Source organism: Hyla sarda, chromosome 3 (genome assembly GCF_029499605.1).
Source record: "Hyla sarda isolate aHylSar1 chromosome 3, aHylSar1.hap1, whole genome shotgun sequence".
Taxonomy (NCBI): domain Eukaryota; kingdom Metazoa; phylum Chordata; class Amphibia; order Anura; family Hylidae; genus Hyla; species Hyla sarda.
In genome coordinates, this window is record NC_079191.1 from 154,075,484 (window position 1) to 154,219,662 (window position 144,179).

At 40.3% G+C, this 144,179-nt stretch overlaps 1 protein-coding gene and 1 long non-coding RNA gene across 3 annotated transcripts; both read left to right on the forward strand.

The window, feature by feature from the left end:
- Positions 1 to 7,182: 7,182 nt before the first annotated feature.
- On the forward strand, positions 7,183 to 118,679 carry LOC130361792 (uncharacterized). Of its 2 annotated transcripts, XR_008891154.1 has the most exons (5): positions 7,183 to 7,374; positions 9,280 to 9,320; positions 70,559 to 70,738; positions 102,415 to 102,573; positions 117,755 to 118,679. It is a non-coding gene; the product is annotated as an uncharacterized LOC130361792 (long non-coding RNA). The 2 variants fall into 2 exon arrangements; XR_008891155.1 differs by lacking the exon at positions 9,280 to 9,320 and having other exon boundaries at positions 7,185 to 7,374.
- Positions 88,489 to 90,539, forward strand: SOX2 (SRY-box transcription factor 2). Its single transcript, XM_056565286.1, has one exon. It carries the CDS (start codon positions 88,736 to 88,738, stop codon positions 89,678 to 89,680), a length of 945 nt encoding a protein of 314 aa, XP_056421261.1. The 5' UTR covers positions 88,489 to 88,735; the 3' UTR covers positions 89,681 to 90,539.
- Positions 118,680 to 144,179: the final 25,500 nt, after the last annotated feature.

Consider the following 144,179-nt stretch of genomic DNA (forward strand, 5'->3'; position numbering starts at 1 on the left):
AAAGTGTAAATGATGGAAATAAAATCTAACTTTTGTTGACATATTATAAGAATGTCTAATCTGTAATTTGATGCCTTTTGGAGATTCTTCAGTCTTTCCTTGGCTTCTTTAAGCACATTAATACAAATTTTTACCTGGGGTGCCCAAACTTTTGATCCCCACTGTACAGTCATCAGAGTTGAGTCTTATAATGAGTGAAACCCCCCCCCCCCCCCCCACCCATCCCCATGTGGACAGATTTCCAAACCCCTATAGTGAACAATGAGGTGTCCCATTTAAAAACAGCAAGCAGAGAAGTTAAAGGGGTATTCCAGGCAAAAACTGTTTTATATATATCAACTGGCTCCAGAAAGTTAAACAGAATTGTAAATTACTTCTATTAAAAAATCTTAATCCTTTCAGTACTGATGAGCTTTTTGAAGTTAAGGTTGTTCTTTTTTGTCTATGTGCTCTCTGATGACACCTGTCTCGGGAAACGCCCAGTTTAGAAGAGGTTTGCTATGGGGATTTGCTTCTAAACTGGGCATTTCCCGAGACAGGCGTCATCAGAGAGGACTTAGACAGAAAAGAACAACCGTAACTTCAGAAGCTCATAAGTACTGAAAGGATTAAGATTTTTTAATAGAAGTAATTTACAAATCTGTTTAACTTTCTGGAGCCAGTTGATATATAAAAAAAATTTTTTTTCCTGGAATACCCCTTTAAACATATTATTGGGAAATATAAACAAAGCATACTAAAAAGTAAGATACAATTTATCTATACAATAAACCTGGAAAATTTTGTTTGCAAAAATAAAAATACAGCTATTTTTACTATCATGTTCTTACAACCTGAAAATTTCAGAAATGTATGCTGCTCCAGAAGTTTTTTGTAGCCGACATATTTTATTGACATGTCTTGAGATATATGATTTTTTCCTTAAATATAGGTCAGTGATTGTGTCTGATTAGTAGCACTTACAGCAATTTGCGGGAAATAATTGGCTGCCATACAAGTGATTGGACAGGAATAAATAACTGATCCAGTAATGATAGGTTAGTGTGTTCATGTCAGGATAGCAGTATTTTGGATATGACTGATTAATATTATAATTGAAATGACAGCTCTCTGAAATAGCAGCAGCAATGTCTTTCTATTTCGGAAGCACAGTACGGTATATCAGATGAGATGCAGGGTCAGATCTGTACTATACAACAACCACTGTGACCCCCCCATGATTTCTAGAATGGGCACTCGACTCTCCCATCAGAACGTAGCAAACAGATGTGAATGTGCATCGCCGCTTAGTCCCCTATAGGAGCTGGTCAGCCATCCCTGGTTGCTCTCGTAGAAAATCAATAGCGCAGTGAAGTGCATGCACATCCTGTTGCTTCAATCTGATGGGAGATTCATATCTCTATTCTTGAGATTGCAGAGGGTTCTAGTGGTTGGACTCTCTGCGATAAGATAGTTATCTGAGGATGGAGATAACTTGTATTTAATGAAGAACCCTTTAAATATTACTCAAAACTTCAGGTTTAGTCAGACTTGCTATTGAACTAAGGTCAAAAATATGTGTTTGACAGAACTTAAAGTATACCTCTTTGTCCAAGAGATGATTCATAGACAAAGCTGCATTACACCGTCCCCTCCCCTCTATATGCCCCAGAAAGTTATATTTTCTTCATATGTCTTAAAGGGGTACTCCGGTGGAAAACTATTTTTTTTTTTTTTTCAAATCAACTGGTGCCAGAAAGTTAAACAGATTTGTGATTTGATAAAAATGGGGGACTTTAACTATCCTGATATAAAGTGGGAGACTGAGACATGTGAATCTCATAAAGGAATCAGGTTTCTGACTATAGCTAAAGACAATTATCTGTCCCAAATGGTGCAGGGCCCAACCAGAGGGGGTGCCCTACTGTACTTAATTTTAACCAACAAACCTGATATAGTAACTAATGTGCAAGTAGAAGGACACCTAGGGAATAGTGATCATAATTTAATACATTATAACTTGTTCTGCAATAAGGGAACCTCTCAAGGGGCCACAAAAACAATGAACTTTAGGAAGGCAAAGTTTGATCAACTCAGAGAAGCTCCTAACAATATAAATGGGATACTGTCCTCAAAAACAAGAATACTGACACTAAATGGGAGACTTTTAAGAATATTATAAATTCTCACTGTAAGAGGTATATACCTTATGGGAATAAAGGGGTCAGGAATAAAAGAAAACCAATGTGGATGAATAAAAATGTTAAGGGGGCAATAAAAGACAAAAATAAAGCATTTTAAGTACTAAAACAGGACAGCAGTGAAGAAGCATTAAAAAAAACTATAGAGAAAAATGTTAAATATGTAAAAAAAAACAGATAAAAGCTGCAAAAAGAGACTAAAACTAACCCCAAAATGTTCTTTAACTATACAAATAGCAAAAAGGGGAGAAATGTAAGTGTTGGCCCTTTAAAAAATGATGAGGGAGAAATTATAAACGGGGATCAAGAAAAAGCAAATAAATTAAACAAATTCTTCTCCACTGTATTCACCGAGGAAAATGGAATGCCAGGTGAAATACAGCAAGATAAGGTAAACTTCCCAGTACAGATCACCTGTCTAACCCAGGAAGAAGTACAGTGCCGCCTACAAAAAAATCAAAATAGACAAATCCAGATGGCATTCACCCCCGTGTTCTAAAGGAATTAAGTAATGTAATAGACAGAACCCAATTTTTAATATTTAAGCACTCTATAGTGACAGGGACGGTTTCCCAAGACTAGCGCACAGCAAATGTGGTGCCAATATTAAAAAAGGGGCCAAAAGGTGACCCCGGGAATTATAGGCCTGTTAGTTTAACCTCCATTGTATGTAAATTGTTTGAGGATTTTGTAAGAGATGCTATTTTGGAATATCTTGATAAAAATAGATGTATGACTCCCATATTAGCATGGTTTTATGAGGGATCGGTCCTGTCAAACTAACCTGATGTCAGGGATCGACCGGGGAGAGAGGGAAAGTGAGCCCTAAACTGACCCTAAAATATCTCTCCCTGCCTACTTGCCCATCCATCCTAAACGATGGATCGACAACTGGGCGCCGGTCCCTTCCTACACTAAAGTGCAGTGGCGTAAAAACACATTTGGCCCCTTTTTTCACAGGCCAGAAACAGAAAACTACTAGACAACCAGATATACCAAACAGGATACAAATACTAACAGGGCAGAATATAAACAGGCAAACTGCTAAGGAAACATTAGACACTGTTCACACTGGGACACAGAACTTCATATAAACTGATACAAGAGAAAACACAGTGTGAGCAGACACATAGCAAAAAAGATATACAAATCCTAAAACCAATCCACTATAAGCATGCAACCTAACCATGGCTAAAATCTGAAAATACGAAGTGCATGCTAAAGCAAAATAGTAGATTAAAAGCCCAAACAAATAGTGTTTCACCAAGAGCTCCATGTAGCATGTCCAGCATCTTAGCAAGTCAGAATATAATGAAGTCAATCACCAGCTCTGAGGCTAGGCTGAGCTGATAAATAGATACACCCTATGAGCTATTGGCTGAAAAAGCCAGAGGCATTAACTATTCCCTAGTCGGGGAACATAAAACTGTTCACACACAAGCAATCCAATAGCTGTGTGTGAACACAGACCACGGAAGACATGACACCTGATCAGCTTTTATGAGGAGGTGAGCTCCAGACTGGACCAGGGGCAATCGATGGATGTTGTATATATTTTTTCCAAAGCATTTGATACGGTGCCACATAAAAGGTTGGTGCATAAAATTAGAAAAATTGGGCTGGAGGAGAATGTGTGCAAGTGGGTAAGAAACTGGCTCAATGGTAGGAAACAAAGGGTGGCTAATAATGGTACTTAGTCTGATTGGGTGACTGTTACTAGTGGGGTACCATAGGGGTCAGTCTTGGGTCCTATTCTATTCAATATATTCATTAATGATCTTGTAGAGGGGTTGAATAGTAAAGTAGCAATCTTTGCAGATGATACTAAACTCTGTAATATGGTTAAAACAATAGAGGACAGTGCACTGTTACAAATGGATCTGGATAGGTTGGAGGTTTGGGCTGGGAAGTGGCAGATGATGTTGCACACTGATAAATGTAAGGTAGTGCACATGGGGAGGAAAAATCTGGGCTGGAATTATGTATTAAATGGGAGAACACTTGGGATGACTGACATGGAAAAGGACTTGGGAGTTTTAGTTAACAGTAAATTTAGCTGTAGTGACCAGTGTCAGGCAGCTGCTGCCAAGGCAAATAAAATCACGGGGTGCATCAATGCCCACGACAAGGAAATATTTTTAACCGCTATACAAATCACTAGTCAGACTACACATGGAATACTGTGTACAGTACTGGGCACCAGTGTACAAGAAAGATATAGTGGAGCTGGAGAGGGTTCAAAGACGGGAAACCAGGGTAATATGGAGAATGGAAGGACTACAGTACCCAGTGAGATTATCAGAATTGGGGTTATTTAATTTAGAAAAAAGAAGGCTTAGGGGAGACCTCATAACTATGCATAAATATATCAGGGGACAATAGAGAGATCTCTCCCATGATCTATTTATACCCAGGACTGTATCTATTACAAGGGGGCATCCTCTACGTCTAGAGGAAAGAAGGTTTCTACACCAGCACAGATGGGGCTTCTTTACTGTAAGAGCAGTGAGACTATGCCACTCCCTGCCAGAGGAGGTGGTCATGGTGAACTCTGTAATAGAGTTCAAAAGGGGTCTGGATGCATTTTTGGAGAGTAATAACATCGCTGGTTGTGGATTCTAGATTTATAGAGACAGAAGTTTGATCCAGGAATTTATTCTGACTACCATATTTGGAGTCAGGAAGGAATTTTTACCTCTAAGATGAGGGTTTTTTGCCTTCCTCCGGATCAACTCAGTAGGGACTCATTAGGGTTATAGGTTGAACTTGATGGACTCTGGTCTTTTTTAACCTCATGAACTATGCTACTAATTTACTTCTATTAAACATCTTAATCCTTCCAGTACTTATCAGCTGCTGTATGTTCCAGAGGAAGTTGAGTTGTTCTTTTCTGTCTGACCACAGTACTCTCTGCTGACACCTCTGTCCATGTCAGGAACTGTCCAGAGTAGGAGCAAATCTCCATAGCAAACCTCTCCTGTTCCAGATAGTTACTGACATCACAGAAGTGTCAGCAGAGAACACTCTGGTCAGATTGAAAGGAACAACACAATTTACTGTGGAGCATACAGCAGCTGAAAAGTACTGGAAGGCTTAAGATTTTTAAATAGAAGTAATTTACAAATCTGTATGTATAACTTTCTGGCACCAGAAAATTGTTTTCCTCCTGAGTACCCCTTTAAGGAAACATTTTACTTACTTTTGCTTCTACAGCCTCTGCAGTGTGAACTTTATTCTCTATCTACACTTGTACATCTTCTCTTCGTCTCCAACCCCCCCCCCCCCCCCCCCCCCTGTCCATTACCTGAGCTGGTGTGTAAACCCCTTTCCTTGCTGCTATCTCTAACACGGAGCAAAAAGTCTGTCTGACGGATTTATCTTATCTTTCTGCCATATTTTGGCATATGTTCGGTCATGTACGGTCATCTGCAGCTTCGTGTTTTAAAGATTCACACTTTTGTACTCCAGAAATAGAATTTCATGAGAGGTTTGTTATTTATAGAATTTCCACACCAAAACCTATAAATTCTAATAAAAACTGTTTATTTGGGTATGTCCCCTATTCTCTATCTGTCTGTGTCTGCATACGTCTGCAGAACATGATTTATTTATTTTTTAATATTAGGGGTGAATTAAGGATGGAGCAAAATTGGAAGGTCAGTGAACTGGTCCCTTAGAGTATTCCTGTATGGCTTATCTATTTCTCCCATTCCTATTTTGTCTTGTGAGGACAGAATAGCCAATTGTAAAGAATAGAAGCTTCCGAATAGCACAGTGCCATCCTTCATTAAACTTCCTTTATGCTCCTCTTTTAAAGAAGCTGTCAAGTTCTATTCTGTGTGTGACAGGAAAGGCCAAATCTGCAGTACAGGAAGCCGGGCGCACACACTCACGCACACAGAAAGAAACTTTTTGTGTGACTGTTGTACCAAGCCGGCATAGAAGAATTTTAGAATCATGTAATTTACTCTGGAGGCATTTACTGTACATAGCCAATAGTGATGGTAATTTCTCTTATTGTTGGAGTGAAAAGATAACCATCAGTCAGTTGTCAATTGGTCAATTGCTGAAGTGATGAAAAGACTGGTAGGAACAATCACGTCTGGGGCTATCTGGACTATTTAGTGCTCTTAGGAAAATATGGGTTCTGGATTCTATGGAATATCAGGAAAAAGCACTGATCTGCAAATAAACCTGCAAATATTATACAGTGGATGTGTGAGAAAGTAGTCGCTTGCCCCATTCCTTACTGTGCATTGACTGTTACTACTTAGTCTCTAAACCTCTATCATTTCTTATTAGTATTCTTATAGTTTTAGCATACATAGCAGTATTGTGTGGTTGGTGTGTCATGTTATGTTAGAATTTACTACATGTCACATTGAAAGATGTCAGCCTTTGTTTTTATTAAGTTGTTAAAGAATTAAATCATTCTTATATGTTTTATATTATGTCCTTAAAAATGACAACACAGGTATTATTATTCCTTTGGATTATTGCCCTTTTTACACTCAATTTTAATATTCAGGATCCTCAATCCAGCAGCTTATTGCTATTAAAAAGAGTGTTACATCGCCCTCTCCTTCAGACTGTATGGAGATACACTCAACCCAGGCTATTATACTCTCTTTACAATTTCCCTTAACAGTTTTATTTTAATTAATCCCTTGTTCTTTTTTTTTTTTTTTTTTTTTTTTAAGTGTTGCGATGTTATTGATTTTAGGTTTCTGCTCTTTTGGCTGTGGTAGGTAATAAAAAGGATTACAGGCCTCCAGAAGGACGAGATATCATCAGCCTGTAATCCAGCCCGCGGTTTCCTAGATACCGTATTGTCTATTCTGTTCCGCTATGTGAAAAATGTTGAATATCAACAATGGGTTTCAGTGCTGTATTGTTGAGTTTTGTATGAACTAATCTTCCTTCACTAAAAAAAAAAAAAAAAAAAAAAAAAACTACAGCTTTGGACAAAGTCTATAGCCAGTGCATTTGTAACTCCCCATGCACAGGGTCTGACTGTGCAGGCAGAAGACATTTTGCTCATTTGCTCTGCTCTTTCCTTTAGCTACTCTCTGCTCTCAGGTGTCTGTACTTCTCGATTTTCCCACCTGTATGGGCATTTTTTTTCTGGAAAAGTCCTGGGACATAACAGCTCTTGTAGGCCCTGCTGAAAAGAGACTTGTCCAATGACTGGAAGGTAAGACTTTTCCGAACACCTCTGGTGTGTCACTGGTTAACAGTAGGAGACTGTTCATGTAACTCTTTGATATTTCCCTGGGGCTGGCACAACTTAAGCACAATGTATTTTCACGGTGAATTGCGAATGCATTATGTCGCCGTACCTAATTAAACTATATTGTATGCCTATGTTATGCTTGTAGTCAGAAAGTTACAGAAGTAGTTACTTTTGAAGGTCAAGGTCGTGTTTCATGTTTTATTCATGATGACAGCTCTTTCTGACCATGCCTACATAAGTCAAAATAATAGTTGCTGCTGCTGTTATATACATATGATATAAATATAATTCATGTTTATATAACCTTATATCGAAAGCAGGGTAATTAACTGCTCAGACTTTTAATCAACAGTTTTACTTCTTTGTGTCATATAAGATTAACCGTTTCCTGGCTTAGGGATGATGAACAGGGTTTGTCTGGCGCACACATTCATACAATGATAAACTTCTCATGAAGAATGCTATCCGTGCTGAGACTCAGGTGTAGCTGTGGGTAGGCTACCTCTCCATACTTGCAAAACCAAACTTCCATAAATGATTGTCTCCAAGATAATCGTTCTGTAATGGATGCAGACAATTGAATTAGTGCCCTGCTGAAGGTTGGCTATTCTTACCTCGGCACTTTAATCTCACTCACTCTTAAAACCCATGAATTGGAAGGAAGTGCAGATAAGAGTTGCTTAAATCTGCATTTAGTGCCAGGCAATGATGGCCCCCTATGAAACCACTTCAGATCCTGTGCTTGCGGTGGTGAGCCTGAATTTTCCCCTTCCTTGCGCATTATTGTCAGTCAATTATGAAATGGAACTGAACCAGAAAATCTGGTACAGTCTGGTAATTAGTACAAAGGGTTTCCAGTCTAGTGTAAAGGCAGAGATGCAAGAGCCCCAGCAGCTACAGATACTGTTTGATCGGCCTGGACACTACTCTTCATTCTGCTTGATTACCTCTTAAAATACTGGCTCCATCCCTACAGGTCTATGTTAGATGCAGTGGTACTTGCGGGCCTACTTTCTCTTTATTGCCTCACATATCTGTAAGGTGCACCTTCTCTTCTTACAATCAACCCTTTTAATACATAAGCATTGATGGCTTACACAACTAAAAGAAAATTTACCATCATGTCCCAAATTTAGAAATTCTGTTTTCTTATAAGATGAGTATTTCTGTATATATATATATATATATATATATATATATATATATATATATATGTGTGTGTATATATATTGTTACAATTTCCATATCAGTCACTGAGGTTTGTGGGATGAATACTCCCTTTTCTTGCTGTGGGATACTCCCTTTTCTTGCATGTCATTTTAAGTATTCTGAATATCATTAAGGGTGTAACTTTGCAATATTTTATACCTGCTCTCTATTATCTGGTTGGTATAGTTCTGTGTTTATTGTTACAGCAAAATAAAACTTTTTATTGGATTGCTGTTTCTGTTTCCAAAGTTCAGATGAGTTACTTTTAGAAGGGCCAATATTCAGTAGATTCAGCACCACTACATCATTTCCCCCTGGTAGTACTGTCATTGTAATAAACTACTTTACACATCCGTATTGTTTAACCTAGAGAACATACAACACCGCTATGCAGAATTGTAATTTACTTTACATGTTAATTTGAGTTTTAATTAATGTGTCATGTTCAAAATGAAACATATTCCTCGGTAATATACATATTTATGTATGATATTTTCCCTGACATTTTGCAGTGTTTCATCCATTTTAGACTCCTGCTGCTCCCACGTGATAGTGATGAGGCTATGTCAGGTCTCTGTTAAATATCCAGTTATTTAAATGTACTTTGCATGTATTAAATTCAAGATTTTGTTCTCCATCTCTTTTATATGGGACAAGCTGTTCAACAATAAAGCTACAATGTCGTAGACTCCAAAAAAGTAAGTGTTTGTTTGCTAACACTAACTCCATAGTGTTGATTTATTTTCTTTTTTTTCCCCCTTTTCCACTTGACCCTTTATTTGCTTCCATTGTCGAGCATCCAGAATATGGTTCCCTGGGTAAAAATCCTTGAAGGTCTAAAACAAAGCAAACAAAACAAACAAAAAGTACACAGCTAAGCAATTAATGCCATTGCATGAATATGTAAGGATGCATTTTACATTAGTCATCCAAACATACTCATATCCAGCTAACTGCAAAACATAGATGACTTGTATTGTTTGCTTATGAAGACGTCATGTCATGTCTTATTATGTTGTTACTAGTTGGAGACTAAGAATCTCTAATATGCACTCTGAAAGACTCCCACTGTTCTGACTTGGACATGATGATGTCTTTGGGTAACATGAAGCCATTCCATCAGTTTGTCAAAACAGAAGTTACAGTCTACTTAGGCTTGTCAACCGGAGTCTGAAGAGAGGTCACACGATGTCATTTTTGGGCTGGAGTCATCTATTGTCAAGCTGGAAAGTTTGTCAGTGTAGCACATGTAATAGACTTGGGAGGATGGTGGGAGGAACAAAAACTTTGCTCACCCCAGATGAAAATTATCATCCAGTATTTTTGTAATCCTAACATATTCTGCAACACTACACACAGAACATGTTCACACAGGCAACAATTTCCCTGTCTCACTCTTTTAAATCATCCCTAGTGCATTTTAAGTCTAGGTAACAAAAAATAACAAAAAAAACATGCACTAAATACAAAACTTTTCCAAATGTAACACCATAGTAATATCCACAATATGATGTGTTCATATCTACATATTTATGAGGTCTTGTACGCTCAGTAATGCTGGTTGTTGATATAAATGCCTGTAAACCAGGTTTACTAATCCCCCAAAATGTCAATCTCCAGCTAGTATAAAAAAAAAGTCAAAGAATCATTTCTACAGCTGATTCCATACTTAAGATACCCCTGCAAAGTAAGGATTAAATGCTCCTTTTGCTAAGCCAGATAAGCCTGTATGGTTTTTGCAAAGTGTAGAATTTAATTAGCTATATAAATGCCAGAATGACAAATAAGGTGCTATTGTCTTGATATCTCTCCAGGAATTGGTCTTTTTAAAGTAAATTTGCTGTATTAATCACCGAAAAATATTTTTGATCGCTGAATTAATAGCTTCAGGCTGCACCAGGTACTCATTGGCATAGGTGATTGCCTCTTAATTACTGTATGGACGCTTTCTATTCACTCTTATTAATTCATGTTTTCTGGCAAAATCCCAAAAGGCAGCCTTCCCCTATATCTCCTAATTACTTCTGTAATTGAATTTGCCCACTTTTTCAGGCCTATTTTTCTAACCTGACTGTATGTATTCATTCTTTATTGTATCTGTCTTGTGTCGGTTTTCAGCAAGCAGAAAGTACATTGATTCTTTCCCCGTTTCTCATTAATTTTCAAGAGCTTTGCTACATGTCTGTTTTTCTCAGCCTGTCAGTCCTATTGCTTAGTCCAAAGAAGATGCTTATTATTTAAGGTTAGGTAAAATAGACTGAAGTTAATTAATTCATTAGTAACTCCGAGCCAATTACTCCAGGCTCCCTTTACTTCTGCACTTGTTAACAAGACGCAAATGAGGAAAGGCCAATGACAAATGGACATCCTTCAGAAGGTGACCAAGCCCCGCACAGATAATGCACCTGTGAATTTATCTTGTGTGCATCTAATATGCCAGCTTTTGTTCTACTCTGTTTCAATTACCGTTTGGAACACAATTGGACATGATTAGATGTGGTATAAATTAATTTCCACACAATATGTACTTGGCCGCTTATCTCCAATAGAGAATGGCCACTCATTTATACATGTAAAGGAAGACTTTTAATTATCATTTAACTATATACATACATGTAGCTTTATATTTAATTACAGAAAAACATATAATAACACACTCATATGTATGTGTGATAGTATTCATGTAAGTCAACAATATAATATGTATGCCTAGAATTTCAACATGATCTTAATCAAGAATGCTTAAAAAGTAACAACTAGTTATATTATCATAGAGAACTTAGGTCAGGATTAGTATTGTCTTTTATTATTCATATTGGTTGAATGCTGGATCGGCTAAATCGGCACAGATGCGCAAAATTACAAACAGTTGCAACTTGTCTAAGGGAGGAGGACTGTAAGATCAATGTATCCTGTAGTAAAAGTATATCATGTGTGTATATCCTTTTAAAAATTACTGCTATGGCAATAATGCAGTGGGCACATATATGTATAAAAATACAGCAACATGCTATGGTTTCAAGTGCCCATCGGAAGTGTATATTGGATCGAAAATGGACACTATCCATAATGGAAGTATACGGCTTACAATACAGTGATCAATAAAGTTTCTAAATAACTCACTGCATGAGGCTCACTGCAGAGTGATATAATATATATATATATATATATGTAGTCTTTGCTGCATTTCCCCACATACCCTGATAGATACATAAGCCCCTTGTTAGGGACAATTTTTCTCACAATCTGATAGGTTATGACTTCATGGTCCAAATGGGACAAAACTGTCCCGTGGATCAGTAAGGCTATCTGGCATCTTTACCTCTATGGTGTGTGAATGTGAAACAATCCCTACTGTTGCTTTTCTCTCTTTTTGCTACCATGGGAACAAATTTACTTGTAAAAAATCTTCTCCATTATAATAAAATACTTTCACATGTAAATGCAGAGCTGAGACTAATGTTCTGATAATGAATTATAGAAATACCTACCTGATCATGCTTGGTAACATATTTTCTTTCAGTACTACTTTTTCTTTTTCTACTTTTTTTATTTTTATTCAAGTATAATAGTCCCATCATCTTTCTTGTATATATATATATATATATAACAAATTATAGCATGTCTCAACAGATAGGATTAGTGTTTTACACTGTTGCGTCCTCTTGCACGGCATTGGGGTCCTGGGCTCGACAGGATAGGGGGAACATTTATGGGAAGCTTTTTTATGTTATATTTGGGTTTTGATGGGTTTTCCAGGTATTTTAGTTTCTTCCGCACCCTAAAACATCCTGGTAATTAGGTTTTAAGTGCTATGCATGTGTCTAATAGGGAAAAAGGGATTAATGTGAGAAATGTGAAATATGCTGACAATAATATTTTATTGAAAATATTCTAATTCTCCTGGAAATGAATAACTAATTCTCCTGGAAATGAATAAATAAGAGGCTGTTAAGGTTCCGTCACAGATTCTGACAAAAACGCAGGGCATAATAGCACAGCATGCAGCTTCCTATTTTCCAGTAACTTCTTTAAACAATGAAAGAATACCCACCAACCCCATAAAATTCAGTGGGGTCCATTGGGCACCCATGGTGTATGGCATGTAAGGGATATGGCACTGCTGTTACTTTCATTGGTCTACCCCTAAGATGGAGCAGAACAATGGAAATTACAATGCTAATGTGAACTGGGTCCAAACTGCATTTACTCTTTCCATTTATACAGTGTCATTATCAGAACCATTCCCATCCATACGTAACCCAGAGCCATAGAGAATTAAAGATTCTTTATCATTGTTTTATGTACAGGTAGACACTACTGTATACAACATAACCTAACCAATAAAGAGACTAAAGTTTGGTAAACGCTTTACACAGATGTCAAGGAAATTTTTTGTTCTGCTGTATTTTCAATGATCATGCTGTTAAAGGGAATGTTTCCAATAAAATATATATGGGAATTGCTATGTAAGCTATTTTATAGTTTATTCTTTGTGGTTAAAAAAAGGTGAACCCAGTCTTTAAAACCAGCTTTGGGAACCATGCCCTGTCTAGTGTAATACCAGATCCTATTCTCTGCACAATAGACACCATCAATCTCCTGCCTCTGTTGTATTCACCCAGAGTAAAAGCACTCATTTAGCAACCACACATTTGGTACATTTAAATGGAAGATGAAGCATTAAATGGCAGTACTTAGTTTCATGTTATATTAAATACTAAGGATACATTTATATTTTAAGCATGAGCTGCCATGCAAATCATTTTAGGATGAGTGAATTTAATATAAGATTATCAGCTGAAATATAGATGTCACATACCATTTATTAAGGTAAACTGCCTATAATATTACAAATTAATAACCCTTGAAGTATTTTATCAGGCAGGTAGAACTAAGAAGAGAAAAAAACATCATACTGTGCTAAATAGGGAGACAAGTGACTAAAACTCATCTCTCATACAGCTATACTTTTAGTGGCATCTACTATCAGTCTATTTGGACAGTCTGGCTTGTCGTGATTTATCTAGATGGTACTTTAGAAGAAAAAAATGACCAATGACCACTCATGTGATGAGATTATCTAACTATTAAGCTGGGTTCACAGTGCTTTTCCACTTTTTTTTTTTTTTAAATATGTTATATTAAAATTATTGAAAAAGCAGCTGTAGGTGCACATATTGTTAAAAAAAGGCCTCAAAGTGGTTATCCAGGAATAGAAAAACAGAGCAAATTTCTTAAAAAAATGGCTTCCCATCTGTCTCCAGGTTGGGTGTGGTTCTGCAGCTCAGTTCCATTGAAGTGAATGGAGCCAAGTTGTAATACCACACCCAACCTGGAGACAGAAAGAAATTAGCTCTGTTTTTTTATTCCTGGATAACCACTTTAATTCGAACATTGAACATATGGCCATTTTCTTTTACAATGTGTGCACTGATAGCTGCTTTTCCATAGACATTAACAGAACACATTATTGTTTTTGATATCTAAAATATTTTTTTTGTTCTGTTTTTTTTAACCATTTCCCACTGTGTGAATCCAGCCTTTGAAAGCAGTATGTTATCTGGCACTAGGTTATTAGTAATCTGTTCAGAAATCAGGAATTCATATTTTTCATAGGTAAAGCTCCTGCTCCTAAAAATCTACTTAAGATCCCTCATGTATATTTTAGTAAGTACTTATAAAGGCATGATATATACAGATTTGAGAACCCCTGTTAATACTGACATGGAGTCACTTGTAGTAGACATTCAATGTGCCACTGTGGCAGTGAATTCCTCTCTAAAAGCAATATATTGCTCCAGATGTATACTTTATTAGCAGCACAATAATTAACACTTTTGGCATGAAGCACTAGTATCTCAGGTTCAGATTCGCCCAAGGGCAACATCTGCGTGAAGTTTGTATGTTCTCCCAATGTTTCTTCTAAGACATACAGTACTGAAAGGTTTGTGTCTGTTTCTATATACAGAATTATTATAATAAAACGTTTAGTCTTTGTTTCATCCAACCACAGATCTTAATTCCACAATGGCTTATTCAGGACATGTTTTAGGTAAAGGTGTTTTTTAACGATAGTCTAATTTAGTCAGTGATATGGGAATTGTGTTTTTCCTACCTGACCAGACATTTTTCTTGATCTTTATGGTCTTGACTCTTAAAGGGGTACTCCACTCCTAGACATCTTATCCCCTATCCAAAGGATAGGGGATAAGATGTCTGATCACGGGGGTCCCGCCATCCAGAAATCTGGTGCCCGGAGCAAACTTCACTCCGGGCCGGCCGTCACGCCCCTTCCCATAGACTTGCATTGAAGGGTCGTGGCCGTGATGTCATGATCGGGGCACAGCCGTGACGTCACGAACCTCCAGCACTCCGGCGCTGCACCCGACACTCTAAACGAACGCCGGGTGCAGCATGGAGATCGCGGGGGCAGAGTATCCCTTTAATTATGTCGTTGATAAGGTTGAAAAAGACAATGTAATGTCCATCTAATTCAACCTATATCCCTTCTGTGTTAATCCAAAGGAAGGCAAAAATCATTATGAGGTAGATGCCAATTAACCCCATATTAACACAATAATTAACCCCACAAAACACAATAATTTTACTCTTGAAACAAGTCACTGGAATATCCATAGGGATAAATAGTGCACATTTTGCTATTTTCAAAGAAAATTAGATATATAAGTTCTTGCAAATTCAATGGCTGATGCTGTTTCTTCTCAAAGTGTAATTGTCTAGTGAGAAAAGAAGGTAAGATATCCTAAGATTGCCATAGTCTCTCAGGTATTTGTCTGTTTAGATAGAGTTTCTACAATCTTGATACAGTTCCTACAATCTTGATGCCACATCTGGGCAGGGAAGGAGTGCACACTATTCTCGCCCACTACCCCTATCCCTGCCTACTTACGTATCTGCCCTAGGTAGCGGGTCTGTAACCACAGTGATGGTCCCTACTTACAAAAAGTGAGGTCAATCCAGTCAAAATAATAAACAATAATGCAGACAGAGGTCGGGACACAGAATGGAATCACTCAGACTAACAGAAAAATAACTAAACATACACACAATAAGTCGCTGTCCACAGTCCGAGTCGATACCGAGAGGTAACAGATAAGCCAATTCACGAAGCCAGGAGAAGAGTCAGAGAGCGGAGCCAAAGGGTCAAAAGGCCAGATATAACAGATACAATATAAATTCTAGCTAGGAGTACACAGAGCTCTTTAGCAGGCAAGGTGTGAGAGCAGACTGCCAGCTTATATAGGAGCCAGAACAGGTGCTATGATCAACGTAAGCTGACCATTCTCAGCAGACAGATGTAACCATAGAAACAAGACCAAACAAAAGCTTTCAGTGCAGATTAACCCTTCGGATCCTTACACTTGATATAAAATATGGAAATTATAAACTAATCTCAAAAGCAATTCTAACCTAGGCTGAGTTAAAACTGCGGAGGGAATTTGTTAATCACATATGCCAGTATTGTAGTTTCACAAAAAGTTACAAAATGTTGCTAAAAACTTTGCGACTTTTTATTATTTTATACCATACTCAGCAAGGAGGTGGGGCTTGCAGAAAGTGAGTATGGTATCCCACTCCTGCTGAATTTAATAAAACTTAAATAAGCTTTTGTTGAAACCTATGCCACTCTTGCTGGTGTAGGTTTCAGTTAGAAATACACAGGGCAGCCAAAGACGTGGCCCTAATACACCTGGCTAGACTAAATCCAGCAGGATTTTCTTAAAGGATCTCCCTGCTGCACCCAGCGTTCCTTTAGAGCATTGGGTGCAGTGCTGGAAGCTCGTGATGTCACAACCATGGCCCGCTCTTGACGTCATGAACACGCCCCCTCACTGCAAGTCTATAGGAGGGGGTGTGAAGGCAGTCATGCCCCCTCCCATAGACTTGCATTGAGGGAGTGTGGCCGTGACATCACAAGCCTCCGCCCCTCATCGCCAATCATTCGGCTCAGAGCAAAGTTTGGATAGGGGATAAGATGTCTAGGGGCGGAGTAGGCCTTCAAGACTGGCATGTAAAAACTCATTCTTAATGTTTTTTGCACCTTCCCATGACATCTATTGATAAGCACTGTGTTCCAATAACCCGTGGTGATTGTTTTCACTAGACGATCATTGCTGATATCATGGCTGATGTTAATCTGATTGTGGTCATGACCAGGTGTCAGGACCAGACACTATTTTAGTCCTCAGCCTAGAAATGAATGGCCTTCCAATGTCATACTCTGATCAATGTTATTAAGGATGTGTTCACATCATGTCAAAAAATGTCAGCATGTAAACACTCATTGTCCAATCAAACACAGTCATCATAACAATGGTATCACGGATGGGATCTTTGCAGAGTGCTACCACAAAAGCATAGAGAAAGTTACATTTGCAGGTCTACAATGGATGGTGTTATGTTTATGTAAGTACAATGCTATTCCCTCCATGTAAGCTGAAAGAACTATTAAAGTAATGGAAAAGTTAATGTCGCTATATGCATCTATTCAAAGAGGCTCCCCTCCAAATACTGTCCTGCGTTACTTACAACTCTTTCAGTCAGTTTTTGTCACTGATAAACTCTGACATTGCATTGTCCTCTTGTCACTGGACATTATGCCCTCAGTTCAGCAAATATTTTTTCCTCCTTCTGTCCAAGGCATCTTTCAGACATTCCCTTCTTCTATTGATTTGTTTTCTCCTTCCCCTTTCTCCTTCTATTGTTTTCTTATCATAGCTGCAGGTTATTACGTAGGAAGTATTGATGGGAATGGATGGTCTGGGTCGATGGAGAGCTAATGCATCCCTAATCCTACCATTGTTACAGAGTTATGCTTTACTGTGGTCCCTGATGGGGAAAAGGTGCAGAGCTGTTGATCTGAGTTTCATTTGTCACAAACCAATCCATCAATCAACCCCCAGCATGTCTGAATTGTGAATGACATGTGGGTCTTGGCTGAAAAAATTCGATAACGCTGTTTTGTCAGATTGCTCACTTTCCTTTTTCGATAAGAAAATACATTGGCCGGAAATAGATAAGCGGGGAGCTAGTAAAGATTTGGAGAGAGACGAAAACATATATAACAGTAGAGGTTATAGATTTCCACTATTAATACTATTTATGGTCAAATCACATTCATGCAATCCCAGTCATATAACCCACTTGTCATTTCAATTTCTTGTAATTGTAGAGGTTCAAAACCAATTACACACTGGAAAAGACTATTTTATAGAGCCGGGGAATGAATCCCAATATATTGATTTACCTGTGAGTATCCCTGAGGAACTATCAGCTTCACTTATGAACACGCCACTGTGTCTCTTTACATCTTTACACGACAACTCCTACAGATCTGTTCTCCGTAATGGAATTATCAATATATCACACAGCATACCATAATAGAGCCAAGATTTTTTTTTCATTTTCTTCTCAATAGTAGAGCTAATATTGATGGATGATTTTTTTTTCTTTTATTATTATTAAACATAAATTTCAAAATGTATACAAGACTGCAACATGCAAACCTTCCTTTCAACTTGGAAAAAACAGCTCTACTACAAATGTTTTTAATGCTGTTTATTTTTTATTAATTGGTCTGAATCATGACTTTTTTTTCTAAATAATGGTTTATTCATAAATTATATAGTTTGCAAATAGTAGATGGCAATTTTTATTTATTTGTTATTATGTATGCCCATTTAATGGATCGTTACTGTCAACTGTCAAAGGGTTAACCGTTCGGAACTATTTCTTGTCAGCCAGAAGTTGATCCACAGCACAAGGATGTTTATCATATAGCAGATTACATAGAGCAAGCTACCAGAAATTAAAAAAATAAAAAATCCCAACAAATTCTCAGACAAGAGCAAACATGCTTTTTTTTCCAGAAGGCAGCCCATAAAATAAATATATTCTCGGCTTTTGTTATGGTAAAACATATCTCCTTTTTTTTTTTAATAACTCCAATTACTTCCCACTGGAAATATTTCTATGTCTCGTTTTAATAGAGATTTCCGAAGTTATAATTACGTTTCAAAATTTGGTATCTCTGTGCTATTATTCCAGTCATTGAATTGCGCACTTTAATATGTTATGAAAAAAATACAGCCTTTTGGATATGTACAATTTTCTTTTCATTCCTTCTTTCAAGTTAGCAGCATGCAGAAAGATATGTTTAAACATTAAATCGCTCCATAGGTATGTTGACTGGGATTTCAGAAAAATTATTCTTCCTTGCCGCAGAATGAGGAAAAAAAATATATGTTGTTGTACTTCTTCGAGTAAACGGTTTGAGATGACCTGGAACAGTTATCAGCCGCGTAACAATAAATAACCAGAAGGCAGAATGTCGGATATAGTTAGCCCCAAGTATTTTTTTAAATAAGATCTTTTTTCCGCTGCTCAGTCACTTGCAAACTGCAAAAAATCAATGTTTGAGTGCTGTGGATTTGTTGGATAAATTACATGTGCTTGGCTGCTCTATTGTATCTGTCCCATATTTCCTACTAGATACTTTTAGATGGAATGATCCTATAGCACACATACTCAATATTGATTTTTATAGATTAAACAGAGCTTGAATTGAACTCCATGGGGCCAGTAGCATGAAGAACTTAAGATTTCCATTTCTTCACAGTGGGATCCCATTCCTGGTGGATGCTTATTAGGAAAGATTAGTGTCTTCAGAAGGAATGCTCTTACTTTATGACTGGACTGGCAAATGTAAAATACAATGTATGAATTCTTTTGTGTTACCTATTTTTTTAGGGTTTATTATAGTTGGATGGTTAAAATCAATAGCTCCATTCTTTTTTTGTCTACCACTGTGGAGACTATGTACAGTAATGAGCCCCTGCTGGATATAGGGTAAGTATATAGTTATAATCTTGTGGTCATGAATCTCTTTTGTACCTTAATATGCAGTATTTAAACAAGGCTATGCAGTTTTGTTTGTAGAATCATTTCAAGTGTTTCTTATTTTACATCAACTCAAGAGTTTCCTTGGACTTGTTGTTGTGATGTTATCATTCGTTGGGGTCATAAGATCAGTTACATTACAAATAACATTTCAATATAGATTTATGACAGAAATGCTTTCCTTTATTTATATAGTAGCACTATAAAAACATTGATCTGATAATTGACATCACTATTATTGTAATGCTTTCCAAATAGACTTCCTGGAAACTTTTACTATTCAAACCCAACGAATGAATTGAGACCCAGAATAATGTTTGTGGTGACACAATAGGTTATATCCATGCCCCATAGTCTAATACCATTATAATAACCACATTTTGGCTGTAAAATTAGAGAAAAACTGAATTCTGGAAGACATCATATTCTCTGCTTTCTCTAAGAATACAGGCTGCGTAAACAGTGTTTGCACCATTTACACAAGTCCATACATATTATGTTGGTTTTACCAATGAACACAAGGAATGTGTGCACTAACAGAGACTTGCTCCCATATAGCTCAATAACAACTTGTGGACCAAACTGTGCACCACACGATATAAATCTTTAGGTAAACACATTTTTATATCTTCAAATATGTTTTCTATCATACAAGGACAAAAGTACAAATAAACACCCAAGTGCTCGGCATGATCGTATTATGCAAAGCAATATTACAGCTGGGGGGGAAATTGGTGTCTGAGAATTTCCCCCATTTTAGCTTGTTTGATTGAACATTTTTTCATTAACCATCCTTATGTGAGGATTGGCTGTACAGCAGACAAGACGATGTGGACAAATATATAAGTTAATTCATCGGCAAATGGAACTGAGATAAACACACCTTAGAAGAACCTAGAACCTAAGGGACCTTTTTACTCAGTCAAGAAGCAATAGGAAGGGGGTCACTTATATATTGGCTAAAGTAAGAAGGGAATTATAGGCTCTGGTCATTTAGGTGCCTGAGAGCCAGCAGATACATACAACCAATGGCTATAGCAGCCATATGGAGAAGTGACTGAGAGCAAGGCACCAGGCAACACTGGAGGTGAGCAAGCAGGACATTTCTTTTTGGTGTCCAGGATTTCATTGATCTTGTTTTCTGCACTAGAAGTCTGTGAAAATGTGGCGAGTGTAGATGGTCCGAGGACAGAGACATTAAGAGTTCAGTACCCATAAGGAGGCCAAAATATGATGTTCTGTAACACACTAGACTGATCTGTGTTAAAAAAAAATATATATATATATATAAGGACCAAGGAATTGAAGGGAAAGTTCATAAGAGGTTATCTTAAGACAAGTGGGTTTGGAGGAAAGCCAAGAAGGGCAAAATATTTATGTAGCTTTTCTATTGTGGTTGTCAAAGCAAACTCTACTTACAGGCTGTATTACATGGCTCGAGCTGATCAGTAAATGAGCTCCAATCTCAAGGAGTCTATTACACTCTGTCACGATGCCGGCTGGCAGGTAGTGGATCCTCTGTGCCAGAGAGGGATTGGCGTGGACCGTGCTAGAGGATCGGTTCTAAGTCACTACTGGTTTTCACCAGAGCCCGCCGCAAAGCGGGATGGTCTTGCTGCGGCGGTAGTGACCAGGTCGTATCCCCTAGCAACGGCTCAACCTCTCTGGCTGCTGAAGATAGGCGCGGTACAAGGGAGTAGACAGAAGCAAGGTCGGACGTAGCAGAAGGTCGGGGCAGGCAGCAAGGATCGTAGTCAGGGGCAACGGCAGAAGGTCTGGAATCACAGGCAAGGAACACACAAGGAACGCTTTCACTGGCACTAGGGCAACAAGATCCGGCGAGGGAGTGAAGGGGAAGTGAGGTGATATAGGGAAGTGCACAGGTGTAAACACTAATTGGAACCACTGCACCAATCAGCGGTGCAGTGGCCCTTTAAATCGCAAAGACCCGGCGCGCGCGCGCCCTAGGGAGCGGGGCCGCGCGCGCCGGGACAGAACTGACGGGGAGCGAGTAAGGTACGGGAGCCGGGGTGCGCATCGCGAGCGGGCGCTACCCGCATCGCGAATCGCATCCCGGCCGGAGGTGGTAACGCAGCGCCCCGGGTCCGTGGAACCGACCGGGGCGCTGCAGTGAGGGAAGTGTAGCGAGCGCTCCGGGGAGGAGCGGGGACCCGGAGCGCTCGGCGTAACAGTACCCCCCCCCTTGGGTCTCCCCCTCTTCTTGGGGCCTGAGAACCTGAGGATCAGACTTTTGTCCAGGATATTGTCCTCAGGTTCCCAGGACCTCTCTTCTGGACCACAACCCTCCCAATCCACTAAAAAAAAAGTTCTTCCCCTGACCTTTTTAGAGGCCAAAATCTCTTTAACAGAGAAGATGTCCGAGGAGCCGGAAACAGGAGTGGGAGGAACAGATTTAGGAGAAAAACGGTTGAGGATGAGAGGTTTAAGAAGAGAGACGTGAAAGGCATTAGGGATACGAAGAGAAGGAGGAAGAAGAAGTTTGTAAGAGACAGGATTAATTTGACACAAAACTTTAAAAGGACCAAGATAGCGTGGTCCCAACTTATAGCTCGGGACACGGAAACGGACATATTTAGCGGAGAGCCATACCTTGTCTCCAGGGGAAAAAATGGGAGGAGCTCTTCTTTTCTTATCTGCGAATCTCTTCATGCGAGAAGAAGCCTGTAAGAGAGAATTTTGGGTCTCTTTCCATATGGTGGAAAGATCACGAGAAATTTCATCCACAGCGGGCAGACCAGAGGGCAAGGGGGTAGGGAGGGGGGGAAGAGGGTGACGGCCGTACACCACGAAAAACGGAGATTTGGAGGAAGATTCAGAGATTCTGAAATTATACGAGAATTCGGCCCAAGGTAGAAGATCTGCCCAGTCATCCTGGCGGGAGGAAACAAAATGTCGTAAATAGTCACCCAAGATCTGGTTAATTCTCTCTACTTGTCCATTGGATTGAGGATGGTATGCAGAAGAAAAATTTAATTTAATCTTGAGTTGTTTACAAAGAGCCCTCCAGAATTTAGACACAAATTGGACGCCTCTATCCGAGACGATCTGTGTAGGCAACCCGTGAAGACGAAAAATGTGTACAAAAAATTGTTTAGCCAACTGAGGCGCTGAAGGAAGACCAGGAAGAGGGATGAAATGTGCCATTTTGGAGAATCGATCAACGACCACCCAAATAACAGTGTTGCCATGGGATGGGGGTAAGTCAGTAATAAAATCCATACCAATCAGAGACCAAGGTTGTTCGGGGACAGGTAGAGGATGAAGAAAACCAGCGGGCTTCTGGCGAGGAGTCTTATCCCGGGCACAGATAGTGCAGGCTCGCACAAAGTCCACCACATCAGTCTCTAGAGTCGGCCACCAATAGAAGCGAGAGATGAGTTGCACAGATTTCTTGATGCCCGCATGACCTGCGAGATGGGAGGAGTGACCCCATTTGAGGATCCCAAGGCGTTGGCGTGGAGAAACAAAGGTCTTTCCTGGAGGAGTTTGCCTGATGGAGGCTGGAGAAGTGGAAATCAGGCAGTCAGGAGGAATGATGTGTTGAGGAGAGAGTTCAATTTCAGAGGCATCTGAGGAACGAGAGAGAGCATCGGCCCTAATGTTTTTATCAGCAGGCCGAAAGTGAATTTCAAAATTAAATCGGGCAAAGAACAGAGACCACCTGGCCTGACGAGGATTCAGCCGTTGGGCAGACTGGAGGTAGGAGAGGTTCTTGTGATCGGTGTAAATAATAACTGGAAATCTTGATCCCTCCAGCAGATGCCTCCATTCCTCAAGTGCTAATTTAATGGCTAGAAGCTCTCGATCCCCGATGGAGTAGTTCCTCTCCGCCGGAGAGAAGGTCCTGGAAAAAAAACCACAAGTAACAGCATGCCCGGAAGAGTTTTTTTGTAGAAGGACAGCTCCAGCTCCCACTGAGGAGGCATCAACCTCCAATAGGAAGGGTTTAGATGGGTCAGGTCTGGAGAGCACGGGAGCCGAAGAAAAGGCAGACTTGAGTCGTTTAAAGGCGTCTTCCGCTTGAGGAGGCCAAGACTTGGGATCGGCATTTTTTTTTGTTAAAGCCACAATAGGAGCCACAATGGTAGAAAAATGTGGAATAAATTGCCTGTAATAATTGGCGAACCCCAAAAAACGTTGGATGGCACGGAGTCCGGAGGGGCGTGGCCAATCTAAGACGGCAGAGAGTTTATCTGGGTCCATTTGTAGTCCCTGGCCAGAGACCAAGTATCCTAGAAAAGGAAGAGATTGGCATTCAAACAGACATTTCTCTATTTTGGCATAGAGTTGATTATCACGAAGTCTCTGAAGAACCATACGGACATGCTGGCGGTGTTCTTCAAGATTGGCAGAAAAAATCAGGATATCGTCCAGATATACAACAACACAGGAGTATAGTAGATCACGAAAAATTTCATTAACAAAGTCTTGGAAGACGGCAGGGGCGTTGCATAGACCAAAGGGCATGACCAGATACTCAAAGTGTCCATCTCTGGTGTTAAATGCCGTTTTCCATTCATCCCCCTCTCTGATGCGGATGAGATTATAAGCACCTCTTAAGTCCAGTTTGGTAAAAATATGGGCACCTTGGAGACGATCAAAGAGTTCAGAGATGAGGGGTAGGGGGTAGCGGTTCTTAACCGTGATTTTATTAAGACCGCGGTAGTCAATGCAAGGACGTAGAGAGCCATCTTTTTTGGACACAAAGAAAAATCCGGCTCCGGCAGGAGAGGAGGATTTACGGATAAAGCCCTTTTTTAAATTTTCTTGGACGTATTCAGACATGGCAAGAGTCTCTGGGACGGACAGAGGATAGATTCTGCCCCGGGGTGGAGTAGTGCCCGGGAGGAGGTCAATGGGACAATCATAAGGCCTGTGAGGAGGTAGAGTCTCAGCTTGTTTTTTGCAAAAAACGTCCGCAAAGTCCATATAGGCCTTAGGGAGACCGGTTACATGAGGAAGCACAGGGACACGGCAAGGTTTACTGGGAACCGGTTTTAAGCAGTCCTTGGAACAAGAGGGCCCCCAACTCTTGATCTCCCCAGTGGACCAATCCAGGATTGGGGAATGGAGTTGAAGCCAGGGAAGTCCAAGAAGGATTTCAGAAGTGCAATTGGGGAGGACCAACAGTTCAATCCTCTCGTGATGAGATCCGATGCACATTAGAAGGGGCTCCGTGCGGAAACGTATAGTACAGTCCAATCTTTCATTGTTTACACAATTGATGTAGAGGGGTCTGGCGAGACTGGTCACCGGGATGTTGAACCTGTTGACGAGAGAGGCTAAGATGAAATTTCCTGCAGATCCAGAGTCCAAGAAGGCCACAGCAGAGAAGGAGAAGGCAGAGGCAGACATCCGCACAGGCACAGTAAGACGTGGAGAAGCAGAGTAGACATCAAGGACTGTCTCACCTTTGTGCGGAGTCAGCGGACGTCTTTCCAGGCGGGGAGGACGGATAGGACAATCCTTCAGGAAGTGTTCGGTACTAGCACAGTACAGGCAGAGATTCTCCATGCGGCGTCGTGTCCTCTCTTGGGGTGTCAGGCGAGACCGGTCGACCTGCATAGCCTCCACGGCGGGAGGCACAGGAACAGATTGCAGGGGACCAGAGGAGAGAGGAGCCGGGGAGAAGAAACGCCTCGTGCGAACAGAGTCCATATCCTGGCGGAGCTCCTGACGCCGTTCGGAAAAACGCATGTCAATGCGAGTGGCAAGATGGATGAGTTCATGTAGGTTAGCAGGGATTTCTCGTGCGGCCAGAACATCTTTAATGTTGCTGGATAGGCCTTTTTTAAAGGTCGCGCAGAGTGCCTCATTATTCCAGGATAATTCTGAAGCAAGGGTACGGAACTGTACGGCATACTCGCCAACGGAAGAATTACCCTGGACCAGGTTCAACAGGGCAGTCTCAGCAGAAGAGGCTCGGGCAGGTTCCTCAAAGACACTTCGAATTTCCGAGAAGAAGGAGTGTACAGAGGCAGTGACGGGGTCATTGCGGTCCCAGAGCGGTGTGGCCCATGACAGGGCTTTTCCAGACAGAAGGCTGACTACGAAAGCCACCTTAGACCTTTCAGTGGGGAACTGGTCCGACATCATCTCCAAGTGTAATGAACATTGGGAAAGAAAGCCACGGCAAAACTTAGAGTCCCCATCAAATTTATCCGGCAAGGATAGTCGTATTCCAGAAGCGGCCACTCGCTGCGGAGGAGGTACAGGAGCTGGCGGAGGAGATGATTGCTGGAGCTGTGGTAGTAACTGTTGTAGCATAACAGTCAGTTGAGACAGCTGTTGGCCTTGTTGCGCAATCTGTTGTGACTGCTGGGCGACCACCGTGGTGAGGTCAGCGACAACTGGCAGAGGAACTTCAGCGGGATCCATGGCCGGATCTACTGTCACGATGCCGGCTGGCAGGTAGTGGATCCTCTGTGCCAGAGAGGGATTGGCGTGGACCGTGCTAGAGGATCGGTTCTAAGTCACTACTGGTTTTCACCAGAGCCCGCCGCAAAGCGGGATGGTCTTGCTGCGGCGGTAGTGACCAGGTCGTATCCCCTAGCAACGGCTCAACCTCTCTGGCTGCTGAAGATAGGCGCGGTACAAGGGAGTAGACAGAAGCAAGGTCGGACGTAGCAGAAGGTCGGGGCAGGCAGCAAGGATCGTAGTCAGGGGCAACGGCAGAAGGTCTGGAATCACAGGCAAGGAACACACAAGGAACGCTTTCACTGGCACTAGGGCAACAAGATCCGGCGAGGGAGTGAAGGGGAAGTGAGGTGATATAGGGAAGTGCACAGGTGTAAACACTAATTGGAACCACTGCACCAATCAGCGGTGCAGTGGCCCTTTAAATCGCAAAGACCCGGCGCGCGCGCGCCCTAGGGAGCGGGGCCGCGCGCGCCGGGACAGAACTGACGGGGAGCGAGTAAGGTACGGGAGCCGGGGTGCGCATCGCGAGCGGGCGCTACCCGCATCGCGAATCGCATCCCGGCCGGAGGTGGTAACGCAGCGCCCCGGGTCCGTGGAACCGACCGGGGCGCTGCAGTGAGGGAAGTGTAGCGAGCGCTCCGGGGAGGAGCGGGGACCCGGAGCGCTCGGCGTAACACACTCCAAAATCCTGCAACCTTTTGCTACAACCAACCATAAGCCACACATAACCTATTACACAGGAAGATTTGGAGCCAATAATTTTTGACACATCTAAATGACTAGATCATCTGACAAACAAGCTTGTTCATTGGCTAATCACATGCTCTATTACACAGGGCAATATTGACCTGTTCGACCAATATTCTCCGTCATGGAATAGGGTCCTAAGGTAGAAAAGTCCCCCAGATGCCCTTCTGTGAGTAGACAAAAGTTCAGAGGCTTTCTATTATCTGATTAGTACACTTAGTCTAACCATTTTTCTATGGATGATAGCACAAGGAAAAGTCCATCTTGACTTGTACATTGACCATCCTTGTCCCATACTAAATTACTAAATGCTTAGGGGTATTGATGAGTGAATTGATTCAGAGCAAATCAGAATTATTCAGAATTTTTCTAAAATGTATTGATTGGTCAGGCATGTACTGAATGTTTGGACACTCAGCCCACAAGTGGTGTGGTGTTTGTATACTCACCCACCCTGTCTGTGGCTCAGCTCAGGCCTGCATTTTCCTCTGCGGCTTCTAGTAACCATTTTGACAGAAGTTACCTGCTCCCATACAGTAAGCAATAATGCTGTATGTATTGGTGTTTACTGTATGACCCAGCAAAGTAGGGCCAAATTCAAATTAGGGTAGAATCTAAAATTTATTTGACAGCCTGATTTGACAAAGACAAATCTCAGTAGGTTTGCTCAACTTTACTAGGAAGCCCATGGAGGTAGACAACTTGTAGGAATAAAACAAGACAACTTTCCAAATAATAACAAAACCAAATTAGTTTGGTAAGTCTGTGATCAAGTCCATGGAGATCACAGAGTGTCTAGTCCTTGATGTGACCTTTAGTTTTGAGCAAAAGGAAAGCAAGCTACAGAAGTCTTTAGTCTTCAAAATCCTAAGCTAATAAAGCTACAGATAAGTGCTTGCACTAATGTCCAAAGTTTTAACACTACAGGATGACCTGTAAATTTGAAAGAAAGGCTCCAAGTGACAATCAGTCTTCTCAACCAAAGAAACATAGGATTTTTTTCCTAGAGAAATATCTTATACATATTAAAGGAGTACTCCGGGATGGGAAAACTGTCCGTCGTACTGCCGGTAGTAAAAAAAATAAAGAGGTACATACCTTCTGTCGTTCCCCCAATGCCTCTGCTGTGATCCTCTTCCTGGTCGGCGTGTCATACTGCACTCAGCCAATCACTGGCCGCAGCAAAGTCCCGCCTTGGCCGGCGATAGGCTGAGCGGCAGTGTGACTTTTTTGGCCCTGCTGCAGGTGCTGAAAACGTCACACTGCCGCTCAGCCTATCGCCGGTCGAGGTGGAACTTCGTTCCGGCCAGTGATTGGCTGAGTGCAGTATGACTCGCTGACCACCAGCAACCAGGAAGAGGATTGCGGCGGAGGCCGAAGGGGGTTACCGGAGGCACCGGGGGAGCGACGGAAGGTATGTACCCTTTATTTTTTTACTGCCGGCAGTATCACGGACAATTTTCCCATCCCGGAGTACTCCTTTAATATGTTTAAGATATTTCTCTAGGGAAAAAAAATGTTTATTTTACTGCCAGCAGTATGACAGGCAATTTTCCCATCCCGGAGAACTCCTTTAATAAGTTAGGTGGCTCTAAACTATGGAGTTAGAATAAAGAGGTGACTTACCAGGCCACATACCCTTCCTCAAAGGCCCAGAAAGTAGAAATGTAACTTCCATTTACTATTTAGATTGACTAGATAGACACTATCATGAAAAAAAAGCAATTGCATTGTTTATCAAATGCTTAGTGAAATATTTATTCAATCAATAGCTCTTATCTATGGCTGTGACCGTGACACCAGTCTCATTGACATCTGTCAATACATAGAGGAAGGTCAGAGGAGGTTTTGTAGTGAAAACGAATTTTAATTTTGACTCCCGAGTACAAGTACAATCTAATTGTAAATAGAATAGCAATGTGAACACTACCATTGCCTAGCTAGGCAGTTCGATGTGTTAGTACCTGTTCTTATATGCAAGCAGTTTATTGGTACAAATGATTTCCCTCTGTTTCCCAGTAACTGAGCGCATCTTTTCATTATGTGCATTTGTGCATTCAGATTAAAGGCTAACCTTTTTCCCCTGCCCTATGATCTCATTAGAAGGGAAATACTTCCCCTTTGTCTTTCTTTAATTTGCTGTGATATCTTTTCAGATACTATTGATCCAGACCTACCACATCTCTTTCTCTCTGTGCCGTGTCTACACATTCGTCATCATGAATTTGTCGGAGAATATGCCTATCATGTCCCATCCTTTCCTCCCTCTGTCATTATGTCAATATTTAATGTCACAATCTCCTAATCCTGTTATCTCCTCTGTCCTTCAATCTGACTAAAGTTTGTAAATACACTTGGACCAGTCACCCTTCTAAAACAGTCGTCACAAATCATAAAAGTAGGGACTACAAACTAGAGTCACATCTTTTTATTAACCATTTAGATACCAGGGTAGTTTGCTCCATCAATGATAAAACACAGATGAACGATTTTTTGTGCTTGCAGTTCACATCTTTTTTTGCGAAACATTTTGTACCACATTTTTGCCATTATTACCACACATCAGTATTTTAACCCATTGAGGACCACGGGTTTTTCCGTTTTTGCACTTTCATTTTTTCCTCCTCACCTTTTAAAAATCCTAACTCTTTCAATATTGGACCTAAAAATCCATATGATGGCTTATTTTTTGCGCCACCAATTCTACTTTTCATTGATCTCAGTCATTTTACCCCAAAATGTACGGCGAAACAGGAAAAAAAATCATTGTGCGACAAAATTTAAGAAAAATCGCAATTTTTTTACTTTTGGGGGCTTCCATTTCTACGCAGTACATTTTTCGGTAACAATTACACCTAATCTTTATTCTGTAGGTCTATGCGATTAAAATGATACCCTACTCATATAGGTTTGATTTTGTCGTATTTCTGGAAAAAATCATAACTTCATGCAGGAAAATTTATATGTTTAACCCCTTAAGGACCAAGCCCATTTTCACCTTAAGGACCAGGCCAGTTTTATTTTTGCTGCTTAGTTTTTTGCTCCTCGCCTTCTAAAATCCATATCTCTTTTATATTTCCATCTAGAGACCCATATAAGGGCTTGTTTTTTGCGTGACCAATTGTAGTTTATAATGAAACCTCTCATTGTACCATAAAATGTACGGCAAACCAGAAAAAATATTTTATTAGGGAGGAAATTTAAATGAAAACCACAATTTTGCACATTTTGGAGGGTTTCGTTTTCACATTGTACAATTTACTGTAAAAATGACATGTGTTCTTTATTCTGTGGGTCAATACAATTAAAATGATACCCATGGCTAGATACTTTTATATTTTTGTACTGCTTAAAAAAAATCAAAAACTTTTCGTACAAAATCAGTAATCTAAAATCGCCCTGTTTTGACCACCTATAACTTTTTCATGTTTCCATATATAGGGCAGTATGAGGGCTAATTTTTTGCGCTGTCATCTGTACTTTTTATCAATACCACATTTGCATATATAAAACTTTTATATCATTTTTTATTTAACTTTTTTCATTAAAATGTGACTAAAAAGCAGCATTTTGGGACTTTTTTTTTTTTACGTTTAGGCCGTTATTACCGCTGCGTATGGGGCGGTATGAGGGCTAATTTTTTTGCGCTGTGATCTGAAGTTTTTATCGGTACCATTTTTGTATTGATCGGTCTTATTGATCGCTTTTTATTCATTTTTTCATGATATAAAAAGTGACCAAAAATACGCTATTTTGGACTTTGGAATTTTTGGGCGCGTACGCCATACGCGTACGATCCGGCGGTTTCATTAATTATATTTTTTTATAGTTCAGACATTTACGCATGTGGCGATACCACATATGTTTATATTTATTTTTATTTACATGTTTTGTTTTGTTTTTTTAATGGGAAAAGGGAATGATTTGGACTTTTATTAGGGAAGGGGTTAAATCACATTTATTCACTTTTTTTCACTTTTTTTTGCAATGTTATAGCCCCCATAGATCAGTCTTATCAGCGGTCAATTGCTCACGCCTGAATCTCAGGCTTGGAGCAATCAATCGCCAATCGTACGCACCGTGAGGTGAGTGACCCTCCGCTCACTTTCTAGCTGATCTGGATACCGCATTTTCACTGCGGTGGTCCCAAATAGGCTCACTGAACAGCCGGGAAGGTTTTACTTTCATTTTAGATGCAGCGTTCAACTTTGCACACCGCGTCTAAAGGGTTAATAACGCGCGGCACCACAATGGCTGCCGTGCGCTATTAGCCCCGGGTCCCGGCTTCAGTTACATGCTGGGACAGACCCGATATGACACGCGGTCACCGCGCGTTATATCGCGAGAGCCGGCCATGGACGTAAATATACATACGTGGTCGTTAAGGGGTTAATAATTTATTTATTTTTTTATCTGTGTTTCTAAGCCAAAACCAAACATAGTTAAAGTATAATATGAAAATTTGCTTCTTTAAAGTGTTTTGGATCAAATTCCGGTTTTAGCTTAAAAATACTAATACAAAATACTGACTAAAATACTGCAGTATAAAAGAAACCCAAAAGGGGTAATCCAGGATTAGAAAAACGTAGCTGCTCTTACCAGAAACAGCACCACTTTTTTCAGATTGTGTGTGGTATTGCAGCTTATTTATATTGAAATAAATAAAGCAAAGTTATAATACCACCCACAACCTGAGGACAAATGTGGCACTGTTTTTGGAATAAAGCAATTATGTTTCTCTTATCCCAGATAACCCCTTTAATGTGGATTTCTCTTTATTATGATTAATTTAATATCGGATCAGTATATTTTTAGGTTATATGGAAGGACAGCACTACCACTGTGAATTAGGCTGACAGTAAAGATCTGTGTGTTTCCACTTTTTTACAGTTTCTCTTCCTTTTCTTTACTTAAAGGCACATATTTTGTTTTGTACATTACTGTTTTCTATTGTAACTGGTCATGTAAGGCTGGTTCACATCTGTCTGGCATCCAGCTTAGTGCACCTACCCTTAAAGGGGTATTCCAGGCAAAAACATTTTTATATATATCAACTGGCTCCGGAAAGTTAAACAGATTTGTAAATGACTTCTATTAAAAAAAATCTTAATCCTTCCAATAGTTATTAGCTTCTGAAGTTTTCTGTCTTAACTGCTCAATGATGATGTCACATCCCGGGAGCTGTGCATGAAGGGGGAATATCCCTTGCATGATGGGAGAATATCCCCATAGGAGCTGGACAGTTCCCGGGACGTGAGTCATCAGAAAGCAGTTAGACAGAAAACAGCAACTCAACTTCAGAATCTAATAACTATTGGAAGGATTAAGATTGTTTTAATAGAAGTAATTTACAAATCTGTTTCACTTTGCGGAGCCAGTTGATATATTAAAAAAAAGTTTTTGCCTGGAATACCCCTTTAAAACTCAACACAACTGATGCCACAACTATTGACAACATGCATCGGTTTTCGGTTGTTCAGCATCCGGTGTCCCTTATTTCTGAAGGACAGACAGCGGAACACAGCAAGATGCGTTCCCCCGTCTGGCGTGTCTAACCATCCGGCGTCCAACTTGAGGTGCAGGATGAATGTGAACTGTCCCATTCGAATTAATAGGATCAGTTCTATCATCAGATTCCCTCAAATGATATATGTGAAGGGGGCATAACTTTGAATTATCATCACCTTTTTAAAAAGAAACACCGCCTCTCTGCCAACATACAGCACAGAGATTATTAAGATCTGCCAGATCCAGTAGCTTTAGATAATATCATCACTATTATCACATTGTCACATGACCAAAAGGACTAATAAATGACATAGCCCCTTTACTGAAATAATCATCTCTTGATCTTGACCCATCCATTGCTGCTATTGACATGTACCCACCCCTTTATCTTTAACCTTTTAGCACACTCTTGCTTAATCCACCATCTATTACCTTTCAATGTCTTATAATCTGATTTCTAAACTCTACAAAAATTCTCTCACTGAAGCGTCAAATGAACTTCTGAAGGCTAAATCCAATATCAACTACTCCTTTTTATTCTTCTGATGTCTCTGCAGCGTATACCACCAACTACTATCCAATATGCGCCACTCTATTGACATTAAGGACTCTCTCGTTTTTATTCCCACTTCTCTAACTGTTCGTTCAGTTTATCTGTGACTGGTTTATTACCTTTTCTTCTAGCTGTTGGGTTCTTTAGGGAATTAGTCCTAAGAACTCTTCTTCTCTATATTTACATTTACATTTTCTGATGTCACCCAGTTGTATAACTTTTCCTGTGATATCACCGCTGCACAACTACAAAACACATCACCTCCTCTTTCTCTATCTGAAATAAAGCAGATTTGCCATTTGCCCATAGCAACCAATCAGATTGCTTCTTTCATTTTTAAAATTAGTGATCTGATTGGTTGTTATGGGCAACTGCACTAGTTTTCCTTTACACAGGTTTTAAAAAATCTCTCCTAAAATCTTTGAATAGTTGAGCTGCTCATGTTCACCACCTATTAAGTAAACCTGATGGAAACAGCCAAAACATATAGGGGAAGATTTATCATTGCAACGCCTTACGCCAGGGGCACAAAATGTCACACGTGCACCTAAGCACCTTTTTGTGACTTTTGTGGGTATCAAAGTACCAAAGAGCCTTACCTATGCAACTTTCAGTTTTTATTTTGCAGTGGTCACAAGTGGTGCTAATGTCACACGTAGGCATAAAAAAAAAGTTGCAAACCCCTCCAAAAAGGCGTAAACCTAAACCAGGTCAGACCTGGCTTACAAAACTGCCTTTGGACGGCACTTTTAAAAAAGTCTAATAAAAAGTCACAATTGCAACATTTTCTGCAGAAAAGTCAGAGAGGAGAGGAGAAAACATAAAAAGTGGTGTTCTGAAGTGATTTATTGGTTATTTTTTTATGTGCACCATATTTATCATCCCCCCTTGATAGTTTGATAAATATGTCGCACATAAGCATAACCAAAGCAAAAAAAAACAAAGTGGATTCAACCAAAGAGGGGGCAGCAGCAACTGCATCAGAAGTATTTATCTTTTTTTTTTTTACTCACTGAAGTGTTGCCCCCTCAACACTACTGCCGTCGGCAGTGCCTAATGGCCAACACTGCCCTGCTCTCCTATCTATCATAAATACAGCAGCCAGGCTTAGCCAAACATTAATGTGATGTCTATGGAGAGGAGTTAGACTTCCTTTACATATGTCAGTTGTCCGGCAGAATTTCCCTCCGGCGTGCACTGGAAGGAAACTAATAGCAGAACTGATCCCATTAATTTGAAAAGTGCACTATTATCCAGCGTTTGGATGCTGTATGATTTTACTCGCTGGACCAGCACCAACAGAGGATTGCATCTTGGAGCATTCTCCATCCGGCGATCACAAACAATGGACACCATATGCTACACAACTGATGCCAAATGATGCATTTCTGGCATCAGTTGTGGAGAGTTTCTCCCAGTTTCGCCAGAACCAGATGCCCGATACATGTAAATCTAGCCTAAACCATAGCTTATCCCTCCAGGAAGAATAGGAAGAATAGACTCAGGTGGACAAAAACCAACATGCCCAATCCTTCTTTCCACCGACATCACCTGTTGGGGGAGAGTTGGGAGACCACCATACATCTCAGACAGAATGATAGCGGGTTTGGCCAACTTTAGTATAAAGTGGCGGCAACTCACTATGCTGTGCAGGGTATCTTTAATGGAGAATCATAGACAGACAAGTGGAGCAATCCAGAGGGTGGAGCGACACAGTGTTTTGCCGGCGGCTTCTTTCGGCGCCGGAGTCGGAAGAAGCCGCCGGCAAAACACTGTGTTGCTCCACCCTCTGGATTGCTCCACTTGTCTGTCTATGATTCTCCATTAAAGATACCCTGCACAGCACAGTGAGTTGCCGCAACTGTTTTTTTGCTTCATACCTCTATGCCAGAGACTTTCTTTGTGAGCACCGCTTAGGCTGGGTTCACCTATGTCTGGCATCCGGCATAGGTGAACTCAGCCTAAATCTCAACGCAACTGATCCCACAACTGATGACAACTTGTCATCAGTTGTATGGCATGCGGCGTCCATTGTTTCTGGGCAACGGACAGGGGAACGCAGCAAGCTGCATTCCCCTGTCCGGTGCCCTCCGGCATGTCCAACCATCCAGCATCAAAATTGAGATGCTGGATGATTGTGAACTGTCCCATTCAAATGAATGGGATCAGTTCTAGCATCAGTTTCCCTCCGGTGCATGCCGGAGGGAAACTTTGCCGGACGACTGATATATGTGAACCCAGCCTTACTGGGGATATTTGGAGATCACTTTCACAGTGCTTTATGTCTGGAATTGTGGCTACTGGACTGTTTGTGTCTGGACTCTGAGTGGTGCTCATCATCTCCTACTCTCTATTTTCGGTTTAGTATAAAGTGTATGGGTGCCTTAGGACTAACATCATCTATAGTCCAAACCTCCCATTCTCCAAGACTTTTTTCACTAGTTCTATGGTATGTGCTACCCTGGACACTCCACATTTTTAAATTTGTACTCTATAACATATCTTAAAGTAATGTCTTACCTTTAACCCCCCTTCTGTAGTATCCCTTCATTTAGCACTATCCCCTACACTCTGTACACTTTCTGTACATACATAGACACTGGCTGGGTGACTAACTCATGCACCATTATTTGTACTACATACAAAACAAGCACTTTGCAAATTTTTTGTCATCCTTATATAAAGACCCTTACTTCTCTTATGTTAAGTTTTTAAGAGTTTGTTACTTTGTAAAGGTTGCTTGCCTATATGTGTACTATATATATATATATATATATATATATATATATATATATATATATATATATATATCTGTATTATAAAGTGGTGCAGAAGTGTAAATATAATTTCAGAAAACTTTTGACATATTATAAAGTTTATATCAGTGGGGTCTGGGTACTGATACCCCACCAATCGTTTAAAGGAGTGGGGAGAAGCATTCACCTGTCTTTCCCTGCCGTCCCTGCTCTGCTAAAGATTGGTTCCATAAAAAGTCTGATAGAATAAAAACAACGAATCAGACCGGCAGACTCACCATGTTTCTCTTCTTCTTTATTTGCGTAAGCAAGGCATAGACAGATACTCACAAACTTGGGGGATAGGACGTGCAGTGGGGGGACAAACTGGCAACAGACTCCGTTTCGCACGGACCACCGTGCTTCCTCCGGCCAGAGGAAGCACGGTGGTCCGTGCGAAACGGAGTCTGTTGCCAGTTTGTCCCCCCACTGCACGTCCTATCCCCCAAGTTTGTGAGTATCTGTCTATGCCTTGCTTACGCAAATAAAGAAGAGAAATGTGGTGAGTCTGCCGGTCTGATTCGTTGTTTTTATTCTATCATATCTACTGTGCCTCAGCTTTGACCAGAGCACCACCACCCTCATTCAAATCCATCCACCTATACCACATCGAGTCCAACTATATACAGCAGTGCCGTGCCACTCGCCTTATCTTCTATATCCATAAAAAGTCTGCTGTGAGAGCTGAGATAGCAGGGAGTGCCCCGCTGTGTGCTTCCCCTTGCTCATCCAAATGATCATGGGGGTCTTAGCACACAACTCCCCCCCCCCCCCCCCCCCACACACACACACACACACACATAAACGCACACCATACACACACACACACATGTCTCTATGACATATGGAAAGTTTTCTGAAATGACAATTACATTTTAACTAATACTTTGTACATGTTTAGTTGCTTGAACCTTTCTAAAGAAAAATGTATGCATAAAACTCAAGTGCACTTGGTACAATTTACAGTTACATCAACTCTCGAGAATATATCTACTTTATGTGCTTTAATTTTCAATAACATTTTTAAATGAAGCCTTAATATTCTAACCTTGCATATTGTGTATCTTCATAAGCAGATCAGTAGTCTTAGGATTCCATTTACGAACCTTGATTTACCTGACTTATATCCTAAGATGAATGCAAAAACCTCCAAACAAATTTGTCATCCTGTTCTAGAAGAAGACCTTGGCAGTGTGCATAAAAAATCCTTGTATGGTGTGGTGACCTATTGTTTGTTATACAGATTTTAATTGTTTAAAGAGCTTTTATTTCTTATAATCAACACAGACCATCACAATAGGCAATGTGAATTTGTTATGAAGGACAACAAGACGGTCTTGCATTTTAATGGTCATTAAGAGAAACACTTATAGGCCAATTTTAAGCTTTTACATTCATCTGACTTTTTCCCTAACACAAGTATTAACCTTTTTTGAATGGAATATAGAACGTGAAATTAATTATATCACAAAACTACATTTGCATGATAGAACCAACATCGGTTTTATCATCTCCATTCCGTTTCAAGCTGTAAAGCAGTTGATATTCTGAGATGGCATAAAGCATCCCAGTAGGATGCTTTCTATACTATTTAAAGGTTTCTACAAGAAGTCTCCTAAATCTTTCCTAGTAGGTGGTCAGTTAAAAGGAATGGAAGAAGGTTATATGGTCAGGAACGTTTTATCTTCCTAGTCTTTTCTAGTTGATCTACAACATCCAAAATACACAAAAGTGCTTTTTTTGCCATCTTTGTGTTGATATGCCTTGATCCAATTTCTTTACAACACTTCGGTGTTCTAGACTGAAATAAGGAGATTTACAAAGATATATTTTAACACAGTGTTCAAGACACAAAAAAAAGTTAGATTATAGATTGGACTGTTTTTTTAATCTGTCTCCATTACCGCCCACTACTGCCTGGTGTGTGGTTCCACTCCTGCCTCTCCCACAATATGTGTGTTCAATCCCGCCCATTTCCGAAAACATTTTGTCACAGCTTTTAGAAATAGTACCCCCTGCCATTTTATTCGCCCCTTGTGCCATTTCATCACCCCTCTTGAGCCTATGTGGGATTTTGCATGCCCTGCAGTATGTTCTGTGACCACCCGCTACAACTCATTACGGCTCGCAAGTTTTTTATTGAGTCCTGCGGGATCCCAATTCCAATGCAGGGCTCTACCACAGAGTGCCATCACTTTTCATTGTTTCAGTCACACTGATGCTTTCATTGCTATTCACTGTGAACCTTTTACTGTTATTAAGTTATCTGTGTTTGATGGTGCAGCTTTAAAGCTTAGAAGTATTTGTGTTCCCATGAGAAAACGCCCTGCCTTTGCTATGTCATTTTCAGCCTTATTGTTACGCCGAGCGCTCCGGGTCCCTGCTCCTCCCGGGAGCGCTGGCGCGTTCCCCTCTCTGCAGCGCCCCGGTCAGACCCGCTGACTGGGAGCGCTGCACTGTCACTGCCGACGGGGATGCGATTCGCATAGCGGGACGCGCCCGCTCGCGGATCGCATCCCAATCCACTTACCTGTCCCAGTCCCCGGCTGTCACGTCCTGGCGCGCGCGGCTCCGCTCCCTAGGGCGCGCGCGCGCCAGCTCTCTAAGATTTAAAGGGCCAGTGCACCAATGATTGGTGCCTGGCCCAATCAGTGTCATTAGCTCCCACCTGCTCCACGCCTTTATAACCTCACTTCCCCTTCCCAGCATTGCCGGATCTTGTTGCCCTTGTGCCTAGTGAAAATGTTTCCTGTGATTGCCTTACCAGTGTTTCCAGACCTTCTGCCGTTACCATTGACTACGAACCTTGCCATCTGCCCTGACCTTCTGCTAAGTCTGACCTCGTCTCTGTCTAGTCCTTCTGTCCCACGTCTTCTCAGCAGTCAGCGAGGTTGAGCCGTTACCGGTGGATACGACCTGGTTGCTACCGCCGCAGCAAGACCATCCCGCTTTGCGGCGGGCTCTGGTGAATACCAGTAGCAGCTTAGACCCGGTCCACCGGTACAGTCCACGCCAATCCCTCCGAATCCTAACACTTATCAGATGATATTCACAATGGGTTAAGGTTTATGGTTCTAAAACTCTAATTAATATTCAGAATAGTCTTAGATCAAATAGTTATCAAGGAATTATTGGAAAAATGCAGGGTCTAAAAGTAAACACAACTGTTGATAAAACTACTTATTGCTCATACATATTTATTCTGAAATACATACCAATAAAATTGGGTGGTCAGAGTTTCTAGACACTAGAGTGTTTCCATTATTTGTGTGTACAGACATAATAAGGAAACCATCCTGGTGTAAAAAGTCTGAGCTTATCTCACACATCAATGGTGTGTGCCGCGTGGCCAGCAGGAATTCAATGGGTGTTGATGCACATAGTATGATGCATGCCCAGTAGATCACACACATGAGCGATTGATCATTTACATTTGTGTGCTTACTTAATCTTATTTGTTAATTTCATGAAAACCTGCTTTGTATCTCGGCAAAATATTGGTCTTCTGTACATGTTGTACCAGTCGCTGATGTGATCTAGTTTTGGGCCTTCCCATTCAAGCATCCAGTTTACCACTGATCTCCTGCTTGGACCCCTGGTGTTGCTTCTCACACATGCATACACTGACTCCATAGGTAACGATTAGGGGATTCCAAGTAGAAAGGTCCAGGAATATACCTAGAGCATTTCCTTGTAGGGAGGCCTAGGGGTATACCGTATCCAATATTTGCCAACACTTACCCCACCTTCCAACCATGACTCCAACCATTTCTGCAGAATGTGCTGGAAAAACATGTTTGCCTCCTTCTTATTCTAACACGTATCCCACCTCTGTTCCCATCTATAGTCCTCCAAGTGGTAATAATGTCCCCTTGGTTTCCCAAACAGTAAAAGTGGGTATGTAAGTAGCTCCGTCATAAAGTTTGTCTCCTGCAGCAGTTATGTAGTCCCCGAGTAGGAAAGTAAGCCACCCCAGTAAGCAGGCAATCCCACGTAATTAACCACGTGGCTCGTCCAGAAGGCAAGCAGTCCCCTCCAGCGGCAAAGTAATATACCCATTAAGTAAGTAGCCATCTCAGTAAGCAGGTAATCCCCCCAATTAGCCAGATAGTTCCCCAGTAGCCAGGAATCCCTCCCCAGTAGCCGATAATTCCCACCAATAGGCACTAATTCACCCCAGTATGCAGTAATTCCTCCTCTATTAAGTAATCCCCCCACCAAAAGACAGTAATCCCTCCAACCCAGTAGGCAGAAATTCTCTCCAATATGCAGTAATTTAGTAACCCACCTCAAATAGGCAGTTCTCCCTCCCTAGTAGGCTGTATCCCCCCCCCCCTTCAGTAGACAGTAATCTCTGCCAGTAGGCAGTAATCCAGTAATATCCGCTTCCCCACAAAATATTAGACTCCCTCTGTGCATGCATATAATATTATGATCTTTCTGTGCCCCATATAGTACTATATCCCTCTCCCAAATAGTAGTAGGTCTCTCCTGTGCCCCCATATGGTAGTAGGTCCTCTCCACGCACCTCTCCATCATTTTCCTGCAGCTTCACAACTGCCTGCCTGCACTGAAAGCTCCGACTGAAGTGACTGGATGGAGCTGCCCGTTCTGTCCTGTCATGTATATGGCATGCTTCAACTGTGTGTACAACTTAAAAATGCATACGTAGTTGAAAACAACACTCATAAGGGGAATTCGTGTCCCGAATCCCTAGGTGGGCCCCCCTTTCCTTGTGAGCCTGGTTGCAGTTGCACCTTCTGCGACCACAATCATTATGCCCCTGACCATAACCTATTTAATACTGACATCTTATTGACATATTGTAAGAATAGCACTTTTTTAAAATACATACAAGTATCCATAAAGGGAATATAAACCCAATTATACCATTTTGTCTTGTTAGTCTGAATAGGTCTGAGCTGATAAAAATCTAGAAATAGCTTTACAATGGTCTTCCATTTGTTTACAGAGCTGTCGATCCCTTGTATAAACATGTTTAATAACACTGTATGCAGTAAGATCCCAAGTTCCCCTAGTGGTGAGAGCTTTGTAATAGAAAAACAGAGTTCTGACCACTAGAAAAAAAGAGTTCTGACCACTAGAAAAAGAGTTCTGACCACTAGAAAAAGAGTTCTGACCACTAGAAAAAGAGTTCTGACCATTATAAAGGTATATTATGAATTTAGCCAGAATAGAATCTTGGATGTAAAATAAAGAAAATGGCATTAAAACTTTCAGTTTAAAAATAAAAGATGACATTTCTCTTCATGTAGAAACAAACTTTTGGAACAACTCTTATAAAAATACAGAAAAACAAGAATATTACATATTTTCCATTTGATTTTGACTTTTACAGTGCATATGCATTAAAGAAAACTACTTCCCTCATTTAACCTGTAGCCAAATTACTGGGAAGTGGCAAACAACTCAACCTTTACTTGTTGGAACGTCTTAAAGCAATTGGTGGATTGAGATTTAATACGAGTAATATTTGCATTTTCTGCACAAACTGTTTTCCTGTTTATTTTTATTGCTAAGACTTTTTTCCTGTACCTTGTGGGTAAAGTATCTTTAGACTTCTCAAGATAAATTTAAGACCAATTCATAGTATTTACTTTAAAAATCCTCTAACTATATTGTAATTTACTTTTTCCTAAACACCATGGGGGAGATTTATTAAAACCTGTGCAGAGGATTGGTTGGTGAGTTGCCCATAGCAACCAATCAGATCGCTTCTTCCATTTTTACAAAGGCCTCTGAAAAAGTTACAAAACCTATATATATTGGGAGTCACTGTTATCATAAGGACCTACAGAATAAAGATTAATATATGAAATTAGTTTAGATCAATTGGTATTAAGCCAATTTAAATAGTCCCTCTCTGCTGTTCCTTCCCCACAGAGAGCTGGTATAATGACCAAAACCAAAACGTCTTTCTATAACACTTACCGTATTTTTCACCATATAAGACGCTCCGGCATATAAGACGCACCCAATTTTAAAGGGTGAAAATCTAGAAAAAAATATTCTGAACCTCCAACCTGCGGACCTCCAGATGTTGCAAAACTACAGCTCCCAGCAAGCATGCCAGGAGTTGTAGTTTTGCAACATCTGGAGGTCTGCATGTTGAAGACCACTGGTATATAGGTATAGGTAATACTCACACGTCCCCGCCGCTTACCCGTTACCGCTGCCCTGGATGTCGCCCTCCATCGCTGTCGCCGCGTTCCAGGGGGGTCCATGTTGCTCCGGATCGTCTCTGCTGCCGTGTATCCTCGCTCTCCGTCGCCACCATCACGCCACTACGCACGCCACTCCTATTGGATGAAGGGACGGCGTGCGCGACGACGTGATGACGACAAAGGAGAGCGCCGGCCATGCAGGGGATCACGGCACGGAGCAGACACCGAGGAGGCAGGTAAGGTCCCTCCCGGTGTCCTGTAAGCTGTTCGGGACGCCGCAATTTCACCGCGGTGGTCCGGAACAGCCCGACTGAACAGCCGGGTTAGTGTCACTTTCGCTTCAGACGTGGCGGTCAGCTTTGATCTCTGCGTCTGAAGGGTTAATACAAGGCATCACCGCGATCGGTGATGTCCTGTATTAGCCGCAGGTCCCGGCCGTTAATGGCCGCAGGGACCGCCGCGATAGGACAGGTTTTAATGTGTATTTGCCGTATAAGACGCACCAACTTGGGGAAGAAAAAGTGCGTGTTATACGGCGAAAAATACGGTACATGATAAATAGACAGACATGACAAATAGACAATGCTGTTACTCTATTCATAACAGGGGTCTTAAATAGTGTTGGGCGCAAATATTCGCATATCAAATTTTTATATATCGCTATATATTCTATATATATCTTCTACATATATTTTTATATAATCGCTATATATTCGAAATTACGAATATTCGTTTTTTCCCCGTATATGCGCATATTCCTTCTTTTAACTTGTGCGCCAATTAGAATGATGCAAATATACTTGTTAGAGGCTATTAACAACATCCCTAGCACCCAATAGTAAAGTTGCCCACCCCCTCACTGTTTTCTTCCTTAAATACGCGAATATGCAAATATAACGAATGCGCGAAATTCGTGAACATAGGATGAATATTCATCTATATATTTGCAAAATATCACAAATTCGAATATGGCCAATGCCACTCATGACTAGTCTTAAACCTCCAGATGTTGCAAAACTTCAACTCCCAGCATGCCTGGACATGCACAAACAGGCACTGGCTGCAGCTAATGGCAGGTGGCAGCAGCCAACAGCTGTCTGGGCATGCAGGGAGTTAAAGGGGTACTCCGGTGGAAAAAAAAAAAAATTTAAAATCAACTGATGCCAGAAAGTTAAACAGATTTGTAAATTACTTCTATAAAAAAAATTGTAATCCTTCCATTACTTATCAGCTGCTGTATACTACAGAGGATGTTCTTTTCTTTTTGAATTTCTTTTTTCTCTTGTCCACAGTGCTCTCTGCAGATACCTCTGTCCATGTCAGGAACTGTCCAGAGCAGGATTGGTTTGCTATGGGGATTTTCTCCTGCTCTGGACAGTTTCTGACATGGACAGAGGTGTCTGCGGAGAGCACTGTGGTCAGACAGAAAGGAAATTCAAAACTTCCTGTGGAGCATACAGCAGCTGATAAATACTGGAAGGATTAAGATTTTTACAAATAAGATAATTTACAAATCTGTTTAACTTTCTGGCAACAGTTGATTTGAAAAGAAAAAAAAACTATAATAATAATAGTTTTCCACTGGAGTACTCCTTTAAAGTTTTGCAACATCTGGAGGGCCACCAGTTTGAGACCCCTGACATAAACTTTAATTGTTATAATTTACTTCAAACCATATAAAAGATTTTTTAGAAATGGATGGCTTTGCACCATCCATCCCCTCTGCACTCATATGCTCACCCATCTCATGAATATTCATGGAACCCTTTGATCCATGCGAGCGCGAGATGGGTGTGAATATCGATGAAGAGGGGGTGAAGATGGGTGAGAATATCGATGAAGAAGGGATTCTGGGTATGCCTGCCTTCTCTTCGCAAAGCTGAATTTTGGCTAATACAGCACATCAGACCACAGATATGGATACTTGTTACGCCGAGCGCTCCGGGTCCCTGCTCCTCCCCGGAGCGCTCACGGCGTCTCTCTCTCTGCAGCGCCCCGGTCAGACCCGATGACCGGGAGTGCTGCACTGACATTGCCGGCGGGGATGAAATTCGCATAGAGGGACGAATCCGCTCGCGAATCGCATCCCAAGTCACTTAACCGTCCCGGTCCCCGGCTGTCATGTGCTGGCGCGCGCGGCTCCGCTCTCTAGGGTGCGCGCGCGCCAGCTCTCTGAGACTTAAAGGGCCAGTGCACCAATGATTGGTGCCTGGCCCAATTAGCCTAATTAGCTTCCACCTGCTCCCTGGCTATATTACCTCACTTCCCCTGCACTTCCTTGCCGGATCTTGTTGCCTTGTGCCAGTGAAAGCGTTTAGTGTTGTCCAAAGCCTGTGTTTCCAGATCTCCTGCTATCCATATTGACTACGAACCTTGCCGCCTGCCCCGACCTTCTGCTACGTCTGACCTTGCCTCTGCCTAGTCCTTCTGTCCCACGCCTTCTCAGCAGTCAGCGAGGTTGAGCCGTTGCCTGTGGATACGACCTGGTTGCTACCGCCGCAGCAAGACCATCCCGCTTTGCGGCGGGCTCTGGTGAATACCAGTAGCATCTTAGAACCGGTCCACCGGCACGGTCCACGCCAATCCCTCGCTGACACAGAGGATCCACAATACCGTGACAATACCTCATTGTAATCCAATTCACCCACACTATAAACCCGTGTATTGGGTTTAGTGCAGGTAAACCCCCTGTCAGTTTCCTTTAATTTCCTCTATTTTCAGTCACTCCTGACTGTATGCATCGTTTCATTTTATTGATAGCTAGAAATGTCTCTTTTAGATATTTAGTTGGGAGTTTGGTTCAAAAAAAAAAAAATAAAGTTACCATAAATGAGTACCCGGCGTTGCCCGGTTTTTACTTCCTAATCCTTGTTGGGGAGGAAAATAAACAAAGGAGGAAGCTTTTGACTTCATATCCCGTCCTCATATATTGTTGTCATATCTCGACCTCCTATCCTGTCATCATATCCCAACCTCCTATCCAAACCTCCTATCCCATCCTCCTATCCCGTCCTCCTATCCCGTCCTCCTATCTCGTCCTCCTTTCCCGTCCTCCTATCTCGACCTCCTTTCCCATTCTGCCTTCCCGTCCTCCTTTCCCGTCCTCCTATCTCGACCTCCTTTCTCGTCCTCCTATCTCAACCTCCTTTCCCGTCCTCCTTTCCCGTCCTCCTATCTCGTCTTCCTATCCCGTCCTCCTATCCTGTCCTCTTATCCCGTCCTCCTATCCCGTCCTCCTATCCCGTCCTCCTTTCCCGTCCTCTTATCCCGTTGTCCTATCCCGTCCTCCTTTCCCGTCCTCATATCCCGTCCTCCTATCCCGTCCTCCTATCCCGTCCTCCTATCTCGTCCTCCTTTCCCGTCCTTCTATCCCGTCCTCCTTTCCCGTCCTCCTTTCCCGTCCTCCTTTCCGTCCTCCTATCCTGTCCTCCTTTCCCATCCTCATATCTCAACCTCCTTTCCCGTCTTCCTTTCCCGTCTTACTTTCCCGTCCTCCTATCCTGTCCTCCTATCCCGTTTTCCTATCCCGTCCTCCTATCCTGTCCTCCTATTCCGTCCTCCTATCCTGTCCTCCTTTCCCGTCCTCTTATCCCGTCGTCCTATCACGTCCTCCTTTCCCATCCTCCTATCCCGTCCTCCTATCCCATCCTCCTATCTCGTCCTCCTTTCCCGTCCTCCTATCCCGTCCTCCTTTCCCGTCCTCCTTTCCCGTCCTCCTTTCCGTCCTCCTATCCTGTCCTCCTTTCCCATCCTCATATCTCGACCTCCTTTCCCATCCTCCTTTCCCGTCCTACTTTCCCGTCCTCCTATCCCGTCCTCCTATCCAGTCCATCTATCCAGTCCTCCTATCCCGACCTTCTATCCCGATCTCCTATCCCGACCTCCTATCCCGTCCTCCTATCCCGTCCTCCTATCCCATCCTCCTATCACGACCTCCTATCCTGTCCTCCTATCTCGACCTCCTATCCGGTCCTCCTATCTCGACCTCCTATCCCGTCCTATCTCGACCTCCTATCCCGTCCTATCTCGACCTCCTATCCCGTCCTCCTATCTCGACCTCCTATCCCATCCTCCTATCACGACCTCCTATCCCGTCCTCCTATCCCGACCTCCTATCCCGTCCTCCTATCCCGTCCTCCTATCCCAACCTCCTATCCCGACCTCCTATGTCGACCTCCTATCCCGACCCGTAATATGTGTACCAGGTATTGAAATATCTCCAGCCGTACAGAAGTTATGTGGGAACATACATTTCCCATTGATTTGCATGGGACTTTAAACAAAAACCCTGACCCTCACAAATGGAGGTAGTTAAGGGTTTAATTAACTATGTGAATTCAGGTAGAAGACAGACATGGTCGCACATCTACAATCTTGTATAATGATCTAATTGCTTCTCAGCATAATTTCAAAAACTAACATATTGTTAGTATATACGTTTTGATCAAAAAGTACAAAGCCCACTCGCCACGTCAAGGCCCCCTATTTAGAGTGGGTCCCTAACGTCCCTAGCATAAAATGGTGTGGCACTGGGCAGCGACCACCACCGCCGCGACACCAGTGCCCACAGGGGGAACGACCCACTGGCAAAGCGGCCCCAATGCCACTCAAACCGGTCAATGAGTCGCACCTCCCCACAGACACGGCACCACGGCAGCAACAGACGCCGCACAGCACCACACCAGTGTGAACAGGGTGCTACAGCTCACTTACCATGCTTTTATGCTAGGGACGTTAGGGACCCTCTCTAAATAGGTGGCCGTGACGTGGCGAGTGGGCTTGTACTTTTTGATCAATAATGTATACTAACAACCTGTTAGTTTTTGATATTATGCTGAGAAGCAATTAGATCATTATACAAGATTGTAGATGTGCGACCATGCCTGTTTCTTCTACCTGAAATCACATTGTGTTTTCTATCCCCTCCTTTTTTTTTAAACATGTGTCTGCACTCTTCCCCACCCCCTCAGCCCAACCCTATATAAGTAGTAGTTAGCTACACAATGGCCATTTCTTTCCTAGCAGCCTCCCAGTCTGACTGGGAGAGCATGGTAAGTGTTCTGTTACACCTTGTTCACACTGGTGTGGTGCTGTGCGGTGTCCGTTACTGCCGTGGCGCTGTGTCTGTGGGGAGGTGCGACCCATAGACTGGTTTGAGAGGCATTGGGGCAGCTCTGCCAGTGGGTCTTTCCCCCCTGTGGGCACTGGTTTCACTGCGGTGGTGGTCGCCGCTAAGTGCTACGCCATTTTATGCTAGGGACGTTAGGGACCCACTCTGAATAGGTGGCCTTGACGTGGTGAGTGGGCTTGTACTTTTTGATCAATAATGTATACTAACAACCTGTTAGTTTTTGATATTATGCTGAGAAGCAATCAGATCATTATACAAGATTGTAGATGTGCGACCATGCCTTTTTCTTCTACCTGAGTTAAATTAACTATCCTATATTTTAAGTGGACATATAAGTAACATGTGACCAAGTATTACCGAAATATCTCCAGCCGTTTGGAAGTTATGCAGTAACATATATTTCCCATAGACTTGTATGGGACTTTAAACAAAAACCCCGACCATGGCAAATTGGTGTGAGTAAGGGATAAATCATCTATCCTATGTTTGTTGTTGACATATAAGTAACATGTGTGCCAAGTTTCATGTTAATATCTTTAGCCGTTTGGACGTGATGCTGGAACATACACACATACACACACACATTGAGTTTTATACATATAGATAACTGTATAACATACAGTTTGTTTCTATTCATGACACAAAACCCATGTGAATAGAGACAGACAAAAAGGTATATTCTCTGTAGAAGAATTCCCTCTACAGTCCTAGTATTACATTGCAGTTTGCCATAGTAAATAAGATTACAAAGAGGTAAAGTAAGATGCCATACTAGTTATATATATATATATATATATATATATATATATATATATATATATTAACTAGATATTCTTGCCCCTCTGTTGTGGTTGCCAGATTAAAGGCATTTTATTGTAGTCCAAGGGCCAAAATGTGACACAATTCAAAAAGTGTAATATATATATGTATATGTGTATATATATATATGACAAACTTTTTGAATTGTGCCATATTTTGGCCCTTGGACTACAATAAAATGCCTTTAATCTGGCAACCACAACAGAGGGGCAAGAATATCAGATCTCTCAAAAGTATAAAACAATAAGATTTGTCAGCCTGCAGAGTTAAAGGGGTACTCCGGTGGAAAACTTTTTTATTTTTTTTTTACATCAACTGGTGCCAGAAAGTTAAATAGATTTGTAAATTACTTCTATTAAAAAAGCTTAATCCTTCTAATACTTATTAGCTGCTGAATACTACAGAGGAAATTATTTTCTTTTTGGAGAACAGTGCTCTCTGCTGATATCATGACCACAGTGCTCTCTGCTGACATCTCTGTCCATTTTAGGAACTGTCCAGAAAAGCATATGTTTGCTATGGGGATTTTCTTCTACTCAGTTCCTAAAATGGACAGAGATGTCAGCAGAGAGTACTGTGGTCATGATGTCAGCAGACAGCTCTGTGTTCCAAAAAGAAAATAATTTCCTCTGTAGTTTCAGTAGCTAATAAGTACTAGAAGGATTAAAGGGGTACTCCGCCCCTAGACATCTTATCCCCTATCCAAAGGGCGATACAGGGGCCGGAGCATCGTTACGTCACGGCCCGCCCCTTTCAATACAAGTCTATGGGAGGGGGCGTGGCGGTCGTCATGCCCCCTCCCATAGACTTGCATTAAGGGGACGGGCCGTGATGTCACGAGGGGCGGAGCCATGATGTCCCCTGTATCGCCTATCATTACGCACAGAGCGAACTCGGTCTGTGCTGTAATGATAGCGGGGTGTCGCAGTGGTGATCCCGGGGATCCCCAGCAGCGGGACTGTGGCGATCTGACATCTTATTCCCTATCCTTTGGATAGGGGATAAGATGTCTAGGGGCGGAGTACCCCTTTAAGATTTTTTAATAGAAGTAATTTACAAATCTGTTTAACTTTCTGGCACCAGTTGATTTAAAAAAAAAAGTTTTCCACCGGAGTACCCCTTTAAAAAGGGATTGAAATAAAAGAGCACAAAAAAAAAACACTGTCCTCAGGTTGAGTGTGACATTGCAGCTCAGTTCCACTGAAGTGAATGGAGCAATGTTGTAATACCACACCCAACCTCAGAACAGGTATGGTGCTGTTTTTAAAACACATAAGCTTCTTTCTCTATTGCTGGATAATCCCTCTAATAAAATCATGTGGAAAACATTGCCCCGACCCCCAATACAGCCATCCCTATGGTGCCCAGTCCAGGCTGAGCAGCAGTGTTTTGACATGCAGTAACCAAGTGTTTCCCAACCAGGGTGCCTCCAGTTGTTGTAAAACTACAACTCCCAGCATGCCCGGACAGCCAAAGGCACCGTGGTTGGAAAACACTGCAGTAACCTGTCAACCAGTGACCATTACAGACACTGATTGACTTAGCAGGTGCTTCCTGCATATCAGAGAAAAACCGGGAAACAAAGACTGAGCACCGTCAGGATGGATGTAGTGGTGGATCAGGGCAGGTGAATATAATTTTTTTTTTAGACCAGCCCATGACATACACATTAATTTCTTAGAAATTAGGGGACATTTACTTTTTTTTTGCTAACTCCGAGAGCACAAAAAGTCGCATGTGCAAATAAGCACTTTTTGTGCGTCATTTGTGGTCAAGCAAAAAGTTGCACACAGCCTTACCTAAGCAATTTCGATATTTCACTTTCACGTATTTATGATGTGCGAATGTCACATTTTGTGCGAAGTCAACTCCGATTCAGACCTGGAGTACAAAACTCCCGTATGTGAGCAAATCGGAAAAGTCGCAAAAAAAGTCTCAGCTGAGACTTTTGTGTTTTGCTTGTGATCTCCAAATTTATCAACCCCCTTTGATAATATGATAAATATGTAGAACATAAGTAAAACTAAAGCAAAAAAAATGCCTTCAGGACTTTCTTATCAACGCATCAATGATAAATGTCCCCCTAGACAGATTCCTTACATTCTGTTAGCATTGCCATGGATTATGAAAAATGTATCCAAGATTTCTTTTTTTATCTTGTATGTACCATTCTGTGACAGTATGAGAGAGGATTTGACCATGTTTTTAATTTTGTGCTTCCCATTGTAAAAAGACATTGGAGGGATTTCATCAAGAGTGGCGTAGGTGAACGTTTTTTTACCGAAAAAAAAGGTGCCAAAAAACAGCAAAAAAAATAGGGTAAATATTTTCCCCCCATTGTGGGGACTTACTGTGTAAGCATGGTGGCAAAGGCCGGCATAAATAAATAACAGAACTACCTACTGGGTGCTTTGCATTGTTCTAAATACTTGAAATGACCCTGACCTGCTAAGAATTGCTGTTATCCGGCTCAGTAAACTCAACCTTAAAGGGGAACTCCACTGCCCCAGCGTCCGGAACATTTTGTTCCAAACGCTGGGTACGGGCGGGGTCGTGACATCACTGCTAAGTCCCTCGTGATGTCACGCCTCGCTTCCTCAAGTCAATTTGAGGGGGCGAGGTGTGACGTCACGACCCCAGCAGCAGGCACCTAGCGTCCGGAGAAATTGTTCCGGACACTGGGGAAACGGCCTTTAAAGCGGCCACAGCTAATGCCACAACAAAGTGCATTAGTTGGCATTAGTTGCTTAGGATCCAGAGTAGATTATTTCTACATGCCAGACGAGGGAACGTAGGAAAATGTTTGGCGGTCCGGCATCCAAATTGAAGCACCGGATAAGGCTGGGTTCACACCATGTTTTTCAAATACGGTTACCGCATACGGTTTTCCGCTAAAAAACGTATGGCAAAAACCGTATGCAACTGTATACAATCGTATGACTCCAAATTAAAATGTATATGGTTTTTCCCCGTATACGGTTCCAAAACTTATGTACGGTTCTCTCCGTTTGCATGCGTTTTTGCCAACGGTTTTGCTAGTTTGTTGGAATTAGTTTTCCAGCAATTTAATAAAGTTACTATTGTTCTATTGAAATTCCAAAGGATGTTGGAGTGGGAAGTCTGGGATGAATTCTAGAAAGATCTGCGCATGTGTCAACTCCAAAAACGGATTAGAAAAACCGTGTGCAACCGTATTCTGAAATTCTGTGTACGGTTCTCATAGACAACAATGTTAAAAGAACCGCATATGGTTCGCATACGGTTTTCCAACCGGAGGCAAAAACGTGGTCGACAGCGGTCGACAGACCATGTGGCACCATGATACATTTAGAACATTTAGGCTTCTTCCATCATTTTCCTGCATTTTGACAGCCGTTTTCTGCTGAAAGTCATGAAAAAATAGGCAAAATAACTGAACATAGCGGATCATAACGGATGACCAATGTCCGTTATTTTAATGGGAATTCTGTCAAAATAACGGATATGTTCCATCCGTTATCACCGTTATTTCATCCATCATGCACAGTTATAGTCCGTTATTTTATGTCCTGGTAGTGATGCTGTTCTGAGCATGTCAAGTACAAATAACAGCTCATAACGGATGTTAAAATAACGGGCACTAATGGATGTTAATTGTCAACATCCGTCACCCATAGACTTCAATGTTAAAATTTTAACGGCCGTTAGTTCACCGTTATTTTTGATGGGACAAAAATTTGTGCATGCACCATCTTTTGTGCCATCAAAAATAACGGTCGTTAGTCATAAGGGGACATAACTGGTGCTGAAGGATGGTCAAAAAATCCCATTGACATGAATGGAATATTTTGACGCCCGTTTTAGGAACTTTCAGATGGGAGTTCATGTCGGGAGATTTTACAGGTGACCAATGGTAGAGTGAAAGGGGCCTAAGCCCCATTTTTTCCATCTTGCAAATCAATGCATAGATAACTTCTAGAGATGAGCGAACTTACAGTAAATTCGATTCGTCACGAACTTCTCGGCTCGGCAGTTGATGACTTATCCTGTATAAATTAGTTCAGCCTTCAGGTGCTCCGGTGGGCTGGAAAAGGTGGATACATTCCTAGGAAAGAGTCTCCTAGGACTGTATCCACCTTTTCCAGCCCACGGGAGCACCTGAAAGCTGAATTAATTTATGCAGGAAAAGTCATCAACTGCCGAGCGGAGAAGTTCGTGACGAATCGAATTTACTGTAAGTTCGCTCATCTCTAATAACTTCCCCTAGTGTTGACATCTGATTATAATAGGAGACTTTTTCTAGCCATCAGGCTTGTTCATTCTCCCAATGTCACACTGTGACTGCTGTATCTAAGCACTCGTTGTGCGGTTGTTTGTAGTCATCTTAACAATCAGACGGATCATGAAGTGTAAACCCAGACATAGAAAATCCTAAGCATGACAAAACACCTCCTGTGCTGTCAATCTACTCTTCCTGTATCAATGGTCTTTGTGAATCTCCTTACGGTCTAGAACATCTAATAGATCGGGATAAACCAGTTTCAGCCACATCAGTCAATAAAAATAAGTGAGTTGATTAACTGGCTCATAGTGCAGGAGCTTACGGCTATTCCCAAGGCTCCGGATCAAGAATCCTGTCAATAAACTCACTGATTGTTTTTTTTTTCTGATTCACTGTAGTCGTTCACCATCATTTCTAGAAGGAAATTTGCCTTCCATGTAGTTCATCATCCACATCAGAAAAATGACCGAACTTAACACAATTCACTCTGCAGCAACAAATCTGCACCATTTAATGCAGATTTGGACAAATATTTAAATACAATAATTCACTTTACTTATAAACTGTAGTTGTGTTTTCTCTTGCAGATCTGCTGCTGCTACTGTACTACGCTGCAGATTTTCCGCACCCAAATTTGCTTCATAAAATTTACTTGGAAATGCTGTGAATCTTCCATAAAGGAAAATCTGCAGCAATGTCCTGGTGGTTAATTCGCACCAAATCGTCTGGCTTTTGGCGCAGACTTCATGCTGAAATGCTGATGTGGATTTTGGAGCGAATATGCACATTTTTTAAAGTTTAAAAAGTCAATGGGGGAGATCTATCAACACCAGTGCAGAGGAAAATTTACCCAGTTGCCCATAACAACCAATCAGATTGCTACTTTAATTTTGCAGAGGCCCTGTTCGACAATTCGGTTGGGCAACTTATCAACTTTTCCTCTTCACAGGTTTTGATAAATCTCACCCAATGTACTTCTAGGCTGTGGTCACTGGTGTTGCTGTTGATCCACAACATCTTAGGGTTGATGCTAGATTTTAACATTTAGTAAAAAGGGGTACTCCGTTGGGAGACAATTTTTTTTACATCACATGGTGCCAGAAAGTTAAACAGATTTATAAAAAAAACTTCTATTTAAAAATCTTAATCCTTCCAGTACTTATCCGCTGCTGTAGGTTGAGGTTGAGTTGTTCTTTTCTGTCTGACCACAGCGCTCTCTGCTGACACCTCTGTCCATGTCAGGAACTGTCCAGAGCAGGATAGGTTTGCTATGGGGATTTGCTCCTGCTCTGGACAGTTCCTGACATGGACAGAGGTGTCAGCAGAGAGCACTGTGGTCAGACAGACAGGAAATTCAAAAAGAAAATTTCTTACTCTGGAGCATACAGCAGCTGATAAGTACTGGGAAGATTAAGATTTTTAAATAGAAGTAATTTACAAATCTTGGTAACTTTCTGGCACCAGTTGATTTAAAAAAAAAAAATGTTTTTCACCGGAGTACCCCTATAATGGGGAAATTCTGTAATAAGTCCTCAGCAGATCTAATACAAGTACAGGTCAATTTCCAGTTTTGTGTAGTGTGTGGTTTGGCTTATAAAGAGAATTTTCATCAGAAAATGACCTATGGTTTAAAGTAAGTTTTTGTGTTAAAAACTATTTTTATTAATTCTTGCTGTCTTTTTCTTAATTTTGGCTTTGACTATGTACATGATAAAATATTCTGGAAATCTTGCATTTAGACCTCTAGGCCCAACATTAAGCTCAGACTTTCTGTTCTGTACAGATTACTTTATCATCCCAGACAGGATTACAATAAAAAGCTGACCCCAGTGTAAAGATAACAGAGCATCACGCTATTTACAATTGGCGATGATCCGAGCTCAGTCACCCCCTGCACATTCATCTCTGCAAAGGTCACAGAGCATGCCTAGAAATCTCTGCCATACATGTGAATAGGATCTGCTTCTATTGTGTATATGTCCATAGGGCTTGCTGTAAAGCATATATCTAAATGCTGATAAAATAGCTCAGGCAAGATGTCACCCCCCCCCCATAATAATGTTTACAGGTTTTAACAGAAATTCCATGCAGAAAATCTACATCTGCCACCTTTGACCATACCCTATGGAGTGATTGGAAATGCTTACAGGATTAAGTAGAATTCTGTAACCTCTTCATTGCTTATTTAGGCCAAGCTATATCTGTGCAAGTGACCCGGCCCGCAGCCCATTCAAATGCATGGAGCTGAGCAGGAATCAGACACAGCCAGACTTGTGAGGACATCTTTACCTGAATGAGCCTCTTCATTCTGCGGATCAGTGGGAAACCTTAGGGGTTAGGCCCACTGATCATAGATGGGCTAGGGAATGTGCCAGTTGACTATTTTTATTGCCAAGGCTTCATTCTCTCTACCTGTTTAACATTTGCTCAAATATTTATATATTCTCGATGTATGTGTAGGTAATCCCCCATTTATATAATGATGTTTTCTTCTTATTTATACAAAGTACATGATAGTTTAGCAAGTTTTGCTTTATTAACCAAAATCCATTTTTATTTTTATTAATGCAAGCTTTGTGTTGTTACAGTTTTCCATAGACCCTTGATCAATATACTCTTCTGTGCCTGGTTTGCACTGATGTACACTTTTCTACTCACAAAAGCTTTCTGACATATTCATTATACATCTGGGATCAATTTAGGGATCTGGGATTTATTATTTTTTGCAAACAAATGTAAGTTGAAGCCAATGGCATAACTGATTCCATTGCAATGTTCTTATCTGGTGGACAGTAAGGTCATTAGATATCTGGGTAACGACCATGGACGTTTAAACTCATCCATGTGCCGTTAACCGGGTATGGCACGGACTCCTGACTCAAGCCGTGTCATACCGGCCGGCCCCAGCTGATTCTTGTAGCTGAGGGCCGGCATTAATGGCCGACATGCCGGCTATTAACCCTTTAGATCGCCGCTGTCAAAGTTGACAGCGGCGTCTAAAGGAAGCCTTGAACACTCCCTGGTGGTCCAGTGGGGTGGATTGCCCCCCCCCCCCCCTGCAGCGCTATCGCGGGGGGCGATCCACTGTGGAGGTAGCCTGAGGGCCTACCTCTGCTTCCGTGCAGGTCCCGGCTCTCGCATTGATAAAGCCTGGCAGGACCAGGCTTTATCAATGGAGCGCAGATCACACAGATCAATGTGGTTCTATGGAACCACATTGATCTGTATGAGAAATCTAATGATTCCTCCTAAAATGAAGTGTAAAAAAAAGTTTCATAAAAGTAAAAAAAAAAACACATTAACCCTTTCCTTATTAAAAGGTTAAAACACCCCCTTTTCCCAAATTCCATATAAAAAATATAAAAACTTAATAACAATAAACATATGTGGTATGTGTGTAAATGTCCAAACTATAAAAATATAACATTAATTAAACCGCAAGGTCAATAGAGTACACGTAAAAAAAATTCCAAAGTCCAAAATTGAGTATTTTTGGTCCCTTCAAAACAAAAATGGTACCGATAAAAACTACAGATCACTGTGCAAAAAATTAGCCCTCATACAACCCCGTATACGGAAAAATTAAAAAGTTATAGGGGTCAGAAGATGACAATTTTAAACATACTAATTTTGGTGCATGTAGTTATAATTTTTTTTTATGTAGCGAAATAAAGAAAAACATATATATATTGGGTATCATTGTAACCATATGTACCTACAGAATAAATATATGGTTACAAAATGACTTTTTTTCCCAATTTTTTCCCACAAATATATTTTTGGGGGTTTGCTGTAAATTTTGTGGTGAAAGGATTGATGTCAATACAAAGTATAATTGGTGGCTCAAATAATAAGCCATCATAGGAGTCTGTAGGTGTAAAATTGAAAGGAAAAAACGAAAGTGGAAAAACCCCATTGTCCTTAAGGGGATATGGGGGATTATCATTCATTTTATACACAGTTTTTTTTTTTTTTTTTTTGGGTGTTAAAAAAAAAGTCACAAATACTGGGTCAAAAAGTTGCACATTTTTGTGTTACGCATTTTAACGCTTTCAAGAAAACAACTTGAATGTAGTGTGACATGGTTAGCATTTTCAATGGTCAGGGATTTATCAAATACAGCTTTTAAACTTGTCACAAATTTTTGCGCAACCTCACACCATGATTTCCCACTTTAAAGGGGTACTCTGCCCCTTGACATCTTGTCCCCTATCCAAAGGATAGGGCAGAATATGTCTAATCGTGGGGGTCCTGCTGCTGGGGACCCCCGCGATCTCGGTTGTGGCACCCCAGACATCTGGTGCACAGAGCAAACTTCGCTCCATGCCGGGTGACTGGTGTGACGAACGCCCATGCCGGATGACTGGTGGGACGTAGTGTTGCTCGCGAATATTCGCAATTCGAATATTATTCGCGAATATCGCATATTCGCGAATTCCCGAATTTCGCGAATATAGCGCTATATATTCGTAATTACGAATATTCGTTTTTTTTTTTTGTTTTTTTTCTTCACAGTACACATCACAGTGATCACCCCTCTCTGCCTCCAGCTTGTGTGGTGTAAAGAAGGCTGTAATACTACTGTGTGAGACTGGCGTGCGAAAATTTGTATACGCGAAAATAAAACGAGAATATAACGAATATGCGAATATTCGCGAATATATGACGAATATTCGTCCATATATTCGCGAATATTCGCGAATTCGAATATGGCCTATGCCGCTCAACACTAGTGGGACGAAGGGTGTGACAAATGCCCGATGCATCCCGCGATGAGATATCTTTTCCCCTATCCTTTGGATTGGGGATAAGATGTCTAGAGGCAGTGTACCCCTTTAATGTCTTACCCTTTAGCTGGCTTTTTGCAAAGGCAGAGTGAATGGATTCTCTTTTCATATATGTGAACAATCCTTAAAAATGTCTAGAATGAAAAGGAACAGTAAGAACAATAAGGCCGCTTTCACACTAAAGAATGCTCTGTATTACAGATCCGTTATAATGACCTGTTAACAAAACCATTAAAAACGGACGATAAATAGCCGTTACAAAATCTCATTATAGTCTATGGGATTTTTACATTACCCGTTTTAACCCATCATAGCCCGTTATTAATAATGGACGTTTTTTTGTGACGGGAAAGGTAACGGGTGAATTTCTCCCATCACAAAATAACGTCAATTATTAATAACGGGCTATGACGGGTTAAAATGGGTAATGTAAAAATCCTATAGACTATAATGAGATTTTGTAACAGCCGTTTAACATCCGTTTTTAATGGTTTTGTTAAAGCATCATTATAACGGATCTTTAAAATGGAGCATTCTATAGTGTGAAAGCCGCCTAATAATAATAATAGTAATAATTATTATTCTTTATTTTATATAGCATAGAAAGATTCCGCAGCACTGTCCACTCAAAACAAACAGAACAATGTTGCCATATTCTTTGATCCCATTCCCCTACTTTATCTATATATAGACAACTCAATGAGGGAGATTTATCATTCAAAGTGTACCCTACTCTTTTTTTACCGGCATTTTTTCTGTCAAACTTTTTCCATTGCAGCGTGTAATTTATCATAAGTGTGTACTGTAGATGATTAATTCCCCGCCCATTTGCATGGGCAGGAAAAGCTCTAGCTTAGGGTGGGTTCACACTACGTTTTCTCCCATACGGGAGCGCATACGGCAGGGGGGTGCTAAAACCTCGAGCTCCCGTATGCCTTCGTATGCGCTCCCGTATGTCATTCATTTCAATGAGCCGGCCGGAGTGAAACGTTCGGTCGGCTCATTTTTGCGCCGTATGCGCTTTTACAACCGGACCTAAAACCGTGGTTGACCACAGTTTTAGGTCCGGTTGTAAAAGCGCATACGGCGCAAAAATGAGCCGACCGGACCGAACGTTTCACTCCGGCCGGCTCATTGAAATGAATGACATACGGGAGCGCATACGGTGACATACGGGAGCGCGAGGTTTTAGCTCCCCCCTGCCGTATGCGCTCCCGTATGGGAGAAAACGTAGTGTGAACCCAGCCTTACATTCTTGTTTACACCTTTCAGCAGATTCCCGGACTCTCGCGTGGTTTTACACACAACGTTTGCGGGTTCAGTCAGTCAGTCTGTTGCCGTGAGTGAGAAATGACCGCTCCCTGCACGTCCAGAAAAAAGGTCCGACCTTCTACTTCTCAAACCTGCAGTGTGCTTCAAGAAAATGACGCAATCACAGAGGGGATTACCGACACTGAAGTCACTGTGGAGCCCAGTGAAACATCTGAGGGCCTCCCGATGTCACGCGGCCTCCCGATGTCACGCGGCCTCCCGATGTCACGCGGCCTCCCGATGTCAGCGCGGCCGCAAGAAGAAACATTTCTCAGAAGGCGAAACAGAAATAATAGTGGATGAGGTCATTTAATCAGGCACATTAGGGCACGTAACAGTATTTGATTGCTCTATAATAGTTAATGTGGGCATGGTTATATGTTGACCCAGCTTTTAAACATGCTATTTCCCTTAAATTGCCTAATGTGTTTTCCCTTGCAGCTCCATTATTTTCCGGTTGCCGTTTTAAGAACGAGCCGGAAAGGAAGATGTATGCATGACCATTTTTTGGGTACAGTAGAGAGGTTTTGTACGGTAGAGAGGTTTTGTACGTGTACTTTTGATCAGCGTACTTTAGCGCCTGGAAATCGTGGTTTTCGAAATTTTTCGTGACATTATAAAAGTCGCATATGATAAATAAGGGTGCACTGCATGTCTAAATCGGAAATCGGTGTACTGCTACTCAAAGAGTTAGGAAACGTCTACTACAAAAGTCGCACAAATGTCGCTAATACTACATGACTGCGCCATCACAGCGCCAATGATAGATGGAAAATAACATCTATATTGAATGATAAATCTCCCCCAATGGGTGTATGTATGTATGTTCCAGCATCACGTCTAAACGGCTAAAGATATTAACATTAAACTTGGCACACATGTTACTTATATGTCAACAACAAACATATGATAGGTGATTTAACCCCTACTCACCACCATTTGCCAGGGTCGGGTTTTTGTTTAAAGTCCCATGCAAGTCTATGGGAAATATGTGTTACTGCATAACTTCCAAACGGCTGGAGATATTTTGATAATACTTGGTCACATGTTACTTATATGTCCACTTAAAATATAGGATAGTTAATTTAACCCTTAACTACCCCCATTTGTGAGGGTCAGGGTTTTTGTTTAAAGTCCCATGCAAATCTATGGGAAATGTATGCTCTCACATAACTTCTGTATGGCTGGAGATATTTCAATAATACCTGGTACACATATTACTTATATGTCAAATTAAAATATATGCCCCACCCCTTTTATTATCTACCCTTTTTGTGCATCGGTCTAGCTTGCAATTCACGCCCAGTCCCACAAAGCCATGCCCCCTTCTATTTTCATCTTACAATATCTTCATCACAAATCAGTCTCACAGGAGGACAGGATATGAGAATGGGACATAAGGATGGGATATGAGATTGGAATATGAGGTTGGGATATGAGGACGGGATATGAGGATAAGATATAAGGACGGTATATGAGGTCGAGATATGAAGACGGGATTTGAGGACGGGATATGAAGATGGTATATGAGGTTGGAATATGAAGACGGGATGTGAGGGCGGGATATGAGGATGGGATATGAGGAAGGGATAGGAGGTCGAGATAGGAGGACGGGAAATGAGGTCGAGATAGGAGGTCGGGATATGAGGACGGGATATGAGGATGGGATATGAGGTTGAGATATGAGGACAGAATAGGAGGACGGAATAGGAGGTCGGGATAGGAGGTCGAGATATGAGGTCGGGATAGGAGGTTGGGATATGAGGACGGCATATGAGGTCGGGATATGAGGACGGGATAGGAGGTCGACATAGGAGGACGGGAAATAAGGTTGAGATAGGAGGATGGGATATGAGGATGGTATATAAGAACGGTACATGAGGACGGAATAGGAGGTCGGAATAGGAGGACGGGATAGGAGGTCGGGATGTGAGGACGGGATAAGAGGATGGGATATGAGGTCGGGATATGAGGATGGGATAGGAGGATGGGATATGAGGTCGGGATATGAGGATGGGATAGGAGGTCGAGATGTGAGGACGGGAAATGAGGTCGAGATAGGAGGTTGGCATATGAGGATAGGATATGAGGTTGAGATATGAGGATGAAATATGAGGACGGGATAGGAGGTCAAGATATGAGGTCGGGATAGGAGGCTCGGATATAAGGACAGGACATGAGGACGAGATAGGAGGATGGGATAGGAGGTCGGCATATGAGGACGGGATAGGAGGTCAGGATAAGAGGTCAGGATAGAAGGTTGGGATAGGAGGTCGAGATATGAGGTTGGAATATGACGTCGGGATATGAGGTCAGGATATGAGGTCGAGATAGGAGGTCGGGATATGAGGATGGGATAGGAGGACGGGACATGAGGTCAAAATATGAGGACGGGATAGGAGGTCAGGATATGAGGTTGAGATATGAGGACTGGATATGAGGTCAGGATATGAGGATGGGATTTGAGGTTGAGATATGAGGACAGGATATGAAGTCAAAAGCTTCCTCCTTTGTTGATTTTCTTCCCCAACAAGGATTAGGAAGGAAAAACCGGGCAACGCCGGGTACTCCGCTAGTAAGGAATAAATTAAGGCATGGGTTTGGGTGCAAATCTAAATAGCCCATAGATTCCAAGACACTGGAGACACTTTCTGTCATACTCAATTGCACAAATATTTCCCAGTGTAAGAGACAGCAGAAGTACCCGGAGGAAACCATATGCACATGCAGTCTCGGTTAGATTCAACCCCACAGCCGCAGACCTACAATTATTCCCCACCCAGCTTGTTGAAGGCTCTATAAAATATGTCCCTATAAATCTTAAGACTTACTTGTAAGCAAAGACAAATCTTTAGACAACACTACTGTATTATGGTGACAGATGTTGTCAAAAAGAAGCACAGCTCCGCTTACAGCTGTGTACTGTATGACATTCCCATTGCTGTGTAACAGGAGGGGAACAGATGTTCACACAACTCTTCCGATCTGCAGACATGACTTTCACTGGGCCCCGGGCTCTGCTGCTACCAGAAAACTTTAGAAGGAGCAGAGATCAATGACAGCGCTCTACAAACATTCATTGTGCGAAGACTGGGAGCTACGTGTGAAATTCTACAACATGGGAGTAAATAGGACATTACATACTATTATGTAGGTGCTATGTACTGTTATAGCCTTCTTGTGTCCATACAGTTTAACCCCTTTACTGCTGCTCCTCTAAAGCTTGGAGAGCATTTTCCTCTACCTCTGTAAATGCTGGTGACTACCAAGAAGATTTACATAGGTCACACCATACCCAACAGGGGCTCAATACAGTTTAGAGTCATCCCCAATTAGGGGTGCCACCTGGCCGGTATTTTACCAGCACAGACCGTATTTTGGCCACCCTGCTGGTATTTTTAGATTAAGAATACTGGCAATGCAATTCCCATTATTTATCCAACCAATCCTCCAACTACCAGAATGTTGCACTATAACCCAACCAGTGTTTCCCAGCCAACAGCTGTCCGGGAATGCTGGGAGTTGTAGTTTTGCAACAAATGGAGGCTCCCCTGGTTGGGAAACACTGACCTATACTATATACTACTGTATAGTCCAACATGCTGGGAGTTGTAGTTCTTGTATGGGGCAGCTGCTGAGCCACAGGCTGTATCAGGGCATGCTGGGAGTTGTAGTTAGTAACTAACTGCAACTCCCAAATTTAATTTTAAAAAAAGTGATCAAAAAGTCACATCGAAACAAAAATGGAACCGTTAGAAACTACAGATCGGGACTCAAGAAATGAGCTCTCATACATGCCTGTATAAGGAGAAATAAAAAAAGTTATAGGGGTCAAAATAGGACAAAATGTACCATCATACGTGTATCCTGTGACGTCATGCATAAATGAATTATGCAAATTAGCATGGCGGGTATTTTTTTTGCAAGAAAAGTGGCAACCCTATCCCCAATTCATATCTCACTGGGATATGATAACCATATGTGTTGAAATGTTAGCAAACAAACAAGTGGAAAAGTGACAGTAGGATGGGAGCCTAAGGATCTCGTTGCAGGTGATTAGGATGGGGCTGTATTGGGGGGCCTATTTTTTTATGATGAGGCTCCCTATTTCCTATGTGTGCTACTGCAATGCCATCTCAGATTAGACAGGGGTTCATTTCCTTGGTTGGTATACATCCATGTTCCTGCACTGGTAAATTACTTTTCTGCCCTTTTGGACAGGATGGCAATAGTGTCGGGCGCAAATATCCGCAATGCGAATATTTATCGCGAATATCGCATATTCGCAAATCCGTGAATATTGCGAATATAGCGCAAAATATTCGCAATTACAAATATTCAAAATTTTTTTTCACAGTACACATCACAGTGATCATCCCCCTCCCTGATTCCAGCTTGTGGTGTAAACAAGGCTCCAATACTAATTACTGTGTCAGACCGGCGGGTGACCGGAAATTTGCATATGCGAATATTCGCATATGCAAATATTTGCATATGCAAATATTTGCATATGCAAATTTCCACGTGTATTGATCCCTCCCTCCTCTTTTATCACGCGATATTGTGCATGCACATGTGAAATTTATGGTGAATGCGCATACGAATTTTATGGCGCATAGTAAAAAAAAAAGGCTGTGCATATGCCAATTTTGAGAATATATGACAAATATTCGTCCATGTATTCGCAAAATATTGCAAATTCGAATATGGCCTATGCCACTCAATAGATGGCAATCCTAGGTAATACTGTCACATGTAGAAATGGCTGGATTATAACTATTTAACAGACAAAGACCACCTTGAGACTGTAATAACAGGTGATTTTTTTTCATTTATTTTGGGGCATGGCATCTTTTAGGATTTTCGCTTTTTAATTAGACCAGTGTTTCCCATCCAGAGTGCCTCCAGCTGTTGCAAAACTATAACTTCCAGCATGCCCGGACAGCCGAAGGCTGTCTGGGCATGCTGGTAGTTGTAGTTTTGCAACAGCGGGAGGCACCCTGGTTGGGAAACACTGATTTAGACAGTCAGCCATGAAGAAATATGCCGAAGGCTGTCTGGGCATGCTGGTAGTTGTAGTTTTGCAACAGCTGGAGGCACCCTGGTTGGGAAACATTGAATTAGACAGTCAGCCATGAAGAAATATGCCGAAGGCTGTCTGGGCATGCTGGTAGTTGTAGTTTTGCAACAGCTGGAGGCACCCTGGTTGGGAAACATTGAATTAGACAGTCAGCCATGAAGAAATATGCCGAAGGCTGTCTGGGCATGCTGGTAGTTGTAGTTTTGCAACAGCTGGAGGCACCCTAGTTGGGAAACATTGAATTAGACAGTCAGCCATGAATAAATATGCCGAAGGCTGTCCGGGCATGCTGGTAGTTGTAGTTTTGCAACAGCTGGAGGCACCCTAGTTGGGAAACATTGAATTAGACAGTCAGCCATGAAGAAATATGCCAAAGGCTGTCTGGGCATGCTGGTAGTTGTAGTTTTGCAACAGCTGGAGGCACCCTGGTTGGGAAACACTGATTTAAACAGTCAGCCATGAATAAATATGCCGAAGGCTGTCTGGGCATGCTGGTAGTTGTAGTTTTGCAACAGCTGGAGGCACCCTAGTTGGGAAACATTGAATTAGACAGTCAGCCATGAAGAAATATGCGAAAGGCTGTCTGGGCATGCTGGTAGTTGTAGTTTTGCAACAGCTGGAGGCACCCTGGTTGGGAAACACTGATTTAGACAGTCAGCCATGAAGAAATATGCCAAAGGCTGTCTGGGCATGCTGGTAGTTGTGGTTTTGCAACAGCTGGAGGCACCCTGGTTGGGAAACCTTGAATTAGACAGTCAGCCATGAAGAAATATGTTTTTGTGAAATATTTTCACATGGATATATGGGAATGATCCTTCTTATGGACGGCAGATTAAATAAAACCGGCACGCCACAATATCAAAATAAGAAGATTAACCCTATCTGTAGATTAGTAATAGAGAACTATTGTTATTTGTAGCAAATTAAACCCTTGTTAAGAGTTGCTCTTAACATTAAAAGCTGGTCTCCAAAGTGATTTAGTCATTGAAATGTTAGGTTAACAATTAGTCCCGGCCTACCCTGCCTCCCAGTCTGTATAGAAATATAGTGCGGCTAAATTGTACATTTTCCTGTGCTTGATTCTAAATGACTCCCCACACTTAATTATGAGGATGAGAGGGAAAGCCTTATTCCTCTTTGTTATAGGATAAACTTTCGGTAATCCCAAACAAAGGAGCCAGTTCTGGAAGATATGGGATTTGCTGCCGGATTATGGTCTGAGAGATAATGATGTGCAGTCAGCAGAAGCTGGGTTTATTTTAATTCAAATAAGCTGGTAAACAAACCACTGGCATGGGCGATGGCGAGAAGAGCTGTCTACATCGCCGGCCATTTTACAGGGGGGGGGGGGGGGAATCTATTAAACCTCGTTTTCATACATGTGTAAATTAAAACAAGATGCAGATGAATCTATTAAAATGACAATATGTTGCATTCTATGTAACCTGCGTCGTCCGACATCATTTTCCCGGAGTGGGAATTGGCACTGGATACGGCACTAGATGGGATTCTCTTTCCCATTACCCTGTTCTGAAATGTAAAATGCCAGAATTTTATTGTGGCTGCAGCAAAACCTGGAATGTTGGGAAACAAATGATTTACCAAACAAGAGAATTCTGACAACAATGTGACAGGTTTCTGATCACTGACACAATAGGTAACATTTTTCTTCTAAAAGATTTTGTCATAGCTATCTTTCTTTGGAGAGTAATAAAATGATTTCATTTTGTATTTTGTTCATTAATAGGACATTTATTTTATTTTATTTTATTTTTTTGTACCGTATGAAGCACATGTTCCTGGTTTAAAGCTAATTTTGGGTTAAGTCTCCAAAATGAACAAGATTATTAAAGAAACCTCGGGATTTGCCGGATTTTTGGGACAATACGGAGGGGATTTTCAGATGCAAATTTTTAAAAGCTCTAGAGATGCTGATAATTAACTGCGCTATTTCCTGGATACAAGGCGCCGAATGCTAATATCACTCACATATACCTGGAAAGAATGAGAGATTTCTGGGATTGGCTGGCTTTTTAAAATGTTTAGATGGATTTTTTTTTCTTTTTAGTCAAGGTTATGACATAGTTGATGCCGATCCTCCCGCAGAGATTTTGTGAATCTTGTAATACAAATAAATTCAACTTGGAATATGATGATAAGAAACTTCCCGCTGTATTTTTCTTTACATGTATGTGAATGTTATATATTTTTTTGGTTAACTAATAATTAGGCAAGCAGCATTAAATACATAGCAATTGATATTTATGAATATTATTATTATATTGTTTATAATAACATATCAGTCCCAGAAGTAGTAATAGGTGAAATAATCTGTAAGAATATGATAAAAATCTATTCTACTAGTATATATATATATATATATATATATATATGTACAATTTTAGCTTTTCCCACACTACAGACTACAGCATATTTTATAAGATTGGGATAATAGATATTGTACAGATGAACATTACACAGAACAACCAAACGTTCCAATTCCAGATCTACCACAAATAGCCTTATTCTAGTTCTAATTACAGCGCTATTTATAGACGAGGACTACTGCATTGTTAATGCATAATAGCTACTGGAGGTGCAGATCCCTTAGCAATGGGCTATTCTTTAAATAAAAGGTGAAGGCGGTGTGAAGAAGAATGCAATTTTTCTTTACATGCTAGTACATCCATGGCTAATATAGTGTGACTGGCACATGATGGGTTAATGTGCAGAACATCTGCATCCATCGCTCCTCATTCATAACCAATCATGCGGAGTAATGAGCACAAATATGAGGCATATGCCAGCAGCTCCCTGTGTGTTTACCTGAGTACACCATACCTGTCTCCTCAACAGGAACCACCAGTGCTGCTCAGCATCTGCTGCTTAACAATAGCCTCTCCCCAAGAAGAACATTCATTCAGCAGCCATAAGATTGGATTGTAGAGTGTCAGTACCATTTACATGAAATATTAGATAGATAGATAGATAGATAGATAGATAGATATGAGAAAGATAGATAAATAGATATGAGAAAGATAGATAGTTAAATGTGGGAGAGATGAAGGTAAAGAAAGGAAGGAATGAAGGAAGAAAGAATAAAGAAAGAGAAAAGAAAGAAATAAATTATATATAGTAAAATCGACATTAAATACATCACTATTAAATAGATACGTTTTGTATTAAATAGATAGATATTAAAGATATTAAATAGATACGTTTTGTATTAAATAGATAGATAGATATGTGAGAGATGGATAGGGAAAGAAAGAAAGAAAGAAAGTCAAATAGGTATTAAATAGATTGATCACTATTAGATAGATAGATAGATAGATAGATAGATAGATAGGAGATAGATAGATAGATATGAGGGATAGATAAATAGATAGACAGATAGATAGATAAAAGATAGATAGGAGATAGATAGATAAATAGATAGACAGATAGATAGATATGAGATAGATAGATGGATAGATAGATACAAGTTTACAAGGGATGAAGCAGCACAACCATGCTTGAGAAAGGCTGCAATTGGGCAAACGAAACGTTGCAAGACACTGGGTGAATAAACCACATCTTTTTTCATGATCCATGGTGTGATGCTGGAATTACTTCTATTTTAGATAGATAGATAGATAGATAGATATGAGATAGATGGATAGATAGATATGAGATAGATAGATAGATAGAAGATAGATAGATAGATAGAACACAGTTCGTATCAGTTCACCCTCGTAGTAGGCGTGCAGAGCAGGCGTGGACTCCGCCGCAACAATCGAAAAGGAAGGATTGTCCAGCGCTTGACTCTGGGAACAGGTACTATATTGAAAAGCCAGGGAGAACATGCAGGTACACAGAGAGGTGTGATGCGTTTCGGCTCGCGTTACCGAGTCTTAGTCATAGATAGATATGATAGATAGATAATAGATAGATAGATAATAGATAGATAGATAATAGATATAATAGATAGATAATATAGATAGATACAGCGAAAGAAGAGGAGAAGCTACACAACCACAAGATGCTAAATAATGTCAGGTGCACCCAGGCAAAGGGTCCAGGTCATGGATCCAAGGGAACTTCTAACACAAAAAGTAATCCAACAGCACTCCGATATAGTGAAAAACTCAAGTTTGTTTATTCACCTGTGTCACAGCAACGTTTCAGCTACCCACTTGCAGCCAGAATGGGTGCAATGGGTAGCCGAAACGTCGCTGTGACACAGGTGAATAAACAAACTTGAGTTTTTCACTATAATGGAGTGCTGTTGGATTACTTTTTTTGTGATAGATAGATAGATAGGTAGATATTATTGATAGAAACATTTAGATGATCATCTACAGAGAGATAGAGGGAGTGCAAAATTTGTTAATTTTTAAAAAATGTTGTGATTTCACAAAATTGCAGTTTGTATATAAATACCCCATATGTATATTTCTCTATAAATAAGAAAGTGATGAGATTGTGAATGTTCTTACTACATTAACAATTGCATAAATAAATGAATACATAATAATCCTGTGATTTGTTCCCTTCCTCTTTGTTGTTATAAGCAATCCGTTTTTAGGTACCGTTTTCTGCTATATCATGTATCTAGCAGGAAACAATAGTGTAAATGACGACATCCAACGCCTGGGTGGTCATTAATGCCTCCAGATGACACCTTATCAATAATCCTACCACCCCTGTTATTTACCCCTGATCTTTTCTAGATACACCTGTATGCTCAGCATAGGGATTGTTAGAGACATGTTTGTTAGTTACAATAACAACCATACATTATACACAGATAAGGAGCACTGCTGCCCATTTAACCCTTCCTAGTGATAAGGCCAGTGATTATTAATACATGGCTAGATGAGATTGTGGTAACATGTCACAGAGGTGGATTACCATCATCTCAAACTTCTAGAGGAAAAGCAAGCAGTGGCATTAATTCCTATAGAATAGTAGACAAACACAGGCAGAAACTAACAGTCCCCTGCTGGGCTGCATTATCTATGGGCTGTAAAACCTCTCTAATAGCCGGGACCTTCATCCTAGTGCTCATTCTGTAGGTCTGTGAGGACACACTTCATCATAATTATATGGTACACTGGGACAAGGAGTCCAGCCAGAAACATTCATTACTCCAATATGAATAGACTCTCACATCTAGACATTGCAAGAGAGATAGGGGGGGGGGGGAGAAGGAAGTCATGTGCACAAGGATAGATAGATAGATAGATAGATGATAGATAGATAGATAGATAGATAGATAGATAGATGATAGATAGATAGATAATAGATAGATGATAGATAGATGATAGATAGATAGATAGATGATAGATAGATAGATAGATAGATGATAGATAGATGATAGATAGATAGATAGATAGATAGATAGATGATAGATAGATAGATAGATAGATGATAGATAGATAGATAGATAGATAGATAGATAGATAGATAGATAGATGATAGATAGATAGATAGATAGATAGATAGATAGATTGATAGATTGATAATAGAAAGATAGATGATAGATAGATAAATAGATAGATATATAGATAGATGATAGATAGATAGATAGATAGATAGATAGATGATAGATAGATAGATGATAGATAGATAGATAGATAGATGATAGATAGATAGATAGATAATAGAAAGATAGATAGATAATAGTAAGATAGATGATAGATAGATAGATAAATAGATAGATAGATAATAGATAAATGGATTGATAATAGAAAGATATATTATAGGTAGATAGATAGATATGAGATAGATTGATTGATAATTGATAGATAGATAGATAGATAGATAGATAATGGAAAGATAGATAGATAATAGATAGATGGATTGATAATAGAAAGATATATTATAGATAGATTGATAGATTGATAATTGATAGATGATAGATAGATGATAGATAGATAGATAGATAGATAGATGAATAGATAAATAAATAATAGATAGAAAGATAGATTGATATGTAGGTAGATAGAAAATAAAGAGAAATATAGATGGATTGATAAGTAGATAAATAAATAGATAGATATATAATAGATAGATATATGCAATAGAGAAATATAATAGATAGATAATACATTGATATATGATAGATATATATGTTTGATTGATAGATAGATAGATAGATAGATAGATAATAAATAGATCATAATTAGATAGATGATAGATATATTATAGATAGCTAATAAAAAGAGATAGATAGATAGCTTATAGTGAGAATATATATATATATATATATATATATATATATATATATATATATATTTATGTCTAGGTAGATTAATAAAAATTATTGACTTAATATGTAAACTAGAAACAAAAGTCCATGTGAGATAGAGCATGCATATGCATACATTGAGATAGATAGATAGATAGATAGATAGATAGATAGATAGATAGATAGATAGATGGATAGATGGATAGATAGATAGATAGATAGATAGATAAATAAATAAATAGATAGATATGATATAGATGGATGGATGGATGGATAGATAAGAGAGAGATAGATAGATAGATAGAAAGATAGATAAGATAGATAGATAGATAAGATAGATAGTTATGCAATTCGTTAAAATCATTTTTTGGCTGTAAAAATATAATTGTACAGTATATTCTGCATAATGTATATGTAAATTGAAAATTGGAAGACTATATTTATATATAGATGAATTAATTGAAGATAGATAGATAAGAAGATAGATAGATAGATAGATAGATAGATGGATAATAAGATAGATAGATAGATAGATAGATAATTAAAAATAGTGTTTTGAGCGGTTTCTCTTGCTATATTCCCCACTGGCTTTGTGTGATTCTGGGGGCAGACTGAACTGTCTCCTTAATATATGACTCTTATATTTCTATGTAACTAATAATATAAGACGTCTGCACAAAGCTTAGGGAAGATAAACCCATCCTGGGGGATAGAGCAGCAGCAGGATGAGGAAACTTAGAGAATGGTTATATTCAAATATGAAGAGATCAGCTCAAGCTCCCAATGTCTCTCTCTGGCGGAAAAAAAAAATCATCTTTGTGAAATGCCTATTCTATGGCTCCAATAAACAGAAGCCATTACCTCACGGCTGCTTTTGTTGGCCCTATACAAGAGAGAACAAAATGGTCATTGAGGGGAGCGCTTTAGATTGTGATTGTGGGTAGTATGCACAAAGAGCACTGTTATTGTATTAAGAGAACCATCTGTAGCAGAAACAATGCCATCAAATTATCTGTGAATACCCAGTGTAAAGTATAAAGCTGCCTCTTTGGTGCAGGGTGGGGGCATGTGCAGTACTCTTACGAGAACGACAGTTTTGTGTCTGTGTTGTTGTCGGTTCATTCTTCTAAAAAAACAGCCATAAACGCTGCTTCTTGTTCCAGGAGCTGGAGAGTGCGGAGCTGCAGCCGGCTGCATGGACGGAAGGATGGAGGGATGCGGCAGCTGACTGACTGGCTGCAGGGCTGGGGCTTCCAAACGTTTAGGGTTTCTGCACTGCACGGACTCCCCTTTATTGCTGCCAATCAAACTGCTGGGAAGACAACACCCCGAGTTGCTGCCACGTAAGTAATTGCAAGCAAACTTTGACACCCCCTCCCCCTGTAGCTATTTTATTTTGGATCTAAGAGTGATCAGCATCCCGCCCATGTGCCAATCATCCGTGTCGCCGGGGCTCTAGTGGGTTCAAGCAGCCTAAGCTCTGGTTCAAGGTCTCTGCCTGCCTGTTAACCTGTTCGGTGCTGGGACGGTGCACACCTGTGCTCAGGGCAAAGCAGGGGATGAACGTGCCCAGCTGCCTGATACACCTGTGTGCCAAACACCTGCTTGGACCTGTAGTTCTGAGAAACACTGGGTCCTTTGTTGGTGGTGTTGACCAGACTTTACCCTTGACCCCGACTACGGGATAGAGCAGTGTTTCCCAAGCAGGGTGCCTCCAGCTGTTGCAAAACGTCAACTCCCAGCACGCCCGGACAGCCGTAGGGCAGTGTTTCCCAAGCAGGGTGCCTCCAGCTGTTGCAAAACGTCAACTCCCAGCACGCCCGGATAGCCATAGGGCAGTGTTTCCCAATCAGGGTGCCTCCAGCTGTTGCAAAACATCAACTCCCAGCACGCCCCGACAGCCATAGGTCAGTGTTTCCCAAGCAGGGTGCCTCCAGCTGTTGCAAAACATCAACTCCCAGCACGCCCCGACAGCCATAGGTCAGTGTTTCCCAAGCAGGGGGCCTCCAGCTGTTGCAAAACTACAGCTCCCAGCACGCCCGGACAGCCGTAGGGCAGTGTTACCCAAGCAGGGTGCCTCCAGCTGTTGCAAAACTACAACTCCCAGCACGCCCGGATAGCCATAGGGCAGTGTTTCCCAAGCAGGGTGCCTCCAGCTGTTGCAAAACAACAACTCCTAGCATGCCCGGACAGCCAACGGCGTGCTGGGAGTTGGCAACTGCTTGAGGCACCCTGCTTGGGAAACCCTGCCCTACGGCTGTCCAGGCGTGCTGGGAGTTGTAGTTTTGCAACAGCTGGAGGCACCCTGCTTGGGAAACACTGGGATAGAGTATTGGATAATCACCTGTGGATGATCTAAAGCCAAAACAACATGGTCTTTCAATGACCAGAAACCAGTGATACCAGTGCAATAGGAGCTTATCTTATTCCCAATGCTTAATACTAATAAATAAAATAATAAAACTCATTATTATCATTATATTATTATTATTATCATCATCATTATTATTACTACTACTGGTATAAATAACTATAACTTATTATTTCACAAGGCTTAGTTCAATTTATAGATTTGAATTACTTTATATGCTGCAGATTTAACCCACATGTCCCACAACACCAAATATTAATTTTTCTATAAGATAGCAGCATAACATTATTTAAAGCTATGTAGAGGGTTTTAGGCTAGTGATTTTGTCTTCTATATCCTTCTATATGCTTATAAAGCAAGAGGGGAACTCTATGTGCAGATGTATTTGTATATTGGGGGCTGCAGTTTAATGGACACCCGTAGGTTACTGATAATACAACAGGGGTCGTATATTGTCATACAGGAGTCAAAAGTGTCATAAAAAATGAATACCAATGGCCTAAAGCTTTGATAGATTTAGAATTTAAACAACAATTCTTCATACCCTTTCACTTTTTTTAACATTTTGATTTGTTGTGGCCTTATCCTATAAAAAAAAATCCCCTTGTCGTACCACATTCAATGCCCCATAATGAGAATTAAAAATATATATATATTTTTTTAAATGTTTGCAAATTTATTACAAATGAAAAACAAAAATTTGGAACGGACAAAGGTATTCAGACCCTTTACTTAGTAATTAAAGGACCCTTTGCAGTAATTACAGCCTCCAGTCTTCTTGGGGATGATGCCACAAGGTTGGCACGCATAGATTTGGAGATTTTCTGCCATTCTTCTCTGCAGATCCTCTTATGCTCTATCAGGTTGGCTGGAGACCATCAGTAGAAGCCATTTTCAGGTCTTTCCAGAGATGTTTAATTGGGTTGAAGTAAGGGCACGGGCTGTGCCCCTCAATGACATTCACAGAGTTGTCGCTAAGCCCCTCCTGTGTTGCCTTATTGTTGCTTATGGTAACTGTCTTATTGGACCTTCGACCCAGTCGAAGGTCTAGAGCTCTCTGGATCAGGTGTTTATTAAGAATATGTTTGTACTTTGCTCTATTCAGCTTTCCCTCAACCCTGACCAGTCTCCCTGTCCCAGCTGCTGAAAAACACCCCCACAGCATGATGCTATCACCACCATGCTGTATGGATGGTATTGGGCAGGTGATGAGACGTGTCTTGTTTCCTCTAGATATAATGCTTAGATTTGGGCCTTAATTAGAATTGAGACTGTAATGTTGTGTACATTTCTCCAAATCTGTGCCTCAAACACAATCCTGTCTTTAAGCCGATTTCTTAATTAAAAAAAAAAAAAAACACCACACTTGTCATGAGGTTGTGTATGGTATTACAGCTTGGCTCTGTTCACTGCAATAGAACTAAGCTGAAATACCCCACACAACCTGAGGACAGGTGTGGTATTGATTTTGAAAGAAATTAGCTTGTTATTCTATTCCTGAAAGGGGTACTCCGGCCCTAAGACATCTTATCCCCGATCACGGGGGTCCCGCTGCTGGGGACCCCTGCAATCTTTCATGCAGCATTCCCGTTACCATCAACCTCGCTCCGGGTCTGATGAATCACGATCACGGGGCCGGAGTATAATGACATCACGGCTCCGCCCCATGTGACCTCACGCTCCGCCCCTCAATGCAAGCCTATGGGAGGGGGAACGAAAGCCCCCATGCCCCCTCCCATAGGCTTGCATTGAGGGGGCGGAACATGACAGCACACTGGGGCGGAGCCATGACGTCACAATACTCCGGCCCCGTGATCGGGTTTCATCAGATGAATGATGGCTGATGGTGGCGAGGTGCTGCATGAAAGATTGCAGGGGTCCCCAGCGGCGGGACCCCCGTGATCAGGCATCTTATCCCCTATCCTTTGGTCCTTTGGATAAAGGATAAGATGCCTTAGGGCCGGAGTACCCCTTTCAGGAATAGAATAACAAGCTAATTTCTTTCAAAATCAACGTCATACCTGTCCTTAGGTTGTATGTGGTATTGCAGCTTAGTTTTATTTAATAACCCCTTTTAAAGATGATCAAGAGAAAAGAGTTACATTTCCAGTGTCATAGTAAAGGGTCTCAATACTTATGTCCGTGCAAAATTTTTGTTTTTCCTTTTTAATAAATTTATTTACAAAAATGTATTTATTTACAAACGTAAATAAATTCTGTTTCCACAATTCAGAAAAAAAAGGTGTTGAGTGCAGACCATTGGAGGTAAATTTTTATATATCTATTTTTTATTCTAGCACAAGGTCTCAACCTAACGAAAAGTGGAAAACTAAAAGAGCCTAAATACTTTTGGAATACACTGGATATATTTAATACATTTGTTGTATTTCTAATTGAAGGAAAGTTTCTAGAACAGCTCTAGGCTTATAGAGTATTTACTATTTTTTTACTGTTGGATAAGACTAAGAGATAGGTATGTTCATATTTATATCAACATATATAAACTGCTGGAAAGTACATCATGTGTCAGAAATGTCCCTGTGTATTTCTATTTAGGTTACATTTTGATACAAAATCACTCAATGGAAAATTACAAACTCAACTTTGCTCCATCTTACAAACCCGCTCAGCTCTTCTATATACAGTGATCCCTCAACTTACAATGGCCTCAACATTCAATAGTTTCAACATACAATGTTTTTTTCTGGACCATTGTAACTTGAAACCAGACTCAACATACAATGCTACAGACAGTCCAAATCTGTGCAACATGTCCCAACTGGAGGAACTGACCAATCAGAATGGGCATTTTACTGGTAAATTACCTGTATTATTGAAGTGCATGCACTGAATGGCTGTCTGGTGGCGCCCCCTACAGTACAGGGAGGAACTACAAGTTCTGTACTACTCCTTACCTGTGCCAGGGTTAGCTGATCCTTTGGACACCAAGTAAGGGCGGCTCCATTTGGAACACTGTGTGTTCTGTATAGGACCCTGAAGAAGCTTCTTTCCTCTACATAAACCATTGTTTCCCAACCCAGGTGCCTCCAGCTGTTGCAAAACTACAACTCCCAGCATGCCCGGACAGCCAACGGCTGTCCGGGCATGCTGGGAGTTGTAGTTTTGCAACAGCTGGAGGCTCTCTGCTTGGGAAACACTGACATAGACAGTGATTTACAGCTCCCAGCAGATCTTTCTTACTTTTATATGTAAGGATTTGCTTTATCTGTATTAGTTATCTACTTATTTTTCTTTAATCCTCACTTTTTCCTATTTTTGGATGACATTTTGGTGGCTTCAGAACCAATTACCAGGTTTCCATAGAGTTATGGTCTCAACATACAATGGTCGTCCTGGAACCAATGAATATTGTAACTTGAGGGACCACTGTATTCATGTGTGGGACTGAATGCTTGGAACCTAATAAGTTGCTCTTTGGCACCTCCTCTGACTCCATGAGGAATTACATGTCTTGTATTTTCTGAAAACCCTGTAGAGTTCTTGCTGTGAATTCTGGGCCAGATGAATATATTTATTCTGTGAACTAGGATTAGGGTCAGCTGTACTTGAATGAACCAAAAAGCCTGACAACTGTAGTGGTCTTTATTTTTGCCCACTTCTCAGAATTGAGGATTAACCCCCTTGTTTTTGCATATGCGATGGAAGTAGGCTGCTATAATGAGTAGGAGAGAACATAAAGCAAGATGTTTACGGGTTACATAAGATTTTGGAGACGGACATTCTAGTCTTATATATGGTTTTCCTGTAGAGAAAGGTTAATCCTGGGTTGTATGATGCAGATGTGATTGGCAGGGAGAAGGTGTTGAGGGCAGGTCATGCTGCAGTATTTACAGCCCACTGCCTGATACCGAGCCTTTGTTAGGGCTGCAAAGCTAATTTAGTGCTGATCAAAAGCGCCACATAGTTAAAGGACTGGTAATGACTGCTAATTTCATCTCACACATGTACATCCACAGCCGTTGTCATTAGGACAGGCCATGGAAGTGCAGGTAAAGAACAGCTTCTCCAAGGAGACTTCTTACCATTAACAGCCTAATCCACACACCCAGACCCTCTGTTATCAATTCTAATTCTGTTTTGTGCCTACGACCATCCTATAGTTACACACAAATAAGTACGAACATTAAGGGTACATGTATTGCTGAATTAATCTGCCTACAACAGAAAATATTACGAATACATGACGGCATAAGGCTTTTTCCTTTTTTCTTCCCCCTAAGTAAAAAAAAAGTCAACAAAGAGGCCAGTGCATTAATGGGATATATATATATATATATATATATATATATATATATATATACATATATATATATATATATATATATATATATAATTTATATTTATTTATTATTTTTTATTTTATTTATTATTATTTTTTATTTATTCTATTTATTTATTTATTTTTTATTTATCTGCACCAGTTAGTTATGCCACAATATTGACCCAAACAAATGACAAGCTGCATATATGGAACATTTATTACATTTATGTCACAGATTCTGCTGAATAATAGCAATACTGATCTTTGCACCTTGAGCTTTCTACCAGATAACTCGTATGTTTGTAACACTATTTATTAAGGACGATACATGCGTCTATAAGAAGTAATACTTCACAATGAGTATGCATAGTAAAAGAGGATGTATGGATATAAACACACACACAGAATTCCCCCCAATGGGAACAATGGGGGCTGCTGTTGAATATTTCCCTTCACTGGCCGCCAGCACTGAAATGCTCCTGCCTAATGCTGCTGCTGCATAATGAATGGCTGCTCCCCATCACCCCCTTCCTCATATCACTGAGGAAAAGTTTCTGCACTGGGCAAATGTGACATTTATTGATGGGCAACCTGCTTTGTGACACAAGTATTCTAGATAGATAGATAGATAGATAGATAGATAGATAGATAGATAGATAGATAGATGGATGGATGGATGGATGGATGGATGGATGGATGGATGGATGGATGGATAGATAGATAGATAGATATGAGATAGATAGATATGATTGGTTGATTGATAGATATGAGATAGATTGATAGATAGATAGATAGATAGATAGATAGATAGATAGATATGATTGATTGATTGATTGATTGATTGATTGATAGATATGATAGATAGATATGATAGATAGATAGATATGATAGATAGATAGACAGACAGATAAAATAGATAGATAATAGATAGATAGATAGATATGATAGATAGATAGATAGATAGATAGATAATAGATAGATAGATATATATGATAGATAGATAGATAGTTAGTTAGTAATCCAAAGAGAAACAGCACTCCCTTGAGCTCAATATCTGTGGGTGCACGGAGAACCAGACCTTGGTCAGGGGTCCCAATTCACTGAAAGTTCATATAAATCCGCAGCACACAGGTTCAATATGGTGAAAAAGAAAAAACTTTATTCCATCATGTGAATGTCATACAGCGACGTTTCTGCTGGCTCTACCAGCCTTTCTCAAGCTTCTTAGATAGTTAGTTAGATAGATATGATAGATAGATAGATAGATAGATAGATAGATAGATAGATAGATATGATAGATAGATATGATAGATGATAGATAGATAGATAGATAGATAGATAGATATGATAGATAGATAGATAGATATGATAGATAGATAGATAGATAGATAGATAGATATGATAGATAGATAGATAGATAGATAGATAGATAGACAGATATGATAGATAGATAGATAGATAGATAGATAGATAGATAGATAGATAGATAGATAAAAAGATAGATATGATAGATAGATAGATCAATAGATAGATAGATCGATGATAGATAATAGATAGATAGATAGATAGATAGATAGATATGATAGATGATAGATAGAGAGATAGATAGATAGATATGATAGATAGATAGATAGATAGATATGATAGATAGATGATAGATAGAGAGATAGAGAGATATGATAGATAGATAGATAGATAGATAGATAGATAGATAGATAGATAGATAGATAGATAGATTGATAGATATGATATGATAGACATTATAAATAGATATGATAGATATGATAGATAGATAAATAGATAGATAGATATGATAGACATGATAAATAGATAGATGGATAGATTAGTATTTAGAAAACCTTCTCTCTTTGTATACTATTGTGCATTTGTCTAATTTAATGTGGTTGGCACACTATGTCATTGCCTAATACAGTTTTTCCCAACCAGGGTGCCTCCAGCTGTTGCAAAACTACAACTCCCAGCCATTGGTTGTCCGGGCATGTTGGGAGTTGTAGTTTTGTAACAGCTGGAGGCACGCTGGTTGGGAAACACTGGCCTAATATAATGACTATAGACCAGCATTACATTTCATTTAATTTCTTTTTCCAGTCTTTAAAGTGCATGAGCTGTGCATTTTTATAGCAAAAAATTATATATATATATATATATATATATATATATATATATATATCTTTTAAGTCCCTTAGTTTTTGATGTATGTAGCGTGAAGATCTGTAGAAGACCCCGCTAAGATTGTGTGATGTATCTCTAGCAAGTAATTGAGGATGTGCCAGATGTGTGGCTGTGCTGAGCACGTTGTCTTGGGCCCCCCCTGTTGGACACAGTGGGAGCTGCACAGTGCCAGTCCTGATCCAGCACTAGTATTTGCCTTGTGTCATTTTCATTATAGAACTTTTTTTTTTTTTCTTTTGACAGAAGCAGGAAAGCTGTGTGTGTGTAGAATAGACTAAATCCTAATTGAGGGAAAGATCTGGCGCTGTGAGGGATGAGTACCAGGCGTCTTCATTTATGTCAGTCTTTTATTCATCATTATTTTCTATGATGTCTATAAGGAGACCCATCGACATTATTCAGTTGCATGTATAGTTCTTAGGAAATGTAGCATTTCTAATTCATTACAACCGTTTTAATGCCCCTTGTTGTGAAACGTGTTAACTAAATCTATCTACCTACCTACCGTACATTGTTATATATATATATATATATATATATTCTAAAACAGAACCTGTCTTTAAAATCTGCTTTTCAATCCCAAACCTTCTCACCCTGAACCCCCAGAAAGAATTCAGTAAACCCTCAAGTTCATCTTATGTCCCCAGTGTGTTAATGTTTCCTTTGGCTTAGTCCCTTGAATGTATCTAGTAGAGCGTAAAATGTAAATATTACACAACTTCACAATAATACTATGTTATCTTGTGCACTAGTACTAAACAACACCACGCCATATAGCCATGACACAGCAAAATGCACGGCCAATAACCGGCATATGATTATGTCTATTTATTTATCTTATTAACTGGGATCTTATGATGGTTATTATTACCAACATCCTCATAATCATCAGATAAAAGCTACACATTACTCATTATTTTACATTTTTAAGCATATATATATTATTATTATTTTTAATCAATAAGTCATTCTGCATTCATGAAAGATGCTGGAGGATTATAAGCCATTGTATGTTGTATGGTGTAATAGAGTGTATATTTGTATGCATTTAACTTTAACGTTTCTTTGGCAAAGTATGAGCAGATCTTATATTTCATTTTACATTACATAAATTAAATTAAATGATAAGAATGTTGAACCGGGTTAAAGATCCAGTGTTCTGCCAGTCTGTGCCTGGCCTAAGGATGGGGTAAGGTGGCTGCTGGATGTGCTTTGAATTCCGCTGCTTGTCAAGAGTCCTTGAAGGAAATGATTGGATAAATGTGGCTGTGGATGAGGCGCCTGTTATTGCCCTGTACCTAGAATGCCACTTCTCACAATTACAATTGCTACGCTTCCTGATCAGCCACGAACAAAGCCGGAGCCCAGTCCTTCCAGATAATCAATAAGAAATTTCAAGGACTCTCTTGTGCTGCCGGGTAATTGTTCTGGAGTAGGATAGAAAATAAAATCTCATTGACCAGGTATTACTGGGAACAAACACACTTTCCATTACATTACTAGCAAGTGTGTGCACATAGAGCTCCTCTGTTTTAACGTGATATATACTTTTCCCAATAAAATATTTTACATCCCATGTAACCATATAACAATCCTTTAAACATCAGTATACATTTTCAATACAGTAACTTTATGTAAACAAATCGAAAGCTTTACACATACAACGGCTTTATCAATATAAAAGAAAGCGTCAATATATTATTTATGTTCTTTTATGTTTTAGTGCACGGTATTTAGACGGCCTCTGTGTAAAGCCTCACTTTAACCCCAGAATTAATTTGCATCAACAGTGCAAACATTTATCTGCCATAACCATTAAAGAAAAGTTTACAATGAAATTTAATTTATTTTTTTTTTAATTCTTATTGAGAATTTATTTCAAAATGTTATTTTTTCCTATGTATTCTGTTTTAATGCGCTTGTAATATTTAAAAGAGTAAATCACTGTAAATTTTATTACGTTAAGTCACCTGGAATTTCTTTCTTTATTTTTTTATTTCTTAAACTATTTCTTGTAAATAGTTAAAACATGATCAGCATTAAAATTTATATCGGTTTAACTGGGAAATAATGAATTCTTGGATTGCTTTAAAAATGAATTTGAATAATTGTTAAGTTATGAAATACTAAATTGGATTCTTTATATTTTTGTTTATTTTGTTTTTGAGAATGGTGATGATTATTAAGATTGTTGTTTTTAGTTTAAAGCTTATAGCTTTTTCCGGTTATAAATTCTACAATGATTTGAAGGAATCTGTATTGTATATTAATTTTCTGCCGCTACATTGTGACAGTCAACAAACACTCCATACAGAGATGAGCTTAAACTGTTGTACAATTTTTTACACTATCGTGAAATCATCATAGTATATTCCATCACATAAAAACAAGTAAAACTAAGTCAAAAACCCTCAGTCAAGTAATGGTTATTTATTTGCACTGGATTGAGATTCAGCAAGAGTAGCATTGTGTAAAGCCGAGGCAAGAGTATGTGTTTTACTTTTCTGTTTAACATCCTATATATGTGTCTTAATATAATACCATATATAGCATGTAACATAGGATTATTACGAGGAGATCGATATGTCTTTAATGCAAATAGTTGATGTGATCAAATCGGATACTTTATATAGATGTGTGTGAATTAAAGTATTTACGTATATTTTTACTTGTATTGTTTTTTTATATATATATGTATACGCCTCTGTTTCCAACAGGTGTAAAGGCTCCGTTTTGATCCCATAATGGATTAACATTTACGCAGCAAACTTTCATCTGTCGTAGACTCTCAGCATTGAGTAGCAGGGCATTAATTATTTCGGAGGGAGATAAAACTCTCATCGCCCAATAGGACCTTTTCAGATTTGTAATTAGAAAATAAAATGAGGCAGCTCTTCTTCTTCTCTTTCCTCCTCCTCCTCCTCCTCCTATTTTCCAGGGTCTGGGAGTGCTCTCCCCCAATACTGGTGGTCGTCAGGCTGCACTAATTAGCAATGCTGAGAAATTTCTGTTAACAAGGACATTCTCCCAGTGCCCCTGCTCCCCTGCAGTTCTTCATTTCCATAAGAAGATTAGGAGGAGTGCAGGGAACACACTCACATGCAGATGGAGCCATATAATAGCACGATGCTTGGCCGCCTCTCCCCTCATTACTGCAACCTAAACCCCCAGTTCCCTGGACTCTCTTTAGAAACACCTTACTATTGGAATATTCAGGCGGCAAACTTTACTTAGGTCCTGACCAATGTCATGATTTGCGTTCCTTAACGAATATAAAAATAAGATAAATAAATAAATAAATTGATAGATATTTAGAACAAATTTAAATTTCTTAATTTCTAGATTTCGCTCCCAATTTATTTAGTTTTAACCGCTTTGGATCTATTTTTAATATGAAGGATCAGAAGTAAACTTAATAATAGTTTACCTAGAAATAGATATACATATATATATTTAGTTTTTTTTTTTCAAATATTGTTATTATAGATTAAAAAAAAAAGCACAAATGATATTATTCTACAGGTATTGATATTAGTGCTTGTACAAATGTAGGGGTATTTTCTAATAGTTTGCACTGTAGGAAAAATCTAAAGATGCTAGCTAAAACTGCTGAACAATCTATATAATATGGTCAATCTGTCACTATATATGATCATATAATGGAAATAATTCCCTGCGACTACTGTGTATAACTATGTTAAAACACTGGGCCAAGTAATGGTTTGTCTGCTAAAAAGGCAAACCATTAAGTAGAGATTATCTTCTTTTACTAGACTGATGTGCAGTAGCAGAAGTGGCATGTAATTCCCAGGCTGGCCATTAGACGGAGCTCTTACACCATCAGTGTCTAAAGGACTTTTTCAAAGAACCTGTTTCTTTTAAATCCGATGAATAGCCACTCTAATATCAATTGGAGGAAGATCAGAAAATCTCTAGTGTGATGTTCAAACTTATTCTAGTTATTTTCAAGCTGCAAACTGTGGGGCTTTGAATAGAATAAACTTGGTAGATGTAGGTTAGCTTCCAAGGTCTCATCTAACTGCACAATTAGATGGCCTGTTATTGAATTAAAGAAAATGACTTAATAAAGATAGATAGATAGATAGATAGATAGATAGATAGATAGATAGATGGATGGATAGATAGATTTTATGTTCTGATACATAATATGGAAAAAAGATTGGATGAGTATGAGATAGATAAACAGATATGAAACAGATAGATAGATAGATAGATAGATAGATAGATGGATGGATGGATATAAAATAAATAGATGGACAGACAGATAAATAATTCAATTATATACACACCCATTATAATATGTGAACTGATCTGCCAACTAGTTGTTTTTTTACATAATAGATTTTATTTTTATGTTTTGGCTAAACTTTATTGTATTTTTAAATACAGTGTACCCTTATTCTATGTGCTTTGTCCATGATGTACATACACCTGGTTGCACACTTACTTAAAGAGATAGTTTTTACCTTCTTGTATCTACTATCTATTCGGATGTGAACGTATTATAGTGGATGGAAAGGGATGGAAGTAATCCTAGCTGGTCCTTTGTTCGGCACTATGTAGTTACAACAACAGAAACAAAACTACCTATTTGTAAGGCCGTGCTGCCATTTCTCCTGGCATTGATGTAGCCCCCAATAGAAATCTTTCTATGCCGACAATGGGGCAGTTGTGAAATTCCCCCAATGGTTCCAGGGCAGTCACTCCCCAGCACCCTGGGCCTCTCCCTGTCTGCTGCAGGGCTTCTCCTTCCCTATCATAATTCCTTATGGGAAAGTCATAGATTTTATATTATGGATGGACTTGCACAATGTGGATTAGACTTGGTACAATTTTTTTCATCAGCCCCGGTGGCTTCTTAGCAGAATTAAGAATTATTTGGTTGCTATGGAGAGGGGCTTTTTTTTTTCTTCTCTGTGTTTGTATAGAAGGAGATTGTGTGGTGGACTGCTGGGGGCATTGGAGAGGGGGGAGGGCAGGCCTGAGAGCAAGTGGATGCCAAGAATCTGGAGAGACACCTGCGCAGGCAGGCCCCACATTTCCTGATCAGGGCAATAAGGCGGATTAGGAAGGCAGATGCAATACTTTTCCATTTAATACAAAGCACATTCTGGGATAGCTGGACAGTGGTCAGAGCAGCCTGTGTGCAGTGTGAGTATGTGCACTGGTGTATCCCCTGTGTAAAGTATGTGCACTAGTGTATCCCATGTGTGCACAAAGTGTATGTGCACTCCTGTATACCCTGCGTGCACAGAGTGTATGTGCCCTCTTAAATCCCCTGTGTGCAGTGTGTGAAGTATGTGCACTTGTGTATCCCATGTGTGCAGTATGTGAGAATGTACACCCGTGTATAACCTGTGTGTATGTGCATTCATGTATCCCGTGTATGTGCCCTCCTGTATACCCTGTGTGTATGTGCATTCATGTATACTGTGTATGTGCACTTGTGTATCCCATGTGTGCAGTATGTGAGTATGTACACCCGTGTATAACCTGTGTGTATGTGCATTCATGTATCCCGTGTATGTGCCCTCCTGTATACCCTGTGTGTATGTGCATTCATGTATACTGTGTATGTGCACTTGTGTATCCCATGTGTGCAGTATGTGAGTATGTACACCCATGTATTCCCTGTAAGTGTATGTGCACTCCTGTATAACCTGTGTGTATGTGCATTCATGTATCCTGTGTGTATGTGCACTCCTATATCCCATGTGAAGTATGTGTACTCCTATATCCCATGTGAAGTATGTGTACTCCTATATCCCATGTGAAGTATGTGTACTCCTATATCCCATGTGAAGTATGTGTACTCCTATATCCCATGTGAAGTATGTGTACTCCTATATCCCATGTGAAGTATGTGTACTCCTATATCCCATGTGAAGTATGTGTACTCCTATATCCCATGTGAAGTATGTGTACTCCTATATCCCATGTGAAGTATGTGTACTCCTATATCCCATGTGAAGTATGTGCACTCCTATATCCCATGTGAAGTATGTGCACTCCTATATCCCATGTGAAGTATGTGTACTCCTATATCCCATGTGAAGTATGTGTACTCCTATATCCCATGTGAAGTATGTGTACTCCTATATCCCATGTGAAGTATGTGTACTCCTATATCCCATGTGAAGTATGTGTACTCCTATATCCCATGTGAAGTATGTGTACTCCTATATCCCATGTGAAGTATGTGTACTCCTATATCCCATGTGAAGTATGTGTACTCCTATATCCCATGTGAAGTATGTGTACTCCTATATCCCATGTGAAGTATGTGTACTCCTATATCCCATGTGAAGTATGTGTACTCCTATATCCCATGTGAAGTATGTGTACTCCTATATCCCATGTGAAGTATGTGTACTCCTATATCCCATGTGAAGTATGTGCACTCCTATATCCCATGTGAAGTATGTGCACTCCTATATCCCATGTGAAGTATGTGCACTCCTATATCCCATGTGAAGTATGTGTACTCCTATATCCCATGTGAAGTATGTGTACTCCTATATCCCATGTGAAGTATGTGTACTCCTATATCCCATGTGAAGTATGTGTACTCCTATATCCCATGTGAAGTATGTGTACTCCTATATCCCATGTGAAGTATGTGTACTCCTATATCCCATGTGAAGTATGTGTACTCCTATATCCCATGTGAAGTATGTGTACTCCTATATCCCATGTGAAGTATGTGTACTCCTATATCCCATGTGAAGTATGTGTACTCCTATATCCCATGTGAAGTATGTGTACTCCTATATCCCATGTGAAGTATGTGCACTCCTATATCCCATGTGAAGTATGTGCACTCCTATATCCCATGTGAAGTATGTGCACTCCTATATCCCATGTGAAGTATGTGCACTCCTATATCCCATGTGAAGTATGTGTACTCCTATATCACATGTGAAGTATGTGTACTCCTATATCCCATGTGAAGTATGTGCACTCATATATCCCATGTGAAGTATGTGCACTCCTATATCCCATGTGAAGTATGTGTACTCCTATATCCCATGTGAAGTATGTGCACTCCTATATCCCATGTGAAGTATGTGTACTCCTATATCCCATGTGAAGTATGTGTACTCCTATATCCCATGTGAAGTATGTGTACTCCTATATCCCATGTGAAGTATGTGTACTCCTATATCCCATGTGAAGTATGTGCACTCCTATATCCCATGTGAAGTATGTGTACTCCTATATCCCATGTGAAGTATGTGCACTCCTATATCCCATGTGAAGTATGTGTACTCCTATATCCCATGTGAAGTATGTGTACTCCTATATCCCATGTGAAGTATGTGTACTCCTATATCCCATGTGAAGTGTGTGTACTCCTATATCCCATGTGAAGTATGTGTACTCCTATATCCCATGTGAACTATGTGTACTCCTATATCCCATGTGAAGTATGTGTACTTCTATATCTCATGTGTGAAGCATGTACTCCTTTATCTTCTGTACCTTCTGTGTGCAGTGTGTGAAGTATATGCACTTCTGTATCCTCTCTGCAGTGAGTATATGCACTCCTGTATCTCCCGTATTCCCTGCGTGAAGTTTATGAACTTCTGTATCCCCTGTGTGTACACTATGAGGGAGATTTATCAAAACCTGTCCGGAGGAAAAGTTGCTGAGTTGCCCATAGCAACCAATCAGATCACTTCTTTCATTTTGCAGAGGCCTTGTTAAAAATGAAAGAAGCAATCTGATTGATTGGTATAGGAAACTCAGCAACTTTTCCTATGGACAAGTTTTGATAAATCTCCTCCTATGTGAGTATATGCACTTCTCTATCCTCTTTGTGAAGTATGTACCTTCCTGTATCCTCTGTGTGAGTATATGCACTCCTGTATCCCCTGTATATGCACTTCTATATCTCCTGTATATGCACTTCTATATCCCCTGTATATGCACTCCTGTATCCCCTGTATATGCACTTCTGTATCCTGTGTGCAGTAAGTATATGCACTTCTGTATCACCTGTGTATGTGTATTCCTGTATCCCCTATGTTAGTATATTCACTCCGGTATCCACTGTGTGAGTATGTGCACTACTCTATCTTCTGTGTGAGTATGTGTATTCCTGTATGCCCGATGTATATGCACTCCTGTATCCCCTGTGTGAATATGTGCACTCTTCTATCCTGTGTGAGTATGTGTACTCCTGTGTCCCCTGTGTATGTATACTACTTTATCCCCTGTGTGAGTATGTGCACTCCTGTATGTGTACTTCTGTATCTTGTGTATGTGTACTCCTGTATCCCCTCCTGTGTATATGCACTCCTGTTTCCCCTCCTGTGTATATACACTCCTGTATCCCCTCCTTTGTATATGCACTCCTGTATCCCCTCCTGTGTATACTTCTGTATCCCCTCATGTGTATACTCCTGTATCCCCTCCTGTGTATATGTACTCCTGTATCTCCTCATGTGTATACTCCTGTATTCCCTCCTGTGTATATGTACTCTTGTATCTCCTCATGTGTATACTCCTGAATCCCCTCCTGTGTATATGTATGTCTGTATCTCCTCATGTGTATACTCCTGAATCCCCTCCTGTGCATATACACTCCTGTATCTCCTCTGTGTATATACTCCTGTATCCCCTTGTGTGTATATGCCCTTCTGTATCTCCTCTTGTGTATACTCATGTATCCCCTCCTGTGTATATACACTTCTGTATCCCCTCGTGTGTATATGCACTTCTGTATCTCCTTATGTGTATATGCACTCCTTTATCCCCTCCTGTGTATATGAGATATCCTGTATCTCATGTGTATACTCCTGTAATCCCTCCTGTGTATATACACTCCTGTATCCCCTCCTGTGTATATACACTCCTGTATCCCCTCATGTTTATACTCCTGTATCCTCTCCTGTGTATATATGCTCCTGTATCCCCTCATGTTTATACTCCTGTATCCCCTCATGTGTATACTCCTGTATCCCCTCCTGTGTATATGCACTCCTGTATCCCCTCCTGTGTATATGCACTCCTGTATCCCCTCATGTGTATACTCCTGCATCCCCTCCTGTGTATACTCCTTTACCCCTCCTGTGTGTATATACACTCCTGTAGCCCCTCATGTGTATACTCCTGTATCCCCTCATATGTATACTCCTGTACCCCTCCTGTGTATATACACTCCTGTATCCTCTCCTGTGTATATGGACTCCTGTATCCCCTCCTGTGTGACTATGTGCACTCTTCTATCCTGTGTGAGTATGCATACTCCTGTATCCCCTGTGTATGTATACTACTGGATCCCCCATGTGAGTATGTGCACTCCTGTATGTGTACTTCTGTATCCTGGGTATGTGTATACTCCTGTATCCCCTCCTGTGTATATGCACTCCTGTATCCTCTCCTGTGTATATGTACTCCTGTATCTCCTCATGTGTATACTCCTGTATCCCCCTCCTGTGTATATACACTCCTGTATCCCCTCATGTGTATACTCCTGTATTGCCTCATGTATATACTCCTGTATCCCCTCCTGAGAATATACACTCCTGTATCCACTCATGTTTATTCTCCTGTATCCACTCTGGTGTATACTCCTGTACCCCTCCTGTGTATACTCCTGTACCCCTCCTGTGTATACTCCTGTATCCCTTCCTGTGTATTCTCCTGTAGCCCTCCTGTGTATACTCCTGTATCCCCTGTTGTATATACTCCTGTACCCCTCCTGTGTATATACACTCATGTATCCCTTCCTTTGTATACTCCTGTACCCCTCCTGTGTATACTCCTGTATCCCCTGTTGTATATACTCCTGTACCCCTCCTGTGTATATACACTCATGTATCCCTTCCTTTGTATACTCCTGTACCCCTCCTGTGTATACTCCTGTATCCCCTCTTGTGTATACTCCTGTACCCCTCCTGTGTATATACACTCCTGTATCCCCTCCTGTGTGTGTCTACCACTAGCAGCGTAGTATCATCATGTGGGAAGAAGTTTAAGAGGAGCCTTGTGTCCCCCCACTTCCTCTCCTATAAGGCGAGTGTGACCTGTTGCTGCTGCCGGGAGACGGGAGGGGGAGGAGGGGGGAGGGTCAGGCCCAGTAATGTAATAGGCTGCTCAGCACTGCCCCCTCCCAGTGCACGCAGCCTGCCGCTCGCTGGTAGCCACGCCCCCTCCATGCAAATCTAGAGAGGAAGGCGCGCGGTGATTGGCTGCCCAGAAGCCATTTATTCCCTGACAGCCCCGTCACATGGACGCTTGTCTATTAACTTGTTTCAAAAAAGTCGCAGCACTTGTCAAAGGCACAGGATGAAAACTAGTTTCCTGGTTTGGTGAGAGCTGAGCAGCGGGCACAGTGCACCACTGGCACTACTACTACTACAACTACTACTCCTGCAACTACTACTCCAACTCCTGGCACCTCACCTGGCACAGACCACCTCACCCCTTATTTCCTGGCTGCTGAGGGCACCCACCAAGGCTGCGTGAATGTACAACATGATGGAGACCGAGCTCAAGCCCCCCGCCCCCCAGCAGACTTCTGGGGGCACCGGGAACTCCAACTCTACGGCCAACAACCAGAAGAACAGTCCGGACCGAGTGAAGAGACCGATGAACGCCTTCATGGTGTGGTCCAGGGGGCAGAGGAGGAAGATGGCCCAGGAGAACCCCAAGATGCACAACTCGGAGATCAGCAAGAGGCTGGGGGCCGAGTGGAAGCTGCTGTCCGAGGCCGAGAAGAGACCCTTCATAGATGAGGCCAAGAGGCTGCGAGCCCTGCACATGAAGGAGCACCCCGACTACAAGTACAGGCCCCGGAGGAAAACCAAGACCCTCATGAAGAAGGATAAGTACACCCTGCCCGGGGGCCTGCTGGCACCTGGGGGCAACTCCATGGGCTCTGGGGTAGGGGTCGGGGCCAGCCTGGGCGCTGGGGTCAACCAGAGGATGGACAGCTACGCGCACATGAACGGCTGGACCAACGGGGGCTATGGCATGATGCAAGAGCAGCTGGGCTACCCGCAGCACCCGGGACTCAATGCACACAATGCGGCTCAGATGCAGCCCATGCACCGCTACGACGTCAGTGCCCTCCAGTACAACTCCATGACCAGCTCCCAGACCTACATGAACGGCTCCCCCACCTACAGCATGTCCTACTCCCAGCAAGGGGCCCCTGGCATGACCCTGGGCTCCATGGGCTCTGTAGTCAAGTCGGAGTCCAGCTCCAGCCCGCCTGTAGTCACTTCTTCTTCCCACTCGCGGGCTCCGTGCCAGGCAGGTGACCTACGGGACATGATCAGCATGTACCTACCTGGGGCAGAGGTGCCGGAGCCATCTGCCCAAAGCAGACTGCATATGTCCCAGCACTACCAGAGCGCCTCAGTACCGGGCACAGCCATCAATGGCACGCTGCCCCTATCACACATGTGAGGACTAAGCAAAACAAAAAACTTTTATTAGTAGAGTTTGGACTTTTTTGGACTATTTTTGTACAGAGGAAAAAAAAAACGGGGGGGGGGGGTTGAAACTAAACAAAAAGAAAAAAAAATCAAAAGAACTTGTAAAGAACCAGAGAAAAAGGAGATGACACAAAGTTCTAGGTAGGAACTGGTCAGAGAGCTGGCAGAAAAAAATCCCAATAATATTTAGAGCTAGTGATGAAATGTTTTATTATTCGCAAGGACTTTTTGTACAGTATTTATCAGATAAACAGGGCACCCCCAGTGCCCACTGTTTAGAAGCTGCGACTTTGCCAATCTTTTTACACTTGTAGGTCAAGGCAGCTTGGCATGAGCTGCAGGAGGGGAACACTTTTTCATTTTTTGTTTTTTTTCCAATTGGGACATTTTATTCGTTTAGATAAATAGTCGCAAAAATAAACCCAGGACCCGTAAGAACCACTTGACAAAGAGCACAACAAAAGTGGAAGCTTTTCTTTATTTTATTCTTTTTTTTTTCTACTCATTGACTTATTAATTTATATCAGGCTCTTCATCCTGCACCACAAAAACTATTGTGTTTGACATATTTTCTTATGGTTTGTAATATTTCTGTAAATTTATTGTGCTGATATTTTCATTTTTTTTTTGAGCTCTCAGTTTCAGTAGATGTATTTTAAAAGAAAAAGAAAAAAAAAATAAGAAAAGGGGGCTCGGCTCGGTTAGCCCAGTCTATGTATATATATAAATATATGAACTAATCCCACCCTTATAACAGCGACATTTCCAACTTACGTTTTTACTCCATTCTGCAGTTTGAGATAAATAAATTTTTGAAATATGGAACCTGACCTGAGGTTGAGTCTTTGATTTCTTTTGTATCTATTCCTATCAGGCAGGTGACTGGGTTGCAGGCTAGCTGTATATAGTGCATGGTGACGTCATAATCCTTCATTTTTAGTGTTTCCTGAATGTGAATATCTTTAACCCTGATCAGTGGGGATGACAGGGGGAGAAAAAAAAAAAAAAGCCAGAATAATGGGACATCTATCTCCACACAAGGTAAATGTTACTTTGACATTTGGTGATAAAGTGGATCACTGTAATCCATCCGTCAGCTTCAGCTTCTGCAGAACTTCTTTGTATTGCAAACAAAATTGCGCCTATTAATCCTGTCTCTATAAATTGCCAGCGGGCTCCATCACTGGATATTATCTCCAGCCATAAAAGAAGCTTTTTTCCTTCGGCCACACTATACAGAAGAGGTCCTCCAGCTGTGATGAGGTAGAGTTCTCCTTAAAATGCTGCTGTGTCATGTGTGTACAGTGCCGGGATCGAATGATGGGGGTCAGGTAGGGTTAATAAATAATCGATATATTAGAAAGCAGCCGTCCTCAGCTTGAGATGTCAGCTCTCTTGTTATGGATATGGTAATGGCCATGCAAATCCTGAGCACTGCTGCTTTTCGGGAGGAGAGGGGTTAAACCGGCTGTGTGAACCTTTGCACATTAATGCACATCAGCATGTGGCGGGCAAGGAAGGGGGTGGGGGGGGGTCGCTTTATTGTATTGTCGCCAATGAATTTACCCTTTCAGTCAGAATATTTCTATTTATAATTTATTTCTATACATATATATATATATATATATATATATATATATATATATATGCAAATCAGCTCATCACATAGTGTGACCTGCAAGCAACTCAGGCTCCAGTTTAGAAGTCTCAGAAATATATATATATATATATATATATATATATATATATATATATATAATTTATTTATTTTTTTGGGGATGGGGGAGTCCAGGCCCCAGTTGCCACTTGTCGTCCAGGTCCCAATTTGTAAGCCTTTTTCTTTGTTGGTCTGTCTAGATCAGTGGTCTCCAACCTGCGGACCTCCAGATGTTGCAAAACTACAACTCCCAGCATGTCCGGACAGCCGAAGGCTGTCCGGGCATGCTGGGAGTTGTAGTTTTGCAACATCTGGAGGTCCGCAGGTTGGAGACCACTGGTCTAGATATTCCTTACGCCTATTTCAGAATGGCACAGAAATATGTGGCGCGGGCATTTAGGAAAAAGTGACTAGTGCACCAAATTTCCTATGGCGTAATTCTTTATATTTTTATTTTAAAAATGGTAAATTCAAAATAAATATTTGTATCTTCCCTGTGAATGCGATCTACAGTGCATATATATATATATATATATATATATATATATATATATATATATATAAATAGTAAAGATTGTGACGTTATTGATCTCAGTATAATGGTTATGGTTCTGCGATGTAAAGGCCCTTTATTCTGCATGCCTAGAAGCTTCCAGGAACGTGTAGATAATATTATTATTTTGTTAGAAATATAGACAGATATCCCATAGAAATATGGACATCGCATTCGTTCCTTCTATTGTGGTTTCTACGGTCATCTGCGTTTTCTTTAGAGTTGTCTCCTTGTTCACACGGGCGGATTACCTGCTGAATTTCCGCAGTGTATTTGCGGCGGAAAATCCGCAGCAGATAATCTGCTACCTTTGAATTCAATGGGTCCGAAGGAGAATCTGCAAAACTGCCTCTATTGCGGATTTTCGGATGAACCATTGAAAGTCTATGGTAGCAAAATCCGCTGCGGATTTCTCGCAGCAAATATGATGCGGAAATTCCGCAGGTAATCCGAAAGTGAGCTGTCTGTGTATTCATAACGGCATGGTTTGGGTAATATCTTAGATCAGAGTTACTTTATTCGTTTATAATTAGTTTTAGAGGTATGACCCCTAAATCTTAGTAATGTCTTTTAGATGGGTGTAATGTCCTTTCCATATATTATATCTATCTATCTATCTATCTATCTATATATATATATATATATATATATATATATATATTCCCATATATTTACAGTACCGTTTCCTCATTGTCTCACTAGTTTCCAAGGTTCTAGTTTAGTTAATGCCTTTAGATTTACATGTATATTTTAGAGTAATGTCTTCTATACTTTGTATGCAGATTTGTTGTTTTTTTAGGTTGCACCCCTGCTTTGATGTCTCCTAAATGATTGTCTCTGGTCACACAGATGGAATGTCTCCTAGGTGATCAAACTTTTTCTAGTCTCCATACCTGGTCTACAGAAAAATGTCTCAGACAAACTTGGTTCCATTGCCTCCTAGATTAGATTATTATAAGTCTTAAAGCTCTATCCCCTGAGGTTCCCCCAGCCTTATATCTTTGCTTCAATATACATAATTCCTCTCCAGCCATCAATATTATGGTTAATGGAATGTCTCTTATGTTTATAGGCTTCAGATCATTGTTTGCTAGTTTGGTATAATTGATTTAGTACTAATCTTTGGGGTAGATAAAAAGCCATAAAAGCCAATAAAAAATACCTATTCGTGAGAAATAAGATTGATGCCACTTTAGCCTTCACCAAACTCTAGTTAGTATATGTGTAGGGTAATGGAGCTGGGACTGTGTCGCCTAGAGTAGATAGATGTGTCCCTTGTCTCCTATCCTTATTTTAGGGCAGTGTTTCCCAACCAGGGTGCCTCCAGCTGTTGCAAAACTACAACTCCCAGCATGCCCGGACAGCCTCCGGCTGTCCGGGCATGCTGGGAGTTGTAGTTTTGCAACAGCTGGAGGCACCCTGGTTGGGATACACTGCTTTAGGGTAATGTCTCTTCAGCCTTCCATAATGTTTTGATGACTCCACTGATGAGATTAAAGTTTCCCATGTGATTGTATTAAACAGCCTGGTAAAGTATTTTGTAGAACAGGGCTGTAGATTAGCAGGCATCCTTGGCAAGGCAGCCTGACTGTTCATACAGCCGGTCCCTGGGGACCACAGCTCACATTAACTGCTAAATGAATATTTGACAAGGGCTCACTCGGCGGCTTTATTACTACAAACGCGTCCCGACTGGACTTTCAGGGGGTCAGAGGCCAGCGCTTCAATTAATTATTTATCCCGCTTGTTCTGGCGCAGCCGTAGACGGTAGTCGGGAATCTCTGGAGATCGAGAGAGATTGTACAGACAAAATAGAGTCTAATGTAGAGCAATGGAGCTGACTGCAGAGCAGGGGATGCCATGGTTCATTTTATCCTGATCATTATGGGACTAGTAGATAGAAGGATGGATGGATGGATGGATGGATGGATAGATAGATAGATAGGAGATAGATAGATATGAGATAGATAGATGATAGATAAATAGATATGAGATAGATAGATAGATAGATAGATAGATAGATAGATAGATAGATATGAGATATATAGGAGATAGATAGATAGATATAGATATGAGATAGATAGATAGATAGATATGAGATAGATAGATAGATAGATAAATAGATAGATATTAAAGATAGATAGGAGATAGACAGACATGGTATAAATATAAATATCTATAGATGGATATACAACTAAAATACAACTAAATTTAGGAAGGTAAAATAGGTATGGTATGAGTGCATATATCTAGAGCGGAATAGAAAGAAGTAATTAAATACATAGATATTGTATAGATACATGTTTAGGTCATATGAAAGATATGGATAGATAGATAGATATTGAATAAATGGATTTAGCTAAACCTGACAGGTAGAGGGATATATGGATAGAAATATTATGAATAGATCTATAGAGATCGATAGGCGGATAAATAGATACTTTATGAATATATAGGTCTATAGATAGATAGATATTGAGAAAATCGATGCAGATAAATGTGACAAGTAGAGATAGATATGGTATGACTAGATCTACATAGATGGATAGGCAGATAAATAGATACTATATGAATATATATGTCTACAGATAGATAGATATTGAGAAAATGGATACAGATAAATGTGACTGGTAGAGATAGATAGATAGATAGATATGGTATGAATAGATGTATCTATAGATGGACAGGCAGATAAATAGATACTTTAGGAATATATAGGTCTATAGATAGATAGATAGATAGATAGATAGATAGATAGATAGATAGATAGATATTGAGAAAATCGATGCAGATAAATGTGACAGGTAGTGATAGATAGATATGGTATGAATAGATGTATCTATAGATGGATAAGCAGATAAATAGATATTTTATGAATATATATGTCTATAGATAGATAGATAGATATTGAGAAAATCGATGCAGATAAATGTGACAGGTAGTGATAGATAGATATGGTATGAATAGATGTATCTATAGATGGATAGGCAGATACATAGAGATCCTATATCTAGATAAATCTATAGGTTAGAGATGGACAGATATGCATAGAGGCAGACAAATAGGCATGATATCAACAGACATCTCTATAGATGTATAAATAGATATAAATAAGTATAATAAGTAAAAATAAAATAAAAGTATAAATAGATAAATGTGTATTTAACAGAGAGATGGATAGATTGATCCACAGACAGACAGATATAGAAATAGGGATGGTACAAAGTGACACATCTCTACATAGATAAATGGAAGGCATAATACAAACTAGAAAATGAAATTAAATTCGTTAAAGTAAATAAACATTCGTTCAGTATAACGAACTTTTCAACCAATGTCTATAACCCCCCCCCCCCCCCCCCCCCCCCCCCCTAGTGCTGCAGGCTACATGGCCTTGCTATAAGGGGAGGTTTCGCACAGGGGAAGGGGTTTCTATACCTTCGATCACTCCCTGACCTTCAGCTATTCCTCCTCACATTGAACTATGAGCACTTTCTTTTTCCAATTCTGCAATGTAAATGAGTTTTGTGTTGACAAATTATTGGGGCTTTTGAGCTGGGGAAACCTCCATTCTTGTGAGAGATAAAGGCTTTACAATAGGGGCTGCTCATTCTTTGTAAGGGCTGAGAGTAAATAAACAGCGCTCTGTATTCTGGGTTTATGGTGGAGCCACTGTTCTGCCTGTGTGCACAGGGCACTACAAGATAAACCGCACACATTAGCACTGCGTTATATATATATATATATATATATATATATATATATATATATATATACAACTCCCAGCACTGCGTTATTATTAGGTGGTGATGAGATATTTATATAGATGGAGAATGTATCGATTATTAGCAGTTGTCTTGGAGTGAATGGGATAAGAAACTTTTAGTTATAGGGAGTACAGGTGACTTAGTACAAGAGGATTATGTTGGGTCTATATAGGGCATTGTTTCCCAGCCAGGGTGCCTCCAGCTGTTGCAAAACTACAACTCCCAGCATGCCCAGACAGCCTTCGGCTGTCTGGGCATGCTGGGAGTTGTAGCTTTGCAACAGCTGGAGGCACCCTGGTTGTGAAACACTGATATAGGGAATGCTGTGAGTGGAGTCCCCTATTAAAGTCTAAAATTAGAAAGAGTATGGATTATACAGTAGATTATTATTATTATTTTTTTCCAATTAAATAATTCTGAAATGTTAAGAGGAAAGCAAATTCTATAAGGGGAAAGAATGTAAACTTAGGGCCAGACTGGTGACGTCATGAGCCCTACTCCTTGCTTGGAGTTTCCCACACTGGAAGCTGCAGGCAACTACTGGGATTTGTGAGAAGCTGGACTCCCACCTGCGTTTTTTGGTTCTTTTGTCATTAAACATAAAAAAAAATAAGTGATTCCATTCATTTCCACTGCAAACTGCCTGATGGGAAAGCTGATACAAAGTGCTGTTATTTTATGCAACAGATCGGTTGTTCAAAAGGGTACAGGGTTAGGTTTTTATTTTATTTATAGCTAAACTGATTAGACTACTAATACATCAAATGAAATGTATTTGCAGTTTGTATTTGTTTGTAGTTTATCTCTATGGAAGGCAAGCAGCTATAGCTTCCTTTGCCATTGTTTGTGTCAGCTGATCATGCAGTTTCACAATACACAGAATGTGTGACTACTCCTAATGCTTCTTTTCACATGCTGCGTTTTATTTTTATGGTTGCCCAATTTTTTTTAATATACATATTTTCATATGCTGAAGTGATTGATACGTTTTTTTTTCTCTCTAAAAACCTCCAGTTTGTCCCCCACACTGAACTCAATGTCAGTAAGATGTAGGGAAAAACAAATGTTTTTCCAAAAAATATGCTAAGGCTCTGTTCACACCTGCGTTGTCAATTCCGTTTTTCTGTTCCAACGTAAGTGCTGAAAATCAAAAAATGAGGGTGTGCCAAATCTGTCGCATAAAGGGCACCAATGGTGACCAACAGACTCCATTGACTTGTGGTGTCCATGATTCTTATAAGAATAGCGCTGCACGCCACGCTATCCTTCCTCAAATACGGCGCAGTAATTGCGACAGACGCAGCCATAGGACACATTCACACTGGCGTTTTTTTTTTTTTTTTTGTTTTTTTGCAGCATGTCTTTTGATTGCGGCACTTTGTCAGCTATGTATGTAGTAGAAATTAGGCTAGGTTCACATATGTCCGGCATCCGGCATAGGTGAACTCAGCCTAAATCTCGACGCAACTGATGCCACAACTGATGACAACTTGTCATCAGTTGTATGGCATGCGGCGTCCATTGTTTCTGGGCAACGGACAGGGGAACGCAGCAAGCTGTGCTCCCCTGTCCGGTGCCCTCCGGCATGTCCAACCATCCAGCGTCAAAATTGAAACGTTGGATGATTGTGAACTGTCCCATTCAAATGAATGGGATCAGTTCTAGCCTCAGTTTCCCTCCGGTGCACACCTGTGGGAAACTGTTCTGGATGACTGATATATGTGAACAAAGCCTTAGTAGGATCCGTTATGATCAGTTGTGTTCTCAAAAAGACACTAGTGTAGATGAGATCTAAACTTACATTAAAAGTGCAAAAAACGCATTGTCCGTTTTTGATCCGTTTTTGTTTCTTTTTTAATCTGGCTGTATTTTCTCGACCTAAATATGGCAAATCAAAGACAACTTCACTAAATCGGTGCTAACATATAATTTGCTTTTTCAAGAGTTGAGTTCATTACTAGGATCCTTTTTTTTTTTTTTTTTTACATCTCTGGTAAATACGTCTTTAAATTTTTATGCGCAGGTTGTTTTTATTTCAGATATTGTGTATCTCCAAAACAACACAGGTCTTTCGTTATGTTTTCTGGACACTGGATTACTGATAGGACAAGTAATACATCTTTTTTTTGTTCAGTGCATCAGCTGTTCAATACTTCTTGCACATAAAAAAACGCAGGGTTGTGAAGGCATCTACTACTATACACACGTTTATATCTACTTATACACACTAATATATCTACTATACACACACCACTATGTTTTTGGAATTCTAAACATTCGAAATACAACTCTTCATGATGGATCCTTTTCATTTATTTCTTTGGGACAAACACCTAGGAAGTAAATCTGTTTGCATGAATTAATATAAAAAATGTAAAAAAAAACAAAAAAGCAACTAAACAAAAAACAAACAAAAGCCAATGTGGTTTTATCCTCATATGATCGTTCCTGACTGTGCTTTTTTTTTTTTTTATAATGTATTTATTTATTTTTTTGTTCTTTTGCTACATATCTATTTATTTCGCATTTTTATAGTAAATGTTTATATTTTATATGTAAACAATGCCAATGTGCAAACCAATGTTTTGTATCTCTGGACTCTTGTGAAGAATAGACACACATACTTGGTCGCCACAGCAATTTTTATTCCATAGAATTTATTGGAATCCATCAAAGAATTCTTTCTTATTTTGTTGAACAAAATAAATAAATAAATAAATAAATAAAGACAAGTAGGCTAGTGTGAACGCATCCATACCAACTTTCAAAAAGACGCTTATGCGAAAGTGGCCTAAAATGTACCTGTCTAGTATCCTATATATCAGTGGTCTCCAACCTGCGGACCTCCAGATGTTGCTAAACTACAACTCCCAGCATGCTGGGAGTTGTAGTTTTGCCTGTCTAGTATCCTATACATCAATGGTCTCCAACCTGTGGACCTCCAGATGTTGCAAAACTACAACTCTCAGCATGCCCGGACAGCCGAAGTGGTTAAAGACCACTGCTATATATACCGTGTTCTGGCTGAGACAAGAAGCAGTATAAGGCTATGTTCACACATAATTATTTGCTATGTTGGAATCTATATTGGAAAGATTTGCACCTTTTTCTGTGTTGGTTCCAATCCTGCTTTATTAGTTAAAAATACTGAATAAAATGTGAACATAGCTTGAGCCTAGCCTGGTGCATCTTCACTTTCAGTCAGTTAACCCATTTCACTATGCGTTTTTTTTTTCTTTCTTCTTGATAAAACCTTGCTTGGACCCAACCCAGATAGCACAGTATCACGATATAAACAGTGCCTAGACACCATACTTTTTAATAGATCTACTGGAAATGATAAGGCCAATTGGATGTTTCTGCTTTTAATATTTTATTTAATATAATATTCTTTTAATATTCTATTTTTATTGTCAATCCGTTGTCACTATAATAGTTCTTATATATTCGTTTATAGACTCTTTAACCTTGCTGTAATGATCTAAGTCCCAGCCATGTGCCGACAATTTATATCCAGTGTAAAGTGCTGTGATCTATGGGGGAATTAACACAAGTATCTGGCACTTAAAGGGCATAAATTGCGACATTTCCCCTTAATTTCATGTAATATCCGCGGGTGCATACGCGTTTCGGCAGCCGGGACACAGTTCTAGGTTTGATCCTGTGTTCTTTTGCAATGATGATTATTATTTTTTTCCCTTAAAGCCCTTACAAATTGCAGACTTGTGGAAGACAGAGAAATAATGAATGTATTATAGGAATGAACGAATTTCTCGGGAGACTCTTATCATCCTACAGCAGACTGACTGCTGATCCCCCTGCTTTATGCTAATCAGCCCCATGACGTCACCGCTCCAGCTTTTGGGGAGAATTAGTGCACGAAGTATAACACACACACACACTAGAAATGTATTGCTTCCATTTGTCTTTCACACTATATTTAGCTATACATGTGCACATAGACATTGTATTTATTTATTTGTTATTAACAATAATAATGTCTATAGTTTCAGAACATAATATCAAATCAGTATCAAACTATCAGAGCAATCCAGCAAGGGGGATTACATAGTGTGGAGCCCCCCCTTTAAGAAGCGCAATTAACTATTCACACAAAATATCTTGCGCACTGGCCCCATCATGGTTAGACAGATAAATAGAAAAGTTTTTCCTTCCTCCATCACACTATACAGAAGAGTTAATGAGATAAGTAGAGTTCTACTTTATGCTGCTGCTATGGGATGTGTGTACAGTGCCAGCAAATTCATTTGTGCAATATTACCTTATAATATTTCCTCCTTAGTGATCACAGGCAGATAGGAATAATAATAAATAATAAATAATCGATGTATTTAAGCAGCCGTCTTCAGCTTGAGATGTCAGATCAATTCTTGTGGAAGCCAAGCTAATCCTGAGCAATGAAGACTTTTTTTTTTTAAAGAGGGAAAGAGTTAAATTGGCATTAACTTTTGTACATTAATTGTAGCTACGGATGAACATCAATTAGCAGGTGATGTCGCCTTATTGTATTGTCACCAATGAATTAACCCTAATAATTGACAACATATACTTGTTTATAAGGCAACAGGGGGGACTTGTCTATATATATATATATATATATATATATATATATATATATATATATATATATATATAGATATATATCAGAAAATATATGACATGTCACGTGGTCAGCGCACAACAGTAGTTCTAGGTGTCTGTAATGTGCAATAATATAACCCAAGGCGCTTTAAATAGTCCCGATAGAAGAACATATATCGTGATCCTTGGTGCATAGAAAATATACCCGATCCCGGCTGCACAGATGAATATACGGGCAATAGTTGAGAAGAGATAGTGGCGAATTATTTATTGTTATATTGTTTATTGGACCGGGCGGGAAAGGCTGATAGAAGGCGCTAAGGTGCTGTCTATTCTGCTGCAATTTACCTAGAAGTAATCCTATAGATATATGAGGAACAGATGATAGATACATTATGAGAGATAGCTAGATTTAGGATAAATAAACAGATGATAAATACATTGTGAAAAATATAAATAGATATACAGATGATAGACACATTATGATAAATAGATATACAGATGATAGATACATGATGATAAATATATTATAAAAGATATACAGATGATAGATACACGATAAATAGATAGATATACAGATGATAGACACATTGTGATAAATATAAATAGATATACAGATGATATATAAATAGATTATATATACATTATGATATATATATATATCATAATATCTCATATATATATATATATATATATATATATATATATATATATATATATATATATACATATGAGATAATATATCTAGAGATAGATATGCAAACAGATAAATTGGCGGGTTGATATAGATAGATTGTGTTAATAAAATGATAATAACTAGATGATTGATAGATTAGAAAAACATTGCTGTTAGATTATAACAAGAATGTTAGTCAATTCTGTAAATGTATGTAATAAGAATATTTATCTGTCTTCATTATCATGATTATCTATTATATTAATAAACTGAGTAAATAGGAAAGGATCTATATGGTGTATTCAACAATACTGTACATAAAAGTTGAGTTTGGAAAGCACACTGCTGACGTCTACCTGTGCCCCTCCCCCACTGTACACACACTATACATTTTTGGGTGATTTAGGGACTCTTTACTCGACGTGCCCACTCCAATAGCCGTAGATAATACTTTCCTATGTCTTTTAAGTTGGTGTATTAGTGCAGTCATTAAAAGTAAAAATATCCCCCAAATAAGTGTCTCTGTGGGATCTGTGAGGAGCCATAGTCAATGGATGGGATGGCAGCAAAGCAGGATGAATTGAGTCCTGTCAGAGATGTCTTCTACTTGAACAGTCTGTTCTGGAAAATGCCAGGAGCTGGGTTATCCAGTGCAGGTGCAGTGCTGCTGGGGGCATGGGAAGGGAGGGAGGGGGGTCTGTGTGTTCAGCCAAAAAAGCACATTCTCCACAATAGACCACACACTGCCTGTCAGCATGGCATCAACTCACCCTCTTACACAGTGCTCAGTTCACAAAGTGGCTATACAGTAGCACCAGCAAGGCTCCTTTAATGAACATTTGTCACTTTGTATGACAAACACTGAATTTCTGTCATTCTGCAAAGAGAAGGAATCAAATAATCTGTCCATCTTATTAAGACATGTCTGCTTTTATTACTACTCTGCACATCTGACCCATTCGCAGATGATATCTCCCAACTGGCCAATTATTTGTATAGATAAATAGGTGAATCGCTCATCTGGTAAATGGTAGATTTATCATCATTAGCAGCAATCACTGTATACAAGCATGTACCTGCTTTATAGACTGTGAGTGCATTCTTCATAGACAGGATTAACCCAATCTCTAGCTCCAGTGCCCTGGTGCTGGTAATAGAGACTTCTTATTGTCACTGTCACCTCATTGCAGGCCTCTCTCCTCCTGCATGCAGCAGATTAGACCTCTTTGGGAGGACCTGCTGGAGCATTGCACTGCGAAAATTGCCTGCTTGTTTGCTTATAAAAACCCATGTAAGCAGAAAAGTTTTATCTGAGTACAAATGGCATCACCTTCAAGTGAATTCTGCTATTTCACCGCAAGCTGCTAAGCAGAAAAAAATGACAGGCAACCATTATTGTTTTGGGGAAGTTATTTTCTGCATCACTGTAAATGGATTTTATTACTTACAGGAAACTGGAGAGAAAAACGCACAACTTCATCAGGGGCTGCAGTATTACACCTAGATGTGACTAGACATACCAGAACTGATGCAAAATCACAATGGATCCCAGCGACAGTCACTGGAGAAGAGGATTTGTAAGATTTGCTCATAGAAGCATTCTGTATAGGTAATAGAGATTGAATGCAACTACTGCGCATGTCATGGGAAACAGTAACATCTATTCATATTTAACATACGTGGATATATATACATATATATTGTCATCTCATGTTGGATTTACTGGTAATTTTAGGCTGAATTTATATATAATATATATATATATATATATATATATATATATATATATACATATATATATATATACATATATGTATAGCCTAAAACTGCCCACAACTGATAACAACTGATGGCAAAGTGCATCTGTATGTATCAGTTGTCCAGGATTCGGCAGACATTATTTGTGCAGAACGGATGAAAAAAACGTATCAAGATGTATTCCCCTGTCCGGCACTGTGTAGCATATCCGATGACCCGGTGTCCAAATGAAGGCACCGGAGGAACGTGAATTGTTCCATTCAAATATTTAGGATCAGTTTTACCATTGGTCATTGTCATGTTTCTTTTATACCGACACTAATCTTGTGACAGATGGTCTTGTATTATCCTCACATTCCCTCTACCCCCCCAAATATTACATTTCCACCACTGTGCTTTACAGTTGGGTTTTGGTTTTTGATGTTCTTGAGGACACTTTAGTCTTTCCCTGATGTTACCAGCCAGCAAAGCCTTCCCCCTGGCACACATCTCCTGTAGATATAACTAATGCAAAACCGAGTGGTCCAGCGCTTGTGTCGGTGAATTCATGAGGATTTATTAACAGATTAAAGACAGGCACAGACCAGGTGACGCGTTTCGGCTACGCTAGCAGCCGAAACGCGTCACCTGGTCTGTACCTGTCTTTAATCTGTTAATAAATCCCCATGAATTCACCGACACAAGTGCTGGACCATTTTATTTTGTTCTATATTGCCTGGACTTGGTCTGCTCCGGGTATAGAAGGAGAGCTGTGGAATTTCTAATGCAATTTGTCATTGATGTAACAAGATCTACCTGTAGGTTCTGGGATTAAAATTTGGGGTTCTTGGAGGCTTCTTATATTATCTATAGGGATGGCATGCCTTTGGCATCTTGGCATCTCCACTTGTGGAACATACTCCATGCATTTGTCTCTTAAAAATGTTGAATATCGTTTTAGACTCCTAGATATTTATAAACTTTTTTCTAGAGACTTTAAATATTATTATTTTTTTGATCTAGGCATAGTACAGCCTTAGATCTCATTAAGAAAGAACCAACCAAACAGGCATAATTGTGCCATGTCCACACTAATGTCCATCACCTTTAGTTCAGTTATATCATCTTATTTCTTTATATACTGTTTATACACTGTTTCAATGAATAGAGAATATTGATATTTCCCCATATGTTAAAAAGCAAGAAGTGTCCTTTCTATTTCACATGACTGAATGTGAGGCAACCATATACATAAGTGTTAGACCCATTTTCACCATTTATATTCCTACAGCCCTGTATGTAGCATTCATGTACACACAAATTCATATCTAGTTTACATGTACATTTAGACCAATGGGCAATGTTTATATACATTACATACAGAACCACAGAGATTGATGACAAATGTGGCAATATCCCCAATTTTCTTATGGCCATTTTCCTAGTTCTGAAACTTGATATCAATGAGATAGAACTGGTGCTATGGGGATTGAATGTCAGGAGGGAGGACAGAATAGGGTGCTCCCTAATCCTGGTGTTAGGCAGATAACTTTAATTTTGATAATCTCCTCTACTTCTCAACATTCCTGTGCTGTGTTTGTTCTCTGTGAGACAAATAAACCACTAGTGACACATGAAGGCTACTAATTCCAGTTAATATGATCTTTATGGCAATATAAGAGCGGATAATTGGCCTATTTTTTGAAACAACAATGTAATTCACAATAGCTTTATTATTTAATAACTCCAGGCCTTGTTTTGGGGGGGACCCCGGCAGGGAAGACCAAGAACAATGGCAAAGTAATTGTAGACATTTCGGGAGATGACTTGTGGAAATGAACTGTTTGGATATGGAGGGTCCCTCGGATGTCTGGCCCCCTACTCACCCTCCTACCAGACCATACAACGTGGGATTTATGGGGAATGCTGTTGTGTGCTGTGCCTAGCAACAGCCTGGATATTCCCAGAGTAAATACACTCCACAAGCCTCAAGACTTGCAGATCAAGGCTTGGAAAAGTCTACAAATCCCCCTCTCACCCTGGCTGCTATAGCTGTTCTGCAGTACAATGACTGTGTACAAATGTAGCAGAGCTAAGTTTGTCATTTCACTATTTCCTTTGTGCACTTAAACTTCAGGCCTATTTCAACCTAACAAAAAAAATCTATATTTTTTTTACATATATATATATATATATATATATATATATATATATATATATATATATATATGTGTGTGTATATGTAAAAAAAATATAAGTATATATATATATATATATATATATATATATATATATATATCTATCTATATACAGTGGTCCCTCAAGTTAAAATATTAATTGGTTCTGGGATGACCATTGTATGTTGAAACCATTGTATGTTGAGACCAGAACTCTATGGAAACCTGGTAATTGGTTCTAAAGGCACCAAAATGTCATCCAAAAATAGGAAAAAGTGAGGATTAAAGATAAATAAGTAGATAACTAATATAGATAAAGCAAATCCTTACATATAAAAGTAAGAAAGATCTGCTGGGAGCTGTAAATCACTGTCTATGTCAGTGTTTCCAAAGCAGGAAGCCTCCAGCTGTTGCAAAACTACAACTCCCAGCATGCCCGGACAGCCAAAGGCTGTCCGGGCATGCTGGGAGTTGTAGTTTTGCAACAGCTGGGGGCACCATGCTTGGGAAACACTGGTCTATGTAGAGGACAGAGGATTCTTCGGGGTCCTGTACAGTACACGCAATGTCCTAAAAAAGTAACATGGTGTCCCCCTCACCTGGTGTCCAAAGGAGCAGCTAACCCTGGGACAGGTAAAGAGTACAGAACATGTAATACCTCCCTGTACAGTAGGGGGTGCTACCAGACACCAGTCAGTGCATACACTTCAGTAATACAGGTGTTTAACGGTAAATTGCCCATTCTGATTGGTCAGATCTTCCAGCCATTGACGCATTTCACAGATCTGGACTGTCTGTACATTGTATGTTGAGTCTGGTTTCAACTTACAATGGTCCAGAAAAGACCATTGTATGTTGAAACTATTGTATGTTGAGGCCATTGTAAGTTGAGGGATCACTGTATAACTGTATATATATATATATATATATATATATATATATATATATATATGTAAAAAAAACATATATATATATACGTAAAAAAATATATAAGTATAAATATATCTATATATATATATATATAGATATATGTAAAAAAATCATATAATTATAAATATATATATATATATATATGTAAAAAAATATATAAGTAAAAAAAAAAAAATATATATATATATATGTAAAAAAACATAAGTATAAATATATATATATATATATATATAGATATATGTAAAAAACATATAAGTATAAATAAATAAATCTATACTTATATGCCAGCAGACGTCTTTTGATGTGCCCCAGTGTGAGCAGTTCCAATCTATTACACTGTGCTACCTGTTTGGCAACAAGTCCCAGAGGTGACAGCTCGCACTCATAGAAAACTTTCCCCACAGAGGGGGCCTGAACAATGGTGCTCCTCTGCTAGCTCACCCCAAGCGTGGAACAATGTCAGCTTTGATGCACTTTAAGCAGGGACAGCAGGGGACTGTGATGATGTATGGCATTCTTCATCCTTGTGCATCGGATCCTGGGAGAAGCAGGAGGAGGAGGAGGAGGAGGAGGAGGAGGAGGAGGAGGAGGGGGCACAAGTGCACAAATAATGCCACAAACAGCTCCAACTCATTTATCCGCTCACTTCACATAGTTTTCATGAAGGGGGGGTCTCTGCACATACCCCATTCACATTACACAGTCTATGACGTTATGTTAAGTTACCGATTTTTATTTTCACTTGGAGACCTTGGAATTCTTTCTATATTTAGAGATCATATACCTAATTTCTCTTCTTTACAAGAGGCAGTGTTCATGACTAAAGAAAGTGTGCTAGTAAAATACACCTATTTATCTCATAACTGTCTATCTGTCAAAAAGAAATGACATCTCATTTTTGTTCCTGTTTAACGTATACGTTTTATACACTTGAAAAGGAAAAAATGTATAGGTTCAGGGATGCTAAAAGCTGATGCTGCTGGATGCCATACAGAAAGCTGTTTCCTATTGACTTACATCAAAGAAAAAGAAAGAAAGAAAAGAAATTGTGTTATTTTGTCTTTTTGTACAGAGCAAAAATAAACGCACTTCAGCAGAAACAGTGAAATGCAGACAGAAATGCAGTGTGAACACCTCCCCTAATCCTGACGGTTTCTTACAAAATCATTATTGTTGCTGGGTTCACACTGCATTTTTGTCTCCGCTGCAGTACATTTAATTATGCATTGTAGTCTACACAAAAAACGCATGCAGCAGGGTACGTTTTTAGCGTCCCTAAACTTTTTTTCTTTTTCAAGTGTATAAAACATAAGCACAGTGTGAACCCAGCCTTATTTATTAGTTCTGTCAATACAATTTAGTGCTTTTAACTATTCACATTTGCATTTAGATAGATAAACATAAGACATATATATAAATATATATATATATATATATATATATATATATATATATGATGAATAAATAGATAGCTATATGATAGATGTAAGATAGATAAACATAAGACATATATATATATACATATATATATATGATGAATAGATAGCTATATGATAGATATAAGATAGATAATCATAAGACATATATATATATATATATATATGACATGAATAAATAGATAGCTATATGATAGATATAAGATAGATAAACATAAGACATATATATATATATATATATATGAGGAATAGATAGCTATATGATAGATATAAGATAGATAAACATAAGACATGTAAATATATATATATATATGATGAATAGATAGCTATATGATAGATATAAGATAGATAAACATAAGACATATATATATATATATATATATATATATCTATGAGATGAATAAATAGATAGCTATATGATAGATATAAGATAGATATAAGAGTTAGATAGATACAAGATTGATAGATAGATATAAATATATAAAAAAATATACAAATATATATATGATGAATAAATAGATAGATAGATATAAGATAGATAGATAAAATAAGAGATACAAAAAATGGGGGGGGGGGGGGGGGTAGGGCATTCACCATTGTAGGTGTAAGTGAAGCATTTTACTTTTGTTGTAATGTGTAATGTGGAGAAGTACCACATTTATTAAATGGTCACAGAGCATTTGATACATTTTGTGGAGGTACACATTGTGCCAAAATATCTCCAAATATTGATGGAAAAAATGGTAAACACAATGATAAATGCCGGCCAGGGTGAGAAGCACATCAGAGATTGTAGATGGATGGTGCAAGCAGTGACAAGGCTCAGGTCTGGAGCCAATGTTAATCCACAAAAAGCAGATATGCTGCAGCACACAGTTGTAGTAAAAATGATGGATGACATTTATCATTGTCTTTAGACTGTTTTTTTGCATATAGAAAAGTTGCAAAAAAGGCGCAAGCAGGGTTTATTTGCACCTTTTTTTGCCTTTTGGTTTACTCATTTCTGCTGATTTTATGAACTGCGCCTTTTGGTGAAAAGGCGCAAAAAAGGCGCAAAGCCATAGAAAAGTCTCTAAAACTACACCAGCCCAGACTTAGCTTTTTGGTTTATGTGAAGAGAGAAATTTCAGAAAATGTGACCTGCACAAAATGTATCAAATGCTCTGTGACCATTTAATAAATTTGGTGCTCCTACACATTACTGCACACAAAAAAAGGTCTAAAAAATGCTTCACCTACACTACAATGATAAATGCCGGCCAATATGCAGCCTTTATTTCATTCCAAAAGTGCACTTTTGGAATTGAATAAAGGCTACCTATCTTTTTCACTAAAACTGTGTTCTGCAGCATACCTGCTTTTTGCAAGATAAATAGACAGACAGATAGACAGACAGATAGATAGATAGATAGATATAAGATAGACATACAAGATAGACATACAGACAGATAGATATAAGATAGATAGATAGATATGAGATAGATAGATAGATATGAGATAGATAGATAGATATGAGATAGATAGATATGAGATAGATAGATAGATATGAGATAGATAGATATGAGATAGATAGATAGATATGAGATAGATAGATATGAGATAGATAGATAGATGATAGATAGATAGATATGAGATAGATAGATATAAGATAGATAGATTGATATAGATATAAGATAGATAGATAGATAGATATAAGATAGATAGATGTAAGATAGATAGATAAATATGAGATAGATATAAGATAGATAGATAGATAGATATGAGATAGATAGATATAAGATAGATAGATATGATATAGATATAAGATAGATAGATAGATATGACATAGATTTAAGATAGACAGACAGACAGATAGATAGATAGATAGATATATGGATATAAGATAGATAGATAGATAGATAGATATGATATAGATATAAGATAGATAGTTAAACAAATGTACAGATAATGATGAAAAATAAATATAGAGGACAGCTAAAAATTGTTGGAAATATAATAGATAGAAATCTGGATATAAGATAGATAAATACAGTTGATAGATATTACCTATATATTAAATAGCTTAACTACAGTCTTGGCCGTAAATGATGGCACCCCGAAATTTTTAACGAAAATTAAGTATTTCTCACAGAAGAGTATTGCAGTAACACATGTTTTGCTATACACATGTTTACTCCATATGTGTGTTTTGAAACTAAACCAAAAAAGGGAGGAAAAAATGTCACACCAAACGCCAAAAATGGGCTGGACAAAATGATTGGCACCCTTTCAAAATTGTGGAAAAATAAGATTATTTCAAGCATAAAATGCTCTTTTAAACTCACCTGCAAGTTACAGATGTGGGCAATGTAAAAATCACATCTGAAAGCAGATTAAAAGGAGAGAAGTTCACTTAGTCTTTGCATTGTGTGTCTGTGTGTGCCACACTATGCATGGACAACAGAAAGAGGAGAAGAGAACTGTCTGAGGACTTGAGAACCAAAATTGTGGAAAAATATCAACAATCTCAAGGTTACAAGTCCATCCCCAGAGATCTAGATTTGCCTTTGTCAACAGTGCGCAACATTATCAAGAAGTTTGCAACCCATGGCGCTGTAGCTAATTTCCCTGGGTGTGGAAGGAAGAGAAAAATTGATGAAAGGTGTCAATGCAGGATAGTCCGGATGGTGAATAAGCAGCCCCAAACAAATTCCAAGATATTCAAGCTGTCCTGCAGGCTCAGGGAGCATCAGTGTCAGCGCTAACTATCCATCAACATTTAAATAAAATGAAACGCTATGGCAGGAGACCCAGGAGGACCCCACTGCTTACACAGATACATAATAAAGCAAGACTACATTTTTCCAAAATGAACTTGAGTAACCGAAATCCTTCATTGAAAATGTCTTGTGGACAGATGAGACCAAGATAGAGCTTTTTGGTAAAGCACATCATTCTACTGTTTACCGGAAACGTAATGAGGCCTACAAAGAAAAGAACACAGTACCTACAGTGAAATATGGTGGAGGTTCAATGATGTTTTGGGGTTGTTTTGCTGCCTCTGGCACTGGGTGCCTTGAATGTGTGAAATGCATCAGGAAATCTGAGGATTTTCGGTCGCACTGTACAGCCCAGTGTCAGAAAGTTGGGTTTGTGTCCAAGATCTTGGGTCTTCCAGCAGAACAATGACCCCAAACATACATCAAAAAGCACCCAGAAATGGACGGCAACAAAGCGCTGGAGAGTTCTGAAGTGGCAGCAAAGAGTCCAGATCTAAATCCCATCGAATACCTGTGGAGAGATCTTAAAATTGTTGTTGGGAAAAGGTGTCCTTCCAATAAGAGAGACCTGGAGCAGTTTGCAGAGGAAGAGTGGTCCAACATTCCGGCCGAGAGGTTTAAGAAGCTTATTGATGGTTATTGGAAGCCACTAATTTCAGTTATTTTTTCCTAAGGGTGTACAACCAAATATTATGTTATGGGTGCCAATACATTTGTCCAGCCCATTTTTGGAGTTTGGTGTGACATTATGTCCAATTAGCTTTTTTTCCTCCCTTTTTTGGTTTAGTTCCAATAAACACAAAGGGAATAAACATGTGTATAGCAAAACATGTGTTACTGCAATCCTTTTCTGTGAGAAATACTTCATTTTCTTGAAAAGTTTCAGGGGTGCCAACATTTACGGCCGTGACTGTAAAGGAGATAAGTACAATAGCTAGATTGATATACCAGGAGACACAAAGATCAAGGGATTGACAGATAGGTAGATGGAAAGATAGATAATACATAGGAAATATATATATAGATAGATATATATAGATAGATAGACATGTGATAGGTAAGGGATAGATAGATCCATCCGAGGTTCCAAGGTCTCATCTAACTGTACAATTATAAGGCCTGTTATTGAATGAAATAAAATAACTTAATAAAGATAGATAGATGTTAAATAGATAGATATTATATAGATTGATATTAGATAGATGTTAGATACTGCAGATAAATGTTAGATAGATAGATGGATATAAGATAAATAGCTATTACATAGATAAAAAGATAGCAAGATAGATAGATATTAGATACACATATAGGTGCAGCACATTCTAAATGAAGTCCTCTAGTAAATTGTGCACGCAGTTATGGGATAGCAGTTAGCAAATCCAAAATATAGATAGATCTTTTAGATAGATAGATATTTGATAAGTTTTGATTAGCAAGATTAGAAACAGATACATGTGCAATCTTGACATATTACTTAAAGGGGTTATCCGGTGCTTACACATCATATCCCCCATCCAAAGGATAGGAATAAGATGCCTGATAGCGGGAGTCCCGCCGCTGGGGACCCCCGGGATCTTGCACGCGGCACCCCTTTTGTAATCAGTCCCCAGAGCGTGTTCGCTCCGGGTCTGATTACGGTCGACCGCAGAGCCGGCGGCGTGTGACGTCACGCCCCGCCCCCATGTGACGTCAAACGGGGTGCCACGTGCATGATCCCGGGGGTCCCCAGCTGCGGGACTCCCACGATCAGGCATCTTATCCCCTATCCTTTGGATAGGGGATAAGATGTGTAAGCACCGGAGTACCCCTCTAAAAACACCAGTGGATATCTTTGGGAGAACAGGCTAGGCTTTGGAAGATTGTATGTATTATTAGACAAACTGGTCTATTTAAAAAATGAAAAAATAAATATTTACTCATTTAAAAAAATAAATAAATAAAAGGATTAAACTATCTCCACAAATAAAATTAGATAGCTGAAAAAAAGAAGATATTCAGTGGACAGTGTGGGTGCAGAGACTATTACTGTTCTGTGCATTCTATATCATGTATATTATAATGAACTCTGAAAGTTGTTTGATTTAGATTAAAATGTACCTATGGAAAACACAGTTTTTGCATGGTGCCTTTAAGGTGGTTCCCTGACAATTTAACATTGATGGCCTATTCTTAGGATGTTTGACCTCAGGAACGTTTCTCAATCGGCACAATGAAAGTAATGTGGTATAAAGGGAGGCACTGCCCCCATCCATGTTTAGGTCCTGGAGTGCTGCTTTAAATCACCAGGGAGGAGGCATTAACACATTTTACTTAAACGCTGCATTTAGGCCTCATTGGACCCACACAGTCATCCTTCCAGTCAGTCTAGATGACTTCTTCATGTTTCCCAGTACATTTAGAAATTCCTTTTATTTCTAGCAATTAAGAAAACATATTCAATGGCTCAGATGTACTAATGAAAATGACAAGTTTTACCCCCAAACCCAATTTATTGTGGATTTTAAAATCTTTTTCAGTTGGGCATGGCTTTGGTGAAGGGCACTAAAATGCTTGACCGCAGACTAAAATTGTTCCAAAATTCTTGATTCAAGTGCGGCTTAAGCCATTGAAAAGTTTGTCTTATTTAACCTAGACATAATGCAAAAGGTTTTACAAACACTGTGATAAGTCTGACACATCTGGAGACTGTCTAGTCCATTGTTTCCCAACCAGGGTGCTTGTAGGCGTTGCAAAACTACAACTCCCAGCATGCCCAGACAGCCGTTGGCTGTCTGGGCATGCTGGGAGTTGTAGTTTTTGCAACAGCTGAAGACACACCCTGGTTGGGAAATACTATTTTAGTCTAAGTCTACACTGTTTAAAAACTAGAGCAGTGTTCTCCAAAAAGTGTGTCTCCAGCAAAACTCCAACACCAAGCGAGTCCGGACAGTGTGCCTCCAGCTGTTGCAAAACTCCAACACCAGGCAAGCCTGGACAGTGTGCCTCCAGCTGTTGCAAAACTACAACTCCAAGCATGCCCGGACAGCCTTGTGTTTTTCAAACAGTGTGTCTCCAGCTGTTGCAAAACTCCAACACCAAGCAAGCTCGGTCAGTGTGTCTCCAGCTGTTGCAAAACTACAACTCCAAGCATGCCCGGACAGCCTTGTGTTTTTTAAATAGTGTGTCTCCAGCTGTTGCAAAACTCCAACACCAAGCGAGTCCAGACAGTGTGCCTCCAGCTGTTGCAAAACTCCAATACCAGGCAAGCCTGGGCAATGTGCCTCCAGTTGTTGCAAAACTATAACTCAAGGCATGCCCGGACAGTCTTGTGTTTTTTAAATAGTGTGTCTCCAGCTGTTGCAAAACTCCAACACCAAGCGAGTCCAGACAGTGTGCCTCCAGCTGTTGCAAAACTCCAATACCAGGCAAGCCTGGGCAATGTGCCTCCAGTTGTTGCAAAACTATAACTCAAGGCATGCCCGGACAGTCTTGTGTTTTTTAAATAGTGTGTCTCCAGCTGTTGCAAAACTCCAATACCAAGCGAGTCCAGACAGTGTGCCTCCAGCTGTTACAAAACTCCAATACCAGGCAAGCCTGGGCAGTGTGCCTCCAGCTGTGGCAAAACTACAACTCCAAGCATGCCCGGACAGCCTTGTGTTTTTCAAACAGTGTGTCTCCAGCTGTTGCAAAACTCCAACACCAGGAAAGCCCGGACAGTGTGTCTTCAGCTGTTTCAAAATTACAACTACAAGCATGCCCGGACAGCCTTGTGTTTTTTAAACAGTGTGTCTCCAGCTGTTGCAAAACTCCAACACCAAGCGAGTCCGGACAGTGTGCCTCCAGCTGTTGCAAAACTACAACTCCAAGCATGCCCGGACAGCCTTGGGTTTTTCAAACAGTGTGTCTCCAGCCTTTGGCTGTCCAGGCATGCTGGGAGTTCTAGTTTTGCAACAGCTGGAGACACACTGTTTGGAAAACTCTGAACGAGGGATTTTTAGTAAGTCTGGGCCATATGATGTGTAGATATATGATAGAAAGGAATACTATAATTATCTAGTCCTCTTCCTCTATCAATCTAATCTTTTCATCTGATCTCTTTGTCTAATAGAATGTATTAAATATTATGTAATTGTCAAAAGAACAATATAACTTCATAATAAGTGATTTCCTAAATCATTTTATTATAGGAAACATAAGATTGCAATGAACCTTTTTATATAGTATAGCTGTATCACAAAGCTGGTAGTTGTTGTGGTCCGGAGTGCAGGGGGTTGCCTATCAATAAATGTCACATTTGCCCAGTGCAGAAACTTTCCCTCAGTGACAGGAGGAAGGGGGTGATGGGGAGCAGCCATTCATTATGCAGCAGCAGCATTAGGCAGGAGCATTTCAGTGCTGGCGGCCAGTGAAGGGAAATATTCAACAGCAGCCCCCATTGTTCCCATCCAGGGCACTTCCCAACCTCTCAGGCTTCTGCTGCACATCCCTAAATTTGTTTGCTGATGATGCTAATGCCATCTGGCATGGATACTTCTTGTGCACATACACATATCCTGCTGACACTGGCCCTATATAATTGTATGAAATGTGCAATAAAATGCAGGAAGAATAAGGATCTTTCTACACTTTGAGGACTGAGATTGGAAAGGATCCCATAACTGGCCCCCTCCTCAGCCATCACTGTAGTCTAAAGAGACGTATACATACAACATATAAATATATATATATATATATATATATATATATATATATATATATATACCTATAAACCTAAACGTCCTCATTCAACTTGGAATTTTATTCTCATCATTCTGCAACTTTTGTCCTAATTATATAATACATTGTCCCCAAGGAGCCTCTGATCAGTTTACACTGTCCAAGAATTAAAGAGTCTTAGTAAGTCTGGGACATTACCAGGGGTCAAGTCCCGGGAAAAAAAAGTGTGGGAACTCAACCTAGATTTCCACCAAAGGGCTGGTACTGCATGACTCCTACTAATGGGAATGGTGTTCCTGCTGTAAGAAAAAGTGCAGGAACTCCGTTCCCATGAGTTCCTGCAAGACTTGAGCCCTGGACATTACCTTCATGTGTAGATATATTATAAATAGTAATGCTTTAACTATCTATACCTCTTTCTCTATCAATCCAATCTATTCATCTGATATCTTTATGGAACACATTCAATCTTACATAATTGGAATAGACCCCACAACTCGCCCCCTCCTAAGCTGTCACTGTAGTCTAAAGAGACCAAATAGAAAAGATATTCCTACGGCACTGCGAGTAATTGGAACACCGGTCTCTGGTGTGATGATGGTGGTGCTCAGGTATCCAAAAAGATGCAAGGTACATTTGTATGAAGAAAAGAAAAACCGGCCACTCACCATATTCGTCTTCTTGCTTTATTGCATAAAATACTCACATAAGAACATAGGGGAGAGGGAAGGAGCGGGGGAGGGGTACAAGCGACAACAAGCTCTGTTTCGCACTAAATGAAGTGCTTCTTCTGGCTGGAAGAAGCACTTTATTTAGTGCGAAACAGAGCTTGTTGCCGCTTGTACCCCCCGCTTCTTCCCTCTCCCCTATGTTCTTATGTGAGTATTTTATGCAATAAATCAAGAAGACGAATATGGTGAGTGGCCGGTTTTTCTTTTCTTCATACAAATGTAGTCTAAAGAGACTTATCCATACAACCTAGAGGCAATCCCACCTGTATCCCTGGTTGTGTGTGCCTATTTCAGCGTTGCTGTGTTTTTTCTGTATACCGTATTTTTCGTCCTATAGGACGCACCGGCGTATAAGACGGACCCAATTTTTAGGGGCAAAATCTAAAAAAATTAAGATTTTTAACCCAAAAGTGGTCTTCAACCTGCGGACCTCCAGATGTTGCAAAACTACAACTCCCAGCATGCCCGGACAGCCGTTGGCTGTCCGGGCATGCTGAGAGTTGTAGTTTTGCAACATCTGGAGGTCCGCAGATTGAAGACCACTGCAGGAGGAGGTAATACTCACGTGTCCCCGCCGCTCTGGACCCGTCACCGCTGCCCTGGATGTCGCTCCATCGCTGTCGCCGTGTCCCCGTCGCTCTGGAACGTCTCTGCTGCCGGCCGGGTATCCTCGCTCTCCGTCGCCGCCATCACGTCGTTACGCACGCCGGCGCACGTACGCGACGACGTGATGACGAGGAAGGAGAGCGCCGGCCATACAGGGGATCCCTGAACGGAGAAGACACCGAGGAGGCAGGTAAGGTCCCCCCCCGGTGTCCTGTAAGCACTATCCCGGCTATTCAGGCGGTCCCGAACAGCCCGACTGAACAGCCGGGTTAGTGTCACTTTCCCTTCAGACGCGGCGGTCAGCTTTGATCGCCGCGTCTGAAGGGTTAATACAGGGCATCACTGCGATCGGTGATGTCCTGTATTAGCCGCGGGTCCCGGCCGTTGATGGCCGCAGGGACCGCCGCGATAGGGGTGTATTCGCCGTATAAGACGCACCGACTTTCCCCCCCCAGTTTTGGGGAAGAAAAAGTGCGTCTTATACGGCGAAAAATACGGTAGACACAATTTGGAATTGTGTTTGTGTCATTCTGCAACTTGCAGATCTGCAGCAGCAGGACAGCCCTAAGTACATTATACAGCGTCCCCAAGGAGCCCTCGGTCAGGTTCCAGTGCTATTAAACAACAAGTCTAATGAATGATTAACACTGTCATGTCATGGTAAAGATCCAGCAAGCTGCAGAGCTGATAACACAATGACACATAATCCCTTCTCTGGCCCAAGGCAATCTCACAACCTGTTCAGCTGGCCTCGTGGCTCTTTTTTTCTTTAACATATAAAGTTTATTTGGACAAATTGTAGCCCTAACCCATTCAAAGCAATACACTTTTAATAAGAGATCATTAAAATGGCTATTTCAAATATAGTCAATTATATGCATGACTTCTTCCTAACAGTGGCTGCTATTCTTAGGGCTGTTCGCTTACTACTTAACTATAGCCTGCTGTGGAAAACCTGATTATAATAAAGCCATACTTTACTATGGATTTTATGGGTTTAATGAATGCTTTGTACTTTGGGGCACAGATCTTGATTGGTCTTGTGCTGCTATCCTCTGAGTGTAGGAATGTACCAAGGACATTCTCAAATTATACAACGAAGAATATAATGGCACATCATGACAAATATGAGGGAGGGTTATTTAAAGAGTACCTCAGATCCCACAAAAATCAATAAATATGTTACTCAGTACATAATCCTGACTATGTATGTGTAATTTCTATGCTTCTATCACTTCTATTTATTATAAAAATCCCTCTTTTCATTAGGTCACAGTGTGAGAAATCCTCTCAGGGGAAAGGGGCTTGTCCCTCCCTTGTGGTGGGAGGGGATTTGTGTGTCTGCTCATGCAGCCTTGTCCATGCATCATCTTTTGTCCATGACTCATGGACAATCCTGATGCTGCTGCAGGACTGGTTAGTGTCCCAGTAGGTATGGTGGGATTTTCAGGAGCTGTTTTCTTTAATAAATATTCAAAACATTTTAAACTACCATATTACAAAAGGTCTTTAATTTTCATCTGTAACAACATATAAAAACTTTTTTGATCTGACAGTGCCCATTTTAGAACTAGTAGACCAAGAATCTCTACCTATGTGCTAATATATTTAACTAGTATCTAAAAATGAATACCTGAGCTCCAAGCCTTGGTATAGTTTTCTAATCTGGATTTCATCAATATTTTAAATTGTAAATTTATTACATGATATATTTTACAGATTTTGAAGAAGAACCCATCCCTGGCTGTAATCTACATCCTGTTCTGTGACTAGATGACAAGGGGATCTGTTACCTGATGACCACCCAAGGGTCACCTTCCTCTCCAACTTCCGGAGCCCTCCGCAGGCACTACGTTTACTGGACAATGCTCACAATGTTTGCTGACAATTTTCATAGCACAGAGTACACATTGCTCTGTTATTTAATACAAAAAAGATCAATATCATCAAATCTACCAAAGCATTTTTTATTGAAACACAGAATAAATGGTTAGATTGCAAAGAACAAATTAAACCAGGCTGATAAATTTAACATAAATATAGAAATGTGAAATGTTTCCTATAAAATCACAGGCACAGTTCATGTGTAGTGTAAAGAGGCAGCAATGCTATAAAACATACATAGGTATTACACACTCCTAGAATGTACAAATTATCACCAGAAACCTCTCATTTCTTAAAGAAAGGTTAAGTCTTTTTCTTAGGTTTTGACCCCTTTTGTGTATCCCCCTGTCACTGCTGATGGGTATTACTAATATGTAGTGAATGCTAGCACCTTTGTATTCTGCTCCCTGCTTTGGATTACTTTCCGTATAATTACCTAGGACCCCATGCTAGGAGAACGTGCAGCTATAGGTTGTGGCAATTTGGGGGCCCCAGTGGCTGCACTATACTTAAGGCAAGTTCGCACGCTGATCAGGTAACAGCAGAACAACAGGCCTATTGGAGTGGGGTGGTTATCTCTGCTCTCTGCAGATCACAGCCTTGGCACTCCCGGCTTGTCATTGTGTCCTCTCACAGAAATGACATCTTTTTACACTCACAGGATCAGGCCACGACTAAGGTTTCATGTGCCAAAGCAGGTAATATTATACACAGTTTATTTGAGATAGAATATATATATATATATATATATATATATATATATATATATATATATATATACATATACAGTGGGGCAAAAAAGTATTTAGTCAGCCACCAATTGTGCAAGTTCTCCCACTTTAAAAGATGAGAGAGGCCTGTAATTTTCATCATAGGTATACCTCAACTATGAGAGACATAATGAGAAAAAAAATCCATAAAATCCCATTGTCTGATTTAAAAAACATTTATTTGCAAATTATGGTGGAAAATAAGTATTTAGTCACCTACAAACAAGCAAGATGTCTGGCTCTCACTGACCTGTAACTTCTTCTTTAAGAGTCTTCTGTGTCCTCCACTCGTTACCTGTATTAATGGCACCTGTTTGAGCGTATAAAACAGTCACACTACAAACTCCACTATGGCCAAGACCAAAGATCTGTCGGAGGACACCAGAAACAAAATTGTAGGCCTGCACCAGGCAGGGAAGACTGAATCTGCAATAGGCAAGCAGCTTGGTGTGAAGAAATCAACTGTGGGAGCAATTATTAGAAAATGGAAGACATACAAGACCACTGATAATCTCCCTCGATCTGGGGCTCCACACAAGATTTCACCCCATTATGTCAAAATGATCACAAGAACGGTGAGCAATAATCCCAGAACCACACAGGGGGACCTAGTGAATGAACTACAGAGATCTGGGACCAAAGTAACCATCAGTAACACACTACGCCGCCAGGGACTCAAATCATGCAGTGCCAGACGTGTCCCCTTGCTTAAGCCAGTACATATCCGGGCCCGTCTGAAGTTTGCTAGAGACCATTTGGATGATCCAGAAGAGGATTGGGAGAATGTCACATGGTCAGAGGAAACCAAAGTAGAACTTTTTGGTAAAAACTCAACTCGTCTTGTTTGGAGGAGAAAGAATGCTGAGTTGCATCCAAAAAACACTATATCTACTTTAAAGCATGGGGGTGGAAACATCATTGTTTGGGGCAGTTTTTCTACAAAGGGACCAGGACGACTGATCCGTGTAAAGGAAAGAATGAATGGGGCCATGTATTGTGAGATTTTGAGTGAAAACCTCCTTCCATCAGCAAGGGCATTGAAGATGAATCGTTTCTGGGTCTTTCAGTATGACAATGATCCTAAACACACCGCCCGGGTGGCTTTGTAAGAAGCATTTCATGGTCCTGGAGTGGCCTAGCCAGTCTCCAGATCTAAACCTCATAGAAAACCTTTGGAGGGAGTTGAAAGTCTGTGTTGCCCAGCGACAGCCCCAAAACATTACTGCTCTAGAGGAGATCTGCATGCAGGAAAGGGCCAAAATACCAGCATCAGTGTGTGAAAACCTTTTGAAGACTTAAAGAAAATGTTTGACCTATGTCATTGCCAACAAAAGGTATATAACAAAGTATTGAGATGAACTTTTGTTATTGACCAAATACTTTTTTTCCACCATAATTTGCAAATAAATTCTTTAAAAATCAGACAATGTGATTCTATGGATTTTTTTTTCTCATTATGTCTCTCATAGTTGAGGTATACCTATGATGAAAATTACAGGCCTCTCTCATCTTTTTAAGTGGGAGAACATGCACAATTGGTGGCTGACTAAATACTTATTTGCCCCACTGTACATATATTCTGTTTCTAGCTTTCTATTTCTTGCTCTGCACATGTGTCTCTCTATACCTAAACTTGAAATGGGTGCAGAAAATGAAAAAGGTGGTCTGCTGTGGCGCTGCCTTTTAGAGATCGGAATGCAGATTCAGTCTTTTATGGTAAAAAAAATCTCATTTATTGGTACATAAATTGACATAAGATGCAAGACAAGTTCCCCCTTTTTTAATTGCATGTATCTTATCTCAATGTATGTACCAATAAATGAGAATTTTTTTTTACCATAAAAGACTGAATCTGCATTCCGATCTCTAAAAGGCAGTGCCACAGTAGACCCCCTTTTTCATTTTCTGCACCCATTTCAAGCTTCTTGCCGACCTCAACTTGAGCACCCGGCCAGATCCTGCAGGCTGCAGCCCGAGATCATCTGACCCCAAACGGAGAGGTGATATGCACATACCAAGATATATACCAGGTGAGTGGCATTAACACTGGGGTTTGTGGTTTGTGATAATCCCACGGAATTATGCGAGGTGCTATCCTTTCCCTCCCTCTTTTTTCTCCATTTATCCGCACTTTACCTAAACTTGGGTGGGACATACTGGCTGTAGCAGTTTTATTGTTTACCAATGGGTTTATCATGCCTTTAAGGTGCAGTACCTAAATCTGGGTCAAGGATCTCGAAGTTCCCTCAAAGTTGGGTTGTGCCAAGCGCACTTCAGGCTTTGCAGCCTCTCCTACTGTGTTACCAAAGGTCCACTCTCTATTGGACTACCCTTCCACATCTCACATGGATGCACCAGCCACCTGACAGTGTTAGACTGTCTAGAAACACATCCTATTGAAGTAATATAGTAACTCAATAAAGGAGACTAATTGTGGAAACAAATATTTATTAAAGCAGACATGTCTGGAGAGTTGACAGCTCCTCAATGAATTCATTGGCCCCAGGTAATGTCTCCTCTGATTGTAAATGTTTTCTTAACTTTTCTACTCCATCTTGCCCAGACCACCATGATGACTTCTCCTGACCCCTTCAGAACTTGTTACCTAGACATTTTTTTCCCCTTGTCACTGCAGCCATCTGCAGCCTATATATTAATACAAGTAAATTCAGTTCTCAGACTAGACCCCAAAATAAATTCAGACCCCAAAAAGACCCATAAAGAAAGTCAGACACTGTCCACGTCTCCTAAATAAATACAGACCACAGAACAGACTCTTGAATTAATTACCACCCCAAGCCAGACCCCAAAAAAATTCAGACCTAAGACCTTCACACAACTTGCTGGTACTAAGATGGGACTACACACTTTAGAGAAGGGCACATGGAACGTGGTGAACCAGGAACTAAGTTATGCACACATCGTACATGGAGGAACAGGGTACTGTGTTGAACTTTCTGCCTTTTTATTACACCTAGTCCCTGACACCCTTTGGTCCCAATACAAGGCAAAAGTGATGATCCTAGACCAGACTTATAATTACTCTTCTAGTTCCGGGCTTATCTTTGAGTTCAGCACTGGGTTCTGGCCCCCTCCAGCATTAAGATATTGTGTTACACACTACAGTAGCCTCATGAACCCTTAATAAAGCCAGTGATCTGGTGAAAGGTCGGGGAGTGTTTCTATATTTGCGCAAAATTTGGAACGTGGTGCACCAGGAACTAAGTTATGCACACATCGTACATGGAGGAACAGGGTACTGTGTTGAACTTTCTGCCTGTTTATTACACCTAGTCCCTGACACCCTTTGGTCCCAATACAAGGCAAAAGTGATGATCCTAGACCAGACTTATAATTACTCTTCTAGTTCCGGGCTTATCTTTGAGTTCAGCACTGGGTTCTGGCCCCCTCCAGCATTAAGATATTGTGTTACACACTACAGTAGCCTCATGAACCCTTAATAAAGCCAGTGATCTGGTGAAAGGTCGGGGAGTGTTTCTATATTTGCGCAAAATTTGTCAAAGGACGTGCGCAACTTTTGTAAATTTTGAGCAAGAGTGCAAATTAGACAAGCATTGTAAAGGGGTAGATCTGTGTCTACAATAGACACCTAATGATAAATGTCCCCTATGTCCTTATGCTTTTCTACTTCAAGACCTAGGGGTGGTGGTACCTAGGGAGCTAGAATGGAAATTATAGCTGGGTATTATCTATTAAAATAATCCAATAGATAATGGAAACTTGTACTAAATAAACTATTAACTAAATAAACTATGAAAAATGGTGTACTGGTTGATTTATATAGTTTCTGGTATTAGTGGTGGATTAAATGATGTGCAATTTGAATGGACAAAGGCTGTAGGAATTCCTGAGCTCAAAGTGGCCCCGCAAACCACCTAAATTATAATCTGCCACTGGCTTCATGGATCCTGACTTCCTTTGGCCATGAATGCGTATGTCATGTAAACTCCGGTACCAATGAAGGGAATAGCCCCAGGTCCAGCCAGTCTATTACAGTTTCAGCCCAAATCAGCTGACAAATGTGATAATTTGCCGGTTCATTGCCCGCCTTTTACATAGGGCAATAATTGGGACCAAATGTACCTTCACGTGTTTATTTGGCCAATAATTTCTCCATGTGAAATAGGCCTTAAATGGGCACTGTCACCAGGCTTTTTTTTTTTTATATATGTTGTGGTACTTATGTACTACAACATATCTCTAATTTACTTAAAATATTGCATTTTATATTTGAAAACTGGTCACTAGGGGTCTCCTTCTAGTGGGTGGTTAGTGGGTTGAGTGGCAGGGTTCGGGGTAGCGGGTTGCGCGTCGTCCGTGGCCACTGCCGTAACACAGGTACTGTTTTCATCACAGGGGGCCTACAGTTGTTTCGCCACTACAACTCCCAGCAGGCCCTGACAGCCAATAGATGTCAGGGCAAGCTGGGAGTTGTAGTGGTGAAACAGCTGGAGGCACCCTGTATAGATGAGCAAAGGGCGGAAGTCGGCCCACAACAGGCATCAGTGACATCGCACCTGCTGGGGAAGTCTGCCTGGTAAGTGAGCACAATACCAGGTAGACAAAAAGGCATTTCTAAGATAGTAAAAAAAAATTAAAAGCAGGGAGTGGGTTAGGGATAGATGGGCAATGGGAAGGAACAGAAAAAAAGCATTGTGGAAACTACTCTTTAAGAAGTAGAATTGCCTCTATGAGTTGATATTGTGTCCCGTCAATCCCTTCACTGCTCACAGTCCAGGAGTCTTTCTAGCTTGTAGTTACATCCATACTCCAAATTTTTCCTGTTACCACCTCCTTTCATTACCTTCTTGATGTTCCTCCTGTGGCAACACCACAGAGTGGCACTCACTGCTGTAACATTGCTCTTTTGTCAGGCTCTTTTAGAGTCCACATAGAAGCAGGGTTCCTACTCTTTATTTATTTTTTATTACCCAGCAACAAATAAAACACAGACAACTGTCACGATGCCGGCTGGCAGGTAGTGGATCCTCTGTGCCAGAGAGGGATTGGCGTGGACCGTGCTAGTGGATCGGTTCTAAGTCACTACTGGTTTTCACCAGAGCCCGCCGCAAAGCGGGATGGTCTTGCTGCGGCGGTAGTGACCAGGTCGTATCCACTAGCAACGGCTCAACCTCTCTGACTGCTGAAGATAGGCGCGGTACAAGGGAGTAGACAGAAGCAAGGTCGGACGTAGCAGAAGGTCGGGGCAGGCAGCAAGGATCGTAGTCGGGGGCAACGGCAGGAGGTCTGGAACACAGGCTAGGAACACACAAGGAAACGCTTTCACTGGCACAATGGCAACAAGATCCGGCGAGGGAGTGAAGGGGAAGTGAGGTATAAATAGGGAGTGCACAGGTGAACACACTAATTGGAACCACTGCGCCAATCAGCGGCGCAGTGGCCCTTTAAATCGCAGAGACCCGGCGCGCGCGTGCCCTAGGGAGCGGGGCCGCGCGCGCCGGGACAGGACAGACGGAGAGCGAGTCAGGTACGGGAGCCGGGATGCGCATCGCGAGCGGGCGCTACCCGCATCGCGAATCGCATCCCGGCTGGAGACGGTATCGCAGCGCACCGGGTCAGTGGAGCTGCCCGGAGCGCTGCGGTAGCGAGAGAGAAGCGAGCGCTCCGGGGAGGAGCGGGGACCCGGAGCGCTCGGCGTAACAACAACAAGCCAGTGACCAAAGGAAAGAGATCACAACCTTCAATTTTGTTGACCATGAAAAGATGTGGTAAATTTTTCAATAAACAACTACTACGAGAGTACATCCCAGCACCCAACAACAACCCCCTCCTCCCCTCTTCCTGGGTTCTGCTCTTTATTTCTGAAAGCTTGTATTAAAATGTGTGACTCATTACTTATCCTGACCTCATATCCTAACTTCTTATCCCTACCTAATATCCTTAGCTTATATCCCAGCCTCATATCCCGAACTTATATCTCAAACTGGTATCCTGTCCTCATATCCTGACTTCATATCCTGTCCTTATATCCTGACGTCATATCCCATTCTCATGCTCATATACTTCCTCTTGTGAGCTGTGATGAAGAGATTTTAAGCCAAAAATAGAACAGTGTGGCTTTGCAGGCGGCATGGATTGTGGAAGGGGGTGTGGCCTGCAGGGTGGACCAACACACTTACATGTAGATGTGGAGCTTGTGGAGTAAGGTGGGGCAGAACTGGGATGAAGCAATTGCGGTTGAAGGACCTGTGATGTAGGTGTATATAAAATTGTGTTTTCGTCCTTAAAGGGGTAGTCCAGTGCTGAAAAACTTATCTCCTATCCTAAGTATAGAGGATAAGTTTCTGATCGCAGGGGGTCCTACCACTGGGGCCCCCGGCGATCTCCTGTACGGGGCCTGAGATTGCCAAAGGCAGCACTCCTGCTCTGCCATAGAGTTGTATTGAGGGGGTGTGTCAGCCGCCGCTTCGTATAGTCGTCAACACGCCCCCTTCCTGTGGGCTGTCGGGGCCCCGTACAGGAGATCGCGGGGGGCCCCAGTGGTCGGACCCCCGGCAATCTGAAACTTATCGCCTATCCTTAGGATAGGAGATACGTTTTTGAGCACTGGATATCTCCTTTAAGCCAAAACAAAGAAAGGACCCAAAAAAGATGGGACGTGGCATGATGAGGGGAGTGGCTTGCAATCTGGACTGACAAACTCCCCAGGAAAGGTAGAGTGGAGCTTGTGGAGTAAGGTACCGGTAGTCCCATTGACTTGCATGGGACTTTAGACAAAAAGCCTGACCCTGACACACACATACATGCACACATTGTGGGAGATTTATTAAAAACTGTACAATGGAAAAGTAGGGCAGTTGCCAATAACAACCAATCTGATTGCTTCTTCAATAAAAAAAAACAAAAAAAAACAGCAATCTGTTTGGTTGCTATGGGTAACTGCACCACTTTTCCATTACACAGGTATTGATAAATCTCCCCCAGTGAGTTAAACAGACCAAGATAAAACAATGTACACTAACGCTAACTAGGGGATGTGCCTACTGCTGCCTTACTATACGTACAGACCCGATTCCTGTACCCTCTTAGCTCTGCAGTATATACATTTATATCTATATATTATATTTACACCAGTAAATTGGTGTAAATGATTGCAGAAATCTATCTTTATAAAAGCACGCCTTTCCCTGATAGGACAATGCCAGCTTTACACTGCTTCAAGATGTTTTATTATTACGGCCTCCTCTTTTTAAACAGTCTTAGAAAGAACGGAGCATGAAAAGTCCCTACATCACTAGTACTGATTCTCCCATCACAGCTAGTACTAGCTGACCTCTATATAGATTTCCAGGCATGTGCAATAGATCAATATTAAGCAGTGTGATCATTCTAAGGCCACACACAGTGATATAAGGAGAATGTTATCAGAATATGGAACACAAGTGTGTAAGAGTCACCATGTGATGGGATGAAAATGGCCATAACATTTGCATCAAATCTCTGTAGTGAAATGCAAAGAAAATCTGAATTATAGATTAAGAAAAAATACAAATTTAGTCTTGTTAAACATTTAGAATAATGTCTATCTTACAATACGTAATATTGGTATCATGTTTCCTATGCATTGTGCTGCCCTTCAGCCCCATAAAGGGGTTAATACACTCTGCCATAGTAGAAAACTGTCATTAATACAAAGGGAAATCCAGTTTGAAGTGACAGTTCCAGTTATTTGTATTTCAGGATCAAGCTTAGGGTAAGTGACAGCTGTGGGTTTCCTATCGATTATGTGGCATCCCTATTTATCTGGACAGAGCAGAGAAAACAGCACCTAATAAGTGGAGCGCAGGGAATCCCTCAGCGCCCACCTTGTGCTCCTGTTCCCTCACATTGGGAGTGTAGCCATCACCTGTGTACGGGGCTCGAATCTCTGACTAATAACCATATGTGCCAACTCCATACTGTGCTCACACATTAGTATGTGAAGTCAGGAGAACGTAACCTATATAGAGAAATTATACGGTATGCACGCTGCAAGGTTATGGCAGCCTTCAAAATCTGTTTAGTCTAGTTCCCGACATTTAAGGGTTACTATTTAATATAGCTTAAAGTGATAGACAAAAGTATGTAAATATTATATGAAGATATGAAAGATGCTTAGTAGCCCCAGTAGAGCTCATAAGTGTAAAAGCTGTGGGCACAAAGGAATATATACTATACTACTATATCATTTACACTAAGGTTTTATTTCTTAAGTTAGAAAAAGCCGTAGTTGCTTATTTCCTTAAACATCTCTTCTGTGTGTGCTATTGCAGTTTAGTCCCATTGAAGTGAATGAAAGTTGTAATACCACATACAACCTGAGGACAAGTTTGGTGCTGTTCTTAGAAGAAGACAACTATGTTTTTTTTGACATCCATACATTGTAACTCACCAAGTACTAACAAACTGATGTTGTAACTTACAATAATTAGAATTTTTTTTAAATAAACCAGCCCTATCCACTATGTATATCAAACTGAGAGAGATGGTTCTCCATGAAGTGCTTATATTCAAAGGATTTAGCATTACTTCCCTCGCATATTCTGCACCAAAATAGGCTGAAATGTGGTGCACATTATTAATACCACATTTTCAGATAGTACACACATGATTTTTACTTTGTTTGCACCAAACAATGCTGCTTTTTTTTTTAAAAGGGCCTGTAAGACTTGAAAGAGCCGGGTTGTAGCGCAAACCACACGGAAGTCTGCTGGCTAGGTGCAAAGTTTCTTTATTTAAGCCAGACAACAACACGTTTCGAGGCAGCAGTGCCTCTTCATCAGGTAAAAGGCTTGTGTCATACAAGCCTTTTACCTGATGAAGAGGCACTGCTGCCTCGAAATGTGTTGTTGTCTGGCTTAAATAAAGAAACTTTGCACCTAACCAGCAGACGTAAAAGGTCTTACATGCCATATACGAATCGGCTGTGGATGGCATAACGCCGACTCTGGGATGCAGCACCACCCATTTACCCATGCGCATATAGTAGTTGTGTCTCGCACAACTCCACCAGGTCAGCAAACCTGTACTACAAATTGCTATTGTGACCCCTACACAAACGATATTACGCCATAGGAAGCTCTGCCTTGTGTTTATTCCAGGATACAGTTTTTTTTAAAGTGTGCAGGGCTTAATTTGCGCAAAAAAGGGATTATATGTACCCAAAAATTTAGGGAGTTAAATGGGGTTATCTAGGATTAGAAAGACAGAGGTAATTTCTTCCAAAAACAGCATCACACATGTTCTCAGGTTGTGTGTGATGTTACAACTCAATTCCATTCACTGCATTAGAACTTAGCTGCAATACCCCAACCAACCTGAGAACAAGCATGGGGCTGTTTTTGAAATAAATCAGCTCTCTTTAAAAAAAAAAAAAATTCTTGATAACCCCTTAGCTAAGCCAGCTAATAGGCGGTGCAGATCTAGAGTAGACAGTATAAGTTGTGCCAGATATTTAAAGAGCCCAATATACTGTAAAAAATCTGGCACACTTTTAAACTGCCTTTTACACTTCCTCAAAATTAGTTCATTTTTTAATGTCTTCCCCAGAAGAGGTTTATAATGTCTTTTGCCTTGCATGAGGGACAGTAATAACATTTGCTCTAATTTCTGTAAGCATCTTGTCGCTTTAAGAGAATTTCATTGCAATGGAACTCTTGTTGCAGAAAAATAGCAAGTGTAAAGCTGTGCTCCTATTGATCCTCTGTCACCTTATATTAGTGATGTACTGCATGTTCCGCCTTAAGTTTAACTTATGGGCGTACAAGCTTTAGATTAGGATGTATTCACTGCTAATAATTGTACTGCTATTCTTTGGTGTTTCTTTACAAGCGAAGGAAGACTAAAGGTGCATGAAGCCAGCCAGACTTACCCTGGAGCACTTTCTTCCCGATCAATACAAGATGCCCTCCTTTCTGATCATTAGAGACTAGACGTTGAGACTCATTATGTGCCGTGTCTCTCCGTCCTTTCAGTTTCTTACCAATAGCACATACATGAGAAGATTTTTCTGTTTGTGGAACAAAACTAACAGTAACCTTTTCAAATAAAAGCTACTATTAATAAAAAGTTTTTCAAAACTTCTAAAACAGATAAGCCCTGGCGTATAAAGGCCATACTAGTTGATATCTTTATTTTAGTATATTTTCCAACCTGAAGTAAGTTGACTCCTCCTAATCTTCAGCAAATGCAGTGCACAGTTACTGATAGATCGGTCTTGGGCGGTTTGTGTAGGTAAGTGTCCTATCCATAGTATTCCACTAAGCAGATATATAAGAACATATGGTAAATGCAACGTTAGGCCAAAATGTTACGGAGAACCAATCACCTGTTTCATGCTGCCCAAGCCACAGGAAGCATGAAAAAAGTGCACGGTCTCAGAACTTTAGGATGTGATTCTATAATATGATTGACTTACAGTGGGGAAAAAAAGTATTTTGTCAGCCACCAATTGTGCACTTTCTCCCACTTTAAAAGATGAGAGATGCTAAATCAGACCGAGATCTAGAAGTTGGAGAAGTTGCCTTCTTCCCATAGTGCATCTTGGTACCATCAACAACAAACATGCACATGACTGTCCCCATGATGTAAAACAATAATGTAATTCATCAGAACAGGTCATCTTTCATTTTTTATGGTCCAGTTCTGATGCTCATGTACCCATTCCTCAGTTGTAGACATGGTCAGCATGGCACTCTGACTGTAGACTACTGTGCTACATGTAAGACATGGTTGTTCCCACCAGACACCCCTTCAAATATTTTTCAATTTTTGTTAAAGTAGACCATCAGTGGAATTGATCATATGGAAAACCCTTTACTGCCTACACACATCATTGAGACTTAGGTGCCTATTACCCTGTTGCCAGTTCACTAGTTGTCTTCCCTTTGACCACTTCATATCAGGAACACCTCAAAAGACGAAGCTCTGACCAGTCATTTAGCCACAACAGTTTGACCTGTGTGAAAGTCGCTCAGATCCTTATGATGCAATTTAAATGGTTTCTATGAGCAACTGCACCACTGTTCCTTTATGCATGATTTGATCTCCTATACTTGGAGACATATTGGTATTAGTTCTGGCCTCTTAATCTTAGACTACTTTCAAACTGCCGTTGTGTCCCGTCCTTAAATGGCCATTAGGCAGCACCCCGTTACCACCTGGCGACATTTCTTTTTAACGTAGGATTTCAGCATATTAAGTTTTTTTTTGTTTTGCTTGTCTTTTTAACTAGTGATAAGTCACATGATAATTTCTCTTTTTAATGTTCTCTTAAGGTCACCTCGTTACCATCAGCCCCCGGAGCAGCTGTCATGCCCCCTCCCATAGGCTTGCATTGAGGGGGTGTACCGTGACATCACAGGGGGCAGAGCTGGGATATCACAATACTCCGGCCCTGTGATAGGCAGTCATCAGACCAGGAGCGAACATACTCCGGGGGCTGATGGTAACGGGGTGCTGCATGAAAGATCACGGGTCCCCGGCGGCAGGACCCCTGCGATGAGGCATCCTAAATCGCACAGTAGATTCTCAGAGCCCAGATCTTGGGAAATTTCTTGAGCAATAACAGGGGCTCTGTATAGCAGTAGTGCTGGGTAGTATGGCCTACTTATCGGGTTGCAATATTGCATCATGTGTGAACAATGTTCATATGAATCACAAGGCTGGAAAATGCTGATATTGACAGCAACGTGTAACAAATTACAGGGCTAGGAGTAGATTGGAAACACCCCAATGTAAAATGCATGGAAGAAAGCTGACAAAGAATCACTTCCTTTACTCACCATTTGCAAAACTCGGAAGGAGATATCTAAATTTGCTAAAACTTAAGGTATATGGTGTGTCTTTGTTCTATTTACAGCTGAATGCCACTACCGATCAAGCCACACTCGCCTTACTAATCTGTCTTCATTTATAACACTGTCAGTGTAAGACTTCAAAGAAGCAAAAGGCAAATATATGAATATTTACCTTTACTAGTTAGCGCAATTCAGGAACAGCAGGACCGAACATCCATCTAGCTTATTTTTCACTGTGACATGTTCATTACTTACTTCTCATTGATTCTTGTTGCATTTCTGCATGCAATATTTTCAACGTATTTTCAGATTTTTCTGTCCAATATGCTAATCCCCATGTTTGCTGTCTATTTTCAGCACCTTCAGTTTACTTGCAATTAAGCAAAGCTGAGAAATACACTTTTCACATTGATTGCACGCTTCAGAGCTGCGCTCAAGGTTCAGCTGTTTCTAATCTTCATGTGAGTAGAGGAAACCTACTAAATATTTTTAATAGTACTACTACTACTATTAGGGTCTATTCTAGAGATGAGCGAACTTACAGTAAATTCGATTCGTCACGAACTTCTCGGCTCGGCAGTTAATGACTTATCCTGCATAAATGAGTTCAGCTTTCAGGTGCTCCGATGGGCTGGAAAAGGTGGATAAAGTCCTAGGAGACTCTTTCCTAGGAATGTATCCACCTTTTCCAGCCCACCGGAGCACCTGAAGGCTGAACTAATTTACGCAGGATAATTCATCAACTGCCGAGCCGAGAAGTTCGTGACGAATCAAATTTACTGTAAGTTCGCTCATCTCTAGTCTATCCACATGGCAGGATTTCCGCTTGCGGAATTCTGCCTCAAATTTAAGGGGTACTCCAGTGGAAAACTTTTTTTTTTCTAAGTCAACTGATGCCAGAAAGTTAAATAGATTTGTTAATTACTTCTATAAAAAAAATCTTAATCCTTCCTGTACTTATTAGCTGCTGAGGAATTTTTTTTCTTTTTGGATTTCTTTTCTGTCATGACCACAGTACTCTCTGCTGACACCTCTGTCCATGTCAGGAACTGTCCGCAAGCGGGATTCAGAAGTGTGAATGGGAGTGCGGATTCCCATAGAAGTCTATGGGCTTTAAATGGGCACTCTCATAAAAATTTTTTTTTGCTATTGCAATCCTTATGCTAAATAAATCTTTCTAATGTACTTTGTTTAAAAAAAATAAACAAAGTTTTCTATGTTTTATTTGTGTTTAAAAAAGCCGTCACTAGGTGTCTCCCTACTTGTCCAGAGCACAGTTCCCCCCCCCATCTCTTGCACAGACTTTGGACTCCTGCTGGCCCAAAATAAAAAAATGCATTCTGTAGTGTTTTTTGGGGGGGGGGGGGGGGGGGGGGGTTTGGGGGACGTTGTGGGTGGGTGCAGCCTTAGCCAATCAGAGCTAATCTCACACTGAACTGCTCTAGGCTGTGTGTAGCAGAGTGAGGGAGGAAGTTCTCCCCTTTGTGGCTTCAGATGATGTCACGCCTGATGGCTAACGCCCCTTCCAAGTCTGTGAATCTGACTGAGACTAAGCAGAAAATACAGAGCAATATCAAGGTAGAAAAATAAAAAAATAAAAAAAATAAAGGCAGGGGGTGGTTTATCATGATGGGGGCAGTGAACTGGGAGGATTATAAAATTTAACAAGATCATGAGAGGTACTCTTTCATTTGAGGTGAAATTCCACTAGCAGAAAGACTTCTACTACCACTACTACTTATTCTAAATATTTCACAGTTCATTCCACTAAATGATATTGAGTGCTTCTCTGGTGAAGATAAAGAATAATACTATGCATGAAAACATACTTCTATGGCATTTTCACACTTTTCCCATTGACTGTAATATTAAAAAATATTAGTTGGTTATACTTTTTTCAAGACAGTCAGAAAAGCATGGCATATTATGTTATTTCATCACACAAAAAACAGTGTGCATGCTTGTATTTTGTTTTACCAATTAAAAGGTATTTCTATAAATTTTTCGAAATGCACACTCCTGTACCTCTTTTTATGCAATGTTTAATTTTATACTTGACACCAGTTCCTGGATGTATGAAGAAATTACCTTTCTGCACAGGAGTACGGTTGACACATGATTGGCATGGAAATTATCCTAAGTTTCTAGTAGTAATGAAACTCTGTTTAGGGCAGGATGTAGCAACATCCACTCGCAGTAAGCGATCTTTCAAATTACCAGATTTATGGTAAGACATAATGGGTAAATTCTTAAATTCCGCAATGTGTTCATATCCGCAGGACGTGCCAGTGCTTCCTCAAAACACCGGACAACTGGCTGGAGAGATCCGAGTAGGTAGAGACAAATGCAACCCTGGCCTGGTGTCCCCCGTCTCTAGCTCTTCCAATGGTCTAATTTCTCTTTTGTTTAAACACCCGATATTTACATTGTGAAATTAATTATCGAGGATATCCCCATTCAGAAAAGTTGGACTCCATCTTGGCAAGAGCCGGTTCCAACCTGTCTTCCGAACTGACAATCCTTTTTGCGAGTATCATCTGGCTGATTGGAAGGGAACATAACATAGATTTAGGATATTGACTTTCATACCTTAAGATAGGGTTGCAATCTGTAGTTTTTATATGTAAATCTGTAGTCAGGCAAACACCTTCAATCTGCACCACAGCCTTCTCTGTTCAAATAGTCATGAAAGGCTAGTAAATCTGTACCGCCACCATCCCAGATGAGGAAAATGTCTTCTATGTATCTCCACCACCCCAGCACATGGCTGAAGTTGTGGGAGACACAAACGTATTCCTCCTCCAGGTGGGAAACAAACACATTGGCATAAGTTGGCACAACCTTTGTTCCCATGGCGGTTCCGCTGCACTGCATGCAAAATTGTTTGTTAAATTTATAGAAATTCTTAGTCAGTACTATCTCTAACAATCTAGTTATGAATTTTACATGTGTTGGTGAAAAATCCTCCAGGATGGCCTTCCTTGCTGTTGCAATTCCGCCATCATGTGGGATAGATGTATAGAGACTCACGATGTCCAGAGAGGCCAAAATGGCACCCTCTGGAACAAAGATGTCTTGAATTTTCTTCAAAAATTGGGGGGTTTCACGTAGATGGGATTTTGCTTTACTGGCATATGGTCGCAGAACCTTGTCGAGAAAAATTGATATATGACTTGTTATTGAATCTCTGCCCGATACTATGGGACGTCCTGATGGATCTTGCAGGTTTTTGTGGATTTTTGGTAATAAATAAAGATAAGGTGTGACAGAGTATTGAACAAGCAGAAAATCAAATAGTGGACGGTCAACATGGTTCTGCTCCCATGCAGTCTGTAGTGCAAAGTAAAAAGTAAAAAGTTTTATTTCCTGTTCCATTTCTCATTTTGGGTCAGTGGATACTGTTTTGTATGTGGTGACATCGCTAAGCTGTTGTAAAGGCCTCGGCGATATATCTAGACTTGTCCATCACCGCAGCCACCCCGCCTTTGTCGGCTGGCTTGATTATTAGGTTGTGGCTCTAGACAATCCCCATCAGAAATCACCGTCACTTTCTACCGGGTGAGATTGGGACGTTGTAAATTCATACACGTATTTTTCAGATTGTTGATATTCTTTTTTTTACAAGAGTGCAAAAGGTTTCCAACAAGGCTAATTAACCACTGGAGAGAAGTCATTCATAACATTTATGTCATAGTCCTTCAAACAAAAACATGTATTTTCCTGCACACTTGATGCTGTTGGAAGTGGACCTCCCGTTTGTTCCCCAGAAAACCCGACTTTCAGCCTGAGTTTCCTGAAGAACTGCAGGAGGTCCAGTTCCAACTGTAACCAATCCGGCTTGGAAGCCGGACAAAAGATAAGTCCTTTAGCCAATAATTGTAATTGAACATCAGACAGGGATACAGAAGAGATATTTACCACTAGTTCTTAATGCTTTCTTTCTTTTTGAATGATATCTTGTCTTGTGTTACTTTCGGGTTGTGTTGTCCACAAGGTTTTATGGGATGGTCCACCGGATGATCGATGCTTTGTCCTAAAAAAGCCACTGAAGATGAAGTAGTTGAAGTAGGTTCACTTAAATGTTGATCCTGAATGTTTCCTTAGCTTTTCTTGAATGTTCTTGCTCCAACTTGCTGTGGGCCCCATAAATAGATTTTATTCATTACATAGTCCTGTTGGTCTCTGGCCCAATTGGTCCGTTTACATTCCTCTCGCTCTGTTTTAAATTTCTGCAGAAAATCCTTCTGTTTGTCGATGAGTTTCTCCCCTTGATCAACTGTTCCAACTCACTTACTTTCTTGTGGGTAATGTCCATGTCCTTCAAAAATTCTAAGTTCAAGAATATCAAGTCCAGTGAGTAGTTATTGGATATCTGCTCATAACGTGTTCTAAAGTCAATATCAAAAGCATAACTCTTATCATGAGGCTGTACTCACATCCTTCGTAGGATGCGTTGCGATCTGTAATATTTTCTCAATGTTGTAGAATGTAGCGTGAGGGAGAGCAGACGCTTTGTCTCAGAAGGTACATAGAGAAAGGAGGGATCATTCTCCATGCAGCTCAAGATACGTTCCACATCACTGCTGGTGTAGGTAAAGATGTTCGGTGAGGCAGCCGATGGTTAAGTCGTCAGACTTGTCCAGAGCCACAATCTAATAATCAAACCTGCCGACAAAGGTGGGGCAGTTGTGGTGATGGACAGGTCCAGATATATCACCGAGGCCTTACGACAGCTTAGCGTCACCACATACAAAACAGTATTCACTGACCCAAAATGGGAAATAGAATGGCAAATAAAACTTGTACTACAGACTGCATGGGAGCAGAACCTTGTCGACTGTCCACTATTTGATTTTCTGCTTGTTCAACACCTTATCTTTATTTATTACCAAAAATCCCCAAAAACCTCCAAGATCCACCAGGACACCCCATAGTATCAGGCAGAGATTCAATAACAAGTCATATATATCAATTTGGTTCTGCGACCACATGCCAGTAAAGCAAAATCCCATCTACGTGACAACAATTTTTGGAGAAAATTCAAGACATCTTGGTTCCAGAGGGAGCCATTTTGGCCTCTCTGGACATCGTGAGTCTCTATACATCTATCCCACATGATGGAGGAATTACAGCAGCAAGGAAGGCCATCATGGAGGATTTTTCACCAACACATGTAGAATTCATCACTAGGTTTTAGAGATAGTACTGACTGAGAATGACTTTAAATTTAACTAACAATTTTACATGCAGTGTACCGGAACCACCATTGGAACAAACGTTGCGCTAACTTATGCCAACGTGTTTGTTTCCCACCTGGAGGAGGAATAGTTCTATGTGTACCACCACTTCAGCCATGTGCTGGGGTGGTGGAGATACATAGACGACATTTTCCTCATCTGGGATGGTGGAGGTACAGATTTACTAGCCTTTCATGACTATTTGAGCAGGATACACTCTAACATTAAATTAACTTTAACACAATCAGAGAAGGCAGTACAGTTTATGGATACTGTGGTGCAGATTGAAGGTGTTTGCCTGACTACAGATTTACATATAAAAGCTACAGGTTGCAATTCTATCTTAAGGTATGAAAGTCACCACCCTAAATCTATGTTACGTTCCCTTCTAATCAGCCAGATGTTACCTGCAAAAAGGTCAGTTCGGAAGACAGGTTGGAACCGGCTCTTGCCAAGATGGCGTCCAACTATTCTGAACGAAGATATCCACGATAATTAAAGGGGTATTCTGGGAAAAAACTTTTTTTTTTTTTTTTAGATCAACTCGCTCCAGAAAGTTAAACAGATTTGTAAATTACTTCTATTAAAAAAAATCTTAATCCTTCCAATAATTATCAGCTACTAAAGTTGAGTTGTTCTTATCTGTCTGGAAACAGTGCTCTCAACTGACATCTCTGCTTGTCTCAGGAACTGCACAGAGCAGAATAGGTTTGCTATGGGAATTTACTTCTACTCTGGACAGCTCCCGAGACACGTGTCATAAGAGAGCATTTAGACAGAAAAGAACCACTCAACTTCAGCAGCTCATAAGTACTGAAAGGATTAAGATTTTTTTAATAGAAGTAATTTACAAATCTGTTTAACTTTCTGGAGCCAGTTGATATATAAAAAAAAAGTTTTTTCCTGGATAACCCCTTTAATTTCACAATGTAAAGACAAAAGAGAAATGAGACCATTGGAAGAGCTAGAGATGGGAGACACCAGTCCATGGTTGCCTTTGTCTCCACCTACTCGGAGCTCTCCAGCAGGTTGGTGTTTTGAGGAAGCACTGGCACATCCTGCGGGATGGCTTTGAGAACATTACGGAATTTAAGAATTTACCCATTATGTCTTACCGTAGATCTGGTAGTTTTAAAGATCGCTTGGTGCGAGCGGATGCTGCTACATCCACCCCTAAACAGAATTTCATTACTACTAAAAACATAGGATCATTTCCATGACGATCATGTGTCAACTGTGCTCTTATGCAGAAAGGTAATTTCTTCATACATCCAGGAACAAGGGTAGAGTATAAAATTAAACATTATTTAACGTGTAATTCCACATATGTGGTTTATGTTTTGTGGTGCCCCTGCAAATTGATTTATGTAGGGGAGACCACATGGGATTTTAAAACCCGCATAAACCACCACAGATATACTATCTGGAAAAAGAGACAAGACCTTCTCATTGCAAAACATTTCTATGACTATGGACACACAGAAAAGGGCCTCTGCTTCATGCTCATTGACCATGTCCCACCATTGAAAAAAGTAGGGGACAGGGTCAGTCACTTGAAGAGGAGGGAACTATATTGGATTTATGAACCGAATGCCTTGAAGCCTTCTGGTTTAAATGTAGAATTCAAAGTGAATCACATCATTTTTAACTTATGATATAGTTCAAGATCAAGCTCTATGAACAAGATATGTCTGTTTAACTATGGTGTAGGATTCAGTTGTAACTGAAAATGCATGTTAATTTTGTTCTCTTTTTCTTTTCTTCAGTGGAGGGGATGGATTATGGTATGCACAAGTTCAACACAAGGCCCACGGGAATGCCTTTAGTACATTATTGTTTATTTATTCACTTCCAGGTATGACAGAACGTTATCCTGCAGTGCAAGATAACGCTTTATAGGGGATAAGATGTCTGATCCCGGGGGTCCCTCCACTGGGGACCCCTGCAACCTGTCATTCAGCACCCACTTTTGCGAGCTCTCCGCAGGCTCTCCGACGTCACGTCCCCTCCCATAGACTTGCATTGAGGTGGCGGGGTGGGGAGTGATGTCATACGGGGGTGGAGTTGTGATGTCACGATGCTCCAGCCCCTTGGTCGTCACGCTGCACACTCGGAGATTCCAGCATTGCAGAGAACTTTCAAAGGTTGGTGCTGAATGACAGATTGCGGGGGTCCCCAGCTGAGGGACCTCTGTGATCAGACATCTTATCCCCTATCCTTTGGATATGGGATAAGATGTATTAGGACCAGAGTACCCCTTTAACCAAGAAGCAAAGGTGGATAGGTGGATGCCAGGATGCAGTCATATGAGTGAACGGACCGAGCTAGTGTAATCTCTTCGGTTTTTGATGGGTGCTGCTGCCTCGAGATTACCATGACAATGGGATGCTATGAGCTCCATTTGACATGGGAAATACGCTCCCGATTTGACTCATTCCCACCATGCGCTGGGAAGTCCAGCACCGGTCAGGCACACACTCATAAGAAGCACTGCAGAAATTTTGTAATGTCTAATGTATAGATGAGGATTCTATGGCAACCCAACATCTAGATGGCACTGCTCGCCAGAATGATGCATATACGCAGGCGCACGGATTGCCGGCACTGAATGCTCCTGGCCAGCCTTCACCCAACATCCGGTTTACTACCCAGAGGCGCTGTACACACAGAGTCTGTGCAGTAGAACTGGCATTCCACGTGGAGCTATGAGGACAGTGTGCATCTTGTAACTACCCCCCCCCCCCCGTGACACTGAGGTATCACTCATTGTGATGTTTTACAGATGGTTTTAATGTTTGTATCACTTGATTTTATACCAGCTCTTTTCTATATCTTACTATGATTTTTAAACCAGCACTTTTCTATACCTTATTCTGATTTTCTATACCAGCTCTTTTCTATATCTTACTATGATTTTCTATACCAGCTCTTTTCTATACTTTACAATGATTTTCTTTACCAGCTCTTTTCTATACTTTTGTAGGTAGGTTTTAACTTCTATTTCAGTCCTCTATACAGAATAACTTGCATTTTTGAGATCTGAAAATGAAGTATTCTCCTGGGTGGGGAGCTATATTTACCTAGTCATGTCGGCTGCCCTGTAATCACGCCCTCTTTGGGTGACTGACAGCCCCCAACACCCACACTTTTAGCTTCAATAGCCTCTTGACAACGCCGATGTTACGGCGAAACATGTCGAGGGAGGCATGCTAGTTATATTTTAATTTCACTGTGTCAGAGTGGTTGTAATACGGTGTACTGCAGTGCCGTTCATAATTATAAAAAAGGGTGATCCCTGTATTACTATGGAATATGTGCAAGCTGTCACACATACTGGTTTTATCCTTGTTTTTTTTTTTTTATTCGTAACACAATAAAAGTTAAATTTAAAGGGAAGACTAATAGGGTTTTTTTTTACCCCGGGCTACGGCCCTCGGGTTTGGATTTGATCCTATACGGAATAACTTGCATTTTTGAGATCTGAAAACTACTCACAGATTCCCCTTAAAGGGAACCAAGCATCAGATTTTACCATACATAACGCATGGTGGGGATTTGAGGTTTGTAAGTCTTCCTGCTGCTCCCGTAAGTAGTCTCCTGGGTAGGGAGCTATGTTTACCTAGTTGTGTCGGCTGCGCTGTAATCACTCCCTCTCTGGGTGACTGACAGCACCCTACACCACTATGCTCCCCAAGCTGATGGAAAAGAGTGGTAATGGGAGCAGACAATCACATGCAGAAAGCGTGATTACAGCACAGACTAGGTAAGTATAGCTCCCCGTCCAGGCAACCCCTTTAGGGTAAGATCTATATTGATATTGGTGTAGAGATACCCCTCTAAAAGTAGATGATTTATTTTTCAGAAGCAAGTATTTGTAAGGCTGGGTTCACTCTGCTGTTGGCTCCTCCATCTGTTTTCAGTTTCTCTGATCCCTTTGGCCATCAAAGCAATGGAAATAACCCAAAACCTTGTAATCTCCATGGATTTCAGTGGGTCGTATATTTATTCGTATCAGTTTGCATCAGTTTGCCTTCATTACATTTGCTTTCTTTTTTTTTTTTGAACAGAGAAAAAATGTGACATACAGTAATATTTTTTCCATTCAAAATATTTTTTATGGTCAAAACAGAACTGACACAGCCGTTTTTTTAAATTTCTATTGAAGTCTGTGGTGACAGATGTAAATCGAAGAGTGTTCCATTGGCATATGTTTGTCATGTGTTTTAAGGATCTATTAATGTAGGAAGGATCAACTGGAAATGGATGACACAACAGAGGTGTGAACAAAGCCTAAGAAACAGCAGGATAGAGCTGAGCAGAGCATCATTACTTAGGATATCGGTATAACTGTCTTAGTATTATCTTGAACTACAATATGTATAATAATATAGTGGCATATAAAGGCTACAGAAATAGTATTTCACTACATACATAAATAATCTCTTGTCCCCATCATTCACACAAAAAAATTGATTTTTACTATAATATGGGGGAAAAAAAGCATTTACTGTATAAATGTCTTTATTAGTTGTTTAAAGCAAGGTTTCTGAGCATCCATCCTAGAATAACTGGTATATAAAATCACAGTAAAATATAGAAAAAGAGCTTGTATTGAAAACCATAGTAAGATATAGAAAAGAGCTGGTAAAGAAAATCAGAGTAAGGTATAGAAAAGAGCTGGTAAAGAAAATCAGAGTAAGGTATAGAAAAGAGCTGGTTTAAAAATCATAGTAAGATAAAGAAAAGAGCGGGTATAGAAAATCATAGTAAGATATAGAAAAGTACGGGTATAGAAAATCATAGTAAGGTATAGAAAAGAGCTGGTAAAGAAAATCAGAATAAGGTATAGAAAAGAGCTGGTAAAGAAAATCAGAATAAGGTATAGAAAAGAGCTGGTATAGAAAATCACAGTAAAGAATAGAAAAGAGCTGGTATAGAAAATCATAGTAAAGTATAGAAAAGAGCTGGTATAGAAAATCATAGTAAAGTATAGAAAAGAGCTGGTAAAGAAAGTCATAGTAAAGTATAGGAAAGAGCTAGTAAGGAAAATCATAATAAGATATAGAAAAGAGCTGGTATAGAAAATCAAAATAAGATATAGAAAAGAGCTGGTATAGAAAATCATAGTAAGATATAGAAAAGAGTTGGTATAGAAAATCATAGTAAGATATAGAAAAGAGCTGGTAAAGAAAATCATAGTAAGATATAGAAAAGAGTTGGTATAGAAAATCATAGTAAGATATAGAAAAGAGCTGGTATAGAAAATCACAGTAAAGAATAGAAAAGAGCTGGTAAAGAAAATCATAGTATAATATAGAAAAGAGCTGATAAAGAAAATCATAGTAAGATATAGAAAAGAGCGGGTATAGAAAATCATAGTAAGAAATAGAAAAAAGCTGGTAAAGAAAATCCTAGTAAGGTATAGAAAAGAGCTGGTAAAGAAAATCATAGTAAGATATAGAAACAAGTTGGTAAAGAAAATCATAGTAAAATATAGAAAAGAGCTGGTATGAAAAATCATAGTAAGATATAGAAAAGAGCTGGTATAGAAAATCATAGTAAGATCTAGAAAAGAGCTGGTATAGAAAATCATAGTAAGATCTAGAAAAGAGCTGGTATAGAAAATCATAGTAAGATCTAGAAAAGAGCTGGTATGGAAAATCATAGTAAGATATAGAAACGAGTTGTTATAGAAAATCAGAGTAAACTTTTGTATCTATGCTATTGTATTAAGTTGTCCCATGTGACATGAAATGTTACCACCATTCTAGAGTATCATATAGGCCTAATGTGTCAGAAATAATGGTCTGCATATAAGCACAGAATGGATCACTGCGGTGTGATATTTAATAGACATTTCTAGGAGGTAGGATTTAGCATTTCCCTTTACTTAGTGAGTGCGAGAGGCTTGGGCTGCCCAATCTCCGTGGTAACTGCCAGAAAAATGCTCCTGATGTTTGAAGAGGTCAGCTAACCAGGTCATCCACTCTGGCCTCTCCCCGGGCCTGGCCTGCCAGGCCGCAGTCTGAAGTTAGTCTAAGTCCGGCTCTAGCCCTGCAAGGTCAGCTAATCCAGCTCTGATATAATTTTTTTGAGTCAGTTCATGGCCTACACCCACCAGGTGGCCTCTAAAATCGATTTTGACCTTTTGGCCTTGTCTAACAGAGGAATAGCATCCAATCTAGGAGACGGTTTACATAAGCATGACAGCTTTCCACTGAGTGTTATTAAGGATTGCGCCAACCGTTTGAGAAAACAAGGATGTAGGTATAAAGAGATGGCCATGGCATTGCCCACTAACAGGTTTCCTTTTTTTTTTTTTTTTACCACTGTCTGTAAAGTTATAAAAAGAGATTTAAACGTCATAAAATACCAGATGAATTTTTAGATAGTAAAAGATACATTTTTATTTCTAAATGTTTAGAATAAAAAAAAAAAAAAATTCTGTCTCACATAAGGTAAACCTGCCCGTATGGCACACAAAGGGGGTTTTATAACACTGCGATGAGCCACTAATATTTTCATATAATTGAAACTGCATTGTGGGGCCATAATTAATGCTGAAACGTGTGTGTAACAAAGTACTCTAAGCTTGTCAGCAAGTGAATCACTGGGATCCTGGGTGGCTCTGTCCCTTCCCATTACTTGAACTTGACTTACTCTTCCGCATACAGATCCAAAGTTCAATTGAAAAGTTTAGTTGTGTGACTAATGTAACAAACTCTTCACCGGGGTTTGCGTGAGAAACACTTTATATCTCCAAACACCCCCCTCCAACCAAAAGGTTAACACATGCATTCATTTGAAGGATTCCAAATGGGGTTTGAACTGTTGTAAATAGCAAATGTAGTGTAAGAGTATTGCTTATGACACGCCGCTCCTGGGCTATACATTAGATACATTAAAGTTGCATTGAGTGTGTTTTTATTTTCTGTTGCATTGCTACATTAGACAAAGGAACGTTTTCTACTCTCATTGTTTTTTTCAGAATCAATGGTTCAGTACTAAATATATAGATTATTTATATGTTTTATCAATGCTATACATGGGCATGCTGTACCCAGAAGGCAGATAGGTTTGTACATGTGTAAAACCTATAGGAGCAGTTTACCTGGTTATTCACAACCTCATCCCCCAAGGGGAACAATTTGTTGACCGTATCCCAGGTACAAGTTGTGGCGATAAGAGTGATTAGTGATTAATACAGTATCAGCCAATTCACATTATTTCTTATATTGCTTTATTTAAATGGCAGAAAAATTACTATATTGTATCCAATGTTGTTGTTCTCAATCCTAAAAGCATGCTACCTCCTTGCCTCTATATTATTTTATTATTTATTGCTATTTGGTATGTATATATTTGCATATTCAGACATTTTTGTGGTTCCTACTTTACTTTGTAAATACACAAAATTTCAACTGGTGCCAGAAAGTGAAAAAGATTTGTAAATTACTTTTATTATTTAAAAAGCTTAATCCTTCCAGTACTTATCAGCTGCTGTATACTACAGAGGAAGTTGTATTTCTTTCTGGAGTTCTTTTCAGTCTGACCTCAGTGCTCTCTGCTGACACCTCTGTCCATGTCAGGAACTGTCCAGAGTAGAAGCAAATCCCCATAGCAAACCTGTCCTGCTCTGGACAGTTCCTGATATGGATAAAGGTGTCAGCAGAGAGCACTGTGGTCAGACTGAAAAAAACTCCAGGAAGAAATACAACTTCCTCTGTAGTATACAGCAGCTGATAAGTACTGGAAGGATTAAGGTTTTTAAGTAGAAGTAATTTACAAATCTATTTAACTGTTGATATAAAAAAAAATGTTTTCCACCGGAGTACCCCTTTAAATGACCACTGTCATTCATAAAAATGACATGTCACTAGGCAGGGTCTGAGTGTTCACACCTCCACCAATCAGGAGAATGAGCCTGGAGAAGTTTGCACTCAGCATATTCCCTCTTGGCTCCAGGTCATGTGACTGAGGCACACTTGCAATGTAAGTCTATGGAGTGTGTTCTTGATCATGTAACACAGAGCAGGAAGAACAGCACACGGCAGTGCAGACTCCTGACATGTCACTAGGACGTGTTTTTCCAAATGACAGGTACTCTTTAAGAAAATGTGTGTAAATGCAGAGCTGCTTGTATCTTCTGGAGCTACGGACGAAGTATTTTCGGCGGCCGCCAGATGGAATCTCCGCTGGCTTATATAAGATGGCATCTGACACAGCTCTACTGGGACACTACAGATAAACATGTATTTACCACTAAGGTCATGTTCACAAATCGGAATTTCCGATTGGAATTCCTTGGGAATATTCTGCACTGAAATTCCACTGCAGCACAGTCCCATTGATTTAAATACAAAAAGTGTGGATCTTTTGTGTGCAATAAATTTACCCATATATACTTCTTGTGGCAACGCGATTCATCTCCCTT

Coding starts and splice junctions, on each gene's coding strand:
- SOX2 (XM_056565286.1), top strand. CDS start 88,736: ATGTACAACATGATGGAGACCGAGCTCAAGCCCCCCGCCCCCCAGCAG.